This window comes from Buteo buteo, chromosome 7 (genome assembly GCF_964188355.1).
Source record: "Buteo buteo chromosome 7, bButBut1.hap1.1, whole genome shotgun sequence".
NCBI classification, from domain to species: domain Eukaryota; kingdom Metazoa; phylum Chordata; class Aves; order Accipitriformes; family Accipitridae; genus Buteo; species Buteo buteo.
In genome coordinates, this window is record NC_134177.1 from 44,848,822 (window position 1) to 44,954,149 (window position 105,328).

At 37.8% G+C, this 105,328-nt stretch overlaps 2 protein-coding genes and 1 long non-coding RNA gene across 7 annotated transcripts; 1 reads left to right on the plus strand and 2 right to left on the minus strand.

Moving 5' to 3' along the window:
- Nucleotides 1-322: 322 nt before the first annotated feature.
- CHCT1 (CHD1 helical C-terminal domain containing 1) lies at nt 323-6,273 on the minus strand. Its single transcript, XM_075031138.1, has 5 exons — nt 6,202-6,273; nt 5,300-5,428; nt 4,124-4,299; nt 3,522-3,621; nt 323-560 (listed from the first exon to the last, which is right to left on the minus strand). The coding sequence occupies exons 1-5, from the start codon at nt 6,271-6,273 to the stop codon at nt 381-383; spliced, it is 657 nt and encodes a 218-aa protein (XP_074887239.1). The 3' UTR covers nt 323-380.
- Nucleotides 6,274-14,984: 8,711 nt separating this feature from the next.
- On the minus strand, nt 14,985-23,113 carry LOC142033429 (uncharacterized). Its single transcript, XR_012651151.1, has 3 exons — nt 22,300-23,113; nt 16,287-16,348; nt 14,985-15,878 (listed from the first exon to the last, which is right to left on the minus strand). It is a non-coding gene; the product is annotated as an uncharacterized LOC142033429 (long non-coding RNA).
- Nucleotides 23,114-23,489: 376 nt separating this feature from the next.
- USP32 (ubiquitin specific peptidase 32) lies at nt 23,490-104,603 on the plus strand. Of its 5 annotated transcripts, none has more exons than XM_075032968.1 (34): nt 23,490-23,652; nt 45,891-46,018; nt 54,487-54,592; nt 55,188-55,306; nt 58,269-58,428; nt 69,368-69,499; nt 71,025-71,132; nt 71,912-72,027; nt 72,406-72,468; nt 74,347-74,430; nt 77,195-77,256; nt 77,377-77,479; nt 79,285-79,477; nt 80,683-80,858; nt 81,608-81,748; nt 85,042-85,201; nt 87,492-87,646; nt 88,318-88,399; nt 90,113-90,187; nt 90,787-90,943; nt 91,228-91,333; nt 91,988-92,161; nt 92,694-92,868; nt 93,526-93,677; nt 94,439-94,550; nt 95,109-95,320; nt 96,740-96,924; nt 97,493-97,579; nt 98,466-98,586; nt 99,250-99,441; nt 100,043-100,334; nt 100,814-101,247; nt 101,600-101,692; nt 102,227-104,603. In XM_075032968.1, the coding sequence occupies exons 1-34, from the start codon at nt 23,595-23,597 to the stop codon at nt 102,398-102,400; spliced, it is 4,887 nt and encodes a 1,628-aa protein (XP_074889069.1). In that variant the 5' UTR covers nt 23,490-23,594; the 3' UTR covers nt 102,401-104,603. The 5 variants fall into 5 exon arrangements, with proteins under 5 accessions (XP_074889069.1, XP_074889070.1, XP_074889071.1 ...); XM_075032969.1 differs by having other exon boundaries at nt 23,491-23,652; nt 90,805-90,943; XM_075032970.1 differs by having other exon boundaries at nt 23,491-23,652; nt 85,042-85,159.
- Nucleotides 104,604-105,328: the final 725 nt, after the last annotated feature.

The following is a 105,328-nucleotide window of genomic DNA, read 5'->3' on the forward strand; positions in this document are numbered from 1 at the left end:
TTGCTCCAGAAGACAAGCGTGTGTGGCTTTGCTAGGGTGGACCCAAAGGCAAACCACAACTATGTTTTGAGCATCCAGGTGGCTATGTAAAGACACACTAATTAACGCCAGCTGACATGGGCCAACAAAGGGATGTCTTCTCCTTCCTTACTACTGCCTTATGCTATAGTAGCTTCTCTTGCTGCTGTTTTTCCTACCCCCATGTGTCTTCTGAGGCAGCAGTTCAACCTGCCCAACTCCTCTAGCTCCACCACTGATCACGTCTTCACCTGCTGATCCTTTTGCAAAAATGTCAAGCGTAGGTGGCCCTACTTGAGCAGGAAAATGCTTTTCCTGCTTGGTGCCAATATGACACTGGCTATGTGATTACCTCTCATCTCTCATTCTTGCTGCTGGGTGGGGACTTTGTGGGTGTGTTGGTGGTGACTGTCTCCTTGACCAGAGTGTTCCTGCAGGTCTCTTGTACCTCTGCGGAGACCCCAACTGATGTAAAGTTGCTTCAGTTTCTTTTCTTCGAGTCCTGGAACTGAATCTGGGTTTTCTGAAGGACAGCATAATTGCTTTAAAAAAAAAAATAACAAAAAAATAAGACCAAAACCACTTCTAAAGATATTTATACGAGCAAACACCACACACTGACTCATGCTTGGGCAATAACTCTTGCTTAACCATGGTCCTGTTGGGTGGCAGCAGCTATGAGCCGAGAAATGACTGTACTGTCTGCACAAACCTTTACCCTGCGAAGTGTTTGTTCCTCGCAGCTGAGATCTGAGGCTCCATCCCACCCAGCAGTGAGTCCTGCTGGCCTCTACAAAGCTGTGTTTTCTGTGCTGTCTCTGTTCCCCTGAGTTGACATCCAGCCCAGCTCAGCTATTTGTGCAGCCCAGCTCACCCAGCCAAGTCTGTCCCAGCACCTAAAAATCTGTGTTTTAAAGCAAGAACCCTTCTCAGCACACTAGTGAGAGGACTGTCATTTTTCAGGCACTTCAGGGAAGATGGTCAGTAGCTGACGGTGCCGTTTGGTGGCTGCGTTTGAACCAAGGCTCAAGTGTGTGTAATGGGACACGGGTGCTGCTTGGCCCCACTGGTGGGGGTGGGGGGCTGTGGTCGGGTGTGCGCTGCCACTGGATGTCACTGTCGCCTTATGGCACTCTGTGCACTCGAGGATGGCTGGGGATGGCGATGGGTCCCCTCGCTGAACATCCTAAGGGTAGTGGGCTGGTACCATGGAGCTGGCTGGAGAGCGGCTGTCTGCGCTGCACATCCTTCTAGGCTTTCCCAGGGAGAAATAATTTTTGTGTTGCCAGTGGTCATGCTATTTGACTTATAAAAAAAAAAATAAAAAAATCCAGACCCTCAGATAGCCCAGGAAACTTATTTCTTTACTCTCTCAGGCTGAGACATGGGGCTGATTTCTACAGCTTTCAGCAGTGTACAGGAGCCAGCAGATTGCAAAGGAAAATGATGCTCTGTTCTAGCTCTAAGCAGACAAGTGGGGCTGGTCTGGTATTTTCAGTAAGTCTGAAAACAGACTTGGGACCAGTGTTAAAATTCAGATGTGTAGTTTTGGTGTTTTGTTTTTTTTAATTCTAAAATAAAGGCCCTAAAATCCCAAATGTAAGGGACAGGGATGTAGATGCCTAATTTTAAGGTGACTGATGAACAAGCCTGCTTGCTAGCCTCTCTCCTTTAACAAAACTCACAAAATTATCAAATTACCATGCTGACAATCTCAATCGCTTACTAATTACATATTGATTCTGGGTTTTTTTTATGCTCACTCATCTAAATAATGAGGCATTTCCAAGTAATCTATTTCTGTTGTGCCGAGTGTGCTGGTCCCCCCTGGATCTACAGCCTGTTGTTTATGCTCTAGCAGGGAGCCGACTGCTGTTCCCTTCCCACAAAGGGCAAAGATGCTTATTTTTCTCCCACTTGTCTTGCATAACAAAAGGCATTTGTCAACCGTTACATAACGGCAGAATTTGTCGCTTCTTATGTCGGCCTTTTTGGAGGCAGCCTTGTCCCCAGTACCGTGCAGCCGTAGCCGGCAGGCTCTTGCTGACTGCAGGTTGGTGCATGCTCCTCAGCACGCGCCGGTGCATCCTGATAGTGCACGACGCAGCGTGACTAACGCTTGTCACCCACCGTTTGGTTTTTGCCTTCCCCCCCCACCCTCCTTCCTTGGAAAGGAAGATGTGGAATCGTGTGTTTTGGTTGCGTTTCTTATTTAGGGGAGCAAAAGGATGGGAAGGCATTTGGGGGGTTATTTGCTTTTTAATACTTGTTCCAAGGTGGCTATGAGGAGCTACCCTCAGCTGCGGGAGCAGCAGGGCTTGTCCTTAGCCCAGGTCATGTCCTGGGCTTGGCCAAGCCTCTGAGAAGGGCCATGCTGGAAATGGAGCTCGATTTTCCCCCTCCACAGCGCTTGCAAGTTTAAGGGAGTAAGAACGCCTGTTGTCGCCTGCCTCCCGGAGCTGCCAGTTGCTTTTTTAATATCTCCCGATTAATCTCGGGCGTCTCATGCCAGCAACAGGAATTTGTGTTTGTGGGGTTTTTCGTGGTTTGTTTTTTTTTTTCTTTACAATAGGTTTGATTTCCTTATTGTTGGGATATCTTTTTAGAGTCTTAAAAATAAATAAATGGGTTTGTTTCCCTGTAAACTAAAAGCAAAAAAATGTGTGGCTGGCTTCCCTCTTTCTAACTGGAGAAGAGAGCTGTTTACCTGCGGCCTCAAACTTATTTATGGCCTTATCACTGCCAGCTATCAGATGACCACAGCTCCCTTTTTAATGCTAAGCAAGCAGTGTCCCAGTAACCCAACAAGGTCTTGTCTGCTGCCATTTTCTAATTTACTCAAAACAATTTCTTAGTTGACTCCTTTTTTTTTTTTTAATTGTAGATCTGTTTTTAATTGTTTTTTAATAAACTTAAAGTACGTGTTTCTTGTGGAACTTTGAACTTTCTGGTGTACTCGGCCTTTGCTCAGGAGATATGTTTATGGTTGGCTATGAGCATGCTTAAATGGGTTAACCCTTTGGAGTCAGTGTTCTCGGGAAACTGTTCATTACAGTTTCCTTGTGTAGCTGATGCTCAGGCACAGAAACTGGCTTTGGCAAATGCAGGCTTTACCTGAACTAGTTGCTTGTTTCAAACTTTAACTCCTATATCATCAGATAAAACTATGGATCAGATTTGGTCTGTAAAGCATGACTGGAAACATGGGATCAACAAAGAGCTCCAAAAATTGTAAATCACAGTGCTGGGGACGTTAGCTTAGTTTCCCAGAGCTAGCCAGGGAAAGCTACTGGCAGCTGCAATAGCTCAGTGCCCATGTTACGGTAGGAGCAGGCCATGAATTTGAATTTGCAGGATTCACAGCCTTTTGATAAACAGACTTTTTGGTAGCAGGCTTCTCCTTTGACATGGATCAAAACATGTAAGCTGTGTGGTATAGTTATCCCCTTAAAGTTAGTACAGCAGGAACACTTTATGGGGTATTGACTTTCCTGTTTGCTTACCAGAAACTTATCCATTCGGTTGTTCTTGATGTACTTATACAGCTTCTGCAGTTGCTTTGCATCCATGTCTGAGAAGAGGGACACAAACTGCCAGAACATCCTTGGAAAAAGACAGACACGTGGATTGTGCATGTGAGTACAAACTTCGTCCTCTTCCACATTCTGCTCCCTAGTTCTGACTTGGCAAGTGTAACCACTGACATTATCCTTTGCACAGGTTTTTTTTCTACACACCCCCCCCCCCGCCCCCCCAATCTTACAAACTTTTAAAGAACTGGTCTTCCCTAAGCATGGGAAGGAGGGTTATCCATCAACTCAGGTGGCTACATAGGAGCCTGTTTACTTGCAAAGGGTTGTTGCTGATGGGCAGCACATTGGAATTGGCCTTGTGCTGGGTAGGCTTAGGTACCACATGGCCTCTGCTAAAACTACCTGCAAGATCTGTGAGTATTTGGCAGTTAGAACAAGCCATACAAGTCTCCCATAGATACCCAACTTGATCTCCAGTGCCTGGAAATGTAGGGCCAAAGTACATGTCTAAATGCCTGCTGGGAGCATCACTGGTGCAGTACCACTGGTGCAGGGCAAGAGGAGACCCTTACTTCTTCCAGTGCTTGACTTCCGAGGCTTTGCAGTACCGCTGGAGAAAGAGATCGATGCGGTCCCCAATTATGGTCAAACTTTTCTTCGTGTACTTAATTTTCTTCTCTGTGGAGAGGTGCTGGGGCAAATGCAGTTTCCTAAGTGACTTCTTAAAGGGTCTCAAAAGCTCCTTGCACTGTAAAGAAAATGTGTTGGCATAGGTATTCAGCACTTTAAATCCAGGTCTCAGGCATTCCTTTTCACTAAATAAACTGATTAAATAGCTGTCTGGGAAGCCCTGAAGGAGCGTTATGTTTTGATAAGTGTCTCCTGTGTGGACATGGGGGAGCTGATGTGGGTCTTCAGTAGGACATTACTCTGCAGGAGTCGCTCCTGCACATTCTAACGTTGGCGACATCCTGGGCGAAGCATGTCAAAGGTGACACGAATAGGGAATTGAGGGATATCCAAGACTGGGAATTCCTTTTTAACAGTGTAGGGCAAAAGGTATAAATTTCAGGCTACAAAACAGCTGCTGTTCTGCAGGGAGGGGGAAAGGGAACTGCTTTACTGCTTTTCTCACACTGCTTCTTCCTGTGGCCAAACCTGGGATGTGTTGCAAACATTTGCACGTGACACAGGAGCAAATGCTGTGTCTGGATGCCTTCCCTTTTGTCCGTTTGTTTGTTTGTTTTTTTCTGTTATGTGTACTGGGCTGTGACTGGGGCTTTGTGTGGTTATGCCATGATGCCCCAGGAATGGGAAGGTTGTGTCCTGGTGTGAGATGGAGCTTTGTGGCTGTGGTGTAAGTGGTGCAGAAGACCCAAACCACCATAGCCACAGAGCACAAGGTGTCATGTGAAATGGTAATGTAGCAGTATATGTTTTGAAAAACGGAACAGTGTATATGAAATGTGATTTTTTTGTTGTTGTTGTTATTGTGGGTTTTTTTTGTGGTTTGTGGGGTTTTGTTTGTTCGTTTGTTTTTTTTTTTTTTAAACTAAAAGTGTGATGTCCAGATGACTGGAAAACAATGAGGTAAAAACTTTCAGACATGGAAGAAAGCTACAGAATGAAGTGTCTTGTCCTGCTTTTTTTCTCCCTTAGCCAAACTCCTGGGTTTTATTTGCTCCCTCTCTCTTGAGAACCTGAGATGCCACTGACTTTCTACTGCTAAATTCTATTCAGTATCTCACAATTTTAAAGGTGTCCTGATCAAGGCCGTCTGCGCAGCAGATGAGCAGGGTCTTGCGTGGTGGAGCAATCTCACTGCCCGTTACAAAGGCTGCCTCCTTCGCTGTGCCAGCCAGATCCTCCTCTGTGGTCTACAAATTGCCGAAGCCATAGGTTAGTCTTCCAGTTCATGCAAATCTTGCATCTTCTCTTTAAAAAAATGCTGTGATGGTTTAACCCTGTCCTAAGGCTCAGAAGCATTTCTCTTCCTGCCAAATCATTTCAGATTGGGTTTTCAGAGGTGCTTAATGAAGCTAGGTATTCAATTATAATTAAAAGTCCATAAGAATTAGGTGCCTACTTGAAGTCCCTTTTTGGAAATCCTCCCTCTAATAAATTACAAGGTAAACAGCCACTCGTTCCTAATGGCTTTAATCAAATATGGGCTGGCAGTCACTTGTTAAGTGGAAATATGTGGTTACAATGGGCTCATTGTAATGCCACACTGCTCCATCCGCAGTGTTTATTGATGGCAAAGGTACTGTGGCTGACCTGCTGCAAAGCCAGATTGAAAACAAAACAAAGTCCTCAGCCACTGAACTTGCACCTCCCTGGTCTGGGGAGGGGGATATTTTCTCTTGCAAAGGGCAATGGCTCTTTTCCCTGCATCAACAGTTGTGTAGGTAACTCCTCCACTCATCTTTGGAAAGCAACACTTACATAACTGACTTAAACACAAGCTTATGTTGCCTTTTAAAATATGCTGAAGTGTGTAGGAAGAGAAGTCCTTTCCTCTCTGACATGCTCTGCTCCCTTGGAAGATTACTTTTCTGCAAACTTGATCCCAAACCACATTTCAGAGGTGAAATTGAAGCTGCATGCTGCTTTGCTCTCGCTACATGATGATCACCCTGCCCGTGCTCACCTGGCCAGCTGTGCCGTCCCTGCTGCTATCCTTTGCCCTGGCTCTGTCCACTTCCTCCTTAAAGCCCTCCATGGGACACACGCCACCCTCTCCCTTCCCCAGGGCCTCACTCACACCAGGTAGGAAGGGAAAAATGACACGGAGCTGTGTTTGGACCAAAATGTGCTGGGGTGACCAAGGTGACCAGGGTGCCCAGACACCGGTTCCGAGTTCCGCCAACCATGGAGACTGCTGGGGCCTTCCAGCCCCACAACACTGCGGCCCTCTGGGGCAGAGTCATCTCTCCCCATCAGTTTTGCCATTGATTTGCGCTCATAAAGAAATAAGCAGAAAACCCTGGATTTTCCCCTTGCTGGTAGTGGTCAGGATGTTCAATACTGTCAATGGCTCCTGTGGGCAATGGGAGGGAAATGTCCCTTTCTTTGCTTTGTTTGTATCTGTGGGAGCTTGGTGGAGTCTCTGGGGCTCTTGGTTGGTGCTGGCTTTGCACCTGCGGTGAGTCCAGCACCTGTAACTGTACATCAGTCCGGATTATTTTGGCTTCTGAAGGTGGTACAAAGTGCAGCTTTTTCTGAGTCACACATGTGGCTATGCTCACCGCGTTGGCTATCTGCGAGTGTGGGTGCAGCTGCTGGCGTGAGCAATCACAATTTTCCTCTATGGCTTGTGCACCAGCAAGTTCAAGACAGGCCTTTCTCCAACTCTCCCACTGTACCTGCTGAGCCGTGCCGTGGGGAAGCACCAGCCCAGAGGCAGGGGCCAGAGAGCCTGGCTCGCATGGGGCCAGGGATGATCTTTGTAACAGAGGCAGTCCCATTTGATGGGGACCAGAGGTGCAACCAGGAAAAAGGACCCTGGGCTGCACCCTAGGTGTTTTTCAGGGAGCTGGTTGGAGTTGAGACCTCAATTTCCATCAGTGTAATGGAAATACAGGGTTACCTCCTTCACAGATGGCGGTGAAATACAACCACAGTGAGATCTCACTCTCCTGGGTAACATGTCTTTTAAAGCTCTCCTTTCTAGAAAGAATAAATTGCACTTGCCAGGAAGAAGTCTGGAAAGGCTTGGAGTTAGAGACTTTGTTTTGGAAATGTACTTCAAGGGAAAAAGCTTTCACAAAGAAAAATGTGTTGGGCTCCCATCATGCCCTGACCAGACAGACAAGTGCAATTGTTTTGTCCTTTGGACAATTAGTGTAATTGCTGCAGCTGTGATTCAGCTGTGCTCCTGTGCCAGGTTGCTTCTGGCACTGGGAGTCATCTCGAGGGCTGTACAAAGGCCTCCTCTCTCTGAGGTCTCCCAAGGCACGGCTGTGCAGAGGGATCGGCACTGCTCTTGGCAGAAGTTTGGATGCTTTTTGTTTAACGTTTCTCTGTGCATCCGGTGATGCTGCGCACCCGCTGAGCCAAGTGCCTGGTGCAGGTAGTAGCCTTGGGAAAGTACCTATTGATGGGTCTTAAAACAGAGTCAGGTTCTTGTTTTCAGGCTGTCTTAGGGAAGTTTGGCCTTTACCTGTGATTGAATTAAATAATGACAAAAATCCATTAAGACAAGCCCTCCTCTTAAGATGTTTGCGCATTTTCTCTCCTGTGTCTGCTTTCTTCCTCCCCCACATCTGAAATTTTGCTGTCAGCTCTCTGATGCAGGAGCCTTACACAGGCTGGTGCTGAGCAGACACAAAGACAACTACCTTCTAACGCTTTGCAGTTAGGTTTGCTTTGACCATCTGAGGTATGTTACAACTTCTTTAATCTATACTAGGATTTTACAGTATGTTATATATTACTCAACACAAGGTAAGCTATGCAAAGTGAAGCAGCGGTGATACCATGGTTAAGCATACCTATGCTGCTTCAGCCTGGTGGTTGTGAGGACTGTTATAGGTGGTTTGGTTGAAGGAGATCTTGAAAATGCAGCGGATTTCTCAACACCTGTTACCAACCACACTCTTGCTGTGTTTGCTCCCTGCAATCATGATGTCTGTCCCCAGTGTGGCAGGCAGCTCCTCTCCTTTTCACCTCCAAAGGTTTAAACCAAAAAGTTGCCAGCTTATGTCCTCCCCTCTCAATCAAGTCAGGGTATCAAAGGGTTAGCCAGCATGTTCCTGCTAACAGGAGCACAAGAGAAATGAAGCTTCTTCAGACCAGCTTTCACACGCATTAGTAGCTAGATTAAAAGCCATTTAGGAGCTCTAGGGACATAGGCTGGTTGTTAGCATAGGCATAACCCATATTTGCATGGCCATATCTGTGTCCTTGTGAGATTACAGCTTCCATGTAGCATGTGACTACAGCATGGAGTAGCTCTCTTGGCTTATCATATGTACACTTCACTGTTTCAGAGGACAGAGAAGGCCTTAAGTTCCCCTTGAAAATCCCAGTCTTTGTTCTTTTACCTTTCAGTGCACACTGCACTCGGCCAAAGCTACGAATATACAAGCAGGAGTTATAGATGGACTTCCCTGGCCAGCCTTCATCTGAGGATCTCACTGTGTTTAGGAGTTGTCCATTAACCTGGTTTGCAGTGGAGCAGTGATCTTAGTAGTCTTCTCTGGCATTACTTGGTACAGCAGCAGAGCAGGAGACTAGACAGCTGAGGTTGCAAATGCCTTTTTTCACTGTTGAACTGTACAATAATGTTCAAAGCTGTACTCTGACCACTGAAGCTACAAACCTTCCCTGCCTCTTGAATTTTTTTTGGTAGCACTAAATCAGATTTCAGTTCCTTTTGTTCCTCATGTAAGGTCTTGTGGATGAGTCCACTCCTGTGAGATCAAGCATGACACATGCCTTTGAGTTCTCCGAAGTCTGTGGTTGTATCCCTTCCCCCTGCCCCTCTGGAAGACAACATTAATTTCTACTTTGAAGCCTATCATGTCAGAAGATGGCATAACCCAGACCACATCTATGTAAATTTATCAGATTATATTGCCTACTTAAGGGTGAAAGTCCTTTGAAACAATGTTCTAATTGGATGGGGAAAAGTCAGGATTACAAACAGATTATGCATCTCCCATTTCTCCCCATGAAGGAAAGGGAGCCTAAGTGCCAGTCAAACACACTGTACTGTAACAGTGCACCTTAGGGAGAACTTTTCCTTTTCCCCTGACAGCTCTTTTGTGAATATTAATTTTTACTATTTGAGTGTCTTAGTCTTCCAGGAGCTGTGCAAGTGCAAACATTAACCAACTTCTCTAGTACAGCAGCTCTTCCAGTGCAAGAGTAGGCATGTAGCCAAAAATGCAGTTGTGAAGATGCTCTGTTTATGCTGCTGTTTGTTATTTGCTGTTTTAGGCAGACTTAGCGTGAATACCACGTGTGATGTGATGAGTCAGGTTGCGTATAATATATGCAGGCATCTGATGCAATATTTATTTACTGGTAGGTCACAGGGAAAGAGAGCTGGTAAATGCAGATAAACATACAGGTACTTTACGTTATACTTGAACCAAGTGCATGTACACGTGGTTTAGTTAAACATAAAAACCAAACATCATTGCCAGATGTATTGCAATGTAATACTAAATAGGAATTGTAATAAGGAATGTTTTTCAGTAACCTGCTCTTACCAGGAGGGTGGTGAACGCTTCATTTGATAGAGTGATTAATGATACTCAGTGCAACAGCTCAGACTGTAGGGGCGGAGGCTTTGCTAATTGGATCTGGAAATTCCTTTCCTGGTGCTTAAGGATGATGAAAACTATCACAGCCAACTGGAGACTTGTCTTCTCCCTGCGGTTGGATGCCAATAAATACAGCTCAAGTTAATAAATCTTGTATTAGGGGAAGAGGTAATTTAGGCCTAGATATTGTTTCTGTGTGGCATTATTAGAGACATCTTAATATACCATAGGAATCCCTTTTTGGCAAGTGTTGGGAGTTGCTCATTTAACCAGTTGTTTGAATTAATGTCGTAAAGAACCCAAACACGATTTGCAACCAGTGGTGTGTAGAAGCCATAAATACATCAGCATGTCTTTTATCCACTTGCAGAATCTGATCAGGTGTGTTCCAAGTATTCCCATACTGGAAGACACAGCTAGCCAAATCTTCCAGAGTGCCCAAAGCTACTAGTGACTAACCTCAGGTGCTGGACCCCTCCTTGTCAATAGATGTATCTTCAGGTGTTCCTACATTATTTTATGCTTCAACAGTTCTGTAGATGTTTGTCTTTACTTTTCAGCCAGCTGTTAGTGAGCTTATTAATGGTGTTTGCTAATGTCATATAACTATTTTTTAAGCTGCTTGAAGTCTTCAGGAACTGAAAGACCATTATCAGCTTCCTCCATACTTTGCAACTTGCAGCCTGTGAGAAACAGGATAGTTAAAGCCTTTCCTTCTTATTGTGCTTCACAAGTTTTCAGGGTTTTATGCAGTTGAAATAGGCATTGTTAATAAACCCATGCTTTTGGTGCTGCTTGTAATATGAAATCCATAACAAGTTGGGTATCTCTTAATATTGAAAATAATTTGACTTCTTTTGTTAATCTTTTGGATTGTGTAATACAAACTGCCCTAGGTGATACCTGCCTTGCTCATTTCCTGTACCTAACAAATTTACCCACCATCTTAGTAATGAATTGGAGAGGCCTAGAAAATGATAGGACTGGTACGCCCGTGCCAAAAGGTCAGCTCTGCCTGCGGAATGTGGCAGGGGTTTGCACGGGATTACCAAGATGTGCAGAGAGGCACCAAATGTATAAGCCAAACAGGAGCCCACAGTCTAGAGGTAGGGAGCAAAAAGGAAATGAGGGAGAGATGGGAGAACTAAGCACTGCTTGGGAGGGAAGAGAGGGCTTGAAAAGCAACAGCAAGGGAGAAATAACCAAGGGGTGGCCATAACCAGGTGGAAACCCAGTTGCTTTGCGAGCCAGGGAAAGAGTTCTCCTAGTCTCAAAATGGAAGAAAACAGCCTGAAGCAGAGAGGGGGAGACAACCTGGTAGAGAAATGCCCATCAAGGTAAGGATGCCTTCAGGGAGGCTGTACAGAACTTGGTGATGCTTTTTTCAGTTAGATATAAAGAAAATTAACTCCTGGGGAAGACCCTGCTGGTTCAGGGAGCAAAGCGCCAGCACCCTTGCGCACAGCTCTGTTCCAGGGAGATGAAGCAAGGAGCTTGCAGATCTCCTTCTGTACATGCCCTGTGCCCCACGTTCACAGCTCTGCCCTGGGCGTGCTGTGAGCCCTCCTCAGCAAACAGCTGCTCTCCCATGAGATTTTTTCCTCTTTTTGCAATGGAGAGGAATAAAATTTTAAAAAAATCATAAAATAATAAAAACTGTAGAGGAATAAAAAGGGATTTTCCTCTCTTTGCAATAGAGAAATAAAATGTCAGGCCACCAGAAGGGGTTCTCCTCTGTTTTTTGTTCCCAGTCTTGAGGCTTTTCTCTGAACAACTCAATGGGGAAAAACTTTTGCCATGTTCTATCTGTGCATACAAAGAGGATGGAAAATAACAACTGGTCAGAGTAATTGGGGCTTAGAGCCAGGAGACTGCCTGCATCAGGTCTCTCCTCTCTCTGAGTCATGGCACCCTCAATTTCAAAGCCTTCCTTTATGGCAGAGACTCTCAAATCCTCATCTTCTTTCCCTGCTCCTTTAGAAGATTTTGATATCTGGCCTCCAGTGATCTTGTTCTTTGCACAGGAATGTCAGCCTGGCTACAATTCCCAGTGCAATCAGGGCTGCTGGGCTGGCTGCCCGCCTGCTGGCACACAGCGTGATGAGGCTTCTGGGCACATGATGTGTGCCAGGGTTGCAAGGGGTGATGAAGTTCAGGCTCCTGGTAGTATTCAGGTCTCATCCCTCTGTTGTCACTGGTGCCCTTTTCGTGCACATCCCGCCTTGTGTTGCCTGTCTTTCTCCTGCTCCCATACCTGTGGCTCATGTCACGCTGCCCTGTGCCTGACCCTGTATGCAAGAAGGATGGCTAGTGCGTGGAGTAGTTTTAAATTTCCACTTAACACTTACTTCAGTTCATGGATTTTCCAGAGGAAGTCAGGTTTGGGGGGTATTTTTTATTTATTTTTGTTTTATTAAAAAAAAAAAAGAAAAAGCAAGGAAATTCCCCTCCAGCCTACAGAATGTAGCTATCAAGAGAAGTGGCTTCATTTCTCTTTCTTAAAGCATTGAACACCCTGTTATGCTTAAAATAATAAAACCAAAAAAGGCCAGCCTTCTTTACGTGATGGGTTTCAGTCTCTTATATTGATAGTGCAGTGGGGTAGCTGTAGTGAAACGTAGGCTCTGCTGAGATAGGCAGAAGAAAAAAAAAAGCAGTACATGCCATTTAATTTCTGCAATGTTCTGATTCCCTCCTACCAGCCTGAAAATGCTAAACATGATCCTTTGTCTGGCATATGGGAATTTGGAGAATTGTTGCTAATTACTGCAGTTGTGCTATCTAGCTTAACTGGCTTAAATAATATATTAAGTGCTTTTACGATCTTCCACAACGCACTGGAATGCAAAGAGGTGCATTTTATGCTGTTTATATTTTATGGCAGGCATAACTTATATAACATTAATCCGCGGAAAAAAATGGGTTTTGATGATTTATTGCTTGTACAATTCACAGCCGGGGTTCTAGATGATAAGATCTTGTTGTACTAGGTGCTATGCAGATGCAGGGCATGCATCTCTATCTTAGAAGACAGAGTCTAATTGCAGGCAAAAAGGGTGTGGGTGGCTAGAGGGAATGGTGGGGCCAAATGACTCAGTATGCCAGGCAAGGGTTTTGGGACACTGCTGGTCAAATGCTGAGTTAATGTAGGTCTGATGGCAAAGGCAAAAAGTATGGGATCTGGAAGAGGATCACAGAAAGTTATGATCTAACTTATTTAGGGAACATTCCCATTATTTTAATTAAAATTTAATATGAAATTAGGAATGGGTTACTAAATATCATATCTAGAAGTGGGCATATTCTAGGGTCTAGATTAGTGCTTATCCAGAAAAAGAAGGCAGGTGTTATGTCTGCTCAAGAATAATTTTTACAGCCCCCCCCCTTTTTTTAGCAAAAATTGTGCTAGTCATCTGATTACACCCAAATTCCCGTGTCTCTTGCCTCAAAATCTCAATTTTCTATTATCTGCTATTGTACCTAATGTTTAAACAAAATGTGAGAAGAGCATGCTGTGAATGTCTTGTTGCTGGATCTGGTGTCATGAATAATTATGGAGCGGCTGAGCAATGCTAGCCAGAGGCTCAAAGAACCTGGTAAGACTCATGTTGGGGGGGGGGCATAAACCACAAAGGGAATTAGTGATAATGATGAAAAGATTGGCACATTCTGACCTATAATTTGGTTTAGTTTGACATAGCTCTCTGTAAAATCGCAAGGACTGTTAGAATACACTAGTAATTAGCAGTACTTCACCTATTTGAAATTAAAGCGTTGTGCAGGCTCTGCAGATTAGGGGGGAAAAAAAGTAGGTTTTTGTCTGGTTTTGCTTACTAGTAGTTTGAAAATAGAAAGGTGAGAAACTTGTGCCAAATCTTGAAGTATAATTTTGCAATTAAGACTGAGGAGAAAGTGTGATCTGAAGACCTTCAGTTTCCTAGCTGTGACATGAAATTAGCAGCTATCTTCATTCTCATTCTGTTTTAATATTCCTGCAGAGGAGCAGGCAAAAAGAACTCCCTAGGCTGGCTTCAGTGAAATGGAGGAACTGTTACTTAGACAATAATAGGGTATAGGCTGGGAGGGGAGTGATTTTTGTTGGTATTAGCTGGCTAATATTTGTACAATGCTTTGGATGCTACAAAGTGATATATATCTAATGCTAAAAGTTGAGAGATGCTCTCTGGGAGATAGGAAATGCTGTTTAAAAGCATTTTCTGATTGGCTACACAGAAATTTTCAAGGTCATACATGCACCAGCTTGCAGGGATGCACAGCTGGTACCTCATCACTAAAAACAGCAGAATCTCAACTAGAAGGCTGTTAGTTAACTGTGTGGGTAAAAATGGAAGGATAAATTGAAACTATCTGAAAGTGGAAGAAGCAGCCGGGAAGCGATAAGAGAAAGAGAAATGAGTGGAGAAACTCTTGCCCATCATTGTGGTGTCCAAGTATTTTAGAAGAACTTCAAATTGCTCCCTTCCTTGAATGTACCAATTTTCTTTTTCAAGCTGCAACAATTTGGCAACCTCCAGCTACTCTGAACTTGTCTTTTATTGCTAAGAAGCTGCTCAAGAATCTCCTCAATATTCCAGGCCTAATTTTTATTATAGTAGCTGAAAGGAGCTGCTAGGCCAAAAGCTCTTCTAGGAGTAGCTGGGCTTCTAACCAAAGGGAGAGTGAGTGCCAAAGGCTTTTATGGATCATTTAACAGTGTGTTTTATATAATAAAAACACATTCAAATACTTAATATAGTAGGCAAAATTTTGATTAACCCCTAATACTTTACCTTGCTGCATGGGTACAATCGATCCACAAAAATGGCAAGGCAAAATGTTGAAGGAGCTGTTTGTCCAGCAGCGATATGTCATGTTTGGTTTTGAGAGTCCACTGTAACACATCAGCAGCCACTGTGTGTTCAGCTGAAATGACAGCTAAACAATCTGGTCATCTGCATCCTGTTGTGGCTTATTGCTGTATTTAGGGGAATGAGGTGTGACGTAGTGGTTTGAGCAGATGGCAAGCCGTCGGACATTTTTTTTTGTTGCCTTGGCCAGCAGTGCTTCATTGACTCTGGACAGATTACAGGCATGATACTATCTTAGATAATGCTACTTGGTAAAAAACTTTAAAATCCCTAATTACTATGATTAGCCATTTGACACCATAAAATAGAGGTCTGTTATTTTAATGGTGGGTTTTTTACCCATCTGTAGAGTGTCTGGAGTGTCCTTAACTCAGACAAGGAGGTGAAACTTTTGGGTCACGATCAGTGGTTGTGTGTGCTCACCAGCATAAAAATGTGTGCGTGTGCATACATGTTTGTATATGCAGTTGTCCAGAGTTCTTTTTCTATCTGTGTTGTGAAAGCACTGAACTGAGACATCAGTCTGTTGGCAAGGTCATGAAGGCTGGCAGGTTTCTCTATTTGGGGATGTCCTTTGTTTGTTCAGTGTTTGAATCGTGTGAAACCTTAATTAGCAAATAAGATGCTTTGGCCTTCCCTTCCAAGATCTGAAACAGAATTAAGGGAAGTGCAAGGATGTGCCAAATGACATGACAGTACTGGCTCCATGGTTTTTGTTTTACTCTGCTGCCCTGCTGTTTTGAGATGCGCTTTCCATTGTATCAGCTTCTGGCAAAACATTCATGAAATTGTTACATGTTTTATGCTTTGGTATTGCTTTTTCTATATACAACATTCAAACTGCTAAGATGTTGGAGACCCTGTGTGCAGCAGCTGTTGTGCTGAGAAGAAAGAAGCTCTTTCTTTGAAAGGGAAAGTTGCCCTGTTGTGCCACAGTGGTAAGCTACTGCCTGCTGTGCACTGGGTTTGCTGTCGCACTCTGGGGGCGATGCAAGCATCCTCTTTCTACAATGCGACTTGGACTTTTCAGAGTAAACGTTAGTCACTTCTTGCAAAGTCACTCCTTTCATTTGATCTTCTGTGATTAATTATTTGCATTTCCTCTTGTCACAACACTTTTTTGCTGCTGAGGATGGAACTGCAGAGAAATCCTTTACTTCCATTCCAACGACACAGTGGTTTTCTGTCTACAAGAGAGTACAGAATTGCTTTCATCAAACATATTTCTTTTCCCATTGTTTCCTGATGACAGATAATACTCTTAATCTACACAGAGACAACACTTTGAAATGGGAGATCTATGTTCCCATCAATTTTTGTTACGTTTTGTTATGCTAAATCATAGCATGTCTCACTTTCTGAATGACATGCTTCTGGATTTAGGTCTGCCTTTTTTTTTTTTTTGTCACAGTTTTTCTTTTTCAATGCTAGCAACAGCTTTGCCAAAGCTCATCTGTTACTTTAGCATTCACTCCAGCAGGCTGATTAATTCTATCACACTTATGACATATCACATATATGGCATAATCAAACAGGTTGATAGAAAATCAGGAAGGCTGTGATATTTATAAAAATTTCTAATGCATTACACTTACCTTGTGACTTTCATTAGCTGTGGCACCTTGTTACTTCTGGGTTGGAAGAACATCAGCAAAATCTGCCAGGAAAAAAAGGTTTTTTACTGTTCTTTGTGGGCCTCAAGTGTGATTGTGTCACCCTTCCACGCATAGGGAAGTTTTACTTAAGAGAACATCAAGAGTGGAGGGTGCCTTATGGTGTTTTCTTATGCGTGTTTCAAAGGCAACTGCAGTAAAAGTGGGGGATCACTTACCCACAAATCTTAAAATAGCTAAGAATGTGTGACGTACCTCATTTTCTTTGGTTGTGTAGATAACACTATTAATAACATGAGCTGGAATTATGTATTGAGTAGTAATATAAGCAGCAATTCTGAGTGGCTTTAAACTTGTCATGAACTCCCAGAACAAAAACATCCAGAGGGAAGGGGCTCAAAAAAAATATTAATTCTCTTATAAAGGGGTGGCAAAATTAAACAGAGGTAGCCCACAGCTCACATAAGGCCTGTGGGAAGCCTCCCCTTCCCTTTCTGTCTTTTCCTGTAGGAGACTGAGTGCTGCTCTCCAAACCCCTCTTCCCATATCTGCTACAACCTGATATACAGGTATGGTGTTTGCCACATGTGGGTGCGCATAGCAGGTCTCCTGTCACTACTGCCTGCGTAGCAGTAGTTGTCACCTCCACGCTGTACCGTCACTAGAGCTCAGCCCTTTGGGGCAGAAGGACACGCTGTTCTCTCCTGCCTCCCCACCCTGCTTATATGGTATCAACCCATCAGGAAGGAGGAAGGTATGAAGTGTCTGCTGCTGCCAGGAAGTAGCAGGGGACAATTGCCAGCCCAGGGGCAAAGGGCCTGGCTGTTATGGCAGAGGCAGCAGTGTCAGGGTGGGTGGGGAAGGGCAAGTGCTTGAACAACTCATGAGAGTGCTGGGAAGTGGGGATCTGTAGAGGAGGTGTAAGAAGAGAAGTGTCCTCGTACTGAAAATAAGGGGGGAAAAATTCCAAATCATTTCACTCAGAGTCCCCTGGCTACACCACACTGGAACCCTGGTGAGCACTGCATTCATTAACACAACCCTTCAACAAGGGGAATGATTACTGGGTTTGCAGAAATCCTGTCTGAGTATTTGTGGTTAAGAAAGTAAACACAAAATTTATTAAAAATAGGGTGGGGCTTCCTGAGAAAGAAGATAATATTTAGAGTTCATTTTCTTATCTGCTGCTGCTAGTTACAGTGAGCTTATTAAAACTGAATTCTATAGGTATTACATCTGTTTTCTTCATTTTGTTTTTGGTTTTTGTTTTGTTTTGGGTTTTTTTATTCAGCTTTGACCATAAAAGCACTGGCCTTTTCACCTGCAAAGTTCTGCTACAAAGTTCATGCTGGCAATAGTGTGGGAGTACAGCTTATACAATAACAATGTGACATAGGAGGGTCCTGGTAGGAACCTGGTCCTTTTTTTTTTTTTTCCCTTTTCCCTAGTTTATATAAATCTGTAATGAATGTCACCCTGACTACTATTCTAAACCAGTTGTTTCCTAGAAAATGTGGGATGTGATAAAAGTTGCAATTTGCATATGTAGTTCTGTTGTTCTTTGAGGAAGCCTTTTGTATTTTCCCCTCTTCCTCTGATAACATCAGAATTAGATTGGCAGACAACAATTCGAGGTATTTTTCTCATTCATCAGTTCCTTATAATTAGAAAGATATGAAACCATTTAGCTATGAACACTGCGGGCCTACAGTGAACAAATACTCTTATTGCACCTTGATATCTCTCCCACCTTCTGCTCTTTTCAAATATTTGAGATGTGCTCTGCTGCATTCCATTCAGGACTGTCTGTGAAGCAGGAAGGGGTAGAAGTTGTCTCATGTTTGTATAGTGCCTAGCACAGTGTGTCTCAAATCCTCACCAGTAGCAATAAATGCAAATTACAGATGATAATCAGCTCCTACAGTCCTTTACCAAGTTTACTTCCAGACTTGAGGGGTGAAGATAGTTCTGTTAACTATGTCTGTGTTGGAGATTGGGGATCTACATTTCAAAAGCACATAAATGTCTTAAAAGACTAAATCTTAGTGCAGTTAGTAGGACTTGTCTGGCCAGAATCCATTAAATGCAATTACAAGTTCTACTCTTATGTTTCTGCTCTGTGACCACTTGAGAAAACAAAGTTTTCTACATGCTTCTAGTGTGGGACTGTGATTTTGTTCAGGCTTAGGTTTTTCTTTAAAAAAACACACCCTTAAAATCAACCAACCAACCAAAAAAAAAACCCCACCAAAACCCAAAAAGTTTTATCACGTTTAAATGCGTGGGGTAGACTGCCTGCCTCCAGTTGCTTGGAGCAGATCAGGACATGTCAAGGAAGGGTTTCTTAAACAGAGGGCAGACTGAAATGCTTACCTTTGACACATAAAAATTTAAGCCCTATATGACTGTTTGAGCATTCGTAGGCTCACGTATTTTCCTAGTCACAAATTTGATTTTGATGACCAGAAGTTCACTTGCTGGAGTAATAAAACCCCAGAAAACTCCCTTACTGGGTTCCTAATATACAAATTCCTAGAGATGACCCATCCCACAGCATGTTTTTGTAAATAATCTGTAGCAATAATAACACGAAGCTACTTTACAAAAATATTACAACTAAGTAATGGTTATAGGGAAATATTTATGAGATATGGAGAGTCAGAGAATCTTTGGTGCTATGGGCTACTATTCTGTCAAAGTATAAAATTTGAGATCCCTTCTGCTCTATTTGACCTAGGCCTTTGACGTGAGTCTTCCTATTATTCTATCAAGTCCTCATCCTCTCGTGCCATTTTGTGGGGTTTTTTTTGTCTGTTGGGCCATCAGCTTCTATACAACACTTAGAGCAATTTCAGCTTTAGTTTTAGCTCTCTGGATGCTTTTTTCATCTTTTTGCTGAAAACCGCTTCAGTCCTACTTCCTAATTTCCTATTAAGTACAAATACTGAAGAGTAGCCTAAGTTATTATTAGGCATTAAGCCTAAATGTTTTGTAATTTTTTTTATATCACCCTCAACATAAAGATTGCAACTATTCTGGAGAATAGAGTGCAGCATTTACATAGAATAGCATAATACACATATATTTTGGAGTAGTTTGCAAAACTCAACTGATCCTTAAAAAACTAATAATATCTCAGGGCAGGGAGGTAGATACTGGGGAAAGAGAGGCAGAGATTTAGACGTAAATAATAGAGCAGGGCCTAGAACTTGCATTTTTGCTTCCTGTTTTTAGTGAATTTAAATCAGGAAATCCTAGGGACTTACACAGCTCTTCTCAGAATCCTTTTTGATTCACTGCAGCAGTTCCACAATTACTTGGCTTATCTCTTTTGAGTTCAGGCCTTTTCACTGCAACTCGAAACACTTTCTCCTTAGCAGATGCCCGCTTCAGGCTCAGTTGAAGTCTGTGTCTTTTTTTTTTTTTTTTTTTTTTTTCCCGTTCCCGGTAGCATTGTGGACTGCCAACCACCCTCCTGGTGACTGGCAGCTGCTCTGCCAAGAAGGCAACGTTGCTGCAAGCCTCCTGCAGCTTCTGTGCAGCAGTAAATGCCTGGTTTTCCACAGATACTTGACAATGATGCAAAGATACTTAAAGATATTTCCTAAGTGCTTATGAATTAATTTGTGATTAGTGAATAATTAAATAAATCATAGCAATCAAAAGGACACGTGGCCAGTTACAGTTAGATTTGCACATATAGCACTTTTCTACCAGAAGAGAGGAGCTCAATTCATCTAATACAAGTTTAAATTCACTGTATCTTAATTTGATTTACCTTTGACATAACATTTAAATAGTAGCAACATCTATAATTTTATGCTCCCCAATAAGGCTTCATTAAAAACTTACTGCCAGATCTAATCTGTGGTTAACATACAAAGTCTTATCTCAAGGTTCCTGCTTCAATGCCTTTGAGAACATGCTTAATTTAATCTGAACAAAGACACTGCCATTGTAAGCCTCCAGTCTGATTTTCCAATCTAGGATATCTTTGTTATTAAATTTGGTGCAAGCCATGGTGCATACAACGGATCAAGTAAATTATTTTAAAGCACTCTTCAAACAAAATTCTACTGCTTGTTAGACATCATTCCTATCTCTGGGACATAAAAGAGATGTCACTTTAGTCTGGATTTTTTAAAAAGTCATACAAAAATGCAGTATAAGTCTAAACAACTTAGCTAGCTGTAAATTGCAGCAAGCTTTAATGTAATACATATTTTTAACCATTTTGGAAAGAGCATGTTTTTAAATATGAATTGTTAACCATCATTATTAACCATCATTCCACTCCATTTTCCTTCCTCTAGAGGAAGGAACTCCTCACTAGAGGGTTATGCTTTCTCATTTGCATCAAATACCAAGTCAGCTGTTTGTGAAAGTAAGATGGTGTCAGGATCTCACTTGTAATTATAAGTTTAGACATTCTTTTTTTTTTTTTGTGATTTAGAAAGAGAACCAGTTGTCATTAAAACCCCTATACTGCCTCATAATCTCTGCTGCCTGAGAACAGGGTTTGTGTATGCTACAAGTAGAGGTTCTGTCAAGACATAACAAATAAAACTGGAATAGTTTTACAAAGTGCTGGTGAGGCCTCAGCTGAAAACGGAATAAAAGTCTGGTTATCTGTACTTGAAAAAGTGATCTGAAATGGGCATAGAGGAAGTTTGCTAGGAATTGGTGGAATGATGTACTTCTTTAGAGAGGGGCAACTAGAAAGCTTAATTTGTTGAGGTTTTTTTTGAAACCTTTGAAAGAGATAGATGGGTTTCTGTAAACATACAGAAAGGTATGATGGTAATTCATCCATGTTGCAACATGGAATTGAGTAGATGGAGGAGAGCAGTTAAACTGTGGTGGTTGCAATAGCATCGGATGGGAATTATTGTCCTGGCAGTTTCCTTCACTCCTACATGTCTAGAATGAAACAGGCCCGGGAGTGTTATGTCAGTTCTGTGGTGTGCCTTGTTACTTGGGGTTTTGTTGTTGCTGTTTAATAATATAACTTACTGAAAGCAAGAGACTTAAGAGAGGTGAGGCAAGCATAAACAGTCATGGAGAATTCAGTATGAAAGCTAGAAATTGGTGTGAAGCTGTCTTACAACACCATTGTAGTTGCTTCCTGCTCTAATTGCTTTCTGTAACTGCTCTGCCAAGCAAAACGGGACTCTCTGTATCGTTATCTTTGTAATTCAGAGGAGCAACCAAAACATTAAAAGATAATTACTAGACATAAGGTCACACAGGAATACCACAGTGAAGTCAGGAATTAAACCATGTCTCCTCAGATGCGAGTTAATGCTTCAAAAAAAGTGATCCATCACAAATGGAGCATGGAACAAGGAATGCCATCATTAGGGGTTGGAATACTTCATTTAATCACAAGATAAAACAGACTTCTCCAGCTGTTTCTAATATTGCCAGCTTACGCTTTTGATTGACATGTTGCCATGTTTGTTGAATTCTTTCTCTCAAATATTTTAAAGAGATTATATTGTACCTAAATTGAAAGCTGCTTGGGTGAGGGACTTTATTGAGAAGAGATATATGTAAAGGTAGCACAGGAGTAAGAGGATATAAGGGAGTTTCCATCCTCTTTAACAGGTAAGTATGTAACAAGTGGCTGGTGGGTTGAAGTATGTTTCCAGTAATTTCATTTATGTTTTTAAAAAGCACTTAAGCTCCCCCCTCACCCTCATAGTCTATATTCCAGAGAGGCAGAAGGTCCTTTGTGGCAGATTTTATGCTTGAGTGTAATAATTATATTCTTTGCCACAAATCTAAGATAATAAACAATTCAGATGATGGCAGAAAAAAATGTAAGGAGGCTTTACGAAGAGTAACTCATTTGTAGTGTCTTTGCACTTGGGTTACATGAGGAGAAATTTGGCCTTCAAGCCAGCTTCTCTGTAATCAGCATTCCTGGCTTCGCATATCAGATATTAAATTTGTTTGGAATGTTTGCTATAAAAATACTTACGCGTGAACTTACATCAGTGAGAAAGTAACTTCGGCTTGACCTTTCTCCAGCTCTGATGTGGTAAGATCATTCAGTATGGAAACTGTAACTTAGGGAATGACTTGCAACTGGTGTTTTCATGGGCTTTGTTTCTGTACAGGAACAATCCTTGGAACGAGCTGCCCTTGGAAATCAATGTTTTCTTTCAAACTCCTTATTTTCTGCTCGGGAGTGACCCAGGGTATGTTACCAGGCTTAATGTTGTAACAAAGCCATTTGGGAAATCCTCCCATTCTGTGGAAGCGTCGGACTGAATGCTAAGCGCAAACACGCTGAAGAACCGCAAAGGACAGAAGTCTTTTTGATCCTTTTTACGATTCAGTCCGTGTTTCTGTTTCAGACACTGAAAGGCCATTTTAATGGAACAGGAACTTCCTACTGTCACCCCATGCTTGCAGTGCCTCTCCTTAAGAGGACTTTCTGAAGAGAGCCGCGGTCCCCTGCGGGCTATGAGGGGGGACTGACAGGGACTGAGGCACTGCTGTAGCGGGGAGAGGCCGTTTCGCCCTGGGCCGCCCGCGGTGCACCGCAGCCTTGCGCCTCTCCCTCCGCGGGCGTTGCGCTCACCTACGGAAAGTGTCGACGGTTTCGCAAGTGCCAAATTTTGCAGCCTGGGCGCGAGGGGAGAGACCTCTTTCTCACAGGCCCTTCCTCTCTGTACCCCGGGGGGTACGGCTGGGCGCGTAACGGCTCTGAGACAGGGTCGGAGACACCGACCCCTCGCTCCCCCGAGGGAAGGACCGCGGTTTTTACCCGGACCGGCGATCGGCGGGCCCGGCCGGCGCCGTTCCTGTCAGCCGCCCCCTCCCCTCCCCTCCCCCCCGGTCAACGGCTGAAGGGAAGGCGGGAGGCGCGCGCCGGCGCCTTCGGCGGGCAGCGAGATAAGGAGGCGGGGCCTGCCCGCCTCACGTGACGCGGGGCGCTTCCCCCTGTGGCGCGAAGGGCGCGCGAGAGAGGCGCGCGCGCGCGGCGTCCGTTAGGAGGCGCCACGGGGAGGGAGAGGGAGAGGGAGGCGCGGGGTGGAAGCGGTGCAGGAGCCCAGCGGCCCTCCCCCCGTCACGTGACAGCGGCGGGGCGGGCTCCTCACGTGACCCGGCGATGGAGGCGGCGGCGGGGAGGGCGCGCGGCCGCCTCCTCCCCCCGGCCGCCCCGGCCCGCCCCGCCCCCCCCCGCCCGCGCCCTGTGCTCCGGAGTCGCTAGCGGCGCAGCCCGGGCTCCGCGGCGCCCAGCCGGCCGGCGGGGGAAGGCCATGGACTAGAGGGGGCATCATGGGCGCCAAGGAGTCCCGCATCGGCTTCCTCAGCTACGACGAGGCCCTGCGAAGGGGTGAGGGTGAAGGGGGGGGGGGGGTGCGGTGGGCCTGTGGGACCGGGGGTGGTGGTGTGCGGCTGCGGGAGGGTCCCCCCCCCGCTCTGCCCCTGTCAGCGGGCGGTGAGGCGAGGCGGCGTCTGGCGGTTCCTCACACCACCATGACAGACCCCGGCGCGGAGGCACTTGCGCCGTTCCTCCACCTCAGACTCCTTCCCCGCCCCCTTCCTTTCCACCCCCCCTCCCCGCTTTACTTATTTATTTATTTATCTCCCCTATCTTAATCATGGGGCCTGGGCAGCAGCCGCGGGGAGGATCCGTCTCCCTCTCCTCGCAGTCGTCCCGCTCCCGCCTCTCAGCCCGGGCGAGGGGCAGAGGCAACCGGCGGGGCGATGCGATGATGCCGCCGGACCCTCCGGCCGTCTGGCAGCCCTCGGCCTCGCCTTTAGCCTCTTCGGTTGCCGGTTCTCTTAGCTCCCCTGGAAGAGGATGAGGCGCTGGGAAATGCTGCCGTGCCGATGTGACAGGACTCGCCGCGCTGCTCCTCTCGCCGCGCTGCCTGTCAGCTCGCTCGTACCTGCTGGCTCCTCATGTTTACTTGCTGCATGTCCGTGATAGGGAGCACGCATCCGCATCTCTGGGTTGAAAGATGGATGTAGCTCGCGTGGTTTGTCATATGTGTTGCTGGTTTAGCCCGTTTCTGGATTCCTGCTGAAGAATTTAAAGAGGGAGCTAGCCAAGGGAAAACATAAACAAGCGAAATGCTGAATGCTTGCAGCTGCAGGGCTCCAAGGCGACAGGCAAGCTACACCCTGCCAGCTACCTTGCTCTAGAACTGATAGCCAAGTCCAAGGACAAAGAGGGACAGGAATTTTCAACAGTAAATGGTTTGCAGGGAGGATAGTTTTTTGTGTGATTGTTGCTCTGTTGTGTATTTGTGTGATGTAGTACAGACGGTTAAAGCAGTTCACCTGTTTGATATTTTAAGCATTGATAGAATTCATAAGCTCAAACCGATACATGGCTGCCCTTTTTATTTCTACTTACATCTCAGAAGCATGTAATGATTGATAAGGGAAAAGTGGGAGGAAGCCTTGAGTGTTAATTGAAGGAGAAACAAATTAATGTCAGATGGGATTTTTATTAAATATTTTTTAATTTTTTTTTTCTGTGGTGGAGCCCCTGAGGGATGCCATGTCAAATAGGAAGTGGAGCAACATACTGTCAAGCAGAAGAAACAAATATGTGATTCAAAGTCCCTTTTGTTACAGATTTAAAACATAACAGCCTTGAAGAATTTCACTTCTAGTGAAAGTATAGGAAGTCTTCAAAAGCATTGGTGTATATGTTTTTAGAGGAGCTGGAGTCATAAATGTAGCTTGGTAGAGGTGTGAAGTTGAATATAACAGGAAGTATTTGAAATAAGCTCTTTGGTAGAAAATACATTCATTTGGTCAAGATGCATATTCCAAAGTTCATAAATAAGAAAACCCAAATGTTTTGAATTTTAAAGTTAGATTTAAACTTGTATACTACTTCAAAATCTAGGAAGTTGATCTGGATGTTTCATAATTAAAAGTTTACTTGACGTAAAAATAAGATTGGGTTTTTTTAAAGTAATTTAAAATTATTTCTTGCACGCTGAACGTAGTATTTTTCTTTGATGTTATTCTATCCATATGAGGCATTTAATACTGTTTTTCTGTAGGAGAACAGAAAGGTTGTTTTAGGCTCTCTAATATAAATTGGTGTTTTGCTACATAACTACGTTGTTTACTTAACCAGTGAATCATTGTATGTATAAAACAGGCTAGTTATCAAAACATTATTTGTTAGGCCATTCTTACTTACACAGAACCATGCTGGTACTTGGGGCGCTTCTGTGGACACAAACAGTGATAATGGACAAGCATAAATATTAAAAAAAGAAAGCCAAATATATTTATGTCCAATTAGATCTACCTTCTCTAACATTGTATCCTGGTTTTTAAATGCCAAGAAAGTTTTATATTAGGTAATGCTGTACAAATCCTTCAACTGTGAATTCTTCATATGTAATCAATAGTAGTTAACTATACTTGTAGAAGTGGTAATCGTTCAGATTACTACTGAATGTTGTGATCATATTTTTAAGACACTAGTTTTAATTCCAGTTGTTCAGAATATCTGGAAAAAAGCAATGAGTGCTGCTGGTTCTGTAAGCTTCAGAAAATAAGGCTGACTTTTAAGGTGTGAATGGCCGCAATTTATTGCAATTCCATTTTGGGAGTAACCAGTGGTTGTGAAGGCGAGGAGAGTTTTTGTGGTTAAACACTCACAATATAAATAACTGTAGCTAAAGTGTAACTTCTATTCAAGGAGATGAAAATGTGAGAGCAGTCTAGTGTTAATGGCCTTTTTCACCCTTGAGCATGAGATAGTACTGCCTTTTTTCCCCCCCTGCTCGTTGGCACAGACAGCTGACCGGCGCTGTGGATGACGAGGAGGCCATGTGCATGGGAATGATGAAGTAGTCTTGTGTCCACCAGTGCAGGTCACACTGAGTCTTTTTAGTCTCCCTTTTTCCTTCATGCCCTGTAAAATCTGTGTCCAGTTGTGTAGTTTGGGAGTGAGAAGTCAGGGATGCTATTTTAGACATCTCTTGTTACGAATATTTCCAAATTATGGCCATCTTATTTATAGCAGCCAGAGGCACTGCTTTGCCTGTTGCTGTGGAAAAGGTATGGGTTCTAAACTTGTGGCGAGAGCTCTTCCTGACCCTGTACACCTCCTTCTGAGGGTGACTTCTTTGTAAGGAGGTAAAATTCCCAGGCAGGTCATTATAGGTGAAAGTGAAATAAGTGCTTCGTTCCAAGCTGGGCATAGGTTTATTGGTTATTTTATCAAACTAAGTTTGTGATGGCATAAATGGGTAACGTGGCTCTTGAGTTTGTTGCTTTTTTCCTTAGCCCTAAGCTCCAACAACAGTTGTCTTCCTAGGGCAGTGTCACAGGTTAGGCAGGCTTCCCTAGCTCAGTCAGTATCCCTTTTTGGTTTGGTGCCTTTTCCAACGTGTGCTTCTGATTTCTGACTCCTCTGCTACCATTCTGTTCATCAGGCTGGCTGGCTGCTCGCTCTTTCTGAGAATTGCCCCGTGTTAGACGTTGCCTTATGCCAAGGACGTAGTGCTCTAAAGTCTGCCTTATCTTTTACTTGTTCTGCTGGCAGCCTTGACACCTGATTCCTTAAAGGGCTGTCTTTGGGCCAATAAAACTTCATAAAAGGAAGAACTTTCTCTTAGTATTGTATTAGCTCTAGCACAGGAGCTCCTGCGCTATGCTGTGTTGTGTATAGAATATTTTAATAAGGATTCCCCAGGAAAGAGATGGCTACGTGTTACTGTTGGCCAGTTTATTTCAGATGCCTAAGGACTGTGTTTTCCAGTGACTGTTGATGTGTTCTGCTTAAGTAACTTTCAGAATATAATCACAGAGTGAGCGTAAATGTATGAAGGTACTCGAACATTATGAGATTATAGAATCTATAGTCAAAGTTTCTGTGAGTGCTACTTAGAGCAGGTCATGCTAACTCAGGCCATTTTCAGCTTATGTATGCTAACTATGCAGTCAGGTAACCACTTAAACAAAAGAAATGTCAGTGAATAATCATGGATCTGTCAGATTTGTGCCAGAGAGGAAGGCAGGGTTTTCTTTCTGCTTAAAGCAAGGTAAAATTTTTGTCGCGTGTATGCTGGGATGGAAGAAGGGAGAACTGCCGCAACGTCACCGTGGTCAGTGAGTATACTATGTGGAGAAATGAGTGGCTGCTGATAGATCCGTTTTGGTTTGTGCACAATGATCTCTGAGAAAAAGAGCAAAAAGAAAGAAAAAAATAGTGCAGTCTTTAAAAAAACATGCATGCAATTAAAACGCCAGCTAATATTGAGGCAAAACTTGTAAGTGTATCAATTTCACAGGATTTGCCTCTCCAGAGGTCATGAAATAGTAGCTTTTGAAGACAGTTTTCTTTCCTGTTTGTGTATCTCAAAGATGCTACCGATTAGAGAACAAGCCTGTCAAAGCAAGGAAAACCTGCTTTAATCCACAAAAAGGTTGGTTAGTACGCTCTCCAGTGATGACTAATGTTATCTGATGGGCAGAGGATAAGTCTTGCTCGTGACCTTTTGTGTCTTGATTGAATTTGAAAAATAGCTACATTTGTTTTATTTAAATCAAGGCATATATATCTGGTGTCTGATCATTAACATCCTCAAGCGCACAGATGTAATAAATCCGACAAAAGGATGATGGAAAACTTGTGCAAATATATAATCATCTATTTAAGGTTGTCGTGATCTCAACCTGGTGACAAAATCCATGGACTCAGCCCTTGAGCCCGCAGAAGACTACTTTTTATGACTCCTGACTATGAAATTAACTTTTAAATCCCAGATGCATTTTTAGGAAAAATGATCAGGGAACCATTTTAGTGGTGTATTCTCTTCTTTCCATATCCCATGAAGGCAATTGTTCTACTTTCTTTTCTCTTGTATCTGAAAAACAGTGCTTGCACACCGTAGGTAGGTGAACGTTCTTCAGGTTATGTTGTTTTCTAGGGGTATAAACCTGTGTCCTTCTGTTTAAGGAGCTTTTGAGTTTTCAGATGCATGTGATGAAAATGCCTAGATCTTTCTCAGCCTTCCTTTTTTTTTTTGTTTTTTGGTTTTTGGTTTTTTTTTAGCTATCAGAATGAATAGGATCCACTGTTGAGACAGTCTAGATTATACAGCGAGACTTGTTATGTCAGCCAGTATTTGATGGCTTTAGGGCTCTGTCATATGATTAAAGCAGGTATGAATGCATAGCTTCACACTTCCTGTTTATAAATCTGTAGAGTTGCAAGTAGCCGCTCAAATTCACAGAGCAGTAATTATTTCACAACTTTGGCATTCAGTTCTGATGCTTGTTTTGGGAGGATTCGTCAGTAGTCTCTGCTGAACATGTACTACAATGCACAAGTGACTTGGGAATTTCTACTTAAATTTCCACGAACTGATGAAAAGAGGCTGCTATTAGAAGAGAGGTTACTTCTTTGTAATTCTTCATCTGCTAAGATGCAGTGACCACTTTCTCTTCTTTTACTTCAGGTTCCAAGTTTAGAGAAGTGTACTCAGTGGTTTTCAACCTCTTCTTACTTGTAACTGCCCAAGTTATTTCTATTGGAAATGAGGAACATTTGTATAGTGAACTTAAGTCAACTAACAGTAAGTTTCCTTTCCTGAGATGCCTTTTGTGGTCTTTAGAAAATACCAGTTGAAAACTTACTAATTAGAGGAAAACGTTGCCTTCTGCTTAGGCTTCTGTGAGTGCTGTGGTTCTGCGGGACTGATCGCATACCTCTTAGTAGGTTTTTAGTAATTCTTAAATGGTTCCCGAGTCCAGCTGTACCAAGCATGGCAGTAACTTGGTGAGTAAGTACTCAAATGTTGGATGTGTACACAGTGGTGTAAGTCTGATAAAAGAGGATTTAAGAATGTAGGCATTTCATAAACAAGATACAGTTGAACGTCTTAAAGCAAGAAGCCCTCAAAACCTTGAAATATGATTCAGTAAATGTCGGGAGTCCTCTGGTTTCTCACTTCAACAGGTGAATTGTGTCTCTAAATAATAGTAGTCTCATAATATTAGATGCATTTTTGTCCTGTCAGCATGCTACTAGAGATTCAAATCAAAGCGGTCAGGAAAGCTGCCAAATGAGCATAAATAGATGATATCATTCCAGCCATGGTGGCAGAAGTTAAAGAATAAGCTGAACAAATCCTCATTTCGAGTGTTAAACGTCTTGATATAAGCTAAAAGTACACTGTCAGGCTATTATATATGTCATATATTTTCTTATATTGATGTGGACTAAAATTGAGTACTCAAAACATTTATTTGTTTTATAGATTATATACCTATATATCTCGTAGCTCATATAACTGTAGCTTGTTCTGCGTTATTTCTTGTATTTTAATCTACAAAATCAGTTATTTTCATGGTCACCTCTTTCTAATCAGCTTCTAGTTTTTACTCCTGTGACCAGGCCTCTTTTTTTTTTTTTTTTCTTTTTTTTTAATATACATGCCCATAGAAAGTTGTTGAACTTCATCTTCAGAGGTTTTCTAGGCCTGCCTGGACAAAGCCCTCTGCAAGCTGGTTTGAGTTCAGTGTTGACCCAGTTTCAAGCACAAGGCTGAACTAGGTGACCTCCTGAGATACTTTCCAACCTGATAGATTCTATGAAATATTTCTGTTCATCTTGAATTTTGTAAAGCCTTGTTTTTATGAAATACAACATCAGGGTCCTAAATCTACCTGACAGTGTCCTACAGAGAAAATAAGACAAAAATAGAAACTAGGAAGCTTTTCAAAATGATATGAAGCATCTCTAATGAAATGTGAAAGGAAAAAAAAAAAAGAGGGGGCTACTTCGGTCCTGTTGTATTTGACCTATAACAGTATCAGGCTTTCTGGCTGCTGGCACTATGGGAGCAATGAGTGAAACAACCCTCATCCCCTTTCTTCTGCTCAAAGGGAAGCCAGCCTACTGTCTCATTTCATAAAATAAGTAAGGCATTCAGTTCTTTAGTACTCAAAAAAATGAAACCACATTCAAAAAATGGGCCTGTGAAGAGATGACAAGCTTTGTGAGAATAAAAAAAGAACGTAACATTAGCAAGTAATCTGATTAGGTGAGGCATGATATGCCTATTTAATTCTATAAATAAAGATTGTTGTACAACTGCTACTTTGCGATAGGACTGATAATGATTTTTCTATATTTGAAAAAAACAGATTTTACTAATGTCTGTCATTTTAAAAATGACAGAACATCTTCTGAAAATTTAGTATATTTTTGGTTAGGTTCTGAATTCATACATTCGTTCTAAATAATTTGGTATATGGGGAGTGCCAGGTAGGTCTAATGAGTTGTATGTCCTTGAGCTCTTATCATGGCATCTGTATGACTTAGCTACTAATTATCTTTAAAATAATCCTGCTCTTTTTTGGTCCAAGAAGAAATTCAAAATACAGTGAGCATACAGAAAAGAAATGGAGGAGAGGCAGAACAAGTGTTGCATTTTCCAATACCAGAATTGTTTCTGTCTGCTGACTGTGTTATTTCAAGGACTGTTGTAAACCAGAGCTACCCAGTTGGGTTTTTTAGGGCCTTCTGGATTATTTAACAGTAGTCTATTAATTTTAAAGATTTGCTCGTGGGGAGCTGTGCATCCAGTTCAAGTCCTACTGGGCCAGGTAGGTGCTGTGTTCCTCCTTGGGTCGGGAGCTGCAGTCTTGTTTCACTGCTGCTGACTGGGGAACTGGGAGTGCACCGAGAAATGTTTGGTGTCTCGCCATGGAACCTTACAGAGTTAGGTACTTACGGACACCTATAAAGTGAAGTTGTGTTCTTAATGAGTGGAAGAAGCATGAGAATTTTTCTGCCTGTCCTTGACTGATAAGTCTTTGTAATGAGTGTGGTGTTTGCTGTCTGCTTTGTTACAGCAGCCTAGCTAACTAGCAGTACTGAACTATTTGGTGGTAACTTCCAGAATTATTTTGAATAACATGTGGGACTTGGTGTTCGGTGGAGGCTACTCAGGAGCACAAAGTGTTGGATTTCACCTGCCCGGCCTCTCTTTAGGTGAGCTCCGGTTGGGTGTTGACTGGTAGTTGGGTTCTGCGAGGAACATCCAATGAGATGGAAAGTGTGCTGAAGGTATATATGCAGGTCTTCAAGTTCTGCATGCGTGTTTTCAGAACAGCATTTCACAGTCTAGTCTTCAGTGTTCTTCATAATAGAACTGATGATTTCCTAGTTTAAGTTTTGGTACAGGAAAGAAAGTTCTGGAGGTTAATTCTAAATAAGACTTCCAATTTTAAAGTATTTTTAAAAGAAGTTCTTTCTTAATTTGTTAAATTGCTTGAAGCAGTCGCTTTTTCTTTAAGTTGTACTTAGTCTGAATTACTGTGAATGTCCATGTGATATTTGCAGTATTGAAGAACTACAAAAAGCATCTTTAACGTTTAATTTTCAAATGAAAAGGTCATTTACATAATGAGACAATGAAGCCTTTGGGCAAAGATGAATGTAGAAGAAAAATCCATTAAGGTAGATTCTGCCTAAGAGTTTGAAAGGTTCTAATTCACAAAACTTTGAATACTGTATTATTGCTAGCACTTACTGGAATAAAAATACCCTGCTTGCCTAAAGAGTGGCAAAATCCTAATGCGCATTCTCTTTTGCGATTTCTTCAGGGACATCTTACTTTTGTTAGTGATGACTGTGTCGGTGTAGCTTTAGTGTTTTCAGCTTAGCTGTGTAATAATACTTAGCATTTCTTCTTTATGTAATGAATTTTAACACCTCTGAGGGGTAGGGGTTTTTTATGAGCTTGTGTTTACAACTGAGCAGGCTTGGCGTAGTCCTTCTTATAGGTGGGGACATGTTTGGAAAGAGTGCATCTCTTTCAACTGCAGTTTTATTAAGCTGGTGTAAAAGCTCTTCTGGGTTTCTGATTCTTCATGGGTATGGGTTTAGATCTTGGTTTGAAACAAAATGTGTCTGCTTATAGTTTTTTTAGCGGTTCACTAAATCTGTTTAAAAGCTGATGCGAGTTATAATCAATCACAGCATTTTTCTGTGTAGACTGTTAAGTCATTCATTATAATGACAATAAAAAAATTTCCTTCATTATTTTAGTGTAATACTGACGTGTGGCTGAGTGATAATCGAGGCAGTTTGTAATGACCAGGGTTTATTTCCCATTGTATATGTTGCTTAACGTAAGAAAGGCAAAAGCACTGAAATAGTTACTTGCCTGAATCATTACCTCCACTAAAGTGATTAGCTATCACAGGTGGGGTGACTTGGCATATCAGGTAGCATGCTGTGATCTCTAGGGTGTTTAAATCCTCCTCTCCCTTCTCCTTTTAGCCTATCACAACACATAACAAGCCTCTCCTATCACATGGAAATGTGCTGATGAGGCTAACAACTCATTGTGCTTACCATGTGGTGTATTTGGGGCAAAATAATGATCTCTTTTCTGGAATGGTATTCATAAACTGCACAGGTTAATGTGTTCGCCAGTGCGTTAAGGTGGAATGCACTGCAAACCATCCAGAGTTTCTGGGACAAGGATGCTGTTGAAACTAACAGGACAGCCCCTTACTTGTAATGTGTAAGTTTGGACAGACTGAGAAAATGGGCAGAAATATCATCTGGCTTTACACATTGCCATACACTTCAATTTTGACTTTTGGAATGGTTTTAAACAGTCACTGAGACATGTCTGTACCTTAAAAAGGGATTTGACTTCTCTTCTGGTCAGGTTCCCTGCAGGTGCATGTCATGAGCCACAGAGAAAAGCAGTGTAGAACTGGTCTGGAGTGAGGCAGCCACATCAGTCCGCAGAGTGCCATACGTGCTTCTAACCATCAACTACAAAGGGAAAGCGAAGCTATACTTTTCAGTGTCTTGTATAACATTTATTTTGATGATTTTTTTTTTTAATGTCCAAATCCTTTGAAGCTGTTTCGCTTAGTTTAGAGTCTGAATTGGACCCAGAAGTTATGAGAGGCAATGTCACCAGGCCAAAATAAGAGATAATTGCATTCGGTATAAAAAAGTATTCTTCGTCCTTTAAAAATAAAACCTATTACAAGGCCTTTTGAATTCTTCCTCACAAGCTGTGGTTTTTATTCACATTGTATCTATCTTTTTGTTAGCTGGTCTTCCAGTTGTCATCCACTCGTGCAATTTAATTTCATGTTAAGTATTTAATATAGAATGTATGCTTATAGTTCTTTTGTGTTTTGAATTGATATTCCTTATCTTAATTTAAAGTGATAATGGAAATGGTCAGGTTTTGTCCCGTGGCAGACTGCTTTAGCAGCAAGTCATGAACTGAAATACTTTAACAGGTACATGCTACTGTCTCAGTGGGACTCTACAAATGAACACAAGACTGATTCAGTTGGAATTTCTGACAAGTTGTTTTAAATGGTCAGTTTTACTGCATTAGTTTGGAAATTTTGTTCTTTAAAAATTCTGAAACCTTGAATGAAAAAAATGTGGAAGAAACTCAGAAAACTAAGCAGAACAGGAAGTGTCAGATTTAATAAGTCTGTGGATGTAGAGAAAAAGAACTGAAAGTATTGGGATAGTAATTATGAGAACTTCAGTTTTGCAGATTAAATTTGTTCTAAAAATGAACTTGAATATGGCATCATGAATCTATTTTGGGCTGAAGAAGCACTTCTTTTCAATCCATGTTTCTAGTTGTTAGGTGTTATCCAGAAACAAAATCTTATTCTGTACTGGAAATTTCCTAGTCTTGTAAAGAAGATTTTTACCACATTTTCCCTAACAATGTGATACAGTTAAATCCTGGATTTTAGTTTAGAAATTAGGAAAGTGGATTTGTACTTCACATAGCTGAAGCAGCATTTCTTTAAGAAAAATCATCAGCAGCAGTTAGTGCAGTCAGTATAGCCTGCTCTGTATTCTGTGAGGATGTTAACGAAGGTGGTTGTCAGTGGAAAAGTAATATAAGAACTTTTTGGTCCCTGTTTTCCAGTCTTGCAGCTAACAACATGATTTTTCTTTTCCTAGAGAATTTTAATCGATCTTTTTGCCACTAACAAATTCCCCACTTTTTTGTGTTACCTGCAATTCAGTGTTGTCTTCTAATTACCTTGCTTAAAGAATAGTTGTGTAAATGTCTTGTGTGAACTAATCTTGTTCTTTAAATAATGAGTAGATTGCAGTGTAGATAGGTTAAAGGAGGAAGGAGCCATAATAGACACTAATTCTAATATAGAACACAGGCTAAATACCTGCAGAAGCCAGAGTATTACAAGAACAGAGGTTAAAAAGCAGAATATAAAATATTTGATAAATATCTCTTCATATAAAATGTTCATAATTTATTATGTAAATGTAGTGCTTCTAATAGAGACTGTAATGTCCTTGGGGATATCTTGTGAGTCTCTTCAGGGATTCAGGGAGAGATTCCAGCTGCTGATGCTATTCAGGGCATTGTAGCTTCCTGGTGTTAAGTCATTCTAATACCTTTTCTGTTTCTACGCTTCTCTCCTATGAAACAATGGACAGTGTGTTTATATGAAACTCTTGAGATTTGAGTCATCACATCAATCTAAACTGGTCAGTGGCAGTAAAATTACTGGAAGGTGGTTTCCCATACAGCTGTTACATGGTGTATCTAAAAATACGCTGTTTCATCCTTGCAAATGTAGGATCTTAGGAATAGTATACTTCTAATGATGAATATTTTCAGACATAAATTTTGTAACAGAGCACAGATATACTTAAAACTACTATGGCATTTTTCAGGATAGTTCTTCAGAATATTAGTCCTCGGATGTTAATGGGGAATTCTCTTAACAGGAGATGCAGCAGTGGAAATGGAGTTTGGAAATAGTGATGCTAATTGTTTGCTGTTGTCTGTTGAAAAAAAAAAATAATAATCTAATTCAATTCTTGGTGTTCTACCAAACATGTAATAGGGTCCCAGAACTAACCACATGTTAGTTTTTATTTTATTTCTTGACTATATAGGCTAATGTCTCCATTTGTGATTCTGCTTTTATTTTTCAGCTATTCACAGATTGCGTAACGAACTTGTTATGTGTTTATACCAGTGTAACAGAAGACATAAATTTGTGACCTGACACTAAAATAGTTCACTTTGCATCTGAGTTTGAGATTATATTTTAGACAGATGTATCCCCAAGAGTTAAGAATAGGAAGGCTCGAAATACATAGCCTTTTATTGTCCATCAGCTATATGTATACATACATGCGTGTAATGTGTTTGTGCCAAAACACTTGACTTGCAAGTCAGTAATATTTTTCTTCTAACTATAGAAATTAAGATTTAGCAGTGTATAAATACCTGAATCGTTTATTATTCTTTACTTGTCATGCTATTTAAGTACTACGCTTAACTAGAGTTGGCTCTTAGCTGCCAGAGACTAGCACTTGAGTAAATACTTGATCAAAACTATACCAGAAATCGCAAATTAGAACTACTTGCCTTTTGTCCTCACTAAAGGCTATAGGAAACACTGCCTTCCTATGCAGAAGTTGCAGATTATATTTAACTTTCAGGCTTAGACTATATTTTTTTAATTAAAGAACAATTCATAGTATAGCTGCATTTAGTGTCTTTGGCACTGTTGGGAGAGAGGATATGAAATATTCATTATATTATAATTTATTTTGTAGCAAGGTCCTTATGTGTTGTTTGCATTTACATGATTGGCATTTGCCTCTGCCTTTCATTTTAATAGGCTGTTTATTTCTTGGAAATGAGTTATATAATGTAATTTTGTGTATCTTAACAAGCATAAATGTCTAGATGATTTTCATGGTGGTAATAAAGTGGAAGCAGCTTTTCTGAATTGTGACAGAAGCTGTTCTGCTCACCTATGACAATAAAAACCTTCAGTCTGTTTGCCAGGAAAACTGATGAAGGGACAGCTCAGAAGAGTACAGTTTTGTTTCTGATCTAAATTGGACTAAATATCCATTCCAAATACTGAAAAGTTTGAGAACTAAACCCATCATCCTAGGAGATCATGTACATGAAGAAGCATCAGAAGAAAATAGTTGTGGAAAAGGACAGAAAAATGAGGAATGAAGAGCTTAGAAACTGGGCACTGAGCAATGACTATGCTCAGGTGAAAGCAGGCATCCCAGACAGGGTTGCTTACTTCTAGGGCTTCCCCAGCTCCTGATTCATTTTTGTGCACGCTTCTGTCTTTTGGAGGGGAGTTCAGGGTTTTTGGTGCTGTGGCTGCAAGATGGCTTATGCTCTGTGTTTAAAACCACTAAAAACTTGTACCTCTGCCTCCTTTCCTTTACTTTTCCGTACTGTTCCCATGCCTGGCTGTGCTGGTCAGCTAGCTGAGTGTGTTTTCTCTTTTCCAGGGTCAGCAATAATTTATTCAGAGCATCTAGAGCAGTAACAGCACCTCATCTTGGAAGAAGCGATAAGTGCTCTGACAGGGGCCTGTGGCAGGGAAAGGTGATTAATCGGGGCTAGAAATCGCTTTGTTCAGTCACTGAGGATGAGTTTACCAGTTCTTTTATTGATAACAGTAATTACTTTTGTCCCTGATATTGCCGTCTGTTGGACTTACATTTGTGGTCATACGTATGGTAAAAGTTATTTTAATGATCTGCAGAGATTTCTGAATTTTCAGGTTCTTTCAGGTTTCTTCTGTGGCTTACAGGGTTGGACTGGTAAGCATATGAAACTAGGCTCCTTTAATTCCTGAGGATATAAAATATAGCCAATAAGATTTAAGTGCTCAGATGGTGGGAGGATTATTTCACTGTTGGGGCTATTATGTAGCAATTTCTATCCACACTAGTCTTATGGGGAGGGTTGTCACAGAACCTGTACTGATTAGCTTTGCTTGAAGCAAACATAATCCAAATAGCAATGTGACAGTGTGTGCCCCGATGGAGATACTTTACAGATGGATAAAACAGGCTAATAATACTTAATGGCATTCTTTTTGAGGATGGTAACTGTGAGAAGTAAGCTCTTTGAAGATTAAAAGCGTCACATAAATGCTAAGTATTCATGTTACAGAAAATTGGCAAATCCTATTGTAATAACTAAATCTTCTTCCGCTCTCCACACACTAGATGTTAAACCTTTGATATGCATTATGGTTAGGTCTGATAGAACCAAGAAAAGCTTTATCCCCAGGATAAGCCACTACTACCAAAACCCAAAGAATAGGTAGGAGGAAAAAAATACAAATGGATTGAATAATTTTATTATTTTTTTCTTTTTTAAATTCCAAAACTATGTTGCTGTTATTCTTAAATTTGTGTTATTGGTAAGTATCATGTTAAGACTGTTACGTCTTTAGTGATATGCACTGTGTAATTTGAATGGTGCCATTTTTGATACTCTGGTTATGAAAGATTCCTTAAGAGTAGATTAATTTTTTCATTGGGGGAGGCAGGGTTTTTTTGTCTGTGTTTTCCCCCAAAATATTCTCAAGTGGATTCCTTTTTGGCAGGAATGGGTGGGTGTGGTGGTTGTCTTTTTAGTCATAGCTGGTTCATTTATCTCAGTTGTATTTTGCAGTTTGTTCTTCCTCTTTGGGCTTGTTCCCAAACATACTTTACGTTCACTTGCACATTTTACGTCTTTGAAGCTTTTTAGTAATTGCTTTGGTTCTTGACAACTTCATAACCACAGCCATTAAGTCACAATAAAGACTAATGAAAAAAGTAATAAAATTTCCATGTATAACTAGGATGAAGATTCCAGGGGGAAATATTGAGCAAGTGATTACAGGGAAGATAATTGTCTGGTTAGAGAATTATATGCCCTGTGAGTTTGATATTGAACCTGTAAAATTGTCACTTAAAAACCAAAATATTAGAATTATTACAACCCAAGCTGGAAGTTGGGAAGAGCTTGAGGTAGGTGAATTTTGCTTGCTTTCTGAAGGGTGATCAAGTTGTCTGTTTTATTAAAATTCAGGTTTGGTTATTTTTAGTAAAGAAGAAATGCAGTGTTATGCTGATGGTTGCAAATTATTGCTTGCTTTGTATACTTGAGATCTGCAGGGCTGGTGGTTTTTGTTGTGTGTGGGTTTTTTGGGTGGTTTGTTGGTTTTTTTAAGGCACTGACATAGCAAGCTGTTTTTCATCCAGTAGTGACATTGGAAATTCAGATTTTGTGTGTGTGTGTGTGTGTGTTTGTAGAGTATTGCGGGCAGTTGAATACTTACAGTTCCGGGAAAAAGTACCAGCCCTACTAGATATGTTGTAGGACACTTTAGTCACCCTTCACCTTAACTGAACTTTTTATCCTCTCTGTTTTTTTCTTCCTGCTTATGCAGTAATTTGTTCTGTGTTTTGATTTTCAGCATTGTCAATACATTGTGGTCTTCTGCCTTGGCTTTTTTTTGCTGGTCACCTGTGAACTAGAATAAATAATTTCTTTTCATGTAGCCAAATGAAATATTTTAGGCTTTTGAGACCTAAAGATTTTACCAGCTTTTTGGTGCTGTTACTGCTACTCATACTAATGGAAGTGATACGCATGTTACTTTTGTGATTCTGGTGTAAATAGAGGTTACCAAATCAGTGATTGGTTTTCAGTAGTCACTGCTTTCTCTAATAAGATGAAAGGAAAGAAAACAGATACGCGTGTTGCTTCTGTGTCCAGTTTGTTATAGATTGTGTTAATTGGCTGTCAGTTTATAATAGCCACAGCAGATTAGCTCTACCTACCCTCAGTTAAACTACTGGGATTCTGTCCTTTTCACTGATTAAAGCAGCTCCTTAGTAGTAGCTTATAGTACTCTTACAGAGTATCTTAGATCATTTATCAAACATCTGTCTGTTGTAGACTAGAATTGATATTCATTTTGGTGTTGAGACAATTAAGACATGGAGAGGTTAAGTGTCTCTTGCCTGAATGTCTTGGACAGTATTAAATGAGTTCAAATGCTGTGCTTTTATTCTTATCCTTTACTACAACAGACAACTGTATGCTTTTGAAAGCTGCGTTTTATATCTCATTCTGTATTACCACAGCATTTTATATAATTGTGCTTGGATTTTGAAGGGTAGGGGAAGAAGCATTGTAAAGGAAGCTATTTTTGTGGCTGGTCTGAGTTTCCTAATAAATATTAAATAGGAAATTAAAATGCATTTATTGTGCTCGCTCTCGTTGCACATGTCACAGGCAAGGTATATAGTAATTATATTATAGAAGCTGTAATAAATCCATTAAGCATGACTAACCATTTCTTTTAACCTTTAGACAAGCTCCTTTCAAAATGAATATTTGTTTCTTATAATGCTTAACATTCACGTGTGAACTGTTGCATCTTAAGCAGCCGTGCTTGCTCGTAAATTTTGGTGGTGTTTCTCTTCAGTGCATCTGTAAATCTTTAAACTTCTTTGCAAAGGGGTTGGAGAGCAGCCATATGCTGAAAGATGGGAAGATAAGTTACTCTCTTGGTTCTTGCTTTAGGTGCAAGTTAGTTACTGGTGCCAGGCAGAGACTGTAGTGCATGGCAGTTTTTACATTCTTGACCTCAATAGTGTACCTAGTGTTGCATCATTAAAAGAAAAAAAAAATTAAGGAAAATTTTAACTACTTTCTTACAGTGTTTGAATAAAACATACTATTGAGGTAATTTGTGCGAACCTTAACTTAGATTCATTAGTCTCTAAGGAAGTATGATAGAGTATGCAATGGAGGTACTTCGATTAGTGAGGAATTGGCTTTGATGCCACCATTTTATTCTCTCTTTTTTCCCAAAACAGGAAGTGAACAAGCCAAAGTATCAATATTAGGTGTATTTAGTTACATAGTCATATTTTTGTGATGACTCTTATTAAATTTGACTAGCAGTCTTGTAACAGCAGAGTAAATTTGCTGAGACAGGTATTTGCTTCCCAGCTTGCTGAGTTTAGCACAGGTATTTGTTGTGTAAAGTTGTCCTGTGCTTTTCAGTATGACCTTTGTCTTGAAGTGACAGATGTTGTGCTGTACATTGAACCATACATTACTCACAATGCATTTTAAAACTTTCCAAGATAAAGACAAGAAGGTGAGGGTGGGATTGGTGCTACAGGATGTAGGAAAAAAAAAAAGTTTCTAAAATGAATAGAGAATGTGTCTGCAAAATTTGCCAAAGCTCCAGTGTAAGGGTTGATTTCCTCCAGCTTAGTTTAGTTAAATAGAATGTAAGGTCTGTCTAAAGATGTTACTTTAACATTACAGAATGGGGAAGCAGAAAGAATAGTATCTGCTTCTTCAAGAGAAACTGTGTGATACATACGTTATGGTTTTATGTACGCTCTTTGGGCTACAGTTTTTATACAAAACAGACTTTAAATTTAAGAGTAGTTGATTGAGCACATGTAAATAACACAGAATTTGAGTACTAGACAGTAAATGCTTCAGATAATTAACCTTGTTTTTACACACTCCTCTTAGTTTTAAGGAGGAGGAGGCCTTTAACTTCAGCTGTGTTCCCTGCCTTCCTCTTTCAGGTGGAAGGTTGTATCTAATGTCCAGAATGTGGGTATCTAACATTAGGCTTCTACGCAGATGTAGCTTATTTTTTCTGAGACAGATTCCCTGCAGCTCCTGTTTATATCAGTGGCAAGGCTGGCAGGGATCTCCTCTGAAATTCAGGTCAGTTTTATATGAGTGCCAAAATAAGGTTTAAGTCTAGAGTTGGTCATCTAGGCTTGCATAGTTTGAGCTTCAGATACAGTTGTATTCTAAAAGGAAAACTCCAGGATGATAAATTGGTGATAAATACGTGGAGTGAAAGCAGTGTAGAGAGGGTGGTTTCCAGCATGGGACTGTTATGGAAGGCACTATACAAATCATTACCTGGACAGATGTGAATTTATAAAAATAGTAGAGTCATAAATCCATATACACAGCATTAAGTTTAAGTAACACTATTAAACTAAAAATATCCTTGGTAGTTTGATGAGCTGAAGGTTTGTTACAATTACCGTAAGTTGCGGTGACATTTTTAGCTGAGGTTGCATGGTTTCATTTAAACTTTATTAAACAAACTGGAGCTTGAATATTCCCTGGGGAGTTGGATGCAGCACTAATCTTCTGTTAAACTGTCTTTAACTTATTGGAAACCATCCAGCTAAGGTAGCATTGAGGAGGTTTGTATTAGGAAAGTTACCTAGACAGAATGACGTAGTCTGTGACTTTTCCTTTTGTGGAAGGGACCATTTGTTTCCATGGTGGTTTTTGGAAGTAGGCAGATATATTTTTAAGAATTAAAATACAGTATCTAACTACCGAAACTTGGTTTTATTATTTTGAATTAGAACCTTACAGTAAAACGTTAGCTTCTGTAGCCTTGAGGTGTAAAGAATTAGGTGTGCAGTTCCAATTGCATTGCTTTCTCTGCAGTAATATTGAGGCTGAGCCACCGTTACTGGTAGGAGCGATGTGGAGATGGTTTTTGTGGTGTTGACTACCATAGACTTGCTTTGGGAAGTCTTACCTGTTTTGCTTTTCACTGTCAGGTTATGAATGCAGCAACAGTGTATCCGATAGTGTAGTGTCTGTCTTGTACATCTGATGAAAGCTGCTTGTGAATGGTCTTTTCTTAGGTGTTTGTAGACAGCTGTGTCCTGAAAGTGTTTGGTAAGACTGCCTTTGGAACAAGTGAATATACATAAAGAAGGAACTTAAGTCAGTGTAAGAAACAGAGTTGTTAACTACATTTACATCTAAAGGTGGGATTAAATATATCTCCATGGTCTATGATGCTTGCTGCGTAGGACTTGTGGAATTGAGAGAAGAAAGATAGCTTGTGGGTATGTGAATGTTCTAATTTTTAATATTATAATAGTAATAGATTTATTGCTTCTAGAAATGTTACTTTCATAATTTAAGACTTAGTCTTATGTCTTCTCAACATGCCATCATGTTCTATCTCTATGTTGAGTAATTGGTACTTTGGTGTTGGGATTTTTTATTCAAATATTTTATTTGTCTTCCAGGCTCATAATAAACATTGATAATATCTTTGATTTATCCTCTGCTCATTTCAGTAGTATTTTCATGTGCCTGGATCTAAATGCATAATGAACTTATTTTTACAAAGCTTTGCGGATGATTTTAAATGGCCAGCATCAGTCATTTTAATGCGTGTGTCCTGGGGAAGAAATGAAAGTAATCACCTTTCCTGTAATTCCATGACCCGTTTTGTAGTTTCTGCATGCAAACAATAATATTAAAGTGTTCTGTAGCACTAATAACTTGGTTTTGAAATGTAACATGGACTAGCAGTATCAACTTATCATCTAATATTAAATGATATACCGACAGTTGTTTTTGAAGGTCTTAGTAGTATTGGTTGACAAGACTTCTTCCCAACCTTCTCCTTGTCTTCAGTAGGAGTCCAGTCACTTCTGCATTTCACAGTAGATACGTATGTATGGGATTTTCCTAGTCTTGAACACTGTCTGAAGTACGCATTTGGCAGTCGTAGGTGCTCAAAGAAGTACCAATGACTGCTGCCTACAGTGCTCTTGGGAGTACTGTGTGTTCCCAAGATGCAGTTGGTCTAAGTTTCATCGCTCTGCTTGTTGTCTTTACTCGTGATACAGTGAGATGTATTCGCTTAGAGTAGGGGCCTTCTCTATCCTGCAAAACTGCAAAACAGCAACTCTACCAAATATTTCACAAGAAATATTGCTCTATGCAGTTTTGTCACCAGGGAGGTGGTTGCGTTTCAGTGACTCCTAGAAATACGTAACTTGTTTCATGCACTTAGGGATGTAAGGTGATACGTACAATATCTCTGGAGTACTAATATATGGTCTGCAGTTAAGGTTGTCAGATTACAAATTACTTTAATTTCTGTTGATACAGGTAAATCTCATAAAGGAACGGCCAGTAAATTTTATGATTGTGAAAGTACTTGACTGACTAAAATCACTTTATGTTCTAGCCTATTACATATAGTCAGTTCACATTTATTGGATAAATAAAATTTTCTATTAAAACCGTAATTGGAAGTTTTACATGGCTATGGGCTGTTGTATTTCTTTTAATTAATCCTAGCAAGAAAATAGTGCACAAGTATAACCTGGTGGGATTGTACTTGTGTTCCTATTGAGAAGTGCTTTTGCGGTAAGTGGGTTCAGCAGTGAAGGCAGCTGGAAGGTAGCTAGAGTTGTGTAAAACTGCTCTGCCCAGAAATTGCGGGGATTGTCAGTGCAGCAGGAACGCAGCGCTGTGCCGCTGTACAACTGAGTTTATATGGAGCCTCCTTTGATCCTCCCTGCCATGCTGCCGTGCTGGGGAGAAATTGTAAGAAATTGATCAGGGGACACAAAATCAGTAGTTATAAATGGATGGAGGGGGGAAATCCTTCATAATTTTTAATGAAAATTATTTGAATTTTCTGTGCAGCCAGGAAGCTAAACCTGAAAACATCAATGACACAGTGCTATATTAGTGGCTGTATATGTTGTGTATGTTTCAACCTTATTTTTGCAGTAAGCAATAATTAGGTTACTTGAAAGTCCATTATAATGTGTGTAAGGCCATAAGCATCTGGTTAGTTAACGCTTTGTTTGTGTATAAACTTTTTTGCCAAATGACCACAAACCAGATTGGATTGCTGAGAAGTTCAAAAAAATTAACTGAGGGGGAGAAAAAAACAGAATGCAGTCTATTTTTATTAAAAGTGTGTCTGCGCTCATGCATATAAAAATACAATAAATTAAAATATTTTCATCAAAGAAGTGTTGCTAGATTTGTGTAGGATCTGGGTTGTTTGCTTTACCTTGGCAAAATAATGAAGCCAGTAGCTTCCCCTTTTTATGTCCCCTTAAAAATCCCAAGCTTTACTCATTAAACATGTGGTGGGGAGTTGTCCCTGTTGGCTGAAAATTTGCTGTAGTTATGTTGTGCATAAGAGGCGCAGAGAAGACGAGGTGAAGCATCCCTCTGATGTGAAACACTTCAGTTAATTTCTTGCACATGTTTGGAGGAAAGGCTGTGGTGTGAGGGTCAGTTTCTTTTCAGAATCTTTATTTTGCTTCCTGTTTCCGTAATTCAGAAGAGCTGGGGAGTGTGGAGAATGTGCTTCAGGTTGTAAATATTGTATCTGAGAGTCTGTTTCAAGTTAGGGAAAAATCTTGGAAGAAAACTTCAACTGATATGCCTAACAGTGTTTGAGCATTCATTAAATCATCACATGTAAAGACACAAAAAAAGAAAATTACTATATGGACAGATGTTAATATGAAATAGTGAAATTTAAACACCATATAAGCCAGGTAACAGTATTATACCAACATTCTTCCACCATATAATTAAATCCATGTTAATTGATAGCACCAGGGCTGTGTGGGTCACACTTCAGGTTTATTTCTTAGATCCTTTGAATTTTTTTCTGGTCAAAAGTACCCAGAATCTATAATAAAATTTGAAAAGAAACATGACCCAATTTCTGTTTTTACACACCATTGTTAAGTGAAGTTACTAGTCTGTTTAGATGTTGACTAGGATTAAATTAGGGAGGAATGTTTCAATGTGATTTACTTTTAAGGAGTGATTTTTCTTTTGATGAATGAATTAATTGAAATGTAGCAGAAGAGAGTGCTGGATTAAACTCTCAAGTGTTCTGTTTTATTTTGGCTGACAAAAAGCTTGAGAAGGTTTTGGCCATGCTGGTGTTGTTTGTCTGGCTTGTTATATCAGGGGAAGGAAAATGCCTTACTATAAATACAGTGAAATAGCTATGTACAGCATCATTTCTATTGGCTTCGAGATGGTAAATGGCTCTTTCTGCACTACACAGTAATTTACATGTGATCCAGGTCATGGTGTGTTATTCTCTGCAACTTGTTTTTTGATAAAGGACTTGTTTTGTTCAGCAAGATACTTCGCTTCTGAAGCACTTTGTTAGAGAGTTGCTTTATGCTTGTAAAATTTGAAAGCAAGGACTGCTTTTCAGGAAGCTCATGTGCAAGTATAAATGGGATGTCATCAAACCTTTCACGTTTACAGATTGTGAACAAGTTTGAACAGGTTTTAGTTGGCAATCAGATTTTGACTGTGCAAGAAAATCTTAGGTGAAGAATTACATTTAGTCCAAAACTTATCGGAAGTATTCCTGTTAAAGTCATGCTTCACTGTACTGTCTTATGAGCATGTAAGTGGTGATTAAATATTTTTTTATATATACAGAAAAGTAGACTGGTTGCTAGATGAAACTGCTTGAAGGTTGCTGCTGGAGCTGCTTTTAATAATATTCACCACTGTTGGTTACAGGTCATTTCTCTGGCTTACATGCAATGTAAAATTTATCATAAAGCTAGCTTATTTTCCTTTTGTGTGACAATAATGGTGCTTAATTTAGAACAAATTATAATATGCTATTGTAGTCAGAGAAAACTTAGTCAGTGAACTGTTGAAATCATTGATGTTAACTTTAGGTCTACTTCACTTTTTTTTGGAAGATTGGATTATTAGATCTCCATTTTCTAGTAGTCAGATTTTCCCACTATTTAGGTGAAATCATGTGTTTAATTTCTTCCTATCTTTTTATTGTAAAAGTAAATATTAGGTGTATAAGATTTTGAGAGTCTTTAAGCTATTACATTTCTATGACATCTTTATTGACCAAATCTTTTTTTTTCTCCTCTCTTCTCACTCAACACAGTTACAGACATAGAGCTAAAGCGACTGAAAGATGCTTTCAAGAGAACTTGTGGACTCTCATATTATATGACTCAACAGTGCTTCATCAGGGAAGTTCTTGGTGATGGAGTCCCTCCAAAAGTTGCTGAGGTAATCAATGAACTTGCTGTTTTTCTGGGGAGGCATACGCGGTTGATAATGTACACCTATAGATGTGCACACACAAATATGCCTATATAGATACACGAGCTAATATAATTTCTATTTTTCATGCAATATCACAATGTATGTTCTATATCTGAAGATAATGTTCCAGACTTGGATCATGGGTTGTCAGTGATGTGTGCTTGATGGAGCTACTGATTCCAAGCCAACTAATAAGTGGTAGATGAATTTGAAGTAAACCTGAATATCCAGATGTAGATTTGGGGAAGTAAAAGGTTGGGAAGTTTTAACACTATATGTAGCCATTATAACAGAGGATTTTATTTAATCTGGACATGTACTTGCTTTTGGTTTCTCTAAGATTCCGTTGGCTTTTACTTTGTTTTCTAAATTGAAGATTAATCTTTACAAGCTCTTAAAAATAATTTATATGTATAATAAATGTATAAATTAACTGAAAAATAGCCAGAATCAAAATACGTTACATGGATATAAATATTGTGTGTATATCTAAAAAAATAGTAATACCATCCTGCACACACGCATGTTTAAAAATATTATTTTCTTTCATAGTGTTACCCTTGTCTCAAGAGAGAAATTAAAATATTGTTTGCAGAGAAGAATAAGATTAGCCAGACCTTTCAAATGATATCTTGCTCCATGTCATTTCTAATCACAGCTTCTATTTCTGGTGTCTTCAGTGTTATTGACCTCACAGGCAGTGTACAAGTCTTCTAGTTCTATTTAGATTATGTGAGTAGTGAAGTGTGCTTTGCAAAAGGTTTAACTGTGGTAGTGTTACTTTTTTTCAAAGCTTAATCTTTTCTCCATTATTTTTTTCTGTTTTTCGCAAGTGTTGACCAAGAGTATGATATTACTTGCTTCAGTAATACAGTTAACAGTTTGATTTTTATGTGGGTATTCAAGCGCTTAACAGGAAAAATTGCAATGTGTGTTAGCACTATCAAATTACAAGAAACTGTATGATTTGCCCATAGCTTAAAGCATGTCTTAGTATTAATTTCTGTATACGTTGTCTAGATGCTTTGACTGTTAGTAGCTCATAAGATTAAACAAACAAATGTATCCTACACTGTATAAGATTGGTTTGAAATAATATAAAATGTTGAAAATTTTACACTATGAGTTAACTTGTACCTTTTTATCCCTTTTATGCCAGTATTAAGGATTAAATTATGGATTTGGATGAAGTAAACTTTTGATCACAAATAGAGACTCCAGGTTTTCAAATGTCTGCTGGCTACCTTCTATTTTATTTTTTAAAAATCTGTCCTTAAAGACACAGTTTCGGTGGTGATTATTTTTTTTAACATTCATTGCGGTTATACTGCAGTTCTTGGTTTCCAACTGGCGAAACAAAATTAATGGAAGAATCATAACTGTTTTTTGATGTCATCTCATCAAAACTGGCACATCAACATCTCAAAATTCTAGTACAAATTACTGTTTACTTCTAGCATTCATATTCAGGCAATGCAGTAGTCATATCTGTGAGCTTGAATACTGTAAATTTGGACAAAATTTGGATTTAATTCTGCTCATACTATAAAGGGATGCTTTGTAATTCCTGGCTTCAGGGTGTGGAAAGGCAGGCAAAGCCATTAGGCATCTTAAAGCCTTGTTCTGAGTTTTCAGCTTTTCAAACATTCAAATCGATCATTTTGAGCCTCAGATTGCTGGGCTGTCTTCTCTGCATGTTTTGAATAGTAGTTTTTCATATCTGAGTAGCGATAGACCTTCAGGAATTCATTAAGTGAAAAACAGAGTTTTACAGCAGGGACATAGAACTGAAGCCAGTGGAACTTTGGTCAAACAATTTGCATGATTGTCATACACACGAAATATTTTTTAAATGTCTGGGACAGTAATTTTCTGAAAGGATCTCTTGGGAAAATGGAGTTGAAGATATTAATTAAGTGAAATTAACAGAAGTGCTTTATGTTGTTTTAACTGTGGGAAAGCTGGTGAAGAGGTGAGATGTATGAACACAGCATTTATTTTTAAATCTAAGGAAGTAATGCAATTACCATATGGACTTGTGGGCACCTTGATAGAAAAAGTATTGTTCAGAGGAGGTGAAAGGATGGAATGCTGATAATATTTCAAGAAAGCATTTTTAGTAACTTTTTATTTTAGATTGAGGAGGGGAAGAATGTTGAGAAAGGACCTCCTAACCTTGGCCCGTGCAGTCATTTCAATGACTAATTAGATTATACTTTTTATATATACCTACATACATTATGATTGTGAGACAGTTTATACACAGCATTGTGTGATACTTACTAAGTAGTTAAGTGCAGCGCATCTTTTTCTCTAAATGTGACTAATTGGTTAACAAGCTGCAGTCCAAGTAATACAAAGAGAAGAGGGATGATGCTAACAGAGACACGAAGGACACGTTGAGGGGGCTGCTAAAAGAACAAGAACACAGACTTGTCAAGGGCTGAGAAGAGGGGTCATAAGGATAAAATCAGGAAAGAATCCAGGACATTTAGAAAGGAGCCAAAAGAATGCCTTGAGCATCCTCTCCTACTCTTCCAGCAGGCTTACTAGAGTGTATGGGCACAGCGCCAGGGATTTGGACCTAAAGGGAACTGTTTGTATAGACTGAGACTTTTTTTTAACAGAAGAGGAACCATATTGTTACATTCTTCAGTTATCCATGAAACATAACATGTCAGACTTAAATTTTGTAAAAAAATATGACTATGTACAATTCAATTATAGTAAATTTTACATTCTGAAATGTAAATTGCTATGATACTGTCTGGGTGTGGCTATTTTAAGTAAAGCTGCAACAGTATTAAGTAATTTTGGAAAATACAAAATTTCATCATATTTTGATGGTGCATCTTATTAGAAGAAGTTTTCCAAATAGCACATTAGTGTGAAAAATTGTGGAGCTCCTTCCTTAGAAATGCAAACTGATCTCTGTTATATATTGTTATATAACTATTCAGTGTTTATATACTCTGGTTAAGCAGCTAAACTCAAAGTGATGCCAGCTGCCCATGGTTGTAATTACGTATGTTAAATACTATTATATTGGACATTATCCATAGGATTCCTTTTCTGTGTTTATATCATGAACAGTCAATGTGTTATGTTGAAATAATATATAAATGTAATATTTGGCATTCAACTGATATCATAACTGGGATGTATAAAGTTCAACAGAAGGAAGTTGAAAAACTCAGAAATGGGTATGAATTAGAAATACGCTTTGAGATGGATGAAGAGAGGAGACAGCTTTATTGGAGGTAATCTATAAAATAGATGTTCTTAAGAAGTCTAAAAGCACAGAAGGGTTAAATTTGAGTGATGGAGAATAAAGTGTAAAGAAAAGATCATATTTTACTAAAATTTGTGAAAGAAAAACAGTGATTTCTCATTTGTTTATTCATGTATGTATTTTTTGTCTTGGAAGTCCTGTTAATCTGAAATGCAAGAATTCTCTTCATTGTGCTGTTTGTGGGGGTTTTTTTGATCAGAAATAGCTATATTAAGACTTAAACTATAGTGTTCAGCAGAGCTAACTGCATATTTTTAAAAAAGTAATGATTCCAGTGTAACATAAAGGTAAATTGCTTACATATGCAGCGTAGCCTTGAAGGCATCTTGTGAAATCAGAATGATTAGACGTAGAAAGTGTGGAATTCAAATCTCTGCCACGACATTGTCCATGAGGCATATACAGTTATTGTGTCCAAATAGAGCACAAATATAGTTTTAGTAATTTAGCCCTTCAAGCATTTGTAAATGGATTAAGTTTCAGTAATAGAAGAGGATGATCTGAGCACCCTGTGGGAAGTTAATGTATTTGGGTAGCGCTATGTCTTATAGTGGAATGAAAATGCAGGTTCTACATAATGCTTTCTGTAGAATTAGATTCTTCTGTATTATTGGCCTCATTTACATTGACTTGCCTTCAGACGTCTTTTAATAGTCTTAAGTGGATAGCAAATGAAAAGTGATAGCTTGATGGGTGGACAAGGAGAGGATTTACTGAAGGTAACACACAGAACTATATTGAGGTAAGTGTCCTCAGGGAAACTGTCTGGTCATAACTGTGACAGAGGTGTGAACAAAATTTTAGAATTTTTTTACTGCCTTGTTGCCCAGTGCTTCTTCGGAGGTCGCCTAGAACCCATTCTGCAAATGAATTCTGCTAGCCTGCTGCCTACTGTTGGAAAGGCAGCAGTGGTAGATTTTCCACACCCTGTTATACACAAAGCGTAAAGGGCAGTTGCACTAGTAAATCTAACGTAGCTAGTCTGTGTTAGGTATTTCCTTTTCTTCTTTTTGCCACTACAGCACCGTGTGGCTTAGCCAGATCTACCCAGTGCCCTTGACAGGCCCGTGGCTGGTTTTTGTTTTGTCTCTCCCAGTCCTGGCTTAATTTTCACTTGAGATGGAAACCACACGGGAGATAGTAAGAGCAGTGACTCATTCACGTGGCTCTGGTATTCAGCTCTCTTCTTCCACCCTTTACTTGTGCTTGAGGATTTTGGCTGCAGCCCTGTCATTGCTGTTACTGGAGGGGAAAGAGGGGATAGAAAGAGGGATTTTTGGGTCCAGTAACTTTCTGCTTGTTCCACCTAACCTTGTGAACCTCTTTTAGAATGCCAGCTGATTTAGGTTGAGGTACTTGAGGAAACAGATCTGTCTGAGCTTTGTCATTAGACGTTTCTGAAGCTCAATTTTTGAGCCCCACACCATTATCCTCAAGAGACTCCAAGGAGAGATGTGCCAGCCTCTGCAGATGTGGAAGTTAATAGGCATATAATATACTCTTTGGGATTTTTCAGCTGATTCTTCTGCCTTTTTTTAATAGGAAAAACTACAGGTTCAAAGCCTCACAGTGATATTATTGCACCTGTTTACAGAGGCTTCCTTTAACTGCTGTCAGTTTGTTTCCATCTTTACTCAGAACTGTCTCTGAAAAGTGTCAGATTACTGTCACTTTGTGATTTACAAGTAATTTATTATGAAACATTATTGTAAATGATTAAACTACAAAGAAAGCTAAATTTTCTTTTGTTAATAACAAAGAGTGGTCAGCAGATGACCTCAAAAGCTGGTCTTTTTAATAATGCAGCAAGATTTTATTTTCTCTCATGTCTGTTTCCAGTGTTGAGCTGTTTGTTTTAAAGCAAAAAAATCTTTTGGCAACAAGTTTTGTTACATCTTGCTTTATCAATGTAAAAAGCGCAAATTCTTTCAAAGTACTTTACTGATTTCTTAGCTTACGGTTAGAGTAACAAATATTGACAGCTGCCAGTTCTTTGGTAAACAGTTTCCTGGCATCTAGACCTTCATCAGTGAGATGGTAACTTTTTTCAGTCTTACTTTGGGAGACATGGCACTTGCATTTTGCAAAGGGACTTCAGCCTGTTGAGAATTGGTTTCCTCCTTATTCTACTCCCTTGTAATGTTGTGCTGTCTGACTCCTTTGAAGGGCACAACTGATAATAGACTGGACTTGATTACACTGAATGTCCTACATGGTTATGGTAGCGTGTAGGTCTCTTGTAATATTTGAAATGTCATTTATGTAGTTCTTTTATACCAGTTTCACAGTCAGCTTAATCCTGGCTACTTATTCTCACCCTGAGGTCATCCACTTTGAGCTGGATTAATGAAACCTGATAACAAAAATGGTTAATTCAAACCCAAGTTAGTTCCCTGATTTCATTCATAGTCCTGCTGCATGAATGCTTGTTTTGGCATAGATGTTGGAAGTGGTGTGTGGGTGGGAATGAGTTGTTGGGGGCAGACAAATGGCTAGCACTGGTTTAAGCCAGCAATGAAACTACAGTGTTTAAGAGAGGCAGAAGATGGAAAGTACTTTTAAAAAGTAGTTAAATGTAAGCTGCACGTATCTGCAAAGAGACAGGAAAAATTCTAATCGGACTTAAATGTAGTTTTGATTTATCTTTTAAAATCTGATTTAGAATTATTCCTGTGGTTTTTCAAACATAAATTTATTATACTAGAGTGTTCACTGGATGCATCCACTAGGTTTATGATCCTAATTCTGCTATTTGTGGCAGGTCCTCATACAGTGGTAGATTTTGTGCTGTAACAACCTTTATAGTTCAAAACTGAAGTCCTAATTAATATGAGAATTTGTACATCCCTGTAGTGATTTTGTTTTATCGTGGTTTAAAAGTAGATTATTTTGATGTGTTTAAAACTTAAACTTGTTGGGTAGATTCACAGGATTTCACATGCTTAAGATAATGTTAGTGACACATGTTTTTTCCAGAACTGCTGATGGTGTAGAGGACAAGTGTCACTCCAACTGCACATACCATCTCTCACTGTTGTTTTCTAGTCATCTCTGAATGTAAATGTTTCCTGATGGTTATGGTGGAAGTTTAAAAAAATTTAAAAGTGTTTTAATTCTGTAGATTGGTGGATTTTTGTCTGTGGGCCCCCTAACATTATCTTAAGCATGTGAAATCCTGTGAATCTACCCAACAAGTTTAAGTTTTAAACACATCAAAATAATCTACTTTTAAACCACGATAAAACAAAATCACTACAGGGATGTACAAATTCTCATATTAATTAGGACTTCAGTTTTGAACTATAAAGGTTGTTACACATTGTCATGGCTTCTTTGGTAGGCTTGCAAAAAAGGCTAAAATGTATTATGCAAGCATTTGTAGTTTCAAAGGGAAAAAAACCCAAAACAAACAGAGCTTAGAAGGTCAAAAAAAGTGTTGCTTTAGCTGTTCAGAATTGTCTGGTTGTAGTTCCTATGTTTAAAAACAAACAAAAGGCAGGGGGAAGGGATACAGGTGTTGCAGTTAAGATCTGTGGGTTTCATCCCATGGTTTACTAATGATTCACTCTGCTTTGTGGGTAATGCACAAAATAGTGAATCTGTCTGCGTTAATTATGAAGCTCTGCTGACCTCTGAAGTCTGCTATTGCTATTTGGCTAAATTCTCATATAAAGAAAATACTCAAGGCTTTACTGGAAAAAAATGAAAAAGCAGTACATAACTGCATGTACGCATCCTGATTTTAATATTGTTTATTCAGAATGTAATTCAGATGCAAGCAAAGAAAATACTGTTTAAAATGTGCACAATACTTTTCTTAATAGAAGTTGATCTCTGTTCCTTTATCTTTCCCTCTGAAAAAGTTATATTTAAAAACCAAGTTTGGCAAATAAGCCTACTGTCCAAACCATGATCAGTGACAAATCACTTTGTTCTGGTCTTTCACAGTAATAGTTCCCCATCAGCTAGACTTAATGCTTTCTCTTTATGGTTAGATGTACAGTGTGATATCTATAAGAAATCAAATTGTAAGACATAGACACTGAAATAATTCTTGTATGTAGGAATAATTGATAAATTCTGACTGCTTTAAGTTCTATTACCTAATGCAGATTTCTGTCTTGTGATACTGATAAAGTACTGGTGCTTGTAGGAATAGATTTGGGATTACAGGAGTCGTCCATGTTTGAAGAGCAGTATAGCATACATATTTTAATTTGTGCTTTGTAGTATTAGAGGCAAGGTGAAGTAGTACATTGCAATAAGCGAATTGGTAATTCTTGTTTACTAAGAGTAGTTGCTGTTTGTCCTAAAATGACTTACTTCCTTCATATCTCATGTATCAGTATTGAATCACTGTTAAGATGCTGTTGAGTAAGTTAAGCAGCAGTGTACAGACTACTTTTCATGTGAAAGGTAAATGCTTCAGCCCTTCCATTGACAGCGTTGTTCCTGGTGGCGGCTCTGTGAATCTTCGAGTAACTTCCAAATAGTCTTGATTTCTATTGCTTTCTGTTGGAAGCAAGATTTAAGTACTATTGTTAGAGCAGGGTACTAAACTGGAATGGTCATTCTAGCAACAGTTGCAGTGATAAGATAGTTAAGGTATTATTGATGGAAGGTTGTTTTGTTGGGTTTTTTTGTGTCACAACATTTCAAAGCAGCAGTTTTTGATGGCTTACTGGAAGTGTATCTCCCATGACTGGGGTGATGAAACACTTGATGCTCCAACAACCTCTTGATGGCTTTGAGACTATCAAAGCCCTGTCTGGAGGAGATTTCATCTTCATTACCTTGATAAGACTGGGGAGGTAGCACCAGTGAGCAAGCAAGAAGCTGTCTTCATTGGAGGATTCTAGCTGCTTTTTTTTTTTTTTTTTTTTTTTTTAATATATATTGCTGTTCAGGAAAAGTACCTGCATTTTGCTAAATAAAAGCTCCTGGAAAGGCTGTTTTATAGGTACTGGAAGAGCTATGAAAGTTAACAGAACTGAAATCAGAAGTGTGTTTAGCTGAATGAGAGATGACTAGCCTAAAAACTACATAAGAAGGAGCCTTAGTATAAGTTGTTGCGTTTAGTTCTGACATCCCTGTTTGCCCTGTTAACTTTTTGGTTAACTTCTCTGTTTTATTATTCTAGGTTATCTACTGTTCATTTGGAGGAATATCCAAAGGGCTGCACTTCAATAACTTGATAGTTGGATTAGTTCTACTTACAAGAGGCAGAGAGGAAGAGAAAGCAAAATGTAAGTAATGTAACTTAGAACAGTAACAACAGGCTAGTGGAGAGTGAGTGTATAATACGCTTATGTAAAGCAAGCATAAATTGTGGTATACTAAGTCCCTATTTTTATATGTAACCAGGGCATACATTTGCCAGTAAATACAGTATATTTTTAGACTTTTTTTAGCTGTGTATTTTGAAATTCAGTGCATTTTTGTTTTCTGTACTCACCAAAATGAAATATTTGATAAGTCATCATGAATGTAAATGTTAGGATCCTACAGAAAGACTGTTGATCACTGTATGTGGGCAGAAGAAGGAGGACGGCATTGATATTTTTCAAAACAAATGAAAGCATCTGCCTACTGACTTCTGTTGTTTTGTCTTCCTTGTTAATCTGACTTGATAGTATTTCTTTTCCTTTTGATTAGTGGACAATAGTAAAAGAAAAAGGAGATGCTTCTTGACCTAAACCTTGTTGAGCTATATTGAAATTGAATTAATCTAAGTTTTTAGTCCTTTAGTTGTTGCACAGCTTTTGGCATTCTCAGCCAGTTGTGAACTTAATTGAAAAATGTAACCACCATATTTGCTTAAACATTTCTCTACTTCCTCAGACATTTTCAGTCTCTTTTCTAATGAATCTGGGAGTTATGTTGTCCGTGAAGAGATGGAGAAGATGCTGCATGTGGTTGATGGAAAAGTCCCAGAGTCACTCAAGAAATGTTTCTCTGAGGTATTTCCTACAGGTTTTATCCTCTTGTATTTACAAAAAAAGTGAAAATTACATTGGGTAGTTTGTTTTTCTCTGACATACATGCTTGTGCATGTATGGGAACAAATGGACCTTGTTTAAATTGGGTAAAAGCTCATAGCTTCTTATGTTGTAATATTACATTAATTTGTATTGATGTGAATTGCAGCTTGGTATATAAATGTAGGCATTCTCCATGCTGCTTTACTTACTGTGCTAGTTTGAAAGGTATCATTTCCCAAGGGTAATCATGTTACCAAGTAAATTTAACTACTAATATTGTTAGTGGAATTTTTTCATTAGTGTGGACATTTTACTGTGATTGGGGAAGAAATCTAGAATACAGATCTGAGAGGGGAAGGGAAGTCTGCATCCTGGATTTAAAAATGCCTGCTAGCAGTGGTTGCTTAAAAATAGTAGTTTTATAGTATTACTTCTGTCTCACTGTGCCTGCTAGGAGCTACAACATTTATTTATGCTTTAGGTTGTTTGAGAGATGTAATGTTTATGAAGTTTGCTGAAGTCCTCTAAAACAGGCTATTGTTACTTTTAAATATTCACAGATATTTCTTTGGCACTAGTGGTCCTGATGAATTGTCAGGTTTTTGTGCTTTGGTTGCTTCATTTGTTATCAGAGGACTACAGATCAGCAAAACCTAGTCATCATTATACATTCCACTGAAAAACTGATTGATTAGAAGCTTTATTTGTGAATATCAGATTACTTCATTACCCTAAATTTTATTGTACTGTATTGAAGGTAACTTTGGTTATAGGCATTGGCTGAGGCAGACTCATTTAGTCTGGCGGTGGTGTCATGTTGGCTTTGTAGGCAATGATTACATTCTTCATTCTTGGCTGGAATCATAAATCATATGTATACTGCAGTCCAGTTTCTGGAGCTGACCCACTTCAGTATTTCCTATTTATAATTTCCCATCAATATGGTGTGATGAATTATACCCTAAAAGTTAATTGCACACTGTCCAAGAAATTCAGAAATACTTTATGAAGTCTTGCAGGAAGAGAAGTATCAAACTGGCTTCATACCATTTTCCTGTTCAAGAAAATGCTGTATATTGATTTTTCTTTTAAAATGAAAATAGTGTAATAACCCACTCAGCAGGATTTACTGGCCTGTTAATCATAGTAGGTCATTGCTGGAGAGTGAGAAAGTTTAATGTTCCTGCTGTGGGCCTTCCTTCCTGCCGTATGGCAGATGAGTTTATGCTTTCAAGGATGATGTTTATAGGTACTCCTGTTCTTCAGAATTATTGCATGTACTCATCTAGAAATATAAGCTTTAAAATGCATCTTGAGTTTTTCTCACTCTTGTTTCTGAAATACAGGAAACAAATTCAGTGATACCTGTATTGCTCTAGTTTTTTTTTTTGCTTAAGCAAGTGCTTCCATAATGGGTTAAGTCCTGCAAAGTCCATGTTGTTGAGTTGCCCTTTTCCTGACTGTCATTCTCCTAACTTTGTGCTGGCTCAAGTATTTATATGATGCCTTGATGAACTGGATTGGGAGACTGATCTGGCTGAGAAGTAAGCCCTTTTTCTGTAATCCTATAAGTTATTTTTCAGCTAGATCTGTTTTGCCACATGACTGCACTAATGTGATTGCTGTCACAAAAGAGAAGGGATGAAGGATCAGAAACAGCGTTTGGTAAGAGGAAGGTTAGGACCATGCTGTCAGTCAGTAGTGTGGATCTATACAGATTAAACTGGTGATGGAATAGCAGTGTAGCATCTTGACTTCCTTGAATTATAGTATCTATGATAGTAGCTGTAAGTATTGGGGTATTTCTGCATTTATTTGTTCGAGAAAAATGTAACGCTCTTTAGTCTAGGAAAAAGAGGCATGATCTGAAATGATCCATTACAATTGGAATATGAAGCAAATGTTTTAGCAGCGATGGTGATTAACCATTTGAGCAAACTGGCAAAGGAAGTAGTGGATTTTCAATTTTCTGTAGTTGGCAGTTGCAGATAGTCCGTGGCCAAATGCAAACTGTTGGATTCTGTAGAGATGTAATTCAGCGAAGTTTAATGGTCTGAGATATTAGGGAAGTTTAAATAATCAATGACTTGAAACCTCTTTCATTTTGCAGACCCCTGTTTATGTCTCATGGAGATTAGGATCTCCATATAATGAGTTTGTCTACTGATAATAGGTTTGCTTGGATTTTAGTTAGTTTTGTAGGTCCTGTAGAAATTAGTCTGCTGATCTCTATGGTTTCATGGCCACAGCTTGGAAACCATTCAACTAAATGGTTTAAACAGCCTCTCCAGCATTTAAACTCTGTGAATCTATAGTTTTTATGTATTCCTGAACAGGCAGTTCCATAAGACATCCAGCAAGAGGACTGAGTTAGGAGATACTATGAATTGACATTCATGTTTACATGTATGCTCCAGAGTGGGTTTTGGTCAATAGAGGCAAAAAATTGACGTGCTACTGCAGCAATTAATCATATTATTAGTTATTCACAAATCTAGTTTCTCTGTGTTAAGTGTTTGTATAGTTGCGCAGATATAACAGAATGTTTATGATTTTATAGCACCTGTTACTTGGCACATAAGAGCTTTTATCTATCATAATAAATTTAAATTCATAAAAATAACCTCTGTTATTTTGAGTTGTAAGTAACCATTTTCCTTCTAATCCCTTTAACCTGAGGTTCAGAGTAAATGACTTTCCAAAGGACACATTGAGTAGGTGATTGAAATGCAGAGAGAGCTGAGGAGTCTAATTTCCCTCCCAGTGCTGTATTTCAGAATGAAATGGAAAAACAGGCATGGCTCCAAAGAAAAAAAATTATTGTAGTTCTTATTTTTATAGGACATTGTCCCAATTATTGTTCATACAGCTGGATGGTTCCTGTTTACTGGTACTGAGAAAGCAGAGAAAACCAGCTCACATTTTCTTATTTTTCTTACAGGGTGAAAAGGTAAACTATGAGAAGTTCAGGGTTTGGCTATTGCACAACAAAGATGCTTTCACGTTTTCCCGTTGGCTGCTGTCTGGAGGTGTATATGTGACACTCACTGATGATAGTGATACCCCTACCTTCTATCAAACCCTGGCTGGAGTCACACACTGTAAGTAAACAATGCTTGTTATTACGCACATTTTTATAACTGTTTCTGAGTTCACAGACATAAACTGTTGCCTTGCTGTAGTTGTTTATTAAAGCTCCCTACTCTGATGAGATACGTGCAGTTCTGTTCAGTGAGATAAATTTCTTCTCCATGCTAATTTGTTCTGTGCTTTTTGTGCTGTGACATGTAAAACATTGTTATGTACAAGGACGCTGTTGGTCGTTATTTTTAAGAGATAACAATACTGAGTTAGCAACACTTCTTGCAGTAGAAGTTTGCTACTGAGCAAATTAAGAAAAAAAAAAGGAAAATATCTTCTCTTTGGGGGAAATGCATTTATTTAAATTGACTTGACATTAATAGTGCTTTAATATTTGGTCTTTCAGATATAGTGGATCATAAAACTATTGAGACAGTTCTGAAAATACTGCTTAATTCAGAAATAAGTATTACTTCTTAATTTGCTTTCTGCAGTAAAATAAGTAATATTCCTGGCACGTGATGTAGACAGGGAACTAAATTAACTAAAGAGAAGCCTCCTCAGGATTTGCATTTAGGAATAATCTCCAAAGAACAAGAAGGAGCAGCTGTTTTTTAAATTAAATGTAAAAACAAAAGGCTGATAAATTATACTTGATAAATTATGCTATACATTACACTAAAGCATCTAAGGGACTGTGGTATCCCTAGGAGAAGGGTGTTTGCTATTGAGATGTTAGTGATTTGAGCAATCTGGTTGTGTTTTATGTACTCTCATAGATTTTCTTTGTTGGTGTCAGCACGGCATTTAATCTCTTTAATGGGTGGGTTACTTGAATAAAGCAACATACAGTTTTTTCTCTTGGTTTTAAATATGAGCATTAAAATTCTGTTCTGACCATCTGAAATGAAAATGCGTAATAAAATTAGTTTATAGGGAGGTAATTTATTTGCATTACATGAGAGACTGCAGTAGACATTGAGGTTCCAGAAGACCACTAAATTCTCTGAGGTCTAATAGACAAGGTAGAGAAAGAGGTATGCAAAAAAAAAAAACCAACCCTCTTTGAATTTTCTAGACTTCAGCCCTTGGAAAAATCTCTCAAGCTGTATTGAATTGAGATCCACCATGCCTCCAACCTTGTCAAGTTTCCTCTGCCCTAAGTGTTCAAAGAAAGCTTTACGCCAGGCCTCTGGATATTACCTCAGAGCTTACTTCAAATTTTTTCATGCTTCAAAATTGAAACTTTTTCTGAACAATTTTTACTATGCTTTTTGTGGAAAGTTTATTTATACTGAAACTGAAGTTTACAATAAAAAACAAATCAAGAGCTACTGTTTTAGTAGATTTTATTCCATATTTAATGTTCTCACTTCCTCTGGTTTTAATATACCTGTCACTGTTACCCTCTGCAGCCAGGCCCTCAACTGTATTCCTAGCTATTTCAAATGTGCAAAATAAATTATTCGAGAAAGAAATGGTCTTTAGACTGAAGAGCATAATGTTCTACTTTAGCCAGCCCACACCTATGTTCTTGTATCAAGAAGAAAGTCTTTCTTCAATTTATAGTCTAAGAGATTTTCTCAGTTTTAAACAAAGAATTAGAGAAATTAAGATTGAAGTGCTATAATTATAAACAAAATTAAGGAGACTGGATGAGAAGCATATTAGAAAAAAATGAATGGGGACAAAATCTGTTCCGATTCTTAGAAAAAAATTGTTCAGGTGGTTCCATGTCATATTTATCTCTACTGTAGTAGTTATTTTTTCTTTTCATTTTGTAGAGGGAGTATTTTCATCTTCTCATCTCAAATTTCTCAACCTTTGTCTTAACAGAATCCCAGTTACTTAATCAGTCTCTAGCAAATCAAATTGCCTCAAGTACCTCAGTTTACATTTGAGCCTTTTTGATTGCAAGGACCTATCAACTGATAACAGCGTCTCTGCTACCATTTCAGCCTTAAAATCTTTTTCTGAGGATGCCTTCTGCAGGAGCATAGTCTGTTTTCCGTTTAATGACTATTGTCCGCTCTAACTTCCAGTTACCTCTTTGACATCTTCAACTGTGCAGTCTCAGAGGTTGCTTAATTGCTGTTACATATACGGACTTCTTTATGAAGCAACAGTCTTGCTCTCTGTTTAAATTTTCATAGCAGACTCAGTGATCTTACCTCAGTGTAGCCATCATTTTTGCTGAAAATGTCAGTCCTGAAATCAGCTTATTCTGCCTCTTAGCTGTAATTCCTCATATTTTAAGGTTCGAAGTTCAAGTAATACTCCTGTATTTGGTTTTAATCTCTCTATGATCAAGTTGGTTTATAATAATTTCATAACACTCCTGTGTATTGCGGCATCTGATACTGTAAAATGAATTACAAAAGGAAGTGTTTAGTCTTCTTTTCTAGGAAACATGCATGCGTTGTTGCTATTTTATGTGTGCTAGTTCATATGGCTACATGTTCTGCTGGAGAACTTACCAGACTTTTAAAGCCTTGTGAAATATGTTTGCAGAGTTTTGGGTCTTTGCTGGGTGTTTCAACACAACCTGTGTTCTCAGGGGAAAAAAATTTAACTTCTGAAAAAAAAAAAAAAAAAAGAAAAAGAAAATGTCAATTTCTGTTGCTATGTATTGCATCAGACCACTGAGAAATCCAGTGTTTTCTAGTAGTTGGTGGTGTTTCTTTACTGCCAGCTTACTTCTATAAGCTGTTGTCTGAGTGTAATGAAGGTAAAACTGAGTGAAAAATTAAGTTTTCCATTGTTAGGATTAAAAACGCTGAAGTAAAATAAAATATTTGAGAGTGTTTGAGGTGATTATTGAATTTTCAAGTGCATGTCAGATCTGGGGTCGAGCTTTTCATTGTATGCCAGAAAACTATGTAGCTTACATGTATTTTTGAATCAGTAAGGTGTTTCAAACTGCATACTGTCCACAGGCTCAGTATACTTAACCGAATTTGGAAAGCTTATGTGACAGTTATGTTTGGACGTCTAGATAAAATTAAATTTTATTGTGGTTTTGTTATTTTCCAGTTAAATGTTGTAATAAGAAAAAGAGAAAGTAGTTGTGCTGTATTATGATGTCTGCAGCCCGGTATCTTTCAAATGACAGATACGGAGAACTGTCAGGAATTTAAGATAGTAGGAAGATAAACTGGTGAAGTAACCTGCTGGTGAACTAACCAGCCTCCCCCAGGTCTGGACAAATACTTTCTTTATAACATATCTGATGATTTCCCTTGTGATTTGAGACAGTATAGGAATCTCATACAACACATGCGAAAGTAAGGAAAATATAAGCGTTTGAGCACTTGGAAGTAACTGCAGCGAAGTATGAATATTTGGGGCCTTGCTGTTTTGTTTTTTTAAATTTAATAATTGCAGTCTAATCAGGTCAGTCTAAAGAATAAGAAATTTAGAGCAGAAGTATTCTTAACACAGCTGAATGTAAAACAATAAGGGCTGTTGTGACAGTTCCTTTTCTCTAAATGAAGGCTTGTTTATAATACTTTTACCTAGGATAATGGTTTCCTTTGGGGACAACAAGTAACTGAAATACTGTTTAGTAAACCTAGGCAGACACTGTTAGCAGAGTACAGTGAAAGAGTGAAAGGTTTTAAAATTTCTTCTACTGTAAAATGGAAACTAATTTGTGAAACTTGCTGGCACGATTATGAATTTCTCACCTGGCTCCGGGGCTCCGGCTGGCTCGCCACGCGCCCTCTCCTGGCTCAAGCTTCAGACCTTCCTACCAAGCCTTACCTCCTCTCAGAGTGTACTGCTTCCCATCTTGAATAATATGTCAGAGACATGAAAAATTGCAGTGATAAAAATAGTGAAAGTTATTAACATTGATTTAGAAACAGACAGCGAACATTTTATTGCAAAGCACCAGTGACTCCATTTAAATTTGCTTAATGAGCCAAGCTATCAGGGAAACAAAGGAATTCTAATTTTTCATTTGTAAATAACATTTATTTTGGTATGCAGATGACTTTAATTGTATTTCTCAGCACATAATTAGAAATGAAATTTTAAAGTTACAGGAAGTTGCACACACTTACTGCTTTTAATCAAATTTTGTTCCATTTCACTTAAATCATAAATATGAATAATTTCATTTGAAAGCTACCAAAATAACTTAAGTTTCTTTGGGACCTTTGTTCCCAAAAACTAGTTTCAGGTATACGAGTCTCTTCTACATCTGAGTACTGACCAGCTAGCAGTAGTTTGGATTTTCTCAGTTTCGTTGTATGATCGGGTACCTTTTGGGTTTGTTTGGGTTGTTTTTTTTTTTTTTTTAAAACATCATATTGAATAGCACTGTAGTGGAGCATGTAAATCAAAGATAAATCCTGTCAGGGACTACTGCTAACACTAAAGTTCTCTGTAGGGGAATATTCCCCCAAATCATTATACATGCTTAATAATTACAAATTAAACACCTAATCTTTTCCAAATGTAATTCAATAATCAACAATTCTCTGCCACTGGAGGCTGTCATTTTGTTGCCTACCCTAGCTGGTTTGCACTCTTGTAGGTATCAGAATGGAACTGACTCCATCCTACCTGCAAAGTACAGCTTTCTGTGGCTTAGTTTGGCAGACAGACAGACAGGAACATGAGATATGGAAAGGTCTCCTGTCCCTCCAAGCGCAGACCCTGGGGGGTCACTGTATCATTCCTTTCGTAAGATATTGAGGCTTTTTTTTTTTTTTTTTTTTTTTTTCTCCATTGGGGAAAACTATTCCAGTACATCTTCTACATGTGGGCAGTTTGTCTTAATTTTCTGTCAACATTGTCTTTGGTTTCAGACACTCTGCTCTCCTCCCTTCTTACCATTCAGCCTAAATGCAAGTGACTGTTAAGTTTCTTCTTGACCTTTTTGTCAAAGTAAAATGAGCCCAGTGCAGGTCTGTTTCAGACCAGGTGCTCCATCCCCTGTTCCATCTCAGCCTTGGGTGATACATGTTGCTGTCATACTGATGCCAGATGACACCTCATTAGTTTCCTTCATTTGGCTGGAAATAATTCTTTTGCTGCAACATAGGTGGTGGTTCCTTTTTTATGACTTGAGTCATTTTGTTGTGTCTCAGTGTCATGTGATGGGCTTATATGCTCAGGTTTTCAGTGCTTTTCCATGGGGAGAATACTCCCATTTATCAGCGGGGTTACTGGTTTCAAACTGACAGACCACGTAATTTGTACTTCTTTGTTATCTGGTTCTCACTGAGTTCTTACTATAATAGCATCCTAATTCTCTTCTGAATTGAAGAGACTCTTTCCTGTCATCAGAAAAATTCATCAAAGTGTTCCTGCTTTTTCTGACAGCTCTTACATACCGAGATGCAGTAAGACAGTGTGTAATCAGTATAATAATTATATTTTAGAACATACAGTTATCGCTAATTTAACATAATAAATGAGAGAAGCCCTGCATAACCAGACAGCGTGGTTGAAATGGAAGAGTGAGTTTTTGAAACAGCTTAAAATTGAAACTGAATGTTGTGGAAGTAAACACTCCTGTCAGAGATGGGTTTATAAACCTGTAGGGCTTTGTGTTAAGATGAAGATGTGAGTCTGTAAAAGGAAAGTGAAATGAAGTGATCACTTAACTTTGCTCACATTAAAAGGCTGTCTGGATGTTAAATACATGTTCTGTAGCTTGCCCACTTCAGTTGTGGTACCCATTCTTGAAACACCATCTCTTAATGATGTATGGAAGGTCACTAGGAGTCAGTTGTGAAGATTTTGGATTTATTAAAGGTACCTTCAAGAGCGAATTTCATTCTGTACTATTTTCTTCCAAGTGTGTGAACGCTTGTGCTTTGAGAGGAACTGTAGTGTTTAATATCTCTTCTGTATGGGTTCCCATCTTAAGGCGGTGATACACTATATTCTCCTAGATAAACGCCTGGGTAGTTGTGTCTGACAGACACAAGGATCTTGGTTCAAGTCATAATATTTCCTTCTCTGTATGTCCATTTTTCAGTTGAGGGGAGGGGGGAAGATGAAAGTATTACAGCAGATGAGCCCAATAAGAAAAAGCCTCAGTGTCACTTAATCTGCATCTTGCCACTTCGTTATCCTCTTAGTTCCCGGGCTATTTTATGTCTTGCAAAGCAGCTCTCTGTGCCCAGGTGCCAGAATCTTCTGTGTGTTAATTTGAAAGCGACAAACAAGTGTGTTTAGTCAGAAATACTGTTTGGTGTTCAGTCATTCGGTCTCTGGTTCTGACTCAGCCGTTGCGCAATGAAGAGCTCGCTCTGTGACTGGGGACTGGGGTTTGTGCGGAGGATATCATGGTAAACAGTAAAACAAACCAAGTTTCAGTTAAAATGTTGGGAATATGGTATGCTTCTACTGCTGTGAACCGGAGAGGATTGTACCAATAGGTGGGTAAAAGTTAAAGTTTTAAAATATATTTAAATACTTAGTCAATTTTGGTTGTATAAAGAATTGTAATAAATAGTGCCTGAAATGAAAACATGTTTTTAAATTTTTTTTTCAGACAGAAGATTATTCATGGCTTGCTACCAATGCAGTATTTAAGAAGGGCATACATTTCATGGAAATGGCATTAAAATGAAGGATGCTTTTTTTTTTAGTGTTTATCACTGTCATGCAATCTGACTGTCAGTCACAGTGTGGCAGCTGGTTTTAAATTAACTCATTTTTAGCAGATTTACAGTTTCTCAGGTGCATATTTTTGCTGAAAATGTTTACCCGTTCTTCCTTTACGATATGAAGACTCTGGCTTGAGGTGTACTTGACATTATCATTCTTCTGGTTATACTTGTCTAATTCTTAGAGAATTGAACTAAGAAACACTATTCATAGTTTTACAGATCTGAAAGTTTTTCATTGTTTTAATGGACAAGTGATGAGGGGGACATAAAATAGCATACGGTAGTAAACTGGTAGCATATGATTAAATTTCACAATTGCAATATATCTCCATGTGACCTCAAATAATTGTATCAAGTATTTAATTGACAAAAATGAATACTTACTTGGCCTCGAAAGCCAGTCTGTTCTGATGTTTTGGACTATGCTGTCTATATAAGATACATTTTTAAAAATAATCATAAGTTATTTAAAATTTGACCTACTGAATGAAAGCCCAGTTCACACATCCTGATGTGATTTGAACAGGCATTAGGAAAAAAATTTTATACTTTGAGAAGGCAAAATCCTTTATCTATATAAAACCTCTTTAGAATATGGCGTTTTTTTCATACACATTAGTATGTTTTGGATAATAAGCGCAGTCTCCTTTTATCATGCTTCATTTAAACTTCATTAACAAATATGATTATATGTGTATATCGTAAATTGCAAGAGATTTCTTTTAGTTTACGTTTATGGAGGAATAGATGGTGCATTACGTATCCTGAGACTGATTTACAAGATTATGTGCAAAAAATCACTCTGGAGAAATCAAATTATGTAACAGCTGGCTTTTCAACTGCAGAGTTAAACTTTCACATGTGCTGTAATCCAATGAATCTTCCCGTATTTTATAGAAGTGAAACTATTGCAGTGGGCTACAATTCCTTGTTACTGTGAATGAAAAATATTCCTTTGTCACATTTTTACTTATATTCAACCTAAGTTGTGTAAGTCTAGTCAATACAAAGAATGTTACTTACTACTACATCAGTTTTACTTTTGAAAATGTTTGGCTCTTCTGCGGAAGGTCAATGCACTGGACCTGCCTTGGCTATAATATCAACGTAGCACTTATGCTAATACTTACCAGCTATTCTTTTGAAGATGATTGTTTGAAAATTCTTTGTCTTTTAAATGACCACGTAATTTCAACCACTGCTTGACAGAAATGAAGATAAGATGCTTTCTGATAACCTTTCTTTTCTGAGTTTAAAATATAAAGCAGTAAAGTTAGCACTGTAGAAACCATCTGTGAAGTACAGTTTTAAAAATTGAATATAACAAGCTTCTACCATAGATATTTGAGAAAAGTTCTCTGACAAAATAAAACAATCTTTCGGGTTTTAATTCCTATAGATAAATAATGCACCTGCCAGTGAAAGCAGGTTTCTGCAGATTTACTCTTCAGTAAAGACAATGTGAGCTTCCTTATGTTTTTTGAATAATCTTAGTGTTGCATCATTTCAAGAATGAAGTGCAGCTAGTACATTTGTTATTCTTCCTAGTCACAAAGGTAGATTAAAAGGAAACAAAGTGATTTACATGCTCATGTTCAAGAGAGTTAGCATAATGCTTTTGTATTTGCTAATGAGAGCAATAATGTGTATGTGCAGTTCTTCTAAATGACAGTACAAACTTGCCCTTTATGTGCAGTTCTTTAGCTAGTATAATAGTACTGTGATTCTCTTCATGTACATAAGGTTCTGTCTCATGAAGTGGCTTTTACCTTGCTTTTATTCTTTTACTTTTTTTTTTTTTTTAATTTCTGTTCTTGAAACTCCATGAATATACTTTTTCTTCTATTTCCTGCAGAATACTGGTACTCTAGTCCTAATGCCATGTGTTGTGAGCTTACTCTTATCAGTATTGTAGCACCCTGATACCTGTAGAGGGAACAAGACTGAGAAAGTGTATTTTATTTGGTAGATTCTCTCTCATCTGTTGATACACTGACTGTTGTGGGGCAGGTATGTTGTTAAATCATCAAGAAATCCCTGTATTTCCTGGAACGTACCAGATGCTGTTCTACATCGCTTGACTGTTTTGCTGAGGATCATGAAGTTGCTTACATCTGTGGCAGTGCTAAGCACCCACGATATTTCTATATGCTGATCTTCAAAGGAATAACTACTCTATTTATCTTTCTTGATTTCTGGTAGAATAACATTCCTTTTATATGTTTAGATTATTGCTTCTTCATGTGTTGGGGAGAGACCTCTTAGTAGGGCCTTAGTATGGTTTTGGACAAAAAGAGAGTAGATTCAGACAAGATGTAAAGGAGAAATTTTTTACGATGAGGGAGGTGAAACACTGGCCCAGGTTGCCCAGAGAGGTGGTAGATGCCCCATCCCTGGAAACATTCCAGGTCAGGTTGGACGGGGCTCTGAGCAACTGGATCTAGTTGAAGATGTCCCTGCTCCTTGCAGGGGGGTTGGAGTAGCTGACCTTGAAAGGTCCCTTCCACCCCAAACCATTCTGTGATTGCAACACAAGAGCCAGGAGATGGTAAGCCAGATAAGGGAATTTGATCTGTCTAGGAAGGAGGGGGAGAGGAGAAAGGAAATCAGTTTAGTTTTTCTTCTGGATCAGTTCTCTTATCTCACTTACTATGTAAATGCACAATAGCTGATAATGATACAAGTGAGGATGCTGCAGCACGTGCCTGGGGTTAAGGGGGAAGGTAAACTTTCTCTGTTCAGCCTGAAGTTATGTTAGCTTAGCGTGACCCTAGAACTGCAGCTTTGGTGTGGGTGTTCTGCATGCTAGTACATGGTTTGTCTAGTGATTATACTGAATGTACAGAGGAAAAGGAGGGCATGTTTTCACTGATGTTACTTTTCTAGTTAGACTGTCTAAAAATATTTTACAGGAAGATGCAAACCCTTTCCACTCCTCCACCTCTACTTCAGATCCTAATTTTTGTTCAAAATTTTCCAAGCTTTCTGCTGATGGGGGTAAGGTGTTGCGTAGTTTTCGATGCATTAGATGATGTGCCTGCTGGGTAGTTACAACTCGATCATGCTTATTGTAGGTTATCTACTATAAGTTACTATTCTGATTAAATTACTACTCCTAATGACAGAAATAGGAAAAGAAATCAATAAAATTTCAATTTGATATGTAACTTTTTGTGAGTCTCTTCTGTTCTTAAGCCTTACAGGATTATTATTGTTTCTGTAGACTAAACCAGGCCAAATAGCTCAAGTTAAACCTATTAGAAAGCTGGCATGGATTTAAAGACTCAGAACCATCTGGGAATGGGATCACGCGTAGTGGTTCTTAATATAGACAGCTTTGTCATTACATATCTATTTGAGAACCAATTAATTTGCACTGACCTAAAGCAGTGTTGTGACACACTTGCATATGTAAAAAGGTTAAAAGTATTGTTGAGCAGAAACTTAATATTTTTTTATATATATATATTTAATTTCAAGGATAAAATGTAAGGAGACTGGCAGTTGTATATAATGTTTTGAAAGAAAACACAAGTTCTTCCTCTGGCTATTTTTATTCACCTTTGCCTAGTACCTTGTTTTACTCATTGTTGGGTTTGGGGTTTTGGTTTTTTCCCCTTCTTTAAATTAGCTTGTAAGTTCCTCTGTATAAAGTCTCTTCTAGGTTTGTATGATCACTCCCCAATGTTGTCTGGGTTTCTAAGTGCATCTATAGTATAAATTATAAAGTGAAACAAACTATTTTGTATTTGGGAAAAATTAATGCTGAGATACAGTGTTTAAATGTCACATTAAAATTTAGCCTTATTACCATATAAGAAGGCAAAAAATTTCAAATAGGAATTTTTCGAGAGCAGCCAAGTACTAAATAATTTTTTTTTTCCCATAAAAGTTCTGGGATTTTTTTTTAAATGCTACTTTGCGTCCTTTTAGAGGTTTTAAATACTGGATACCTTGAGAAAATAAAATAGCGCACATACAATCTACCTGTTCAATTCACCAAGAGGAAATATGTGAAAATTAAGAAACTGCTGGAGCCTTTAACAGTGGGAAAAGTTCACTTCTGTATTTCTAAACACTTGTGATGATATGTTATTGATGTTGAACTAGATGGTGAATAGGTAAGATGATTCTGTAGATAAAGAAGGTAAAATTGCACCTTTGTCTTTCTACTGCTCGTATTCTTAATTTTTATATTCAGGAGTCAGGCACAAAGAAATCAACGTCATTTCTCTTTGTGACAAAATAATGCTGCATTTTTATTTGGTGCTGAATTCTAACATGGTCTAGATGTCACCAAAAATTTCTTTTATTTTTGTTGATTATACAGTGGAAGAATCCGACATCATCGATCTCGAAAAACGATACTGGCTGCTAAAAGCTCAATCAAGAACTGGACGTTTTGATTTAGAAACATTTGCCCCTTTAGTTTCCCCTCCTATTCATCCATCTCTGAGTGAAGGTATGGAACTTTGATCAAACGTGCAAGGAAATGATTTTGCTGTGGTGTTCAGTATCTGATTGTCTACTGACATACGAATTTTATGGCTTTAAAAGTGGGCCTATTTTAAAAATGTATTTTAAGCTTAAATTACAGAGATCATTCCACTGAGTTATGAATGTTTGAAAATGAGAAAAGATGCCTGAGAAATCTCTATTTGTTGGGAAATCTGGAATGACAAAGGAAGCGATTCTTCCATGTGTTGCTTTCATATTAGTTATCAGGAAATACATCAAACTTTGTGTATAATTTGCTCTGTAGTTCCTTAAAATTTTTCATTGGGCTCCTTAAGATTCTGTAATGACAAAATATACTGCTGTCCCTGAACGAGATAAAACAGAAGACCATTTTTAAACTGACAAGTGTGAGTTTCGTCTATTAAATGACAATTCAGCATGCAAGTCAGAAGTTGTGTTATGCAGTCAATGAGACAGTCTTCCCTAATAGCGTAAGTTGAGGAAGACTTTGTTCAGAAGACTTGGTCAGGAGATTTGTATGTTGCAATGCAGACATATTAATAACCAAGCTGGTCTTTCAGGTTGAAGCCACTCTGGTAATAACTGGAGGTTGCAGTTGTCTAATTGCCATTTACTGCATAACACGAGGACATTAAGTAACATTCTACTTACATGCTAGTTTTTGTCTGCAGTCCTAGAGTGAGAATTTTTTATCACTAAGTAGTCATCTTTACTGACAAGTGGCAGCAGTAAGTAGAAAATGGGAAATTCATCTGCAGGGGATGCAAGCTGTTAAAACACCAGAACTTATGTTCAATTCAATAGGGATATATGCCCACATCCTTTTGCTCATAAGTGAGTTTTCTCTACTTAGTAATATAAATTTACACAGCTGCTATGGGGAAACTTGAATGATTTCTGGTCGTTCTGTATGTCTTCTGTGAATAGTGCAACTGAGTCATTGTCACTAAAAAAAAAAGTTTTGTGGGATAAAAAAAGAAGTTATATGTGCTGAATGAATAGAACTCTTAAATCCTTCAAAGGCCAGTTAACTAAAACTCCTAATTCACTTAGGGCCAAATTTGCAATGGTATTCAGTGATTTTCATAGGAGTTTCTATCAGGCACTTTGGAAGAGTCAAAGCATTTGGCATCGGAGTACCTTTACTGGTTTGGTCCTTTAGCTTTTGTGAAAAAGCTGGTCCTGATCATACTGGTTTAGATGTACACACTATAAATCAGTCATTACAAGGAAGGCATGAGAATAAGGCTCCTGTTCAGAATTCTTGATTCCCTCCCCACTCCACCCCTGGCTTTGTCTAGCCACACATAAGTGATCTAATTCACCTTTACAGTGGTCTTAGCAGTGCTTAATTATCTTTATTACACTTAGTGAGAATTAGTTATGATCATAAGTATTTGTACTTCTCCTTGCAAATGTTAACCATTAACCCTTCATATAAATGCTAAGTATCATTGTCAGCTGTTTCAGCCAGATGCTGTAACAGGAGATGCTTTTGTGGTTTGCAGGTTTGTTTAATGCTTTTGATGAAAACCGAGACAATCACATAGATTTTAAAGAAATTTCCTGTGGGCTCTCAGCATGTTGCAGGGGACCCTTGGCAGAAAGACAGAAGTGTAAGTATGTGAAATGTTAACTATTAATTTTAGAGAAGTTTTTCAGTTTGAGCAATGAAGTTTAGTTGTTTCCACCATTTTAGAAATTTTTTCCACTGGACAAGTGTGTGTCTGTGAAAGGTGACAGACTTTAGAAGTTAAAAAATTAAAGGAATTTTAAATATCAGGGCTTCCTTTTATAAAGGATGATTAAACCTAATTCTGTATATTTTATAACATCCTTAGCTTCATATAAATTATCAACCTCTTTGGGGTAAAAAAATATATTTCGGAAGTTATTTTGCAGTGTTCTGCATTATGATGCAGAAGTTTGTATCTCAATAAAAAAAGTGCAAACACTTATCTATTCATTATATATAATATAAAATGAATGTCCTATTTGATTGTCTTGTGGTAAATAGCATGTTCTGGCTTGTTTACTGTCCAGTTTTCAGCTGGCTCCTTGAAAGGTTCTTGTGTTTTGAAATACCTTTGTTCCATACTTTTCCAAAGCCATATTGCTGCAACTTAAAAGCTATCATTCACTGGAAATTTCTGGATGCACATATGTTCCCTGCTCTGTCACATCAGAAAACACAGCAGAGAATTACAGGAATCTAGATTTCAGTTTATTAAACACAGCTGCTCCATTTCCTCACTACCACACATGCATCCTGCCTCATCAAAACTGTCAGCACTAAATCATGTTCTTGTGACTCTGCAAACTTACATTCTGCAAGAAAAAAAAAAAAAGTTGTTGAGTAGTTCTAACATAGAAAAGTATTTTCCTTTTTTCTCAGTTTGCTTCAAGGTTTTTGACATTGACCGGGATGGCGTGTTGTCTCGCACTGAACTTAAAGAAATGGTGGTTGCACTTTTAGAGGTCTGGAAAGATAACCGTATTGATAAAATACCTGTAAGTTATATTTGGATTTTTATTCATTTGCTTCTGTTTCTTGAAGTCATCCTTCAAAAGTAGGAATGTGAATGTTGTTTGAACATGGTTTCAGTGAATACAGGCTTCCTTGAGCTACCTTTGCTGAGGAGTATTGATAACTGGATGTAACTTACCTTGCATAACTTTGACCTGCCATTAACCAAAGTAGAATGATTTGACTATAACGTATACTGTTTCACATAAAGAAACCTTAGGTACAAAAGTGCAACTGTCCGGAAGCACTCAGTTGTGAATTACTTAGAGGTATCATCAACATTTCTTATACTTTTATTCTGAACACATGCAGCTCCAAAGAGTGCTGTGAGAATTTAACTGTTTTCTAATCCTTTTGTTAAGGAATTGGACATGAGTTTGTCTGAAATTGTAGAAGATATTTTGAATATGCATGATACCACAAAGGTAGGAATTTGCTGTTCTTCCCTTGTCATTTTTATACACTAGTATCTTCAGTTTATTTATAAGAAAGAAAGTAAAATCTTGTGCTTTCTTTAAAGCAGAGATGTGTCAATAAAAGAATTGCTTTCAAGAAATGTCAGTTTTCTATTAAAATTTTCCACATTGTTTTGTGAGAGAAAGAACATGTTTGAATTTTATAAGCCATTTTTATATATGAAACTAAACCAAACATACGTAACCAGATTAAATTAATTTGAAGCATATAGTGTGTGCAAGGCTTTGCTATGCATAATTAATACCAGTTTTAAATCTGATGCTTGACTTTTGTTCTGGATAAACTGTTCTTTTGTTTCATGTTTAAAATGATCTTAGGAAAAAAGGGGTAATGCATTAGTGTATCTTACATTTTATCCTCTGTAAAGATGCATTACCCTTCTATGCTGGAACAGGACTGTATTAATTCAATAGTAACTCATGCATTATCATTATAAAACTACTTTGTTTGCAATAATATTATATACAACCAGTGAACTATGTACAGTGATATTGTTTCAGAGCTAAGTATCTGTGAAACCATGGAGACATCTGTCATGACTGTTGTGACACACGGCAAAAAGTCTTAGTAGTTTATATGATGCTTTATAGTTAGCTGTGTGTAAATCTTTAATTATGTTGTTGCTTTTTCCAGATAGGCACTATCATCTGCAAACAATATAGGGGAAGTTGTTTCCATTATTTCATCCTTTGCTTTACTAATCGGGAATAGTGTCTGGAACCTATAAATAATTTAAGAAAAACTATAAAGAATGTCTAGAAATGCTTAATTACTTGTTTGAATAGTTGTCTTGCCTGCTTGTACTCCAACAAAGTGGTGGGCAAATAGTTTATTATAATTCTTTCATTACCAAAGCAGTAGAAAATACAGCTTCAGTGAGCTCTTTCTTTCATCCTTTGAGGTTTTTATTGTTTGCTTTTTTAAATAGGGTAGTTTATAAGCAAGTGCATAGCAGTGTCATTTCCACAAAGAGTTAAAAAAGACTAAGTCTTCAGAATATCTTTCATAGTTGCACCATGAATGTAGTGCAGGAAAGAGCTGATTGTGCAGTAATTACATAAATTACTTAACCTCTTTTCATATGTTAGCTTTGACCTGTGTGAACTCTGGAGAAAATGGTCTGTAAGAAGAGGCAGAGTAGCTGCCACTTGTGTAAAATTGGCTATGAATTATACTACAGTATAAAAAATTCAGGTTGATCCTATCACTGAATTGTTGAAAATCAGAAGGTCCTCTGACATTGTTCAGTGTTATGCTACTGTCACTTTTCAAGTGATTAAGAATTAATAGTGCTTGTGTAGTAAGATAAGATCGTAAGGACGTGATGATCCAAAATAGTTTTTCCCAGCCCACAGAGGAAGGTGGTAGATTTCTGAATGGATGCAAGTATCTACATGCGCAGAGCTTATCCGGACGATCGAAGTCTTAGATTGTCTTAGTCTTGTTTTGTTTCCTACAAAGTGATTGCCTTGATGAGTCACATACTGCTTCTGCTGATGTCATGGTTTGAGAAAGTATGACTACTGCAGTTGAGCATAAATACTGAATCTGAATGATGGAGAGCAGGAGCAAACGTTACATGTTGTGCGTTCGTCCTCTGTACTCTCAAAGCTTTTTCGTTCTCTAGGTTGCATATGTTATGCTAAAACTGGATTTTTCTTCTTTCATTGGATCAAATTTTACTACCAGAGTGGTAGATGCTAATTTTTATCAAATCACTGGCTTTGTCATGCCTTGTATGACACATTGAATGAGCATTTTAATAGAAATAGGTTAATGGTTTAATGGTTTTTCCTTCCCCTTTCCTTCTCCTCCCTTTAACTAAGCTTGGACACCTCACTCTGGAGGACTACCAGATATGGAGTGTGAAGAGTGCACTTGCCAATGAATTTTTAAATCTGCTTTTTCAGGTATGTTTAGAGGAATTTTAAACTTGAAAATTATGGTAATTAACTCATGAGCTTTTTGCATTGCCACAAAGCACAGCATCAGCCTTTGTGCCAACACGCTTAGAGTTTTGTCTATTGCAATAAGTTATGTGTTTTTGCAATTGTGCGTTACCTTGGCGGAATGATTCTCTATTTGATTATTCTTCTTTTCAGTGTATGGAGATGCCTAAAGCATAATCTGTTAAAGTGAACGTAGTGTACTGTTTATAAAATGAAAAGACATTTCAAGTGTATCAGCCGTTATATTTTCCATTAGAAAAAGGCTGTGTTCTTAAACAGTTGTTCTTGCAAATGTTTGCCAAGGAAGTGACACAGAAAATGAGAAAAGGTATTGCTAACTCTTTACAACCACTTTCCCTTTAAATTTTCTGTTAAGGCCATCTAAGGAACCTTTCATTGTTGTTTTTTTTTTTTTGATGAAGCAGTCCTTGAAAGCTGTGATAACATATCACTATTGTGATGCAGAAGCTGAGGATTAAGTGTGTACAGAATTCATTTTAATTGAGCTTGAACTGGATTTTTATAAATCTTGAAAACGGTCGTATTTTAGCACTGACTTAGTTTGTGCAGAAAATAACCCCTAAGATATTTTCATTCACTGCAGTTTGTTTCTTACCTGTTTTCTGTAGAGGTTGATACTTTGGGTTTAAATAATAATAATCCTCCTCCTCCTAATGGAGCCTTGAAGATTTGCCCTAATTTAGTATTCACCTCCAGCCCCATATGACAGTCTCAGTTCTTCCAGGGAAGGCTGTGGAGAACCAGTGGGCTCTGTTCTCATTTTACCACTGAAGCTTAATCAGTTACAGGATCAGATTGTAGCAGAAAAATACTTCATCAGAGAGAAGCTGTGTGGTCTTTAAAAAAAAAAAGTAAATCTCATGAGAGGCTACCTGAATAACATACTACTGATTCTCCTGTTTATGACCCTAGACTACTTTATAAATTGTATTTTGAACTGTACTTTTCCAAGATCTTCAGGACAACCGAGTGAGAGCATTCTGAGGCCATCAGCTACACCACAGCTGAAAAGAATAAAATCAGAAAGTTCTGCAAATTCTTTTTGTCTCTAATTGCATCAGGTTTTGCTTACATTGCAACATTCTCAAGAAGGGCTGTCTTTATTTTTGGACCATCTAGCATCAAATATCCTATCATAACTTAATATTGATGAACTAACAAATATCTATGCAATATGGAAGTAGAATGAATGAACATGTAATAAATTTGTCTTCATGATGATGACACATTGCCATTGTTACACATTGTCTCATTTATAGTATTTTTTCTCTTGACAAAGTTGCTACATTTTCATTTTAGATTTTTATTTTTAGTTCCTTTGATAACTTTATCGTATGAGGCACCCTGATATGCTGCAGGCTCAACAGCATGCTCGCACAGGACAGAGTCTGCCATTGATTTGTCTATGCATTTATTTGAACTGTCATGAGCTTGTGTGTCTTGCCTGCAGACGGAGAAGCTAACTAGTCTGAGTGGAGTGCCTTGGAGAGTTTGTCAACAAATTGGTTTGTTTGCAGCGGGGATAGTTTATATGAAGGATCTGATACTAGCACGGTGTTGCATGAGTTTAAAAAGAATCATCAGAGCCAGCTGTGTTGTGTGTGCTGGAAAATCTGTTGCTTCCCAGCAGCTAATGGCCTTTGTTTTATTCAGAATGTGAAATGGTCTCTCACACTGTAATATAAATTTAAATAAGATATCTCACCAGTCATTAGAAATCTCCAGCTGAGATGCAAATTGATAGCCTCAAAAGAGACATAAGGAAAAGACTATAAATCATGTTATGAGTAGCAACCAATTTGAAAACCGTCTCGGAGAGGAGACAGCTGACCCTCCTTCCTGCAGTGGGAAACAAAGACTCCTGCAGAGTCTGTTCCCCTCCGCTCATCGCTCCCTGCCGCATGCCCTGTGGCTGCGGAGCTGCTGGGAGAAACCAGCCTGAGATGTCACTGCAGCCAAGGCCGGGATGGTTTTACTAGGAAGAGAGGAGTAAAATATTAGCCATCTGGGACTGCTGCCTTGCACTCCGAATAAAACCCCACCCTAGTCGGGCAGCCATCTAGGGGATGGTGCCTTTTCCTTCTGTGTTTGTTTCAAAACGAAAAAAAAAAAGAAGAAAAAGCATCAGACATTCAGAGAACGTTCTACAATTTTCAGAGCATTTTCGATGGTGACTGGTTGGTTGGACTGCTTTAAACTTCTCTCTCACTCTCTTCATGTGCTTGTTTTCTTTTCAGTTCCTTATATAACCCCTTTTCCTCATTTTTCCCCATTCCATTTTGGTTTTTTTTAACCTTTAGCTTATCCTCTTCCAACAGCTTGCATTCTCCCAATTCCTTATTCCCTCCCTCCAGTACATATAGACATCTTAACTTTTTGTATATCTGATCCGTGTCAGTTACTGTGATCTTTCATAGCATGTGCTTCAGACCTGAAAATAATGAAAATTCATTTTATGTTCAACTTAATTTGTCTTGGGGCATTTGTCATCCTTGGTATCTTTGTCATAACAATGGGAACAGGTCGTGAATCTCACAGCTCAAAATACTTCTTTTGTAGTGATTTGTTCAATTTTAGCTAACCTTGCTACATAATTTAAAATAATTTTATGAAAAGTCCTATTAGAGTTGTTCTTTTCTTTCGTTTACCTAATGTTTGTTTCATAGTGGTGTAGTTCTTAATAAGAATTACTTTCTTTTTCCAGGTGTGTCATATAGTTTTGGGGCTGCGACCTGCCACTCCAGAAGAGGAAGGACAGATTATTAGGTGCGTGTTCTGCTCAGAATCTTAAATGGGTTTCAGAATCATCTTTTAATATTTTCAAAAGGAGGACTGTAATTTCCCTGTTTCAACTAATACTTTATGGCGTTCATTCTTTATATGCAGAGGCTGGTTAGAAAGAGAAAGCAGGTATGGCCTTCAGCCAGGGCACAACTGGTTTCTTATTGCAATGCCGTGGTGGCACCAGTGGAAAGAATATGTCAAATACGTAAGTATAATAATAATGTATACTGAATAAGTGATTTCTTTGTATTTGTGAATATGTTGATGAAAAAATAGTGTGGAACAAATGACTGCTTAACCAATAATGCTTGAAATTAAGCATCTCCTGTCTCTTAGTGGAAAATAATTGTTTTGCTAAATCATTGTCACATGGTGAGCTTTTCACTATAATTTCATTAAACTGTCATTTCTTTCTGTACTTCGTTTCATCATTCCTGCATGTCAAAATATTTTTTTAAAAAAACCATACTCTCACAATAGTACTTCCCTTAAGTCTTTTGATCTGTTTGATAATAAAGCTACCTGTTTTGGTTTTGACTTTGCTTGGGCCACAAATACACACTGTGCATTTTCTGGATAAATAAAGGAGGGAATTGGTATAATTTGATTTATAGGCAATGGCAGAAAGTAGTCTAGTACCTGATGGTGATCATAGGAGTCCTACTAAAACTTTATAGTTACAGGGTGCTCTGTAATACCCTCCAACTAAAATATTCAAGTTAAAGCATCACTCACTATGAATTTTACAAAAGAAAGCATATTTAATACAATTAAATTTTAATAAAATTTAATTGAGGTGGAGATAAATATTCTTTGCAGGTTACGCAAGTGAAATAAACTATTTCTCAAAAGAGTTTTATATAGTGATAAGTAATCATATAGTATCGGAGTTGTTTTATAAACACAAATAGCTAAAAATATTCAGAAAACTGCAATGTATGCATTAACTAACCATGTAATTACAGTTATTCTTTGTGCACAATGAATTGGACAAATGATGGCTTAAACGCCTGAAATAGTAGGTAATTTGATCCTTGTCATAGTATAAGTACTCAGATGTGCACATGATTTCATAACTAATCCTTTGCATAATAGCACAATGCCATTAGTCACTGTCTACCTCTCGAGCAAAGAGAACACTCAGAATTTCTGTGAAACTCTATAAATGATTACTGTAATTCCAACATACATTTTAATCTTATTTTATACTTTTAGCATTACTGCACAGTTTTGTTATTTGACAAGATATTATGTTTAGTGATGTCATAAATAGGGGACAACATAAACCAGGAAACATCCCTTTTTCAGTGTTGTTTGATGTCCATTGCATGGATTTTCTTTTTTCCTCTGTAAGGCTCAGCTAATTCCCTTTTTCTTCTGTTTTCTCATTTGTTGTCGTTTCTTGTTGTGACTGGTGCTGTAAATTGGGTAGGATTCTTCTTACATTTATCTGTACTGGGCAGGCAGGTTATGCTTTTGGGGGGATGCACATTTTTTTCTCCACCTTTATCATGCTTAAGTGTGAGCCAGATTGCATTTGCAATGCTATTTCTCCAAAGGAAACAAAGGAACTTTGTTTCAAAACAAAGTTAGGGTAGACTAAAACGTTGCAGGTTTGAGGAAAGAATGTTTTTTTCTTCTTGTGCTTGCTGTTCTCATTTAACCATATGAAATTCAACAAGGACAAATCTTAAACTATTTAGAGCCTGTAATTATAGCTGTCTGAAATGGTTGTCTTTTTATGTATCTAGTTAGAGAAAATAATTCCGGCATTTCACAATTTTAATATTGTGCAGAAGAGTTTATTCAATTGGTTTAACAATTTTGGCTGTTTGTTTCTGCAGATTTTTCATCAGTAGATGTAGAAAGTATTCTTTCTTATTCTGTAAAGGTCGTTGTGATATGCAAAAGTGGTCATGTAGCTGTGAATTTTGGTGATTGGTTTGGCAGATGCTAAACGTCTTTGATACTGGCTTATAATTAACTTTTCTACTTGCCTACCAATTTTAGGATGCAAACCCTGTTGTGATAGAGCCTTCATCTGTCTTGAGTGGAGGTAAGAATTCACTCGTAGCTGCTGCAGCCAATACTTCAGAGCAGGGAGAAGACAAAATGGGAGGTCTTAATTACTTCAGTGCAACAGAAGAAAAGTTTTCAGATAATATTTCTACTGCATCAGAAGCCTCAGAGACTACTAGCAGCAGTAAGCATAACACCTTATTTCCTTGGAGGTTTAATGTCGAACACGTTTTGAGAAAACTACATACTGCATGGATTCCTCCAGGCGAAAAGATAACACAGTTTAGATTACAGAAGTGGCCTATGTATGGACTTCGGTGAATTACTAGGATATTTTAGTCTATGGTGGATAAACAAGAAACAGTCTTGTTTAAACAGCAATTCATCACTAATGCTATGATTAATTTCCAGAATTGTTTTCAAGATAGTTTTTGTCCTATCATTTATTTTCTGAGTGGATTTTCTTCCCCCCCCTCTTCCCATTAAGTTGTTTCTAGTGATACCTAGTTGGTGTTGTACTATGTCTTGCAATGGGATGACCTCAGATACTATAAAGGGGAAAGAAGCAGAAAAGAAAATTAGGAAAAGCATATTTACAGTTTTAGAGGGCATGTGATCTAAATGAGTTTGTGCAGATTCTAGGAGCCACCTTTGTGAAAGAAGATTTTAGTGATGATTTTCAGTCAGTTCTTGAGAGAATTTGAGATATGTTGGGTTTTTTCTTATAAGACAGCTGAATCTTGCATCTAGTATTTTAAAATCTGTGTCTTAAAATTGTAACTTCAGTTTAAAGTAGATAAATTACTATGATCGTTTTTGGGGTGAGGGTTGGGGGAGATAGAGGAAGGGCAAGAAGGGAGGCAAGTTTTAGGTTAAAGGTTCTTTCTTTTTCTCTTTTTTTTTTAACCTGAAATTTAGATTTAATGTTTTGCATAACCAAAGGAGGTCCTATAGGAATAAAAACATTCGCCTTTTCAAGGAGGAAAAAATAAAAATAAGGCATTATTGATATATATTCAGTTTTGTGTATAAGATTTTCAGGAGTTTGATATTCAAACATCCAGACAACAAGCAAATGCTAAATACATTTGCTCATGCAAACTTAGTTAGGCTGTTTTCAAACCAGTATCCATCTAAGTATCTGCTTTGGTATTTGGATCTCATATATCCACTTCTTTGCCTTTTCTGAGAGTAATAGTGTATTTGTCACTGTAGTTTGGAAGAGTTGCATGTTTTACTGAAGTATGAAGTATAGCAAACTTCTTCAACTGCCTTTTTTAAAAGCAAACAAAAAAAGGATACAAGAGTTTAATTCATTCATTTATGGCTTATGGAGTCATGAACTGAAATAGAGATTATTTTTTTTTTCCCCCTTGTATTCTGTTACAGATGCTCTTTACCCTGGCACACCAGGGACTGATGTGTGTTTTGCTAGGCAGCATAATACTTCGGACAATAATAACCAGTGTTTCCTTGGAACCAATGGGAATACTTTGCTACAGCTTAATCCTCAGAAACCAGGAGCTATTGATAACCAACCCCTAGTAACACAAGAACCAGTGAAGGTAAATGCATCTGAGTCATGTGAATATAGGAAAAGTATTTTTAGTGTACTTTTATCACAGCTTTTTATGTGGGTTTTTTTCAGCTAGTGGCTTAATTCTAAATTAACACTGCTTTGTCCTGTAACAAAATTTGGGTTTCTTACTCTTATTTTAAGAGGAAAAATTGTGTTCGATTTCTGATGCTACTATTGAGTGTTTTGTGAGAAGAGAAATATTCATAATGTTCTTAAAACTTGAAAATGAAAAAGGCATTTATGAAAACACAACTTTCAGCATTAAATGTAAAATATTTTAATAATTAAACACTTCAGTGTTTTCAATCTGAATTTAAGAGTTTATTGCTGTTGCATAAAAACAGAAAATAGTTAACTAAATAGGAAAACAAAACTGACAGTTTTTTCAGTATTCATGCAAACAAATAGCAAAACACAGACCAGCACCATCAATGATGAGCATAGATTGGATTTCTCTATGCAGTATCTGCGGTTGTTGGAGTAGGTGACATAAGAGAGAAACGTATTATGAATTTTATACTGGACAGCCTTGTAGAGAATAGTAAATAGTGAAACTTGAGCATTAGTTATTGTTACATTTAAATACCATCTTTCAGTGTGAAAAGCAGTTGCTAATTGCTACTTAAAAGTTTTTTAATAATTAAAAAGTGTTCTGTGTTCATGAACTAAAATTGTTGTAGCTGTATACTTTTTTTTTTCCACTTGAGATTTGACAAAACCTCTTTTTATTTAAAGGCTGCATCATTAACAATGGAGGGTGGAAGATTAAAACGATCTCCACAATTGATTGAAGGAAAGGACTACATAATGGTACCAGAACCAGTTTGGAGAGCACTTTACCATTGGTATGGAGCAAATCTGTCCTTGCCCAGGCCGGTAAGTTGTGGTTATAGACACTGTCTACTTGCCATAACCGCCGAGATAATACGAACAACCTAATGAGTCCAAGCTTCTGCCAGTTGCACAAGGTAATCTTTTATGGTCATCTCCCACTTCGTCCAAAACGGATAGTCTAAATGAAAAGTCTTGAAGACCAAGCTGGGAAAAAGCAGTCTCAGAAACGGACATGGATAGAAAGTTGTGGATATTTACCAGGAGGTTTGCAGCATAATCCCCAGGAGGAGGTAGTGCAACAGGGCAGAAATGCCGCTCAACTAATCATGATTACTAAAGCAGACAAAAGTAAACTTGAGATCAGTTTAAAAGACTTGGCATCAAAACACTCATCTTTAAAAGCTAAGATAAATTTTCAGCTGGTCTGCAGAACCAATAAAATCAAAACTGGGACGCCTGTAGCTTTGAAAATGCATTTCTTCTCTCACAATTTAATGAAGTGGGGGGAAGGACACTGTCCTTCAAGTTCAGTGTCATAGAGGACATAATATGCAAGATTTAGTGAAGATCTAAAAAACAGATAGCAGTTGGTGATCCTAGTGAAGAAAACAGGCAAAGGCTATTCTTTGTCAAAATGGTTGCTCAGAAGCACTTCTGAGCTGTAGCTGCAAGCTGCAGGAGTAGGTATTCCTAAAAAGAATTTGCATATGAGCACATCAGCTTTTGAGTACTGCACAGACTGGCGAAGTTGTTCAGCTTCTCATCAAAGGCTTTTCAATAAAGCATTTATCATAAGCAATTTCTCAAGAAATAAATGCTAAAGTTGAGTTGACATCTACTGTCTAAGGCTGCATCAGCATGATTCTGGTTAACCATGTTCAATGCTAAAAGCAAAGACCAGTAATCTCACCTGATACACCCATCCAGTCAGGCCCTTCTTGTTTTAATTGCTCAGTGTTAATTTTTGTTGCAGGTAGTATGTATTGTGGCCATGTGAAATACTAATTGTTATTTTGAGCAGATCATATAGTCAAAATAAATATTTCTTTTGTGTCATTCTTCTAGTATTAAGATAATTGCCTTTATTTTTTCTAACAAATAACTAAAAATCTTACTGGGGAGGTAAATGATGATCATTCTCATTCTTTAGCACAGAATCAGTAATGCTCCTCCAAACTTATGGAATACTCATTTGTCAGCAAATAATTCATATGCAGTTAATTTTCACATATCTTACATTGGACTGTAAGCAGAAGAACCAGTGAATCAGAATAAAATTGTGAAATAGTTTTACAAACAATTAACATAAGTGTTTCCATTGTGTAATAAAAAATGTATTTACGATTCGGTAATACTGCATTTTTATACCAACAATTATTTAATTGCCTGTAGTCACTTAAAGCCTTGTAATAAAATGAACCAATTAACAACAGCCTATCAAAGATAAGGTGGTATTTGTACTTGTTTGCATAAAATTTTTGTTTAGAAAAAAGAAAAAAAGCCTTGAAGGACTGAAATTGACTTATTGTAAGTAACACTAGTATTTTCTATATTAAAGCTATAATATCTTTAATTGAAAATTAATTTGGGTCACAATGCAGAATGTATTGCAGAATATAATTTTCAAATGTGAAAGTGCTATATATTAAATGGAATTGACTAAGTGGACTAATAATTGGTCTGTGTTATCCCAATGAGAGATTTTTTTAGTTGCAGTTAAAACAGCAACAGTATTTCTGAAAGAGAAGCAGTAATTATATAGCAATAGCCATTGTTGAATCGTATAATTTACTCACAACTTACTGAGCTATCTCTCTGTTTCTCTGTGTGTAATATTGCAAAACGATTAACAGGTCATAATCATTTGGAGCTACAGCTGGCATACCTTGAATTATTGATATTGAATTTATAAAAAAGTAGGCTGATGTTAGAGGCAAGAAAAAAAATGAAGTAATTTGGTCTATTCACTTAGAAACATTGGAAACTTTCTTCAATTTCTGTTACGTATATTTATTCCATATAGTGGTTGGTTTACTCTGTGTCAGGCGGTCTCTTATAGGAGCTACACTTAAAAAAAAGGAAGTGAGGGGATTTTTTTGATGGCAGCAATAGAGATTAGGTGTTTGGTGCCACAAATACTCAGTGTCACAAATGGGAGAGAATTAGCTGTATGATTTTTGACGATTTGGTCTGTTAGCCATAGTACTGGCAATTATTTTACAGTGAAAAATCACTGGCTTCTGTTATCCTCCTCCCACCCATTCACCATGGAAACAAACACCTTTCATGATCCAGAAAAGGCCACATCTCTTTATGCACAAACTATTGTGCTTGAGATTTTTGTGATAGGTTCATTCGAAAAGAGACTTCTATTCAGAATGAGACAATTTTAGTTGGGGTATCCTGTCTGAAAAAAAATATAAATAATATATGTATAAACTGTAGCTTTTGAGCCCATAATTAAGGAATATTTTGGCACTTAGTTATCTGAACACTTGAATTTTTGAAGACCATTCGATTACTTGCAGCCGTGTATACAGGGACTTACAGTCCCTTTCCCATCCCGCAGTAGGGACTATTATGTTGTTTCTTTCCAGAAAATGTCATCACTATTGTTTTTGTTGTAATTGAAGTTTAATACTTTAGTGCATTATATTGCTTCTCACAACCTAAGCTGAGCGTTTTCTTCTGCTTCACATGGTCACAAAACTAGTAAACATTCCTGCCATTTATGTATGTCTACGTTTGGGTGGATCTAGATAGCAAAATCTTTGTAGAAATGGTGACTGAAAAGCTGCAAGTCGTGTTGTGGGTAATTTCAGCTTTTTCTGTCAACATACTAAAATGCAACAAAAGTAAGTTTCAGTCTGTTTTTACAATATGAAGGTTGTAATTCAATCCTATAGTTCAAAAAGTTCAGAACAAATGTCTTATTCGGCAGGTTTGAGTTTCTTCAACAGTTGTGAAACTTCTGTATTGAAGTATACACTGAGTAGAATTAATGAGGCTCATTGTAGATTCACATACATTTCAGGAATTATAAAAATGTTCATTCCGTGGTGTTGTACAGGAAGCTATGCTCCACTAAATAAGGTGTTTGCTTTTGACAGTCTGCAACTAGTAAGCTTCAAAAAGGGCTTAGAAATCAGTAAATTGTTATTCCTGTGGATGTTTGCCTAAGACCCCATAAGAAGTTCAGAAGACTTCTCGTCTCCTAGTGAAACATAGTTTATTTTTTTAACCATCTGCTTTAATCATTACTGCCTGTTCCTATTGGGATTTCCTACACGTTTGGAACAGCAGTCTCTAAAATGTGTTTTAAACGTCTTTACTAGGTGATCAAAAACAGCAAAACAAATGTGCCTGAACTAGAGTTATTTCCTCGCTACCTGCTCTTCCTGAGACAGCAGCCTGCCACTCGAACGCAGCAGTCAAACATCTGGGTGAATATGGGTATGATGAGCCTGAGAATGTTTCCTCAGCATTTACCTAGAGGTAACTTAAGAATGCAGCAAGAATACAAGTGCGCAGTTTCTAAGAAAGCGAGACCCACAGCTGTAGAAGCTTGCTGCCACTGTGCTTGTACACCAGCTAATCAACTGTAAGGCACAATCAGCATTTGGTAAAGATTTAAAGGCTTTCCTCCTATCTTCTCTTGAAAGGAAGAGGCATGAGGGAGCATTTTCAGTGAAGTCAGTTAAGTCGCGTAGTTACTGCAAAGAGATTGGTGAGTTGAAAGTGAGAAATGAGCACTGCATAAACTAAACGGCTAAGAAGGGCAGATCTGATTATTCCTGTCGGTAGTTAGTTTTGTAGCCATAGAATAGATGCATCTGTGCATTGGGGTGTGTATCTGATTGTACAGTGGTATAATAAATGAAATCACTGTTCAGCCAACTGGTTCTGAGTTACTTAGGCAGCTAGGCTTTAATGTCCAGAGTTATTTAATAGTCTTTAGAAAGAGATTGAAATAATGGAATATGAAGACTATTATTTGATGCTGTTCTGAAAGACAATTCAGTAGGAAGCATAAACATACAACTAGAATATATATGCCATAATTGTGGTGGGTAACGCTCACCAAAAGATTGTAAAAATAATGGGCTATAAGAATAATCTTTAGATTGCGGCTTCACATTTCATCTGAAAAGTGTTGCAGGATTTGTTTTCAGTTACCAGTTTGTACGCACAGTTGCATACTTGCGTTGCACAATAGGTTTGAAGAAATACCTGATGTTCACATGCAAGTGCATTTGGATACACACAGATATACATACACATCCACAGTAACATATGCCCAGAAATGGACTCACCTGACTACTGAAAATTAAATCTTTTAGCCTTGCTAGTGTTAGCTTGTGTTTAAAAATCTCATGCAGATGCTCAATTTTTCACTGCTTTGGTAGAATCTAAAACTTAACGTGTAGATAGCGGCTGCCTGCTTGATCAAGTTCCGCTACAGAAACTGCCTGCTACCCAAATTCATTTTTCCTACTTGACTAAAATGGAAACTGCTTTGTTTGGACATCCTAAAATGCCCAAATTCAAATAAAGAGAATCTTCTGATGTGCCAAATTTGATCTTGATTTGGAATTATTTTGCTCTGCACTAATTTATTTGTCCAATCATTTATTAATCTTTTTGAGTTTTCAAATATGCTTTCTTGCTGTAATCTTACAACTAATCCTCTGATCCCTAGTCTTAGAAAATGCTTTTTTGTTTTCTTCCCCCAAAATGAGTACTTTGCTTGGTATACTGAAGCAAAACTGATGCTTTGCTGACTTACAAGATGATTACAGTATAGTTTTACTCTCTTGGCAAATTGCATGTAATATTCCGTCTTTTCATACGGTACTATTTATTTTATTTCAATCTTTTGACAGTGAAAGTAGAACAATGTCGCTTCTCTGGTTACTTAAGTAATGCAGTTGCCCAGTTGGGTTTGGCTGTATAATAAAAGCTTTTCATGAATACATTACAGACCTGTCTCTGTGAGGAGTGGGGAACTTCCTAAGGTTAAACTAAAGAAGCGCAAAAAATAAAGCATGTAAAGTTGGTCTCATCTCTTGTGCAAATGTGTTGTTTAAAGATGAGCTGATATTACAGAAAAGAGCAACAATCTCGACTGGTGGAATTAATTTGTGTTGCAAATATGAGATTGTTGAGAAATTCTGGTGAAAATCCTAGGTGTCTTCACAGAATGTGTGCTGAGGAATTTAGTTATGAAGAATACTTTTATTGTGAAACTGCCAAGCTGATTTCATCTTCACAGATCAGCATTCATCTCCATAGAAGAGCTGAAGCAAAGTCATGCTACTTCCAAGAATAGTCAGACTGATTTGTTTGACCTTATTTTTTACTTCAAGTGTTCTCTCAAAAAGAAAATTCTCATGAGATTTTGAATTCCTTTATTTTGAAAATTACCATTCTCTCTGATACTTTGTCTTCAAGAGAAAAAAAGAATAGTCCAGTCTTTGAAAAGTTCTTTTAAATTATTTATTTCATACGAGAATCTTAGGGGAGCAATTTTCTACTAGGTTTTGGTAAGAAGGGAGGTGAATTTATCTGTTTTGTGATAGCAAGTTTGTTGTCCCAAAGGGTTAGTAACAACTAGCTTTCAATCTAACTCATTATTTTATCCATAAACAAAAGCAGTAGAACTGTGTACTTCTTTTTCACAAAAGTACTTATAGTATATGCAGTGTATAAGTTTATTGATCTGATTTCAGTTGGCCTGTGGGTATATACATTATCTTTTGCTCTTTTCTTATGATTGTGAATCCAGGGAATGTACCTTCACCAAATGCTCCTTTAAAAAGAGTGTTGGCTTACACCGGCTGCTTTAGTCGTATGCAAACAATTAAAGAGATACATGAATATCTCTCCCAGAGGCTACGTATAAAAGAAGAAGATATGCGCCTCTGGTTATACAATAGTGAGGTAATGTTGGTCTTTTTTCTTTCTTTTTTTTTTTTTTAATCAGCTATTGGATATTGTATATCTTACTATTTTCTAGAAACTATTAAATACACATGCACAGAAAAAAAATAAAATAGAGGATGTAAGTTTCCTTTACAGTTTAACCACCCAGGTTGGAAAACTCTTGCTACTTGCTTTCTAGAGTTTTCTGTGCACTGCAAGCAGTGAAATTTAGATTTTGGTGTTAATGTCCCAGAAAACTTATCTTGATAAACATTTAATTATCCTGTGATGTATTTAAAAATTGGCAATTGGTTGACCTATTACAAGGCTTGATGAAGTTTTATAGAAACTGTTTTAAATGGAAATAAAAATATAGTCTTTCATTGACATGCCATCCAGAACCTTTTTCAAGTGTGTATGTGAACAAATCACAACGAACAAGCAGAATGTATTCCTCCAAATCATTAAGTGCATGTAATTCTCTCATTCTAAAGAAATACCACATAAAATTAAAGCATTGAACTAGATGCTTCTGGAGATTAGTGAACTACTGTATTCAATTAACATAGGTAGGAAACTGGTGCTCTCATTTTTGTGAGTTTTAATTTCATTGCTTCGAGATTAAAATATCCTCAGAGAGTTTTAAATCTAGAAGTAATAACTGTATGAAGTACTTTTTTCTCCTGCAGAACTATCTTACTTTGCTGGATGATGAAGATCACAGACTGGAGTATCTTAAAATCCAAGATGAGCAGCATTTAGTAATAGAAGGTATAAAAAGGGCTTATAATTTGTTTACACACTAAAAATGAATAGTTTTATGTGAGTATAGGTATGGTTAATATATTGTGTGTAGTACCAATTTCTGTAATTGCCCAAACTACACAAATATATAGGCCTACTGCCCAAATATTTTATTTTTGGAAATGTTTTGAGAAGGAAGAGTATGTGTAAATAGATGTCTGTCTCTATATATGCATGTATTGAAAGAAATACAGGAAGAAATACCAACGCTTCAAATAATCCACCGCCCCTACAGTAATAACTAAAATACCAGATATTTAACAAAAGCGGGGTGAGGCATCTGAGGCTTTTTTGTTATCTGGGGGTTTTTTTCACTAATTTTACAAGAGTTTAGGTTACAATATTTGCATGAACATGTTCTTACTGACAAAGCAAAAGGTGAGGAAAAGCGCATGCTTCAGTCCATGTCAGGTTCATTTCTAATATTTACGTTACAAGCTGCTTTTATTTTCACATCTGGAGAGAACCTAACACATTTGGACTTGACTGCTCGGCTGAGTCTCGTCGTGGTGGAAAGGTGTCATAAATAGTCTCAACCTTTCTTGTTTCAATTTATGTCTATTGTGTCTCATCCTCCTGCCATATGCTACTGCGCTAGGTAGTGCTATCAGTCACAAATACATTAAGCCTTTGTCAAAGGTATCAGGGTGCACAGATCAGCTGAGTTTTCGACTAATTTGACTTTTTCGGCTAATTTTTTAATAGGAGAAACGGAAGTGTACATAGTTAATCCACTCTGCTGTTGTCCTTACATCACAAAGGCTATATAGAAATCTGGGTCTTGCATTGGTTCTATACAAGTTTCACTTAGCGTAGCTTTGTAGTACACCTTAGGTTGGTGTGCTAGATGGACTCATCCTTTTTGTAATGTGGCTCAGCTCATATTTGATCAGTCTAAAATTGGCAGAGTGGCTGATGCAGTTCATTGTGTATCTGCATTAATCACTAGACACAAGAGAAGAAATGGGAATTTATATGTAGGGAGATGGGCTGCACCTTGCCGTAATCAGGTGAAACAGAACCCTGAGGCTGTAGTTCAATAAACAAACTGGCATTAAGTCAACACTGCAACTGAAAGAAGCAGTCTGCCCTTCCTCTGCCTTCACCGTGGACAACTACTTGACACCTATCCGAGGAACTGGCTGTAAGAAGTGATCTAGTGAAAAATAACTCCCTCTTTTCAGCTAGCTCAGTTCCTTAAGCCAGTTTGCTGTATGGCTTGTGTCAATGCAAGATAAGTGCTTTTCTTTTTTTGTCCTGCTTTATCCCAAAACACATGTAATTTGTCCCTATTTTGAAATACAATTGCATCTTTTGTTGGTTCGTAACAACAACAAATATTAGTGATCGCTCATGAAGCAAACAGATTTGTTCAAATCTGGGGGTCCTTATTAAGTAATAGAATAAGTATGGTAAAACTTCTTAACCAACAGGAAAGAAATCACAGAGCTGCTTTCTAAAGATCTTACTGGCATGGATGGAATGATGCCAGTATTAGAATGATTTCCAGTAATGCTTGGAAACACTGAAATGAAAACTAGCGAAAATAATAACTAAAAATAAGCAAATTTCTAATCTCAAATATTAGAAAGTTTCAATTAAACCTCTTCAGCTGTATAAGCTCTCTGGAGTAAGTAACAAACAGTTTTAAAAAAATCTTTATACCATATCTCTTTCTAGTTCGAAACAAAGACATGAGCTGGCCAGAAGAGATGTCTTTTATAGCAAACAGCAGTAAAATAGACAGACATAAAGGTAAGTGTTTCAGCACAGTAGTTGAATTACGATGAGAAGAAAAATCCAAGAGGCTATATTATGTTGAAACAATCCTTTTTAATATAAGTGCTCTTAACTTTGGAAGAGGTCTTTTATGCCTGTGCTGCTTTGCTCATTCTTTCTGTTTTATTCAATTAGATGCTGGAAATGTGGGAGGGTTGGATGTATAGATAGATAAATTTGTAGATGTTCAGATGCAGCAGTAGCAAATGGTACATAGCAAATTCTGGATTTTGTGTTTATTATCTTGGATTTGTTCTTTTTTGTTTTAAGGTAAGGAGTAGTAAGGATTTTAACAAATTAATCCAGAAATTTCAGTACCATAATTATTTGCCTGAAAATAGTTTGCATGGATTGTACTGATGTCCATAGTGGATCAGATCCAACAAAATACCTCAATTTCTGTTAAGTAAAGTTGAGAGAGCAGGTATTTTGGACAGGCTGGTCCTCTGTTGCATCTGCTAGCTGTAGTCTTGTAGTTGGGAGCAGGTTAAATTGAATTGGTTACTGTGAAAAGGTCATATTCTTAACTTTACTGATATATGACTGAATTTTTCACATCTGCACAATTGGTATAGTTGTTTTCTTTTTCTCAGTTCCTACTGAAAAGGGTGCTACTGGATTAAGCAATCTGGGTAACACATGTTTCATGAACTCCAGTATCCAGTGTGTCAGTAATACACAACCTCTAACACGGTATTTCATCTCAGGAAGACATCTTTATGAGCTTAACAGGTAATTTTCTATTTGAGACCATTGGCATTTTAGATGCTGTAACATTTCTTTAAAATGAGTTTCAGCTTTCAGGAGTAGATGGTATGAATAAATCCTTTTAAGTTCAGTGTTATCAACCATCAGCTGTAGAGCAGATACTAGATTAGATACGTGAAAGTATAACCTTTTTTGTTTCTGAGAGAGTTAAAACAGTTCAGCAAGAACCCTTTGCACTTCCTTGTTTATCCTCATGCTTGAATTTTGTTTAAATTTTAGTGTGGTATTAATTACTTTATGATTCCTAGGACAAATCCAATAGGAATGAAAGGACACATGGCCAAGTGCTATGGGGATTTGGTTCAGGAGTTGTGGAGTGGAACTCAGAAAAATATAGCACCATTAAAGCTACGGGTGAGTCTGTAATGTGTGTTATTTAAAGGTAGAGAGCCAGAATTTCTTTGAATAGCAGAAATCTTTTAATGCACTTTTTCTTGATGTAACCTGTATTGTAATGGTTCTGGGACTCAAATCAGTATCTCCCCTAGAGAAAGGGAAGGAAACTTGGACATATGTTTTCATGTGTTAGAAGCTGGCTGTGAAGCCAATGACCATATCCCTTGCAGCCAGTCATCACGTATGTTACTCCAAACTGGTCACAGAATTTGCTTTCTTGCCTGTAAGGAACGTAGGGGAGGTGTTCAGGAAGGGGCTGTGCAGGGGCAAGATGCACATCTGGAGGAAGCCAGGGTTCATCAGTCCTGGTACTCAGGACTTGAGCAGCTTTCTGTGGAATATAATCATGGTTCAGTGGTTGTAAGGTCAGAGGACTTACCTGATATGGATCAGAGGTTGTGCTGTAAGATGTGGCTTTTATAGCCCTTGTTAGGGACAAAAGATTATGTATTTGCCTGTAAATGGTCTTGTTCTGAAAGTATAGGGGGTTACCTTAACTCTTGGCAATTGAATTTTTGCTCTTTGACAGCATGCATCTTGTCTACGATGTTTTCATTTATTGTTACAACCTTTGTTACATTATGTTTAATAACTTTCTGGCTTTTTTTATAGTGGACAATAGCAAAATATGCTCCAAGATTTAATGGCTTTCAACAGCAAGACTCACAGGAGCTTCTGGCTTTTCTTTTGGATGGTCTTCATGAGGATTTGAACAGAGTGCATGATAAGCCATATGTTGAACTGAAAGACAGTGATGGTCGACCAGACTGGGAAGTAGCAGCAGAGGTATGGGTTAAAATTTTTAGGTTTGGGGTTTGTTTGTTTGCTGGGGTTTTTTTCCCTGTAGTACTAAGCTGCTAAGTTGTTGATGAGGCTTCTGTGACAATACTCTTACAGGACTGCACTGTCTTTTGGAGCTTGTTAGATCTGTGATTTAAGGAGTCAATTTCACCTTTGAGCTGAAAATGAGTTTTAAGTGTTATAATAAAGGTGTAATGATGAGACTTCACAATCATTTTGAACAGCTCCTCAGAATTATAGAGTATCAAAATATTTCAAGATATCTGATGAACCTTTCAGAAGTACTTTAAATGATGTCACCTTGATCATTGTGTTACTTGAAATAACTTTTATTTACTTGTGTTGAAACTAAATACTTCCTTTTTATTAGAAATTGGTAAACCACTTCTATGGAAATAATTTGCCTTCCATAGGCCAATGAAACTTCGGAGGTCTTACAGCATATCCTACTTCCTGTAGTTCAAGCAAGTAGTCTTCAGCTTCTAACTTTGTATTGGTTTTTTGTACTTCATTTTAGGCCTGGGAGAACCACCTGAGAAGAAACAGATCCATTGTCGTAGATTTATTTCATGGGCAGCTGAAGTCACAAGTAAAATGTAAAACTTGTGGACATATAAGTGTTAGATTTGACCCTTTTAATTTTTTATCCTTGCCTTTGCCAATGGATAGCTACATGCACCTAGAAATTACAGGTGAGTAGTAGTGTTTAACTCCCTATAAACTTGTCATTGCTAAAATAAAAATTGTATATGTAGAACAGCTATAAAACGTCCAAATTTTGTTTGTGTTAGTACTTACACTTAAAAATAGTATAACTATTTTAATATAATAGAGTACAAGAATTTTCAATGGAATACAGTTAAACTAAAATAAAACCTTTAAAAACAGAGGATAGATGACCCATTTTCAGTCTTGACTGAAGGACTTAATAGAGAAACATTTAAACTGGAGATTCTGAGAACTTTCCTTCAGTTCACTGTGTTGTGGAGGTTTTCCTAAATCTGCCTGGAGTGAAAAAGAAGGGCTAGGGGGAGTGTACAACCAAAAAATACTTTATGGGTCACGAACTATACTATGAAGAACGTATGTATTCTTGGAAAAGAGACAAAAGGAAATATGATAAAAAAGTGAAACAAATTTTGAAACCATTTTCTACTGCCTATGCAGCAGGAGATTTTCTGACATTTCAAATGCAGACCTTGAAAATTGACTGGTAAAAAAAATTAAATAAATTGTATCTTCAAGTGGGGAAAAAAAAATACTTTCTAATAAGTAAGTAGCTGTAATGTATTATTCTCATTAAAACTTTCCTGGTTTGCTGACCAGTGTGTTTCTTTTCCCCTTTAAAGTAATTAAATTAGATGGTACTACTCCTGTTCGATATGGCCTGAGATTGAACATGGATGAAAAGTATACAGGTTTGAAAAAACAGTTAAGTGAACTCTGTGGGCTAAAACCAGAACAGATTCTACTTGCAGAAGTGCATAGCTCCAATATAAAGGTAAGAAGAAAAAAAATTCTTCATTGCTGCAACATATTTTTGGTATTTTTGTTTGTTATTTGTGTACAGCAGTATACTTCTTCATTCTTTTTGACATAAAGCTTTGGCTACAAGAACTGTGAAATAATTTAACTGAACATGTGATAAAAAAGTCAGCTTAGTTGTATCTCTATGAATTTTTATTTCACACTCTTAAACTGTAATTTGGCTTGCTTTAAATAGATTTAAAATCAAAGTAAACTGAACCAAAATAAGCCACTTGTAAACAAAATTAATAGTGATGTAGAAGCTTGCAGAAGTTTAGTTGAATTGATTAGTAATTATATTTTTAGGAAAAAAAGGATAAAATCATCTTGAGGTAGTAAATCTCAAGTTAGAGTGCTTTGATGAGTTTAAACACTGTCAAGACATTGGAGGCATAAGTAATGACTGGCTTTAGTGTGCATGTATATATGTGTGTGTATATATATATATATATAATATTTTTTTGCTGTCATTGAATAGGATTAAAACTGCTTGAAACTAGGTGCCCTCAGTGTCTTTAGAGTACCATTAATAACTCTCTCATGTCTTGCCACAGAGATCTGCAAAGGGGTGTGCTTGTTGACTCCCTTTTTACCTTCTAGAAAGGTGTAAGAAAGCAGGTGGCAGGGGAGAGATGAGCTGATAGATACACTTTTTTCAGAAGGACAAAACATGTTTGGAGTCACAGATAGAAGTATATACATGTCTGACTAACTTGCTGCTGTTTTTTACTGAAGAACTTTCCTCAAGACAACCAGAAAGTCCGGTTATCAGTGAGTGGGTTTTTGTGTGCATTTGAAATACCAATTCCAGGATCCCCTACATCAGCATCAAGTCCTGTGCAGACAGGTAAAAGGAAACATATTTATTTTCCTGTTCATTTAAAATGCACAGTGCTTAGGTATTGGAGATATTCAAAAGAAAACCTTACTTTTTAGTAATAAATAAACAGTGAGGATTAAAGAAAAGACAAATAAGTTAAGAGTTCTTATCCACAGAGAAGCTGTGAGCAGTCTCAGTATCTACTGGTGGTCTGTGATCCTTTTTAGAATCATACCCAGGATAGCAGTCTGAAGATCGCTATATACTTACTTCAGTTAAAGACACAAGAAACACGCAAAATATTTTATTACTTCTGGATTGGCTCTAAGGCAGGACATATAAAAAATTGGAAGCCTGATTTTGTTGTTTGTGGTTTCATCTATGGGTTTTAAACACCTCTGTTTTTCTTTGCTCTTGCATGCTCTGATTTTGCAAAGTTGTAGGCAAATAAAAGGTTAGATGTTGGTCTTAAGGAGAGTAGAAGATATTTCATTAAATGCACTGAACAGAATGGGAAGGATAAAAAAATCTTGTGATCAGTTCTGGTTACTGTAGTTAACTGAAAATGTAATTGTCTATCTACAGATGTCTCAACTGGGCCATCGGCTAATGGAGCACCCAACATAATGATGAATGGGGACCTTCCAAAACCAGCCCTAATTCCAAATGGAATGCCAAATACTGTAGTGCCATGTGGAACAGAACGTAACCTTGCCAACTGGACTCTCAATGGTCATGTGCCCTTGCTTTCTGATAGTCCATGTACAGGGTATATAATTGCAGTCCACAGAAAAATGGTTAGTAAATTTTGTATTTGTTATAAATTGTTCACGTAACACACTTCGAAAGAAAGTCAGTGAGGCTTTTTTTAATGTTCATATGATAAATTAATCTTTATTTCTTAAGAACAGGGAGCATGAATATATTTCTCTCTTAACTGAGTGCCAAGTTCTACAGAAACACAACTCTTGTAAATTTAAATTGTAATGTCTAATGTTGGTGTATTTTTCTTTCCCTAGTACTGGCATGCTTCCCAGTTCTTTAATGCTGAGATGCATACTTGGGCATTTGCTAACTCCCTGATTAAATGTTCCAGGTTCTTTGAGCAGAAAAAAATCTAATTAGAGAGGCTACTAGAAATGCATTTCTTTCCCATTATGTGGAAAAGCCTTACATCTTATATGGAAACAGAGTGAAGATATATAGTACATTCCTGGGTCGTTATGTTAGCATTACTACACTTTGTAAGAGCATCTGTAGTTAAGTTGAACTCTAAATGTCAGAGCCGGATGACTGAACACCTCAAATAGCCACGCGTTCTGCGTGCGCTGTGTCCAAACTTTAGAGTCTGTTGACATTTAGAGCCTGGTGGATATGGGCCAGGAGACCATTTAACTTTCCTCTTTACTGTGTGTTTGTATGAGGGTTTTTTGCTCTATTCTCTCAAGAAGTGGCCGCTAACCACTGTTATCACTGTTATCTTGATTCAGATTTTGCAGAATTTCTTAGGTGATTGGTATAATGCTTTTGAGCCATTACAAGCGGCTAGTTACACAGCTTAAAAACCAGTAAAAGTTGTTTGTGGAAGCTATTCCAGGAATCCATGCTTGTCATTGTCAAAAATCTTATCAATGGAAAGGGTTAATTGTATAAAACTTATGCAAAGTAGTAACCATTTGCTGTACCTTAGTGTCGTTAAGTCAGCATGTTAAATGGGAGATGTAGCATGAAGGTTATTTGTCTGCTTGGAAGAAGTTGTACACAACTCTGTAGCGCTCCTTTAGACGTAAAGGTTTTTGTTTTCTAGCAAACGTGAGCTTGCCTAGTGCAGAGGTCATTTTGGGATAGGTATTAGCATCATTAGGTGCGTGGCTGCATTACAATATTACCATGTGGTAGGAAAAGTAAGAAATGTGCATCATATGAAATATAAAATATTGTACATTGTTGAAACAGATTTATGTTGATGTGCTCTAATGCCTAAATAACATTGTGATATTATCATAAAATACAAAACAGTTTTCAAGTCAGTGATCAAAATTTACAGTACTTAATATCGGAAAAAATTGCTGAAATAGAGTACTTTTAATAGAATTAATGGTTTATTTTAATTGCCAAAGCCTGAAATAAGTAACAAGGTCAACATCCTAGTAATTACGGTGACGTGAGTTAATGCGTACTTATATCTGAATCATTCTTTTATTTCACATATGCAGATGCGGACAGAATTATATTTTCTTTCATCTCAGAAGAATCGTCCCAGTCTCTTTGGAATGCCACTAATTGTTCCTTGTACAGTTCACACACGGAAGAAGGACCTGTATGATGCAGTGTGGATTCAGGTTTCCAGGCTTGCTAGTCCTCTCCCGCCTCAGGAAGCTAGTAATCATGCACAAGACTGGTGAGTTTGGCATCTCAGTCTTTGGCTTGAATTACGTAATACAGTGGCTTAGACTTGCTTACGAGGTTTAAGACTATCTTCGTCAGTTTTGACTTCTCATAATACCTCTGTTGAATGAACATATGCTTTTTAATGTATAATTAAGTTTTAAATGTCAACAACTTTAGGAACAACTGTGTACGCTTTCACCCCAAATGCTTTCTGCCTGCAGGTTCCATTTAGTGGGTTATTTTTGTAAGAAGTTATTTGGAAGTCCTGCAATTTAATAATGGCAATAATTAAAAATAACTTCTGATCTTTTTTAATACAGTTAAATGTAGTGTACCTTCTAGCTGCATTTAAAGGTTGGCTTTACACAAATTGGTTGATTTGTTCTCTTCCAATGGTTGATAATCAATTATCTGACAAATTTAGATGATGAAAAGGCAGGTCTTGTTTTAATAACTTAATCTAATCAAAATTATAATTTTTTTTGGGGGGGGTGTTGTTTTTAAAGTAAAAATGGCAAGCATGGTGAAGGAAGGTAATTGAGTGCTCATGTTTCGTGTTGTGTTCTCTTCTGTTTCAGTGATGACAGCATGGGGTATCAGTATCCATTCACCCTAAGGGTAGTTCAGAAGGATGGAAATTCTTGTGCTTGGTGTCCATGGTACAGGTAAATTGTCCTTTTTAATTTAAGGAAGGGAATCACTCTAGCAGAAAGGTAATTTATGGTAATGAGTTTGTGATATGTTTCAGACTTCAGAGGTAATACCAAACAATAAGAATCTAGAATCTAACTTAACCAAAATTTTCACATGGCAGACTTTTGCTGTAGTATAGCTTTTATGACTTGGAGAGTTGAAAGCTCTGCTGACACAGAAATTTTAAATTAGGAGACAGATATGAGATTACCAAAAACCTCTTAACCCCTTACAATATTCTGTATGCATGTGTATATATATATATATGCAGGTGCATATGTGTACATATTTGGATGATTTGGGGGGTTTCATACAAAACCAAACTTTTAGGTGTAAATCATCTACCCTCACTAGTTCCTGTGCCATTTGAAGAGCAAGAACGAAAATGGACAATAAGAAATTCACCCTGAAAGTGTGCTTGGAATTCTCCCTAAACAAAGACATGCTAACGAGAATTCCAGACCTTTGCTGGAAGGTATTCAGACCATACACTCATTTAAAAAAAGGTCTGTTAGAGCTAGATAAATAAAGTACATTAGCTATCGTGTTGTAAAATACTTCTGGAGACAGAGCATTGTGGGTTTTTTGGTGTTGTAGGCAGGCTTGGTCAGCATTATATGCAGGTAGATGGTTGAGCTTACCCAATAGCTTCAATTTCTCATCTCTGTTAAAGTTTTTAGTAAAATACCAAACTGACACTGATTATTGTTATATAAAAATGCCTCTCTCACACTGAAGGCAAGGCCTGAAACTTTGGGGGTGCATATGTTACAAAATATGGAGCAGAACTGGAGTGTGAAGTAATGTAAAACTTAGTTAGTGGACAGTTTACTTACCACGTCTAACTTTTTCACTTAGATTTTGCCGTGGCTGTAAAATTGAGTGCACGGAAGATAGAGCTTGCGTTGGGAATGCTTACATTGCTGTAGACTGGGATCCAACAGCACTCCATCTGCGCTACCAGACGTCACAAGAACGGGTAAAATTTCAACGCAAACCCTTTGTTGTTCGTTAATAGCTCTGAAGTACAACCCATTTCACTGATTTTTATTCATTTTTTTAATTTATTTTATTTGATGCTTTTTTTGTCCACTTTCTGTTAGTCAGTAATCATTGAACAGTACATTCTGGATAAATTAATGTCTTAATGTTAGACCTCTTACGTGAGCATAACGTGGAAGGGAAGCTTTTAAGAAACCACAGCAGTGTATTTTCTGTCTGTTGTGAGATGCTTTTGATCTAGCCTCCACAATATATTACAAAATATATTAATTTGATAAATTTTTGAAGCGCACCAGTGCTTACATGTGAGTAAACCTAATTCCTCATTGAGTCAACAGAATATATCTAAAGGTAGGCCTATAGCTGAGTTAATCTAGAATAGCTGTTTGAACTTGTGAGTTGAATCTATAAACTTGTGCTTTATGGATAATTTTGTAAGCAGAACCCAAGAATAAGGACAGTGCATTATTTGTACTGCATCTTCATAATTGAAATACAATTTCTGCTAAAACTTAGTGCATCTATTTATCTTTAATCCTAAATAACTGTATGATGTTATTTGTATGATACTGTGAATAGAGCCTTCCTCTGAGCAGTTTGCACATGTTTCCAAGTCAGATACAGCTTTATCTCGCTTTAGATTGTAGAAGAACATGAAAGCGTTGAACAAAGCCGACGAGCTCAAGCAGAGCCCATCAATCTGGATAGCTGTCTTAGAGCCTTCACCAGTGAGGAAGAACTGGGGGAGGATGAGATGTACTACTGTTCCAAATGCAAGACACATTGTTTGGCCACCAAAAAGCTGGATCTTTGGAGACTTCCCCCTATTTTGGTATGATCTTGTGTAATTTTCCTCTACAGCAACAAAACCAAAGTACATTGATCACAAATTTGAATTGCTAGGTATGTCTCCTTGTTCTGAATAAGACTTGATTTTGTTCACAGTCTCAGGAGGGGCATTGGCTTAGTTTGCTTCATGCATTTCTGTAATGCAGGCAAATAAAACAAACCTCAAATCCTTTTGAATCTTTCTAGCCAATACGTTGCAGGAAATGGTGGTGGTTTGCATTCAGTGTCATCTGTTCTGACATAGAATTCGAATTTAGGCGGTCTTTCTGGTAACATGATCTTTTGTCTGGTTGTGTAAAACATGCATTTATCGCTTTTCAAATTTGGTTGTGTTAATTCAAAACACACAGTGCTGATCACTGAATTGAAGCAACCTTTTCCATCATTTTCCCATGAAAATATTAGTTCCATATCTTGCCAGCTTGATCCCCAAATCCAAATTGTCACATTACAGCATTGTTACTGTTTCATAGTAACATATGACAAAATGTGTGTGTTTCAGGAAAAATTGTTTTTAAACAGTGAAATTACTCACTGTGATGTAATTGTCCTCCTTTAATTTTCTCTAACGTGTTTCTCCTTAGATCATTCACCTGAAAAGATTTCAGTTCGTAAATGGCCGCTGGATAAAATCTCAGAAAATTGTTAAATTTCCCAGAGAAAATTTTGACCCAAGTGCCTTTTTGGTACAAAGGGATCCAAGTAATTTTCAAAGAAAGCAGCTAACGCTCCAGGTTGACAGCCTTCCTGAACCACGGACTCTCCAAGGGGAGTCTAGAAAAATAGATCTGCAGATCAATTATACACCAGGAGAAGGGGAGATAATGAACAGAAGTCCATCCTCCCTTAACACTACTGTGTTGAATAATATCAAAGGTGGGTAATAATTAGGGAAAATTCCAGTCAATACTGATATTTGCAGGGGGAAAAAAATGTTTTATATTATGAACAAAATCTGAATGGTTTTTTGGCCAAAGTACTGCATTTATTTTGAAACGTTCATTTCTGTTATTGTTTGCCCTGGAAAGCTTAGTGAAGCTTTACCATAAAAAAAAAAAAAAAAAAAAAAAAAAAAGAAAAAGAAAAAGAAAAAAATTACTCAGTTACAGCAGATATTGGCACTGACTGCTTGTGTAAGTGGGCTGGATTAAGAGTGAGGAATGTGCTCATGCATAAAAGAGTTAAATTTCACTTATAGGTGTATGTATGTGTGTGCGCAAAGATAGTTTTATGTACTACTCATTAGTTGCAGTGAAACAGTGTTTTTTAATGTTTGGTTATTAAAAAAAAAATTTTTTTTTAAAAGTCTACACCATGTGTTTACTGATCTTAGTACTCCACGTTTTCTGTTTTAGCATCTCCATCTTTGGGGAGGAAAAGTGGAACCAGCTGTCCTTCAAGTAAAAATAGTAGCCCAAATAGTAGCCCAAGGACTTTAGGAAGAGGTAAAGGGCGTCTGCGGCTACCACAACTGGGTAAAAACAAACTGTCAAGTAGCAAAGAAAATTTGGATGCAAGTAAAGAGAACGGTACTGACCAGGAACAGAGGTTTACTTCTGATCACAGTGATGCTCTTACTAGAGGGCAGATTTTGGGTGGTAGCCAGAGTGAACTATATACTGCTCAGGACAATGAGATGACTCTAGCCAATGGATACATCTGCGAGCAGAATGCATATAGTAATGGCAGTATCAACGGTCAAATTGATAACCACAGCGAGGATGATATTACAGATGACCAAAGAGAAGAAGTATGTGTTAACCCAATTTACAATCTATATGCAATTTCGGTAAGTTGACTTTTTTAATGCAAGTAAACTATCTTTGTGTGGTGGTGTTTTGTCTAAATACATTTACTTTATTGTTTTCATTACAGAAAGTAGGGATCTATTGAGAAGGAGAACAAAGTAGAGCCATTGTCAGAAAAATAAATTTGCCTTAAAACTGAGTACAGCTGAAAAGTAGATCTCTGCGTAATATTTTTTCTGCTTGAGTATGTAAGCTTAGTCCACTCCAGATGCGTAGATTGTCATGAACCATTGCCACTCGCTTAAAGATCATGAATTTGTGAATCATTTATTCTGTGAATTCTGAGTTACGGATGTTTGATCCAGAATTTATTTTCTTCTTCATTTTCTTCAGTGCCATTCAGGAATTATGGGAGGGGGTCATTATGTCACTTATGCCAAAAACCCGAACAACAAGTGGTACTGCTACAATGACAGTAGCTGTAAGGTAAATTATTTATTTTTGTAGCAAATAATTTTCATCTTCCTTACCTAGAGCCAAAGAAATTTACATTTGGTCAGAACTGTCCTTTGAAATCATGAGCATCTCAAAAGTTTAATCAGAAAAATATTAAAATTGTTAACTGAAATTGTAGATGAGATGTTTTTTCAAGTTAACATCTGTTCATCAGCTGCTACCATGGTTAAGGAAAGATGCTTATTTTGTACAAAGATGGAAAAATTACTAAAAATGGAAGTCTAAGAATATTTCTTCATGACGCTAGCAGTTTTATATTCAATTACTGAATAACTAAGTTCCGACATTTCTAAGTATTTGCATTTATCACTCTAAAATTTGTAATACTTTCCAAGTAAATAATGGAGCCTGATAACTATAATAATGGAGACAGAAAATGTGATTCTTCTTGTAAACAGCCAGTTAAAAATACTGTTTCTAGGGCAATTGTATGTATTTTAAGTTCAGTGACAGTAATGCAATTGTCCCATTGCATGTTTCAGACCATGTTTTTCTCTTTCTCAGGAATTGCATCCCGATGAAATCGACACCGACTCTGCCTACATTCTTTTCTATGAGCAGCAGGGGGTAGACTATGCACAATTTCTGCCAAAGATAGACGGCAAAAAGATGGCAGACACAAGCAGCATGGATGAAGATTTTGAGTCAGATTATAAGAAGTACTGTGTTTTACAGTAAGCAGATGATCTTCCATGGACTGTTTTGAGAATGTGAGGGATAACATCCTGAAACTTACATTTGGCAAAAATGTTATTGAAGCAGATAACCTAAGTGTAGTTATTGTACCCTGTGATCTGAAAGCACAAAAAGAAAACCCTAATTAAATAGCAGTTAATATAAAGATAGTATTGTTTTGTTCTGTTATCTCACTACATGCTCTAAACATTTCTGATGTTAGACATCAGGCTGATACTGCCATTGGCCTTTAAATAAAAAGGTTTGAGAAAGCCGACTAGGACCAAATAAGAGCTAAATTAAATAGTCCAAATAAGAGCTAAACAAAGTAGTGTAGAGTTTACCAACTGTTCTAACAAACCCCTAAGGCTCTCTTTAGGTTTAAGATAATGGGGAAAAAAAAATTGTAGTGTTGTCTTTGGGCAACATGATATTGCTACCTCCTTTTTCCTGCAGTTTTATTGCATTTTATTGGCAAAACAGGGAAAGCAAGAGAATGAAAAGTGCACAAACTTAAAGAATTATCATCAAGAGTACGAGAAGTTTCCAGTTTTGCCACCACTAATGTATGTCAGTTGCTTTCTTTCTGTATGTTGGGAGCACAACCAAATCATAATTTGAGAAGAGATTAATTTCTACACTTGAATGGTTTATTATAATTGTGTTTTCTCCATGTGTTGGCTGTGCAGATCAACATGTTTCAGGAATGGCTTTTCTGCCTGAAGAGTGCCATCTCAAACTTCTGAGATGCCTCAAGAAGAAACTTCAGGTTGGAGAGAGTAGTTGTGATTACACGTGTGGTGTCTTAAAATGTGCACATTGCACAAAATGTTCCCAGCTTTTGGAAGGAAAGATGCTTGAGCTTATGTTTCATGACTGGTGTTGCTTTTAAATTTGCACTTTTAAGAATTCGTATAATTAAATTCAAAAACATAGTTTGTTTTTGTTGTTGTAAGGGCTCTGGAGTGAATGGCTGTGAATTATCCACTGTGTATTTCAAACAAATAAGAAGCTGTGGCTGTCAGGTAGCTATCGTAGCATTCATGGATGGATTATTTTTTTTTATTGGTTTCATAATTTAATGGGTTTCTCTTTTTTTCAAAATTTGGTTGCCTTTTCAAATTTTCTTTTTTTGCAACAGGTTATGCATATACTTGCAATTAATCCAGAATTGCTTTCCATGCCCTTGCAACATGCTCTTTAAAGTCAACGGGCTTATTGCACAAAGGAAAGCATGACAAAGTCTTAGCAGAGACTGGAATAAAGGTGATTATTTTTTGAGTAGGCATTTCTTTAAACATTTTCAGTGTTAAATTGTTTGCATATCTGAATGAAGATAAAGGTTTCACTCTTTTGGCCTTTTGTTCTTCAGCTGAGTCTAAGAAGCTTACTAATTTTGTTATATGTCATCTTCCAAATTCTTTAGATTTTGTATCTTCACTAACAAAATTGATATTTACGTGGTTGATCTCTGAAATAAATGTTTGGATTCATTTTACTGTGTTTTACAAGAATGCCAAATCTATCAGTAAGCTTATAATCTCCAGAAAGTTCTGAGTTTTATCCATTTAAGAAATGATATCAGCTGATCTTGCTGTCTTTACTCAGGCAAAAACCTCCCTGCCTTTGTTGGAGGTTGTGCCTCTTTGAGGACAGCAGATCAGTTCCAAAATAAGTATTGTCTTACTCGTAAAGTGTTGCTCCCTATCCTATATCTTTAAAGTGGTCTAAACATTGAGACTGAAGAAAAGCAAACATGGCTTGTGAATTTCTAGGTTAGAAGCTTTTTCAATACCCATTTGTCTACTCCTCCCTCCACAAACTCCATGAAAAGTGAAAGATTTTCAACTGAATTATGTTAAAATGTTTTATTTAAGCAGGTAGCACAATCTACTAATGTTATTTGATCTTCTGTGTTTGTTACATTGGTTGTAATTAATTTTTTAAATTAAATTAATTCATGAATTAGTAGTAAATTTATTAAGTTAACTATTAACTACATTCACTTTGTAAATTATTGTATAAAACTTATTGACAATGCACTGACTTTAGAAAGATGTTAATGTACAGAAATACCTTGTAAATAAAATAGTGTTGATGTACTGGAATATGAGCTGTATTAAAAAAAGGTATTGGTAATTGTATATGGAGTGAACCTGTTTATCTGTAACTATATTATTCAAACAAATTAAATACTGTGGATGCAGATGAAGTGTCACTTCTTGTCAGATAATTTTTAATAGCTGTTTTCCTGCATTGAAGTTTCTGTACTGTTTTCATTAAGCTTAAATGTATTTGTCAATCCAAAAATTGAAACATGTAAGTAAGCATACAGCAATTCTTTGCAGTTTGTCCAGCACAGCACTTAGTTCTAAGTACCAAGATTTCAGCTCTTCTAAGTTTTGTTTTTAAGTTACTTTAGATTTCCTTTTGAGAACTTTCTGTTCAGTTTTTTTTTAGAATTAGTCCATTTAATTTTTTAAAACGTGTGCCTGTATACACAACAGAGAGTGAGAGTGAGATCTTTCCCTCTTACAAATAAGTCTGAAGAGCTAGTGCACTAAACCACATTAATTCAGCGGTTCTCACGTTTTTCTGTGGTGTAGTTTTGATAGATCTGAAGTAAGATCAGTGATGACTTAGAAGCACAGTGTCTGCACATGGGGTCCCTTCTTACCCACCCTTGAGAATCCTTCTGCAGGTTATTAAAGTGGGGAAAAAAAGTAAACGTCTTTTAAAATATTTAATTGCTTAATTTTTGTATGTGTACTTGGACAATTAAAATTTGAGGTGTAATAATTTTATTCCAGGTTCTCATGCTGTGGTAAATAAGGCTCCTTTTGAGTTTAACAAAAATTACATAAAAAAGCGTTTTTCTTCAAAATGTTCCAGAAGCAATGAGATTTTAAGAAAAATCAAGCAAAGACTCCA

Excerpts from the sequence above, each read along its gene's own strand:
- CHCT1 (XM_075031138.1), bottom strand. The coding sequence starts at position 6,273 with ATGGAGGGCTTTAAGGAGGAAGTGGACAGAGCCAGGGCAAAGGATAGC. Across the intron at positions 4,300-5,299 it reads ATCAGGACACCTTTAAAATT|TGCAAGGAGCTTTTGAGACC; the intron begins GTGAGATACTGA and ends TTTTCTTTACAG. Across the intron at positions 561-3,521 it reads ACCGAATGGATAAGTTTCTG|CAATTATGCTGTCCTTCAGA; the intron begins GTAAGCAAACAG and ends TTTTTTTTAAAG.
- USP32 (XM_075032968.1), top strand. The coding sequence starts at position 23,595 with ATGGGCGCCAAGGAGTCCCGCATCGGCTTCCTCAGCTACGACGAGGCC. Across the intron at positions 69,500-71,024 it reads TCATCCATCTCTGAGTGAAG|GTTTGTTTAATGCTTTTGAT; the intron begins GTATGGAACTTT and ends TGTGGTTTGCAG. Across the intron at positions 87,647-88,317 it reads TCTGGTTATACAATAGTGAG|AACTATCTTACTTTGCTGGA; the intron begins GTAATGTTGGTC and ends TTTCTCCTGCAG.